The sequence below is a fragment of the Ammospiza nelsoni genome, chromosome Z (assembly GCF_027579445.1).
Source record: "Ammospiza nelsoni isolate bAmmNel1 chromosome Z, bAmmNel1.pri, whole genome shotgun sequence".
NCBI lineage: Eukaryota > Metazoa > Chordata > Aves > Passeriformes > Passerellidae > Ammospiza > Ammospiza nelsoni.
This window is the reverse complement of record NC_080669.1, coordinates 383,889-505,356: the sequence shown is the minus strand read 5'-3', so window position 1 is coordinate 505,356 and position 121,468 is coordinate 383,889. Positions and strand designations below refer to the sequence as shown.

The following is a 121,468-nucleotide window of genomic DNA, read 5'->3' as shown; positions in this document are numbered from 1 at the left end:
CTCTGCTGGGCCGGGTTCCCGGGGTGCTGCCGGGGCTGCAGCCGGCCCTGCAGCTCTGCCAGGGCAGGGCTGGCTGCAGCGGGCCGTGTCCCTGTTCCTGCCCAGTCCCGCTCGCCACGCTGGCCGAGGAGTCCGACTTCGTGGTGGTCACCTGTGCGCTGACCCCGGCCACCCAGGGCATGTGCAACAAGGACTTCTTCGGCAGGATGAAGAAGACTTCTGTGTTTGTCAACACCAGCAGGTACTGCCAGCCCTGAGCCGAGCCTGGGGAAGGCTGACCTGGCCCTTGCACAGGTCTGAGAGTGTGGGGGATCTGCTGAGCTCTGAGTGCAGGCAGCAACGCAGCTGCACCTTCGTGGCTGCAGCTGTGGGGAGCCTTTGCCAAGGCCCCTTGGGAGTGAGCCAAATACAAGATAAATAGTCCAGGAGCACCCGGCTCTCCCGCCAGTGTGGGCAGCTGGAGCAGGGCAGCTTGGCACTGCTGGGATGCTCAGGCACACAGAGAGGGTCAGAGCTCTGCTCAGGCACTCCTGGCACCCCTGTCCCTGTGCCCTGAGCAGTGACCAAGCTGTCCCTGGGGCGTGGGCTGTGGCACATGGGTGGGCCGGGAGGATCTGTACAAGGCACTGCTGGGGCACTGAGGCAACAGAGAGGGTCAGAGCTCTGTGCCCCCGTGCCCCGAGCCGTGACCAGGCTGTCCCTGCCCGCGCAGGGGGGCTGTGGTGAACCAGGAGGATCTGTACGAGGCGCTGGCCCAGGGGCAGATTGCGGCCGCGGGGCTGGACGTGACCACGCCGGAGCCGCTGCCCACTGACCACCCGCTGCTGTCCCTGCACAACTGCGGTGAGCGTGCCGGGGCTGGCAGCCCCTCCGCAGGGACACGCGTGACAGGGACCCCTGGGCACCAGCAGTGCTGGCACAGGGTGCCGGGGCACAGCACGGGCACAGGGTGTGTTCAGGAGGGTTACAGTGCGACGCAGGGAGCTGCTGTGGGCTAAAACCCATCAACGCGGTGCCAAACAAGTGTGGGAGCTGCTTTAATTTTCCAGAAAGGCATTGAGATAACCCTTGTGGTGGCCCTTCATTCGGTGTGTGAAACTCATGCAGGATCTGGCATCAGCAGGGCATGGAAGAGAAGCCAGCTCCCAGCTCAGCCCTGCCCAGCTCGGGTGTTCTGTGGGCTCCGGGGCACAAACTGGGGTGGAAAATTCCCCTCTGGCAGAAAGTGGGTTTGCCTGGGGGAGTCCTGGTGCTGGGAGTGCTGCTGGGCTGCGTGGGCAGCCTGGTACCTGGGTGCTTGAGGCACGGGGAGGGTGGGACAGGGCCCATGGGACAGGGGGCATGGGATATAGGACATGGGATCTGGGACATGGGGTATGGGATATGGGGCATGGGGCAGGTGCAGGCAAGGAGTGAGACCTGTCCTCTCTGGAGGAGGATGATGCAGCTGAGGAAGGATGGTAGGAAGGAGCTTGCTTGGCCACTGTGTCACAGGCTGTCCTCCCTCTGTGGGGAGAGGGTTTCTGGGGTAGGAAAAGTACGTTCCAAAAAAAACCCCATAGGGACATCCATGAAAATTTGGAGCCGCTCATGACTGTCTCTTTCTGAAGTACAAACTTATAGCTGCTGTTTTATTTTGTGCTAAAACTCATTTTTTATTAGTTTGCATTATTTCTCAAAGTAAACAGTGTGAGGAGTGGTAAGAGCTGAGACTTTCTGGAAATATTTGCAGGACTTGGAGGCTTGAGAGCTCTGAAACAAGAGCAGGCAGGGCACGATTCCTACACGTGTATTTATGGAGTACATTATTTTAGCAGTGCTGTTACACATGCTGTGCCTGTGGGAGCCCTGGCAGGGCTGCTGGGGCCGGGGTGGGCGGTGAGGGGTGAGAGGCGCTGTCTGAGCCGTGTCCCTGCCGCGTGTCCCGCAGTGATCCTGCCGCACATCGGCAGTGCCACCTACGCCACGCGCGGCACCATGGCCGTGCTGGCAGCCAGGAACCTGCTGGCCGGGCTGCGCGGGGAGCCCATGCCCAGCGAGCTGACCTTCTGATGGGCAGAGCCCGGGGACGGAGCGCGATGGACGGAGCCCGATGGACAGAGCCTGCTCCAGCCTGTGCCCCCTGCCCGCGCTGCCAGGAGCCCTTAAAGAGCCCTTAAAGAGCCATTAAAGAGCAGCAGCCAAGCCAGAGTGGCGGTGGTGTTATTTGAGCCGTGGGGAGGGCTGGCCCTGCGTGGGGAGCGCTTGCTGTGCTGGGGCGTGGGGCGTGGGGAGCGTTTGCCATGCTGGAGGTGCCACATGGAACGCTTGCCGTGCTGGAGGGCTGGCCCTGCGTGGGAGCGTTTGCCATGCTGGAGGTGCCACATGGAATGTTTGCCATGCTGGAGGTGCCACGTGGAACGCTTGCCGTGCTGCTGGCCATGCTGGAGGGCTGGCCCTGCGTGGGGAGCGTTTGCCATGCTGGAGGTGCCACATGGAACGCTTGCCGTGCTGGAGGTGCCACGTGGAACGCTTGCCATGCTGGAGGTGCCACATGGAACGCTTGCCGTGCTGCTGGCCATGCTGGAGGGCTGGCCCTGCGTGGGGAGCGTTTGCCATGCTGGAGGTGCCACATGGAACGCTTGCCGTGCTGGAGGGCTGGCCCTGCGTGGGGAGCGTTTGCCATGCTGGGGGTGCCACATGGAATGTTTGCCATGCTGGAGGTGCCACGTGGAACGCTTGCCATGCTGGAGGTGCCACATGGAACGCTTGCCGTGCTGCTGGCCATGCTGGAGGGCTGGCCCTGCGTGGGGAGCGCTTGCCGTGCTGGGACGTGGGGCATGGGGAGCGCTTGCCGTGCAGCGCTGCCGTGCTGGAGGTGCCACGGGAGCTGCTGCTCTGGGCACGGTGAGAGGCCAGGAGTGCCTGCCCTGGGCTCGTGGCCAGCAGGGCAGGAGAGGGAACAGCTCGGTCTGTGCGTCTGCTGCGCCACGGGAGCTGCTGCTGCCAGCCCGCACATCCAGTGGTCCTGGGGAATCGGTGGCACTGCATAATCCTCCGCTTGAGGGTTTCTTTTTTCTAAAGAAAAGCACAGCCCGGGCTCGTGCAGCTCCCCAGGAGCCTCCAGCTCTGGCTTGGTGTCCATAACCAGTGCCAGGCCCAGCTCCAGAGTGGGTGGCAGGCTGGGATTCACTGGGAGGTTCCGGCACCCATTGTGGGCGCTGGCTGCAGCTGCCCTGGCGGTTCTCAGATGTGCAGTGACGATTTTTGGAGCAGAGGAGAGCCTGAGCAGGGTCTGAGGCACCGTCTGCCAGGAGAGCCTGATGGGCACATCTCGAGGGCTGTGGGGATCCCTGTGCCCTGCAGCCACTGTCCCACTCCCATAACTGGGGCTGGAACCTGAGCCCACCTCTCTGTGCCACTGCTCACAGAATCGGGGAATGACTTGGGCTGGCCTGGGTTGGGTTGGGCTGGGCTGGAAGGTCTCAGGTTTTGGTTGATAATGTGCAGGATGTCTCTGTTTCAGCCTGCACGTTTGAAGAACGAGTCTGGACTCTTCGCTTTTCAGTCTTAAGGTTGTTTATTAATTCTTATCTGCAAAATTTTCTCTCTGCCCAGCTGAGATCTGCTCAGCAGGGCAGCCACAGGCACTCTGACCGTCCCTGAGGTGGTGTTGTCCTTTTATACTAAAAACTACATATAACATATTTACACTTAATTCCCAATACCCATCACCTACGTTAGACAGTGCCCTTCTACTCTAAACCAATCCCTAAGTGCCAACATCACAGCAGAAAATGGAGAACAAGAAGAAGAAGAAGAAAGGCTGGACACGCCCAAGTTCCTCCATCTTGTCCCCACAGCCCGGTCACAGCCCTGTCACAGCCGTGTCACAGCCCTGTCATAGCCCGGTCACAGCCGTGTCACAGCCCATGTCACAGCTCAGTCACAGCTGGGTCACAGCTCGGTCACAGCCCTGTCACATCCGTGTCACAGCCCAGTCACAGCCCGGTCACAGCCCTGTCACAGCTCAGTCACAGCCGTGTCACAGCCGTGTCACAGCCCTGTCATAGCCCGGTCACAGCCGTGTCACAGCCATGTCACAGCCCGGTCACAGCCCGGTCACAGCCGTGTCACAGCCGTGTCACAGCTGTGTCACAGGCCGGTCGCAGCCCTGTCACAGCGCTGTCACAGCCGTGTCATGGCCCGGTCACAGCCGTGTCACAGCTGTGTCACAGCCCGGTCACAGCCTGGTCACACCGCAGTCACAGCCCTGTCACAGCCCTGTCACAGCCCTGTCACAGCTGTGTCACAGGCCGGTCACAGCCCTGTCACAGCTGTGTCACAGCCCTGTCACAGCCCTGTCACAGCTGTGTCACAGCCCGGTCACAGCCTGGTCACACCGCAGTCACAGCCCGGTCACAGCCCTGTCACAGCCCTGTCACAGCTGTGTCACAGGCCGGTCACAGCCCTGTCACAGCCGTGTCACAGCGCTGTCACAGCCGTGTCATGGCCCGGTCACAGCCGTGTCACAGCTGTGTCACAGCCCGGTCACAGCCTGGTCATAGCTGTGTCACAGCCCTGTCACAGCCCTGTCACAGCCGTGTCACAGCCCTGTCACAGCCCTGTCACAGCCGTGTCACACCGCAGTCACAGCTGTGCCACAGCCCTGTCACAGCCGTGTCACAGCCCTGTCACAACCACGCAGTGTTCCCCCCCCCAGCCACCCCTCAGGTGTCCGCAGTGTCGCCTCTGGTCACTGTCACCTGTCCCTGACCAGCTCCGAGTGCTCCCAGCCCCGTGCCTGGCACCGTGCTGCGGGGCACACGTGCGCTTGTTCTCCATCCTCCTCCTCCTCCGTCCTCTTCCTCCTCCATCCTCCTCCTCCTCCTTCTCCATCCTCCTCCTCCTCGGCCATTGCCATGTGTTTGTACATGTTTTCCCAGAGCTTTTTGGGGCCAGCAGCAGCACAGGGGAGGGAGCGAGGGGCGAGCCGAGGGCACAGGCAGGGAGCAGCCCTGGCGTGGGCAGGGCAGAGCCAGCACACGGCCTGCAGCCACAGCTCCGGCCCAGCCCGCACACCCCCGGTGCCCACTGCCCCAAATCCCTGCGGGGCCCTCCTGCAGGCTCAGGTGCGGGAACCACAGAGTCAGAGCGTGTGGGAAAGCTGCAGAACTGTGATGGGAGCCAAGCAGCAGCCATGAGATTGGGCAGCAGAAAAATTATTTAAACTGTAGAAAAGCAAGGACAAATAGAGCAATGGTCTGTGCATTAATGCTTGCCCAGAATAACTCCCTAAGCTGCAGAAAAGTTTATCTAGCAAGATATTAGGAAGGTTGAAGCTTAATAATGGAGCTGTGTGCGTTGTGTTTGAAGGCTCACAAGCAGGTATTGCATTTGAAATAAGCCAGCATTGTTTAACCAAAGGTACCTGTGCTCAAAGTGGTTGGACAGAACTACTGTCAATATAGAATATACACTGTACAGATATAAATACTGTCAGTGTGCTTTTGCTTTGTGTGATTGGTCACAAAACTCATAAAGTGAGTTGTGACATTGAGTTCTGTGTCTGCTGCCTGGGATGTGAGCTGCTGGCACCTTCCATTGCCGTAGCCATGGGCTGAGAGTGATGCTGGAAAATCAAACAGCTCAAGGCAGTTCCCAACAGCCCTGTCCTGTTTGTGGTTTGTGCAGAGACCCTGGCTGGTGATACCAACCTGTGAGAGCCTGAATGAGAGATGCAGGAGTGCAGGGGCTCTCCAGAATGCAGTTTATTGTATCCAAGGTGTCACAGCAGCCAGGGCTGTGGGTGACAGAGCTGTGCCCACAGCTGTCAGCTCCAGCTGCAGGCAGGCCTGGAGACCCTTAGTTTTGGTTACATTGCATTATGGACTTTTCTTTCTGAGCATCTTCATACAGCAGAACCAATCTATACCTTAACTCTTAGCTATAGCCCATCATAACTACTGTAATTACCATATTCATGTTACTGTTCTCCAATCACTCAAAGTCAGTACATTACAGTTTAAGCTAGAGGTTGTTTTTCAGTTTTCTTGCAGAGGAAAATTCTGAGACCTTCTTTCTGCTTTCAACCTGGCTGACTTGTTTGCCTGTGCTCTCTTTCTGCTTAGTAAAAACATCTTCTTGTTTGGGTGGGTTTATCCTTTGCTCTAAGCCATAAAACCCCTTCTAACTAACACACCCTTTGCCTCCTTGGTCATCCGGTGAGACTGGCTCAGCAATTCTTTTCCTCTGTATTAAAACTTGCTTCCCTCTCCATTGCTTCTTCCTTTGACAGCCCAAATGCAGGTGTCTGTGTCCCTGCTGCCCACCTGCTCCAGGTGGGGCTCCTGTGCTGTGGGAGGCCTGGCAGGGGCAGGGGGGTCACCCTGGGGCTGTTCCTGACACACCTGGCCACGGGCAGGGCTGTGGGAGCGCTGCCACCCCACCACACACCACAGGCTGTGTGGGGCTTGCAGGGTCCCCAGACAAAGGGAGGCTGTGAGGAATCTGACTCCGTGCTCTCAGAAGGGTTATATTGATGTGATATATGATGTGATATATGATATGATATGATATGATATGATATATGATGCTATAGTAAAACTACACTAAAAATAGAGAGAGGATGCCTACCGAAGGTTTAACAAGATAATAATGAAAACTCATTACTCCTCCCAGAGTCCTGACGCAGCCTGAGCGTGATTGGTCATGAAGTGTCCCTGCTGTCCCCATGTCCCCACTGTCCCTGCTGTCCCTGTGGTGTCCCCACTGTGCTCAGTGTGCCCAGCCAGGTGACACCTGGGGCCAGGAGGGAGCTCGGGCTGCCAGGCTGCTGCTCCCAGAATTACTGATTAAAATTTAAACACGTAAACAGGTTCTCCTGCAGGCAGGAGGAGCACGCTGCTCCTCTGGGATTGCACCTCTAGAGAACCCTGTAAATGGGAATAAACCCACAGCCTGTCCAGGGCCTCTGGAGAACCCTGCAAATAAATAAATAAATAAATAAATAAATAAATAAATAATGAAAAATATATCTATAAAGAAATAAACCCACAGCCTGTCCAGGCCCTCTGGAGAACCCTATAAACAAACAAACAAACAAACAAACAAACAAACAAACAAACAAACAAATATTATTATTAACTATATATAAATGAATAAACCCACAGCCTGTTCAGGGCCTCTGGAGAACCCTACAAACAAACAAACAAACAAACAAACAGACAAATAAATAAAATTACATAAATAAATAAAAATATGAAAAAATATGTCTATAAAGAAATAAACCCACAGCCTGTCCAGGACCCCTGGTGAACCCTATAAATGGGACTAAACCCACAGCCTGTCCAGGGCCTCTGGAGAACCCTACAAATAAATAAATAAATAAATAAATAAATAAATAAATAAATAAATTACATAAATAAATAAAAATATGAAAAAAAAAAATAATCCCACAGCCTGTCCAGGACCCCTGGTGAACCCTACAAATAAATAAATAAATAAATAAATAAATAAATAAATAAATAAATAAAATTACATACATAAATAAAAATATGAAAAAAAAAATAATCCCACAGCCTTTCCAGGACCCCTGGTGAACCCTGTAAATGGGAATAAACCCACAGCCTGTCCAGGGCCTCTGGAGAACCCAATAAATAAATAAATAAATAAATAAATAAATAAATAAGAATAAATAGATATGAATAAATAAACCCACAGCCTGTGCCTACAGGTGACGACTTTCCATAGCTGCCAAAACACAATTCCCCCTTGGGATGCTGTCGGGGAAGCTCAGGGGCAGGGGCAGAGGGGCAGGCACAGCCATGGAAAGCAGGACAGGGATAACCCTGACTATTTAGGGAAAATGCAGGAGAAAGGCAGGCAGATGGCATGAATATTAGTGCATGGAAATGACGGGCACTCTGAGAATTTCCCAGAGTACTTCCGACTGGTTTAGGCTTGCTTTTATAATTAATTTATGGAAAGCGCTTAAATTGGGAATAAACACAATCTCACAAATCCCTGCTAATCTCTGCCTGTATTTTTGAAATGATACCCTGGAGGTATAGTTCCTCACAATGATTAAACTGCTTTTCTTTTAAGAATTAAAAGGAATTTTTGCACATGCAGTGTGCTCTGGGTGCTCTGGGTGCTGCAGGTGCCCGGGCAGGGCATTTCCCCTCTGCATGCATGCCAAACCTGACCACATTTCCATTTTGGACTGGTGAAAAATGCCAATCACTTGTTTTTAAAATTTTAAAAGTTTAATAGTAATAAAATGGTTATAAATATAGTAATACAATTACAGTAATAATAATTTGGACAATTTGAATTAGGACAATATGAGACAATAGAAACAAAGAGTTATGGACAATCCGGGTACCTCTTTCTGGGCAAAATAAGCCTGAAAAAGAACCTCGTTACCAGAGGATTAACCCTTAAAAGCAACAGCCTGTTGCATATTCATACACCTCATCCACAATGCATAAATTCCATTCAAACACAGGATTCTGTCTGGGCACTGTCAGCTGCTTCCTCTGAATCCTGACAGTGCCCTCGATGCGGGAAAAAGTTCATTTCTCCTGATAATGGAGCAATAAATTTTCTTTCTCTGAAAGATTGAGGTGTCCTGTGGCTGCTATCTCGCTGCCAGTCCTTTCTTTAAAAAAGTATCCTACATAGCATAGTTTCCATTTTAACATTTTGTTATAACGTAAAACTATATTTAACACACTACTTAAGAGAATTAATACAGCATTACTTTCTAACACAACACATATAATATTCATTGTAATATTTGCGAAAAACCAACCATAAAATACACGCATTTTTCACAGGATTCATGTATTTTAATGCAAAATACAACCCGGTGTGTTCTCAGCCTACGACTCTGAAGCACTCAGCTATTAGCATAAGTGTAGAAAGCTCCTCAAAAATGGAAATAAATGTATTTAATTAAGCATCTGCTTTTCCCTGCAGGTGGGAGCCAGGCTCCCTGCGTGGCTGGGGCGTGGGGAGGGTGCTTGGGGCGGGCAGCTCGGGGCATTGGGGGCTCTGGGGGTCCCGGCCTTGGGGCAGCCCTCACAGCTGGGGCTCTGGGGGTCCCGGCCTTGGGGCAGCACGGGGCATTGGGGGCTCTGGGGGTCCCGGCCTTGGGGCAGCACGGGGCATTGGGGGCTCTGGGGGTCCCGGCCTTGGGGCAGCACGGGGCATTGGGGGCTCTGGGGGTCCAGGCCTTGGGACAGCACGGGGCATTGGGGGCTCTGGGGGTCCAGGCCTTGGGGCAGCACGGGGCACTGGGGGCTCTGGGGGTCCCGGCCTTGGGGCAGCCCTCACAGCTGGGGCTCTGGGGGTCCCGGCCTTGGGGCAGCCCTCACAGCTGGGGCTCTGGGGGTCCCGGCCTTGGGGCAGCACGGGGCACTGGGGGCTCTGGGGGTCCAGGCCTTGGGGCAGCACGATGGATTTGGGGCTCTGGGGGTCCAGGCCTTGGGGCAGCATGGGGCATTGGGGGCTCTGGGGGTCCAGGCCTTGGGGCAGCTCTCACAGCCGGGGCTCTGGGGGTCCCGGCCTTGGGGCAGCACGGGTCACTGGGGGCTCTGGGGGTCCCGGCCTTGGGGCAGCTCTCACAGCCGGGGCTCTGGGGGTCCAGGCCTTGGGGCAGCACGGGTCACTGGGGGCTCTGGGGGTCCCGGCCTTGGGGCAGCACGGGGCATTGGGGGCTCTGGGGGTCCCGGCCTTGGGGCAGCCCTCACAGCTGGGGCTCTGGGGGTCCCGGCCTTGGGGCAGCACGGGGCATTGGGGGCTCTGGGGGTCCAGGCCTTGGGGCAGCACGGGGCACTGGGGGCTCTGGGGGTCCCGGCCTTGGGGCAGCACGGGTCACTGGGGGCTCTGGGGGTCCAGGCCTTGGGGCAGCACGGGTCACTGGGGGCTCTGGGGGTCCCGGCCTTGGGGCAGCCCTCACAGCTGGGGCTCTGGGGGTCCCGGCCTTGGGGCAGCACGGGTCACTGGGGGCTCTGGGGGTCCAGGCCTTGGGGCAGCCCTCACAGCTGGGGCTCTGGGGGTCCAGGCCCCCCTCCCGGCCCACTGCTGCCCTGGCTGGGCCGGTGTCCCTGGCAGGAGGGCAGCGATGAGCACGCAGCCCGGTGACGGCGCGCACAGGGGCGCCAGGTGAGGGGAGAGGCCAGATCTGACTCCGTGTCACACAAGGCTGAGTTAGCATTTCATGGTAGATATTACATTAAAACCATACCAAAGGAATAGAAGAAAAGGTTTCATCAGAAGGCTGGCTAAGAATAGAATAGCAAAGAAAGAATGATAACAAAGGTTTGTGTCTCAGAAAGAGAGTCCGAGCCAGCTGACTGTGATTGGCCATTAATTAGAAACAACCACATGAGCCCAATCACAGATGCACCTGTTGCATTCCACAGCAGCAGATAACCATTGTTTACATTTTGTTACTGAGGCCTCTCAGCTTCTCAGGAGGCAAAATCCCAAGGAAAAGATTTTTCAGAAAATATCAAGGCTACAGAGCAGCACGGCAGGGCAAGCTCCCCACAGTGAGCACTGGAACATGCAGGGTGCCGTAGGGTTGGTCTGGGAAGTGACAGCATCAAGCTGTGGGCAGCAAACAAAGATTTTGTTACACACTAAACAGAGATTTCATTATTATTTATTATATAATTTATTATATTCTTGTGCTTCAGCATGGAAACCCAGGTAGGAGCCACTGCTCCTGTGGCACTGCTGCCCTGGCACTGCTCTCTGATTGCTGCTCTGCACTGCAATCCCTGCACATCCCTCAGGGCACAGCTCCAGCTCTTCAGACAGGGCATGGAACCTGGGGTTAGCTTTTGCTAATATAATATAATATAATATAATATAATATAATATAATATAATATAATATAATATAATATAATATAATATAATATAATATAATATAATATAATATAATATAATATAATATAATATAATATAATATAATATAACATAACATAACATAACATAACATAACATAACATAACATAACATAACATAACATAACATAACATATCATAATACTATCATATCATACGTTATAATACAATACAAGATCATATAATACCATATATATTACATAGGTAAGGTCTATTCTGTGGAGTTATTTATTGCTCTCCTGCTGCACTAATTTGTTCCATCACAACCTTCCCAGGGCTCTCCACGCTTTTTCTTTTTTGCTTAATATTTCCCTCCCACACACGGGAGTGATAGGTTCCAACACAGTTTTTCTGTCCTTCAGGGAAAAAGGGAGAGAGTGAGAAAGACTGAATGCTATCTTTGTTTTCAAAATAATGCTGCACTAATTAAAATGCTTGGAAAGTAGTTCTGTTCCCAGAAGAAATAAACAGTTTTGGCTGTTTTGCCCCATTAGTCGCACATTACTCAGATACGTGTATTTTATAACATGCGTACTCACTCACCTGCTTGCTCTGAAAGTCAAATGCGTGTTTGAATACGCACGCAGCCCGTTAATGCACGGCGATTTTTGGGTGCATCACCACGGGCGGCTCCTGAGCCCCTTGCTGGAGAGCAGTGGCTGTGGTGGCCGCAGGGTGCTCGGGGACTGCTGGAATGTTGGGGGACACAGCACAGATCAGGGACTCTGCACCTGGCTGCCACAAGAGATTTGGTAACAGGATGCCTTGGCAAAAGCCAAAGGACTTTGAAAATTAGACCTGGATTGCAAGGAGATTCAATCAGGCAGGTTTACTGGAAAAAGAAAATCCCATCAAACTCTGCAAGGAAGAGATGTCGTTATATGTATAAATTTGTGTATGTGATTTTAACCTAATCATTGTAGTACACGTTACTAGTCTCCCTAAAATAGAATTTAAGTGTTTGTACCCCATAATAAAATGGGATTCTGATCACCGAGTCAGTCTCCCTGCCACCCATCTCCATCTCTCTCTCTCTTTGGGTCCGTTTGGTTTTAATGGAGTGACACACGGTGCCAGCTCTGGGCCATGGCACCAGCCCTGCCCTGCTCCAGGGACCTCGTGCCCTGGGGTGGCTGCCAGGAATGGCCAGGGCAGCTCCTGCAGCTCCAGTGCCCGCAGAGCCCAGCTCCAGTGCCCTGGCAGATCCCTGTGCCCGCAGTGCCCAGCTCCAGTGCCCAGGCAGCTCCAGCCCAGCTCCAGTGCCCAGGCAGCTCCAGCAGCTCCTGTGCCCGCAGTGCCCAGCTCCAGTGCCCTGGCAGATCCCTGTGCCCGCAGTGCCCAGCTCCAGTGCCCAGGCAGCTCCAGCCCAGCTCCAGTGCCCAGGCAGCTCCAGCCCAGCTCCAGTGCCCACAGAGCCCAGCTCCAGTGCCCTGGCAGATCCCTGTGCCCGCAGTGCCCAGCTCCAGTGCCCAGGCAGCTCCAGCAGCTCCAGTGCCCAGGCAGCTCCAGCCCAGCTCCAGTGCCCGCAGAGCCCAGCTCCAGTGCCCAGGCAGCTCCAGCAGCTCCAGTGCCCAGGCAGCTCCAGCCCAGCTCCAGTGCCCGCAGAGCCCAGCTCCAGTGCCCTGGCAGCTCCAGCAGCTCCTGTGCCCAGGCAGCTCCAGCAGCTCCTGTGCCCGCAGAGCCCAGCTCCAGTGCCCAGACAGCTCCAGCCCAGCTCCAGTGCCCAGGCAGCTCCAGCAGCTCCAGTGCCCTGGCAGCTCCAGCCCAGCTCCAGTGCCCGCAGAGCCCAGCTCCAGTGCCCTGGCAGATCCCTGTGCCCGCAGTGCCCAGCTCCAGTGCCCAGGCAGCTCCAGCAGCTCCAGTGCCCAGGCAGCTCCAGCAGCTCCTGTGCCCGCAGAGCCCAGCTCCAGTGCCCAGACAGCTCCAGCCCAGCTCCAGTGCCCAGGCAGCTCCTGCAGCTCCTGTGCCCTGGCAGCTCCAGCCCAGCTCCAGTGCCCGCAGAGCCCAGCTCCAGTGCCCTGGCAGATCCCTGTGCCCGCAGTGCCCAGCTCCAGTGCCCTGGCAGCTCCAGCAGCTCCTGTGCCCGCAGAGCCCAGCTCCAGTGCCCTGGCAGCTCCAGCCCAGCTCCAGTGCCCGCAGAGCCCAGCTCCAGTGCCCTGGCAGCTCCTGCAGCTCCTGTGCCCGCAGTGCCCAGCTACAGTGCCCAGGCAGCTCCAGCAGCCCGCAGTGCCCAGCTCCAGTGCCCTGGCAGCTCCTGCAGCTCCTGTGCCCGCAGAGCCCAGCTCCAGTGCCCTGGCAGCTCCAGCCCAGCTCCAGTGCCCGCAGAGCCCAGCTCCAGTGCCCTGGCAGATCCCTGTGCCCGCAGTGCCCAGCTCCAGTACCCTGGCAGCTCCAGCAGCTCCTGTGCCCGCAGAGCCCAGCTCCAGTGCCCAGGCAGCTCCTGCAGCTCCTGTGCCCGCAGTGCCCAGCTCTAGTGCCTTGGCAGATCCCTGTGCCCGCAGAGCCCAGCTCCAGTGCCCAGGCAGCTCCAGCAGCCCGCAGTGCCCAGCTCCAGTGCCCTGGCAGCTCCTGCAGCTCCTGTGCCCGCAGAGCCCAGCTCCAGTGCCCTGGCAGCTCCTGCAGCTCCTGTGCCCAGGGTCAGGGCAGGCTCCAGGCTCTGCACCAAAGGCTCAGCTCTGCCCCCTCCACCAGGCTCTGCGTTCTCAGGGATTTTAGGAAACAATCAGGAATAATCATTGTCTCACCTCTAAGGGCTGAAGCCTGCCCTGCTGAGGGGAGCCGGCCCGCAGAGTTTGGGGAAGGATGGGCCAGGCCATTGCTCTGGTGGCTGTCACCTCCCTGGGTCACCTGGTGCTGCCTTTGGGAGACTCTGAGGGAGCCACAGGAAGAGACAGAACCGACTTTGCCAGGTCTCCTGGTGCCTGAGGGACATCCAGAGTGTCTGAGAGCTCACCAGCCGTGGCCAGCACACCCAGATTCCCTCATCTCCCTCTGCTGCCAGGTGGAAAACAGCCCACAGCTCCCACCAGCCGAACTGGGGCTGGGTTAGAAATGGAATAACGACCAGGTACGGGGCTGGTGTTCTCCTGCTGCTTGCCTTCCTCCGGCTGCTGCTCCCAGCTGCTCCTGGAGCCTCGCCTGAGCCGAGAGCACGCACCTGGCACGGGCAGGGCAGCGCCCACGGCTGCAGGTGGGAGCTGCTCCCATGTGCCCGCGCCTGCGAGGCTGGAGCAGCCCCAGGACGGTGCCCATGGGCTGCCCTGCCCTTGGAGCAGCGCTGAGCTCCCGCGGAGCGGCTCACAGCGCTCAGCCCTGGGCCGGCAGAGCTGGCAAAGGGGACGGGGAGCCACACGCTCTGCCTGGCCCCAAAGCAGAGGAGCCCCAGCCCCACGCGTTCCCAGCAGAGCCACATCTCTGCAGCCGCCGCTCTCAGGGGCTCTGAGGGTGCCAGGGAGGGACAGGGGGCTGTGCCCAGCCTGCTGTCCCTCGGCAGGGCCAGCTGTGCCCTGTCCCCGGAGCCAGAGCTGTGCCTTGTCCCCATTCAGTGCCAGAGCTGTGCCCTGTCCCCTGAGCTGTCCCAGAGCTGTGCCCTGTCCCCAATAGCCACGGCTGTGCCCTGTCCCCAGGTGCCACACCTGGTGGCCATGCTGCCAGCCACGGGTCCGGCTGAGCTTCTGAGGAACAATGTGCTCCTACTGTATGCTACCAGATTGTACATCAAAACTATTATTTCCAACATCTCTGGCTTAATTGTAAAACTATAATACAAATTGCATTGGGGGTTTGCTGGAGTTAAATTTTAATAGCAAGCCAGCGCCCTTTTAATGACATTTTATACATTTAAATTGGGCATGATCCCTTTGGGAACAGTAATTTTATTCATGGAGATTATGTCTAATTTGAATATAAAAACACCACTAAAAAGATATTGGATTTGCTATTTTTCACTTGCAGCAGCTCCGGAGCCCAATCTTCCCGACTGGCCGGATGGGAAGCTGCAGGAAGGCCAGGACGGGATCCGTGCGAGCCCCGCTGCCCCCGGGCACCATCCCGGGGGCTCCGAGGGCGGCGCCGGCTCCCCGGGCACGGCTGCGGGCGAGGGCAGCGCCGGATGGAGCCCAGGGCTCTGCTGCGGCCCCGGATGGAGCCCAGGGCTCTGCTGCGGCCCTGCACAGCTCCTGCTGCGGCCCTGCACGGCTCCTGCTGCAGCTGCGGCCCTGCACGGCTCCTGCTGCGGCCCTGCACGGCTCCTGCTGCAGCTGCGGCCCTGCACGGCTCCTGCTGCAGCTGCGGCTCCTGCACGGCTCCTGCTGCAGCTGCGGCTCCTGCACGGCTCCTGCTGCGGCCCTGCACGGCTCCTGCTGCGGCCCTGCACGGCTCCTGCTGCAGCTGCGGCCCTGCACGGCTCCTGCTGCAGCTGCGGCCCTGCATGGCTCCTGCTGCAGCTGCGGCCCTGCACGGCTCCTGCTGCAGCTGCGGCTCCTGCACGGCTCCTGCTGCAGCTGCGGCTCCTGCACGGCTCCTGCTGCAGCTGCGGCCCTGCACGGCTCCTGCTGTGGCTCCTGCATGGCTCCTGCTGCAGCTGCGGCTCCTGCACGGCTCCTGCTGCGGCTGCGGCCCCGCACAGCTCCTGCTGCAGCTGCGGCCCTGCATGGCTCCTGCTGTGGTGCCTGCACAGTTCCTGCTGCGGCTGCGGCCCCGCACAGCTCCTGCTGCAGCTGCCTCCCGCGCTGCCTGTCTCTCTTGCGCTGGAGCTGGGCAGAGCACCCCAATTCCAGCGCCACAGCACCGCGGCTCCCGACACACCGGCAGGGGTGTCCCGGGCCCCTCGGGGCTCAGCAGGGTCCGGCTGCCCGGGCTGTGCCCAGCAGAGTCACGGGTTGCCGGCACAGCTCTGCAGGGCTGTCCCCAGCCCGCGCTCTCCCTGCCCGGGCACGGGGACCCTCCGGGGCTGGCGGCGCTTTGGGGAGCGAGGAACGGCGGCACGGCCCAGCCGGGCACGGCACGGAGAGGCACGGAGAGGCCGGGCCCGGGGCACCGGGGGCTCCTGCAGCGGCCGGGGGATGCCCGGGGGCACCGGCACTGGGAGGGACTGCGGGGCACCGGCACCGGGCGGGCTGAGCCCCCGCTCACCGGAGCGGCTCCTTCCCCCGGCAGCGCCCCCCGGCTCCCCGGGCCGAGCCCCGGCGGAGAGCGGGAGCCCCGGAGGAGGGCAGGAGCCCCGGCGGAGGGCAGGAGCCCCGGAGCACTGCGGGAGCCCCGGAGGAGGGCAGGAGCCCCGGAGAACTGCAGGAGCCCCGGAGCACTGCGGGAGCCCCGGAGCACTGCAGGAGCCCCGGAGCACTGCAGGAGCCCCGGAGCACTGCAGGAGCCCCGGAGCACTGCAGGAGCCCCGGCGGAGGGCAGGAGCCCCGGAGAACTGCAGGAGCCCCGGAGCACTGCGGGAGCCCCGGAGAACTGCAGGAGCCCCGGAGCACTGCGGGAGCCCCGGAGCACTGCGGGAGCCCCGGAGCACTGCGGGAGCCCCGGAGCACTGCGGGAGCCCCGGAGCACTGCGGGAGCCCCGGAGGAGGGCAGGAGCCCCGGAGCACTGCAGGAGCCCCGGAGCACTGCGGGAGCCCCGGAGGAGGGCAGGGTGCAGCCGCGTCCGGCGGCGCCGCCCGGGCCGAGCCCCCGCACCCGCGGCGATAACGGCGCTGCCGGGCCCCGCACGGAGCCGCAGCCTCATCTCCGAGAGCGGATAAACTGTTTGGCCTTTGGACAAGATTATTTCCGTTCAGAACACGATTGTTATCACTTAATTGAAAATAATTATCCAATGCAAATTGGGTTCAAGTTGGCAGCTGAACTGAGGAGACGGCGCATTTCCAGCAGTCCTGGGCAGGGCCGAGGGCGGCGGGAGGGCGAGGCTGGGGCTGGAGCGGGAGACGCTGCGGGGCAATGTCCCCTCTGCAACGCCCGCACCCTCCGGGAGAGCGGCGGGGCCGAAATGCCCCGGGGCGTCACGAACCGGGGCGCTCCGGTTGGCCCGGCCGGGGCAGGGGCAGGGGCAGGGCGGGCTCTGGGCTGCCCGGTGCCCTCGCTCAGGGCTGACAGTGCCAGCCCGTGCCCGCCGGGTCTGTCTGAGCCCCGACTGGCGCACACGGGGGATGCGGGGCTGCGGCAGGCTGGGAGAGCTGCAGCGCGTCCCGCAGAGGGCCATGGTGGGGCCGGGATGGGGAGAGCTCTGCAGAAAGCAGCAGGAGCAGCCCCTGGGGCTCTGACCCAGCCAGGCGCTGGAACCGCGGCTGGGCGGCTCCTCTTGTGCTGGCCAGGGGCAATCGGCCCGTGCCTCCAAGGGTCACCTGTGTCCGTGTGCTCTTGCCAGTGCAGAGAGGAGAACGCGCGTCCCTGAAACTGCCCCGCGCCAAGCGCTGGTCCTGCTGAGCCCTCCTGTCCTGCCCCGGCTGGCGGCAGCCCGAGCTCCTCCTGCCCGGCCCTGCCTCTGCTCCCTCTTCCCTGTTTCCCGTCTGGATGGATGTGGACCTTCCCAAATGCACACGATGCCCCTGCCAGTGCACAAATACACTACAGAACGCCGCCTTTCCACAACGGTATTCCTGTCCTTTGACCAGACTGGCACAAGGTTAATTAAAAAAAAACCATAAAAACCCCCAAAAACCAATGTTTAAATGCCGTTTCATCAGGAGAAGTGCAAAATGCCTCTGCAAGAATTTCTGCCAGGACTTTTCAAACCTTGCAAAGCACAATTAGACACAGTCAAATATTGTCCTGGTTAAAGACTATTAGTTTTCCTTACATTTGTCATGAATTAATTTTTTCCGGCTGTATCAACAGTGTTTCCTTTATAAATACAACGGGCTCCTTTACATTGAAAAATTAAATTTGCTCTGATAATGAACTGAGGCGCTAATAATCATTTTGCAATGCAAAAAAAGTGCAATTACTGGCTGCTGTGCCCTGCGGTGCCTGGTGGGCTGTCACTGACCCGCTGTGCCCTTGTCACCCCTGTGCCACGTACGAGGAGCAGGATGGCAGTGCCACCCTTGCTGGCACCCCCAGGGCTGGGGATGAGCCCAGGTGTGCTCAGTGTCCCCAAGGAGCTGCCCAGAGACACGTGGGGTGCAACAAGGTCTGCAGAGGGACTGAGGCTGCAGGAGAGCACAGTGTGGGTAAATGAGGGTAATGTAGAGTGTGATCCGATCCCCCGAGGAGCTGCAGCTGGAGCCTATTACTATTGGAATAAGAATCCCAATATTACCAGGTAGATTGTGCCTGGGCCAGTCTGACCCTCGCTGCTGGGCCAAAGGCGGCAGCTGTGGTGTTTCACCCCAGAGACACCTTTGGCTGGCTGCATGCTGCAGCTGGGCACTGAACAAGTCCAGGCTTGGTAGGAACTCCGTTTACCTCAGGAGAGAAGGCTTCAGGTGATGGTGAGGAGGAAAAGGAGACGGATTCTGCTGGAGGGTTATAGCCAGAGCTTTATTGCATGGTTACAGAGGACTGAATGTAGGCAACAGCTCCAACAGAATCCTGAGCACATGCCTTGATTCACCTTTTAAGCTCCCGGGGGAGGGGGCGGGAAGGGGAGGCAACAGGTGAGCCACCAACCAGGTGAGAGGGGCAGGGTCTCAGGGGAAGATGACACCCAGACAGGCCAATGACCCCTGGGCCTGGGGGGCATCCTTTGAACTTGACCAACCACACGAGGACCTTCCTGGAATGTTAAGCCTGATGGACAGGACTCACTCAGCATGGGGGCGAGGGGGAAGGGAGAGAGGTACAGGCACACCTGGGAAGGGACCCAGAAGTTTAAAACAGGCTATTACAACACACCGCAACATATTACTAAAGATTAGGAGCAGGTAACAGGCAACACCTGTCACCAATAAGAGCTAGTGGCATAAAAGAGTGGATTGGTGGGAACTGGAGTCAGAGGGCAGCTGCAAGGACCAGGAACAGCCAGTGCCCAGAGGAGCTGCCTACAGAACACATCGAGGAGGTACAAAGCTCTGGTAATATGGAATCCTTGCGATATAATGGTAATAGAACTGTTGTAGTATATAAGACAACATCCATGTGCTTTCCACTTAGGTGAAGTTTTGGTCGTGTGCTGCGTCTGGCAGGGATACAGTTAATTTTTTTTTCCATTGGCTAGTAAGACAACAAATGAACTGCTGTGATATCTAAGGCAGCACGGGGCCAGCCTGGCACTGTGGGCTGCTGGTGCTGGCTGCAGCCTGGCCCTGGACGTGTGTGGGTGGTTAATGATGGTCCCCGCAGGCTGAACAGCAGCTGGACAGACAGACTGATGTTTTGAGATGGACTTTGGGGAAAGGAGCACTTCAAGGAAGAGCCAGGCCTGTGCTATGTCACAAAGACACGTTCTGCTCCCCCCACAGGTGTGCCATGGACATAGACACCTCAAATCAGAGCTCTCCTTCTCTCCTCAACCTCTCTGTGCAACAAATGATGGACCCAACACTCCCTTCTCCCCTCTTCACTCCTGGGACAGCTGCCCCCATTACCCAACAAGGCTCTGACGATGGTCCCCCCATCGTGTCTGCTCTGCAGCGCTGGCTCTGAGCTGCAGCCTTCATTTATTCACGCCGTGTAGGTTTCCTCAGGCTGCCTCACCAGTGCACATCAGCTGCGACCTCCAGACACCGTCCTCTCCTGGGATGAGCATGTTTTCCTGCCCCGGGCATCTCTGGAGTAAGGACTGACACTTCTCTGAAGGAGGGGGGAGCAGTGACAGGCTGAGGAGCACTCTGCTTTAATGGGATGGAGCAGAGCTCCGTGCAAGCAGCTCAGGCTGCCAGGCCTGGCAGTGTGGGATTCCAGCACAGCACTGCCCTCCCACAGCACCTGACGTGCTGCTGTTGATGGTGCTGGGAAATCCAGCCCTTTTTCCATTTTCCTTGTCCTCTCCTCCTCACTGAACGTAACCAATCTCCTGCTGCTTTGTTCTGGTGCTGAACTCCCTGAGCTCCATCAGCTGCCCACGGAGCCTTGAGGGTGTGCTGGTGGCCCTGGTGACAGCTGGAGCTGGACACAACCTGCTTTGCTCCAAGTGGTGCCAGCCAGAGCTGCAGGCACCGGTTTATGTCACTCCTGACTCACCCAGGTGCTTTCCAGCACCAAGCCAGCCCTGTCCCTGTCTCCTCTCTGGTGGCACTATCCTGAGCTGCCAGCTCTGCCCTGAGTGCCCTCTGGGTACAGATTTCTGCACAGCCTGGCACTGGTCAGTCCTGGAGCTGATGTGCTCCCTGCCAGGACCCAAGCTCACCCCAGGCTGGATGTGCCCCTGCAGGACCTTGTTGCTTTTCCCACAGTGCTGCTCCCTGCCAGCTGGGCCCTGGAGGATGCTCCCTCACCCAGATCCCATCTGCTTCCAGGGTGCTGCTTCCCTTTTTTCCCTTCCCATGCCCTGAAAATCATGCTTCCCCCATCTTTTACTCCCTGTCCTGTAATCAGAAGCAGCAGGCATCTCCCAGAGCACAGCTCTGTAGGGCTGGCTGCCTGCAGGACACCCAGAGTGAGACAGAGCACAAACTCTCCAGAGGAGAAACCCATTCTGATTTAGGGGAAATGTACATCTTTGGGTCTGTGGCTGGAAAACACAGCTATGTAGCCTGACTGCAAAGGCCTAGGCTCAGGGAAACTGCTTCAGTGAAGGACAGAGAGAAGGGGGGAGACAGAGGGTGACAGAGAGAGACAGAGACTGCTGTGAGAGCAGGCCAGCCTGACCTAGGAATTCTTCCTGATAAAGAAGAACTAGCAGCGAATGTCACTGAAATTTGTAAAATGAGTATGCATTAACCTATTGTGAAACTGCACGCAGATGTATTTGAGAGGAGGATAAAAAGGGACCTGGAGTTCCCAGAGGTATGCGTGTCTTTTAAGGAGAGCAATCTCCACATGCATCCAGTGCTGCAATAATAAGCACACCAGCTTTACAACTTTCACAAAGTTGTGGAGTTTTTGGCTCTCTCTGCAGAACAGGAGGCAACTCCCCACAGGGCCATGCAGGAGCTGACAGGTGTGCTGGCAGGCAGGTACCACAGGAGCTGCAGCCAGGCTGGGTCTCTCTGAGCTCTGTGTGAGCCTCTGTGCCTCAGCTGCTGCCAAGGCAGGCAGGCTCTGCCCAGCTGTGCCCGGCAGCCTTTGAACAGCCCACAGCAGTGCCCAAGGGTCCATGCTCCTGCCCGAGCCCTCCGGGCAGCAGAGAAAGGCCAGGGCTCCCCTGGGCTGGTACCGCCACGCTGGCAGGGACCTGGGGCTCGGGGGAGTCAGGATCAACTCCCACCTGAGCTCTGCTGCACCTCTGCACTGCACAGGTACTGGAAAAATACCAATATAGCTGGGTGGGACGTGCCTTGGCTTGTCTGGCCCTTGCTGCTGAACCAAACAGCGGCAGCTGTGGTGTTTCACCCCACAGACACCTTTGGCTGGTGGGTGTGAGGTGTTTCACCCCACAGACACCTTTGGCTGGCTGAGTGTGTGGTGTTTCACCCCACAGACACCTTTGGCTGGCTGAGTGTGTGGTGTTTCACTCCACAGACACCTTTGGCTGGTGGGTGTGAGGTGTTTCACTCCACAGACACCTTTGGCTGGTGGGTGTGAGGTGTTTCACCCCACAGACACCTTTGGCTGGTGGGTGTGAGGTGTTTCACCCCACAGACACCTTTGGCTGGTGGGTGTGAGGTGTTTCACTCCACAGACACCTTTGGCTGGTGGGTGTGTGGTGTTTTAGCCCACAGACACCTTTGGCTGGTGGGTGTGAGGTGTTTCACCCCACAGACACCTTTGGCTGGCTGGCTGCTGCAGCTGAGCACGTGGAGACAAGTCCAGGCTTGAGGAGCTCAGGTTTCCCTTGGTGGAGAAGCTTCAAGGCCATGGTGAAGGAAAGGAGTCGGTTCTGATGGAGGGTTTGGATCCAGAGCTTTTGTTTGGCCCACAGGCCTCTGAATGCAGCACCAGCTCCAGCAGAACTCCCTGGGCCCGTGGTTGCTGCTCCTTTAACCCCGGGCAGAGGGGCAGGGAAGGGGCAGGGAGCCACCAAGCAGGGACAGGAGGGGACGGACAAAGGGACAAAGGACACCTGGATGGCCCAAGGTCCTCCAGGGGTGGAGGGCATCTTTGGAATTCAGCGCCCTTCTGGAATGCCAGGAGTGACAGACAGTGCTGGGAGGGGAAAGGAGAGGCTGACACACCTGGCTGGGAATCATCATGGGAGGGACCCGAGGTTCTGGGGTAAACCTGAAATGACAACCCAGCACCCAGGGATGTGCACAGGCACCGCTCTGAGTGCAGGACATGCACTCACCTCCAGAGAAGCCAGCTGGCCACAGCAACCACTGCAAACAACCCTCCTCCTGTCCGCCAGGTGTGTGCTGCTTTGGATACAGGCTCAAAGTGACTTCTGCTCAAAACACAGAATTCAAAACTGAAAAGGGGTGCACAACACAGCAACTGGGAAAAGAGCTGTTTCTATGTTATAAACAAGTCTTTTCAGGGGTGGAATTAACTTAGTATTTTTCCATAAGGCTAAAACTGATTTTCTTCTCAGTATCATCAGGAATTTTTCAATCAAGTAATAAATGAAGGTAAGCATAACTTATTTTTTGTTGCCAAGGACATGCTGAAGCAAAGCTAGACATCAGGTTTACAAATACTATGTATGTATATATCACAAATACCTCTGAAACAGGATGACATGGTCACCAGAACACCTGTGGCCCCACTGCTGAGTTTGCTAAACACAAAGCTGACAAATTTAGGGAGCTCTGTGATGGGATAACACTGCCACAATGAGAGTCCTCACATTTTTCTTGGGTGCCTTTCCAGATGCCCTTTCAGGGTATCAAGAGTCTCTAATTTAACTTGGGAGGGGAGAAGCTGCACCTCAGTGACACTGTGCTGTCACCCTCAGCTGCTCACTGGGGACAGGTACAGCACAGAGCACCTCACACAGCAGCAGGGTACAGATCATTCCCTTTTCACAACACTAGAGTATAAATGCATTACTTTTTCCTTTACTCTTGGCAGTGGTGATGCAGGAAAGAGAACATGATGCTGTTTTCAATTATGTTTGGAATGCAAGGAAATGAGGAACAAACCCATTCTCTTCATATTTCTCATGTAAAGTTTTATTTGCGTTAGTCCTTTGATAAAGCATTTTACTCTTACAAACCTTAAAACGACATGCTGAATTCCAGTGTACAAAAATAACTGTCTTTAAAAAAAAATTAATTTTAGCACAGTGTGACTGGAACCAAGTATGTTCTTCACGCTCCACTCCTTTTTCCTCCAGCACATGACAAGGAACAAGGACAGACTGCGTGGGAGAAGTAAACTGTGCTCCAGGCCCAGCTGCTCACTCCTGCTCTGCCGACCAGCTGGCCAGCACAGGGTGGATCCCCAAAGCTGAGCCCGGAGGGTGCGGGCTGGACGGCACTGCTGTGGGGAGGGAGGGGGCACTGCTGCACCGCAGGGCACAGAGCGAGCCCGGGCTGTCCCTGCCGGGGAGGGAGCTGCCCAGGCCCTGCTGCTGCCTGAGGGGGTGTGCTCTGCACCCACCCTCCTGCTTTCGTGCCCAGATCTCCTGGCATTGGCCCCAGAGGCGCTGCGCTCCAACAGCACAGCCACAGCTCACTGCTGAGCGAACGAACCCTGCCAAGCCCAGCGTGCCCCCACAGCCCCAGGCAAGGAAAACGAATGTACAGCACGTTGTAGAAGCCCTGGCAGGAGCTCTGGGTGCTGCTGCCAGGGGTGCCCCACAGAGATGGAGAGGTGCCCGTGGCTGTGGAGACGGACAGCGAGGGTGGTGGTGCCCAGCAGGCCGGGACAGGGACAGACTCCAGTTCATGTGCTAGCAGAGGGACAGGAGTAAAGAGAAGGCAGAGCCAGAGCAGGGAATGCCAGTGCTACCTGCCATCACCAGGATTTCTGCTTGGACTTCTTCTTCCTCTGTTTTATAAGGAACAGATTGTCCCTGCTGTCAGGACTGGCAATTTTCTGCTTTTTCCAATTCTTCTTCCTTTTGGCACCTTCTGGGGGCTGGTGCACGCTGAGAGCCTTGCAGCCTGGGGGTGCCTGGGGCAGGGCCCTGCGTTGGGCCCTGCTGCCCTTGCAGCCCTGCTGCTTGTGCCCCCGAGGGAAATCCTCAGGGTCTCCATGGATCCCAGCAGCCCTCCTCTGCCTCTCCTCCTGGGCCTTCTTCACCCGCTTCACCTTCATCTTCTTGTGCTGCTTGCTGCTCCTGCGGGGCTGGCCCTGCTGCTCTTTCCAGAGTTTGCTCTTTTTCTTGTGGCTGGGCACCTCGAGCAGCTCCTCCTGCAGGGGTGTTTCGGGCTGCTCCGGCAGGAGGCCAGCTTCCTGCAGGTCTGCAAAGCAGAGGGGATTACTGGATTATTTCAGTACCTAACAACCCTACAGCTGGGCACCTGAGCCATCACACCTCTCCTCTGTATGAAGTTAAACAACAATTTATCTCTGGCAGATTTCTTCACCGTGGGTTTTTTCTGTCATCAGGCTAGAATCTTAGCAAATCGTGATTTAATCCCCTTCTTCCTATTTCATGGCACTTTTAATGTCAGCAGATTTTTCAGAATTAAAACATCTGACAATGCTCTCTGAGTGACTTTGACACAGTCAATTTCCATGATAGACATAGATGAGTAAAGTCACAAATCTTTTACTACCAACAGGCTACCTGTTCAAATCCACACAGCTTTTCCCAACACATGGAAGTAATCCCACAATGCTTCCAAAAAGCACAAACACAGGCTGGAAGGTGGGAGAGATGTCCCAAACCACACTGTACCTGCCACCTTTCTTTTCAACCTGTTGGCTCTCCTCCTGATGTCGCACTCATCATCGTAGTAGTAGACGAAGGGAGAAGTGGGGAACATGTTCCCCTGCATCCTCTTCTCTGAGCACTCCTGCAAAACACATTCAGGTCACTAGAGCTGCCTGAGGTGGGATTTCCTGGAGTGAAATGGGCCAGGCCTGCAGGTTCTGCTCTGTCCTTGTGACATTCTCGTGACCAGCTCGTGATTCTCCTGCACACACTGGTGCTGTCTGAGCACACAGAAGGAATTTCCTGCCGTTCCCTCACACCTGTACTACGCACAGGACGGGCCGTGATGGCCAGGTGCAGACAGGCGCACACCAGGTGAGCTGCTGGCAGAGCTATTGGGCACAGGGACAGGGCAGTCCTGCTGCCAGGCAGGACCCAGCACTGCTGTGTGCACACACCTGGCCCCTCAGAGGCACACACAGGGCCCTGGCAGGGCAGCCTGGCACCTGGGATCCTTGGCACGAGGCTCCTGCAGCCCAGAGGGGACAGGGGAGCAGCCAGAGCCCGCTCACAGCCAGGGTGGGTGTCACTGTGTCACTGTGTGCCACCCCCTCACAGGGACAAACCACAGGCAAAGCCTGCTGCAGGCTGCTGTCAACACATCACAGTGCAGGGGTAGGGTTAGGGTTTTCTGTTTCTAACGAAAGGGGAGAAAGAAGAGCAGGGTGTCAGAACTCAGTACATCCCTCAGGGTGTCCAGAGTTGCCAGGACCCTGCCAGGGGGCTCAGAGACCCTGGCACACAGCCCAGAACACCTGTGGGTTTGATTACAACCCATGGAGCAAATTACCAGCTTTATGTGAAGACCTGAAAGCCACAGAAGTTTAAGTAGTGTAATAATAAAATTATCACAAGGTGAAAAAGTAGATTTTAAGGTTTTTAGAACAGGGGTTTTAAGGACAAGATGGAGGGAATTGGGCGTGTCCAGCCTTTCTTCTTCTTCTTCTCTACCTCCATCTTCTGCTGTGATGTTGGCACTTTGGGATTGGTTTAGAGTAGAAGCTCCCTGTCTAACACAGGTGATGGGTATTGGAAAGTAACTGTAAACATGTTATGCGTAGTTTGTGGTATAAAGAGATAACACCACCTCAGGGGCAGGCAGAGTGCCTGGAATTGTCCTGCTGGATGGACCTGGGCAGGCCAGGAGAAAAATTTTTATAGATAAGAAACAATAAACAACTCTGAGACTGAGAACTGAAGAGCTCTGACTCCTTCTTCAAACGTGGGGCCCGAAACAGAGACTGTTGACACGTGTCAGGGCTGCAGCAACCTGCGACCTCCCGAGAGCAGGAGAGCCCTGAACAGAGAGCTGGGGCCAGGCTGACTCTGGCATCATGTGCATGCCAGCCTATTCCCCAACACCTGCAACAGGAATGTAAGTTTTTCACTGCTGTGCACGCAGTTTGATCCACGTCTTGAGAGCCAGGCTAACAGGAACATTTCCTATGATTCTGCCTTTTATCTGGGTACCATGATATTGACAGGTGCTTCATTCTCCTTTATCCTCCTTGTAAATTGTCTGTTACCTGCTGTGCTTTGCTTCACCATTTTTCTCTTCTTAGATACTGCCGAGATCATAGAAACACAGAATCGCACAACGGCTTGGCTTGGTAGGGACTTTAAAGATCATCCCATCCCATCCCAGCCCATCTGTGGGCAAGAACACCTTCCTGCCACTGCCCCAGGTGCTCCAAGCCCTGTCCAGCCTGGCCTTGGGCACTGCCAGGGCCTGCCCTGTGCCAGGGCCTGCCCACCCTGCCAGGGAACGATTCCTTCCTGACAGCTGCTCTAACTCCACTGTCTGTCACTGTGAAACCATTCTAGCAGCACCTGGGCCTCTCCCATCTGCAGGAGCTGTCAGGAGCTCTCACTCACCTGATGCCTGCACCACGGCACCAGCAGCTTTCCTGCGTGTGCTGCTGCTGCCCCTCAGTGCCACCCTGGCAGCCCCTGGCCCTGCCTGCTCCTCTGTCCCTCCAGAGGCACAGCACATCACAGATGCAGTTTTGATGTGTTTTGCATTTCTCAGCTTCTTTTTGGTATTTGCTTGCCTGAAATTTAGTGAAGAACCAGTTTTCCTGCATGTGTTTTGCCTGTTTTTGGGAATGGTTGTGCACATGGGAAGATCTCGTATCTCTGTCCCCCTGTGTTGCTGTTGGCCTATCCCCTTTCACTCAGCCCTTGCTCAGGCTGTTTCTGCAACTTGTACACTACTACAAATATTTATTATCTTCCTGAACTTTGAGAGACATAAAATGTCCACAAGTTGCTTTCCTCCCTTTCTGATTTTGTACAGTTCCTACCAGTTCCAATCTAAGTATTTACTATCAGCTCCTCATACATAATTTCTAATTATTTTTACATCAGCCTTAATAATGACTTAAATAATCGATTTACAGCAACCCTAATAATTACTCATTACTCTTACAACAGCCTTGTATCTATGTGTGTCTGTCTTCCTCCAGTGCCATTTTTTGGACAGTTTAATAAAAGTGAACCAAACTAAAGGCCCAAACTTTTAACAAAATGCACTGGATAGTTGAATGGGCTGACACACAAGAGCAGGCAGAAGGGAAGAGAGGAATTTGCTGGCAATTTGCTGTTTCTAAGCCACAGGAAAAAATAAGCTTAACCCATCCAATGCATGATTAACATTCCTTTTCTAGAATATTTGTGGCTTGGCTCCTGCACTTATTCCATAAAAGAACAAACCCTATTATTGGCTCTGTATTGGTAAGTGCAGGTACTGAAGCCACTTAAGGCTCATGATGTCTCCTTTACCAGGCTGCACCTTACAGAAGGACAATGCTTAAATTAGGTCAGATGTTGACCTAAACCAGGAAACTACAAGTAAGGATCATCACAAGGCAGGCAGGAATTGAAGATTCCCAAAACAGCACTCAAATAGTTGAGCTGAGTGTGGTGAAAAACCTGACACAATGTTGAATGTGGGGAAAAAAAGAAAGGGGGAAGAAAAGCTGTATCCAGCAACTGTTTCCAATGAATATTCTTTCTCCCAGGCAGTCTCAAATCAATGAACCTCCCTAGGAGAGATAGCAGCTGTTACCTGCCTCTCTTTCTCTAAATTAGGTGGGTGGGATCCCTTTACGCACTGGCCTCCCCCGAGGCTGGTCACACTCCTCTTGTGTCACACACACCAGTGTGGCTCTTGCAGCTCTTCCCTCCAGCCCCACACAGACAGCGTGTGCTACAGAGGGATAATGAGATGAGTGACTCTCACAATTAAAAGATAACTATCGTGTGAATATTAAGAGAAGCTTTAGTGATGTACAGTTATGTACAGTTACGTTATTGCAGTTTAGATGTCCTCTGTTCTCCCCATAGTTCCCTTTCCCCCCTGTACTGTTGCCATCACATAGCCAAGGCTGTCTAGGACAGGTACAAAGAAGCTGCACAGGTGTCCCTTGCATGGGGCAGGGGGGAATGGCAAAGCTTGGGGGTGCTTAGGGCGTGCAGATGGCAACACCTGACCTGCAATCCAGTGACAAGAAAGCAGTTTCCACTGATAAATGGCAAAGAAGAGCGAACTGACAGAATTTGGGAGGGGCCAGGGCTGCCTGATGGAACCCCAGGGGTATAAAAGACTGAGCACCCATCTTGCAGATGAACCCGCCACGCGGAGTGCACGAGGGGCAGTTCCCAGCACTGCAGCTTTTTCCTGATGCAGCCCTGTGCTGTGTTTTTGCCCAGGTTCGGTAGGCCCGTGCCAGTCTCCGCGGGGAGCAGCTGTCTGTCCCGCCCGGGGATGGTCTGCCCCGGTGTGCCCAGACTCACGTATCCCAGGTGTCCCTGGCGGGAGCAGTTGTAGCAGTAGACGGAGACCGCGCGCTCCGAGGGCGAGGGCGAGGGCGAGGGCGAGCCGGCCGCCTGGATGGGTCCTGGCTTGGTCTGCAGGGGGAAACGGGCAACAGTTAGCTCTGGCAGTACTCTGAGCGCTGAATTAAAAATAAATTACAATTACATAAATACTATTTTATTAAGCCTAGATCAGTACATTCCTGCTTGCCGTTGGAATACTGAGTTTGAAAAAGCAGCAGCAGCTTGGCGCTACTGTAATTCTGTAGAGCGAGGTTCAGGCTGAGCATCACAAATGAGTTGGGAAGGGGCATCACTGGCATCTTGTCCACCAGGCCGTGTTATTTCAGCTCTGAATGCAAACTGCTCATTTACCTGTCCCCTCCTCCTTGTGTGCCAGCCCCTCTCCTCTCACAGGGGCTGTCAGACACGCCTGGGGAGGCACAATGCCATGGCCACAGAGGGAATAGGACACCAGTCCCATATTCCACAGCACAGACATGTAGAGTTAGGCATTCCTGTAGTTAAATTTTGTAACAATGGTTTTTCAGGCCGTAGATCTCAGAGAGAGGCCGAGTAGGAATCTATGATAGAATTTGTTTTATTTTTAGGGCTGTGTTTTGTTTTAGGGGGGTGTTTGCTGGCACAGGCAGGCACCAGGACTGGCAAGGGATGCAGGAATCCTGCCCAAAAGCTGTGGGGCTTAGGAGCCACCTTACTGAACTCTGCGTGTTTCCTTCTCTCTGGGGCTAAAGAGGCATGGAAAAGTGGCCTTGATTTCACAGAAAATTGTAGCATTTGGCAAAGCTCGTTGCAGGAATGGCTTTTTTCTTTAAACGTGTGTTGCCATGCTCTTCTGCTGTGGGAGCCACTGGGCTCTCAGTCGGAGCCTCCAAAAGAATGACAGCAATGTTTGTAAAATAGGCAGGAACAAGAGGAACCTTCCAGTGTTGCTCTTTGTGAATCTGATCACACTTGCAGTGTCACCTTACTGTGAACTCCCCAGCCCTGGGTTTAAATGTGTGTTTCAGTCATGTTCCTTAGCTCACATGGTAGGGACCTGAGGGAAGACTAAGAAGACTGACACATCCAACAGTGATTTGTGACAAAAGGTGGGGAAACAAGGAAAGGGAAAAAGGACCACCTATAAAACAATCCGTGTATTTCCCATCCATGTCTCACAGTAAGAGGTCTCCAGCTAACAGCAGCGTGTAGCTGGCTCAGTTTTTCAGGTATTCCTTTACCATAAGTATGTAGAAGAGACAAGGAAATAAAAAACAACAAACTGAAATGCAAGCCCTTGCATAGTCCCTCTGGGGAAAAATCTGTCTGGTTTGTTTAGTGGATCAGTCACCATTATTGTGGGTAGATTTCAGCATGAGGAGTGTCCCCAGAAATCCCCTCTGCCTTGCACAGGGCTCCTGAAGAGCAGCAATGACCCTGTGAACGACACCTTCCTTTGCCCTCCCAGTGTGCAGAGCCTTGCCTGCATTAAATTTGTTTTCAAGGGGGATGCCCCTGGAGAGCACACCATGGGCACCCTGCTGGAGAGCTCTGCAAGGAACCTGCTGAGAACCAGCCATCACACTGCTCGGGTGTGAGAGCACACATTGGCACCCTGCTGGAGAGCTCTGCAAGGAACCTGCTGAGAACCAACCATCACACTGCTCGGGCGTTGCCAAGTGCAGCGTGGTGGCAGCATGTAGGCACAAACCCCAGGAATTATTTCAAACACACCATCCTTCACATTCCAAGATGTCCTGTGCTGAAATCGAAGAGCCTGACACCTTCACCTACAGAATGATATCCTCCAATGAAAAGAATTATGGCTTTGGTCATCATTATTGTTCTAAAGCTGAAAATTTTGCATTTCTGGCTGTAAAATCTGCACCCAGTTCTCAGCACTTTTTACAGGAAAGACAAGCTCCTTGAGGAGCAGCTCTGCAGGGACCTTGTGTGGGCCCCTACACCAGAACCTGGCCATGAGCAGATGTGGGGGGTTCCCCCAGTGTGGAGGCCTTTGGGCTGACACACATCCTACCCCATCCTCCCCTCCCAGGGCAGCTCCCCTGCCCTTCTTGCTTTTATTTAGTTAACGCAAAAGGTCACATTTAAGGAAAAAAATTAAACTGAACACTTGCAGGTCAGATTACAACTCTACATAACTTTACTCTTCTCCCAAGCCAACCAAAAAAGGAAACCTGCATGTTATAAACCCTCTGTTTTCTTATTATTTAAGACTTAAAAAAGCACCTAAGGATTCAGCCATATGGGTACAAAATAAACTATTCATCAACACAGCTTCTTTATGTTATAGGGGTTTTTTTTTGTTAAAAACATTTAAATAATCTATATTTGTAGGGTGATATCTTGGAGATTACTTCACTATCAATATATAGAAGTAATAACCTGGTAGATAGCATTACCTATGAAAGGTCCATCCCATCTGCTATTCTTGCTGAAAGCTTTTCATGCACCAGTAAACTCAGTAAATATCAGAAGATAAAGCATAAGCCTACCACGCCATGGATTTACTTCTAATGTCTCCTCAAAGTGCAGCCTGATGCAACGATTACAAATGATTTTTCTTCTAATGTCATTTTACATAACCCTTTTTTCTGCATGAGTAGTTAGTGCAGAATGAATGAATGAATGCCATTAAAACAGTTAATCATTATCTGGGACACTGGCCTTCCTCCCTTCTGAACCAGGAATCTCCATGACAAAGGCCAAGAGATCAAAATGCCAGGGCTGCCTCTCTGGCCTATTTCTGACAGTAATTTTTTATGCAAATGGCCCTGCTGGGCAGCTCCCTCGGTGACCTTGAGCTCCCCTTATCTGCACTGACTTTGATCCGACCAGGGCTCCCTTTTACAAAGCTCACTGCTACTTAGGGTCTGCAATCTGGCTAAATCTCACTAATTAAGGAAAATCATCTGACCTCTATTTTGCGTGTTTCCCTGCTCTCCCTGTTTTGTGCTGCAGGGGCATTGCTGCTGGGGGGGAGGAGAGGCCAGACCCCTTTGTGCAGCCCCAATGCCCCCGTTGGGCCAAGGCACCTCTGCAGGCTGTGCCAGAGCCAGTGCGGGACAGTGTGACGTGTGGTGTGTCATGGGCTGTGCCATGGGCTGTAACATGCAGCATGTGCAGAGTGTGATGCGTGGTGTGACATGGGCTGTGACAGGTGGTGTGGCATGTGCTGTGACGTGTGCTGTGACACGCAGCAGGTGCAGAGTGTGACGTGCGCTGTGTCCAGGCTGTCCCACGTGCTGTGACACGCACGTGCAGTGCGATGTGTGGTGTGACATGTGCAGTGTGACATGTGCAGGCTGTGTCCAGGCTGTCCCACGTGCTGTGACACGCACGCGCAGTGCGATGTGCGACGGCGGCCGGGCCCCAGCTGCGCAGGGAGAGCTCCTGCACACACACTGGACCCAAAGCCTGGCACGAGGAAAGCCTTCCAGCCTGCTCCTGCACCCGCGGAGCCCACCCTGACACATGAACCAAACGCAGATGAGAGAGTTCCCAGGGCCAAGGAGACAGCTGGATGGAACCAAGCCATTGCCCATGAACCCACCAGCTGCCCCCTGCTTGATGAAGCCTTGCTCTGAGGTGCTCTTGGCTGGTCACATCCAACATCAGTTTCGACACCTCTGAGATTGGCAGGGAATAATTTTACTCTTTCTACCACTTTGCGCACCACGGTGAAGCGCAAGCGTTGCAAACCACCAAAGGTTGTGTTTGCAACTCAACAAGACCAACGTGGCCTGGCTCTGGGAGCAAAACCCATTCTTAACAACATTTCACAACTCCCTAGAGCCACTGCAAGGCGATCACTGAGTGAATCATCACGCGCTGTGACTGCAGGCTGGAGCTGGGCACAGAAAAGGTCACAGCAGCTCCATCACGGAAAAATATACATTTACTTTCCCCTACAAATTATCATAATCTACTGGCATGCCAGCAGAAACAATGGCACGTTAGCATCATTCCCTTATATTCCAAATTGCCAATATAAGGTATCATGTAATATTGTAATTATACCCAGGGTTTTTGTTGTTGTTATTTTCTTTAACTGTGTCATGCACCCAGTAGACTTGCATTCCATTGGGTAATTCCTTAATTAGGCAGATTTTTGAAACAAGTATTATGTACACAACAGACCGGAACGTCTCCTTTGGAGTCTTCCCAGTCTATCAGGTGATTGCATCATTAAGCCACACATGCTACGTAGTAAAAATCCTTATGAAAATTCATGAAAGAAACACACTGAGCTTGGTGCATGCTAATAAACAAGAAACATACAAATTTAGTATTTTAACTTTTAATCCCCCTAAACTCCAAACAATTACAAATGAAATAATTTCTTCACTGAATTTTATTTCTTTTTTTCAGCTATCTAATAAAACCTTTCTCTTCCCACAGGAGTTGTGGAGGTCCAACCTGAGCATCTTCCCACAAATTACGCTTTACTAAATGTGCTCCTGACATCTGGACATCACCAAAACACAGTGAAATAAATAAGAAAAAAGAAAAAGTGATCTCACTTATCTTTTAGGGCTTTTTTTCTTTTCTTTTCTTTTCTTCCTTTTTTTTATTTTATTTTTTTATTTTTAAGCCATGATACACATTAAATTACCAGTTAATTAATCGAATTTTAATTTTTGATTGTACAGTCTGGGAAACCAAAACCTTTCCCAGAGGAAGAAATTTAGCTTGCCCGGTCCACAGTACGAGCACTGTGAAGTGATCTCTTTCTACAGAAATAAGACATTTCTACAATGCATTTTAAAGAGATGCAAATAGCATCTACAATTGACTGTGTGAAGACGCTAAAGGAAGAGACAAAACGTACAGTATTATGTATTTAAAATAAATGAATGCAATCTTTTAATACTCTCACAAGCAGAAGAGAAAACCCTAAAATATTAATACAAAAAGTCTTCTCTAAGAAACGGACAAAAACCCCTCAAGTTCACAGAGAAAATGAATGTATGCAAGATAGTGAGGATAACAACAATACAATCCCTGAATGCCTCAAAATCTTCATGGTTTAAAAGGCATCCCAATTTTCTCCAAAGGTGGTGGCATCTCTCTAGCTGTCCATGGCTAATTTTACAGGGAATGCAAAATGTTATTTAAAAACGATGGCGCATTAAACTCTAACTGTTCCTGATGTGGCTCTCAAACTACAAACCTATCTCCCCTTCTATTTTAATTTTAAAGTAAGTTAGCGAACACTTCGTTCCTAATCCCTGGGGACTATCTGTATGGTGACACAAACGCGCAAATTTATGACAGTAACATAAATGCTCCTCCGAAGTAATGTGCAACATTAAGTGAAATCGTTTCCTGGAAAGATATTATAGGTATCTATATTTTATTTGCCATCTTAAACATATCTGGGTCTTTATGACCTTATTTTTAAAATGTATTTCCTTTTTACATTTCCTGGTGCAAATGGACTGCATAAATAAGCAATGTGCTATGAGGCTTCAGACTAGCCGATAAACCCTTTCAATTTTCATGCCAGCTTCTTCTTTTGTAATTCAAATCTGGCTGAAAACTGGCAGCTCTGAAAACTGAAACAAGCACTGCCACAAATACCTTGTAATGCTATCGACCTTGTCTGCCCATGCAGTGAGAAAGGGGGATGCATATGTGTCTGCAGTCATCCAGATAACACAACTCATTTTTTTGGGGGGATAACAGAAGCTGGACCCGAACCGCGCACCCAAAGCAGTCATTACCAGGCAGGCTGGAGAATAAGTCTCTTCAAAATACACAGCGCATTTAAAAACCATATACAGGGCTCAGCCACTGCTTTCATTACCAATTTTAATTTAGCTCCTTCAGTTTGCTAGCCAGATAAACTCTTTAGTGCTGTTTTTTAATCTATTTGCCACATTTTATGTTTAAGATTATAGTAATATGGGACAGGAGAAGGAATCACTTTTGGAGGAAATAAAGAAATAGATCCGCTTATCGGCGCCCATCAGAAAGTTCATTAATCAGCCGGGCTTTGTGCCCCCTAAATTGAAAGGTTAAATAATCCTCTCAGGAATATTTCTCGGCACCGCCGCCAATTGTCCGGAGAGAAGCTGCCATTCACCGTGCTCCAGATCGGTGACAGGGTATTTTACCACCGTTTGGGCCCCAAACAATGACGGACAAATGGCCTGGCTCACAAAGAAACCTTTTAGTACACGGATGGAGAAAGGACCACAAGCTTTGAAGTGGGGTGGGGGAGGTGGGGAGAGCCTATGCGGAGAGGGAGGAGGAGGAGAGGAGAAGCAAAAGGAGGTGCAGGAGGAAGAGGAGGAGAAGGAGGAGGAGGAGACTCATGCACTGGGACATGTATATTTTATTTGAGTGTTTGTTAGGGGATTGCCCAAATGTTTATGTACATTGCTATATATCTATATATCTGCCGGGGCACGGCACCGGCTGCCCCCACGCTAAGCATATGCATAGTTACACATACATTTATACATTAATCTAAAAACAAACATTTGCAAAGCCTGTAAAATCAGAAGATGAACAGAACTGAAGCACAGTTATATTTATTAGCTAATACACGGGGGAGCCTGACAAACCTGAAGGTTTTAATTTTTACTGTCATTCTGGATGAGTTACAGCTTCCTTTCTCTCCCTTTAATCTTTATGTCATCTACTGATGGTCTCTCACCACTGCACGCAAAAGGATGAAGTACCGTGTCTGAATAAGTTTCTTAGGGGAGAACTCCTAATAGGTATTCCTTGATAAATAGACTCTTAATTTTTTTTTTTTTTTTTTTTTTTGGAAGTGGCTTCTAATCACAGCTAAAATGAAAGTAAACATGGGAAAAACTTTCAGTTCTGCTGAGGAATATGAGATGCCAAGTGAGCAGTCATCAGTTTACTAGAAGTGAGTTTTGGGGTACATTTTAAATAGATAATAATTGAACCTTTTCCCTTTAAACTCCCCAGCAGCTGGACTTCAGCATGCAGCATCCTTCACTAATGACAATTTCACAGAAGCACTTTCCTTACATTACCAACATGCCAACTGCACGTGGTAATGTTTATCCATTTTCTCATAATTTTTTCATGTGCTGTCCATTAAAGAGCATCATATTTATTCAGGAATAGCAGTTATTTGCACTTAGATTCATGACGAGTGACATTCATCCCAAATATGCCCTTGTGGAAATGTGTGACAGCTTGTATACAACCACTGACAAACAAAAGCTTCTCCATCGCCTTTTTGCACACCAATTTTTTAAAAATTGTTTTCAATTCCATGCAGTTTTTACTTTAATGGGACTTGGGACTTCCTGAATAGTATACAACTTCTAAAAATGGATCAGACCATATCAGATTTCTGCACTCTTACACCATGTAAATATGCTGTTGACCCAAACAGTTTCCTCCAGACCAACTTTTGATTATCTCAGTGCTATCATTTTTCCTCTCCTTCCTTTCTTCCTGAGGCTACCATCAAGAAATCAGAATGAATTTAACCAGCTCTCATCTGGCATCCAAACAGACAGAAACTGGGTATCTCATTCAAGTAATTTTAAAGGAAGAGATTTTTCAGGGTTATTGCACGGAAACCCTCCAGTGTCTGTACTCCCACACAGGTGCTCATCACTCCATTTTTTAAGTGCCAGAAGAAGTTATAAAAATTCATTAGAAACAGAAATAACAGCATAGTCAAGAAACAACACAAAAATAATTTCTATTGGCTACAAGGTGAGCAGAGACTACAGGTGGAAAACCTGCAAGTTTGAGGGGAGCCAAAAAGAAAAAAAGGAAAAGACAAGCCACTTTTGGAGCCAGGTGTTAGAAGAACTGAACGTGGCAGTGAGTGTCCTTCCCTCGTGAGTCGCTCAGCTGCTCTGGTGTAAAAACAAGGCTCTCCCTCACCAGCTGCCCAGTGTCGACGGAAGGAGACCCAGACATCGGTTTGATCATCACAGGCCCAATTTTATTGATTAGTACGGCGGGTTAAATACAGTTAATAATGAGCTTCATACATATTGCAAAAGTTGAGCTCAGGATTGGTTAGTTACATATCAGCACCTACGCCTACTTCTGCATTCCTATGGTTCTACTTTTGATACTTTGCACATATTCTCAGGATGTATTCAGGAATAATCTCTACTCCCTCTCCTCATGTTGCAGCAAGGTCACTGCTGACCTTTCCTTTTAGCTTGCTGACTGCTGGCTTTTCTCCTTCAGCTTAACCAGCAGCATTATTTCAGCGTGGCCTTTCTCAGCTAACCAATTATTAATAATACTCTCCACAGCCCAGCCCACAGCGGGCAGCACTGCCACCCCTGCACTGTGCAGACAGCCAGGCGCAGGGAAAGGGCCCTGTCAGCCACACACACACTCGAGTGCCCGTTTCTCCACGGGGGCTGTAGCCCATTGCTCGCACGGCTCTTGGGGTATGTTCATCGAACGGCAATGTAACCCAAATTCAGCATTAAAAAATGAGCCAACACCAAAGGCCCAGCCTCACTCCCCTGCAGCCCAAAATTCTGTGGGAAGCCTCCCTCTGTGGCCCCGGGTGGGTGGCACAGCGTGTGTGCACACACAGCGCAGCTCACACGCGCTTGTGAGGCTGCTCTGCCAGCACCTGCTCGTGGCTCCGTGCTCCTCACCACTCTGTGCGGGCCCTGCCTCCTTTAATTCCCTTTATACTGGGTTCTTCAAGACTTGAAATCAAAATCAGGATAATTCTGTCACGGGGATAGAAACTTTTCTATGCACATGACAGGACCTAACAAGATGTATTAATATCATTGACATGATAGACCCTCTTGGAATTAAATCAGTGAATATTTTTAGGGAACCCTAATCCGTAGATTATTAACATGATCGAGCATAACTTGAGGAAGTTACTGTCTTACCAGCAAGAGCTCCGGGCTGCTGTGACACACGAATCACCAGCAAGATGAACCACGCAGTGCAAGCAGATTTACTGACTTTTTATACTTTTTCCACTTTGCAATACAAAAACGCACAAAAATCCATTTTATGGCATTTATGCGTATTATGTACAACTGTGGATTTTTTCACATATTAAAATGTCTGTTAAATTTGCAGACGAGATTTTTGGCTTCCTACAGAATTTTGACACTGGTTCAAAGGTCTAACAAAACTTTAAAAAGACACCTTATTATCAAGTTTGGAGAAATTTTCAGGATGTAGGAGCTTTAATATGAACATTCATGATAGCATTGACAGCAGAAAGAGGGCATAGAATTTTTTTTCTCAAATATTTTTAAAACGCATTGGAAACCTCATTTTAGCTTGAAAATTCTATTATTTAGATGGTTAATGCTTTGAAATCATGATAATATCGTAAATGCTTGCATAAGTTCAGCTTTTCAAATGAAAGAAAAGAGAGGTGAAATTTTTAAACTGAATTTGTAAGCATTTAAGAAAAAAATAATCTTAATCCTTTCCCTTAAGAGAACTGCAGTTGAGCATACGAAGGGGAAATATTTCAGCAGCAAACCTTCCCTGATTATTCTCTTTGATTAATTACCCACTCACCCAACAGCTTTGGTGCATCACAAAAATAACCCAAACCTCTCTGGTTTTGGGTGTGCAGGGCTGGAGGGACACATGCCACCAAATGTCGTGGACTGCACAAAGAACGTCCGAGGCACACGGGAGTGAGCTAACCAGAGATTTGAAACAGTAAAATACATTCATTTCCATCCTCTGCTCTCCTCCACTTCCCTTTCACAGTGAAATTGGCTGCTTTTGCAGCAAACAGGGCCCTTGACACCACCTCAACACTGAAGCGGAGCCGGGGCTCTCTGAGCGGTGCCGCTCTCCAAGGCAAGCACCACAGCAATGCCAATTCTGGAACCCCAAAATCACAGAAATGGTCAGCCAGCCCAGCTCTCCATTCCACTCTCTCCCCATTTCCACACTGCTTCCAGAAATATACAGAAATACAATTTTCGGTCAAAATGTAATCTCTCTTTAACCCTCAATTTTAAAGCACCTTTTATTTTGTTTTCTGGGGAGCAGGTGCAGAAGAGCAGGAGACAGATAAAAGTCAGAGAAGCAGGACACTTCCTACCATGGTTACTACACGATGAAGGTGAGTGGCAGGTGGTACCCATGCTGCTGGAAGGTTCTGCATCCCACCCAAAATGTCCTTGCAGAAAATTTATACAAGGGTACTAACACTACTTCTTTTCCCCATCATAATCTAAATACACCTTTCAAATAAAAATTGGGAAAGAACTTTTAGCTAGCATTTGTACTGAAAAGCTATAGAATATGCTTTGAATTCATAAACCTAATAGTTATTTCAGGACTTGAAACTGTCTTTGTTTTCTGAAAAAAAAAAAAAAGCTATCAGACAGAATATCTTTTGTGAAATATGATTGCTGTACAATATATTTGGGGTTTAGGTTTCTGATAACCTCAAAAAAATCTGAAACTTGAAAGAGAGTGGGAACACAGCAAATTACAATTAGCAGGAGAAAATAAGCTGTAAAATTGGTTTGCCCACACACCAAGCTCCTCTGACCTGCTGGCTCTCTCCAGGAGAGCAGTGCAGGGCTGACAGCATGTCAGCAGCACCCCAGACACTCAAAACCTCTTGCAAGATGGGTCAGGTTTGGACAAGAGAGACTTTAAAACACAGAGAGTTTAAAACCAAAATATCTGCCTGTTGCTGGCCAAGGTCTGCCCAGCTCCTCCTCTGGCTATCAGGGCAAGCAGCCTCTCAAAGGGCAGGAAACCTTCATGAACCCAAGCACCTCCCAAGCAGGTATGTGGACACCCACCATCATGCTCCAGGTGCTTCTGTGCCCTGAAACCCTCAAGAGTCAGAGTCATTTTTACCTTAAATCCACAACGCCGCGAATTTTGAGCTGCCTTCCCTGTAAAATATCCTGCTGAATGGATACTGAAGCAATGGCATGAGGGCCCACTCTGAGATTCCAAAATATGAAAAATACATTGCCTATTTCACAAACAGACCTTTTTTCTGGGTGTTTTTTTTTTTTTTTTTTTTCCCTAGAGTTGCTAGAAATAGCCATGACACACCTGGAGAGAAACTGGCCAGATGCTGAAGCATTCCAGAGAAGCGCTGACCCCATGGCCTGAGGCTTTGTGTCATGGCCAGTGGAGCCAGCCCTGCGGCCATGTCACAGCCACAGCTGCATGGAAAACAGGCATTAACCTCCTCCCCAAAATGCTTCTAAAGCCATCCCTTCCCTCACTGTTCAACACCTAAAAAAATTTCTGGAAACCAAATATCCTGTCTCTCTCTCTCTCTCGCTTAAATATTTTTTGCCAGGGTTGTGTTATTTTTTATTTTTCCTTTCTGGAAGTCACAGCATAACAGAGAAATTGACTTCCAGGGATATGGCTTACATTTTCACTTCAGAAAAAAAGTAGTAGGCCACGAGGAATTTTAATCATGCACACAAAGAAACCTGAGCGCAACATTTAAACACAAAAGACGAATGTCCCTTCATGTCCTTCATACACGGGGCCAAATCAACCAGTTCCTGGTTCACCTTCCTTTATGTAAGTGGATTAAAAGTAAGATTAAAAAACTGACAAAAAGTGTGTTAAATGGTAGCTTCTGCTAATTAAAAATTCTGATGGTTCTAAAGCACTGTTGGTGGCCATCTTGCTCGGTGAGATTTCAAGAAGAAGAGGCCGGTGAAGGCAGGGCACAGGGGATGGAGCCAGCGTGGCTGGCTGGAGCGGCACCAGGGCACGAAGGGGCTTTTAAAAATGAGACATCCCTACAGAAAGAAAACACTCCGTCCCAGTGAGATTTATGTTTTAACACGCATATCAACGGCGAGAAACACCTTAGGAAAATAAAAAACTTGCTCTGCTCATTTTAGGGACAGAATTTCTTTACTCGGTTGTTATTTACTGAAGAAGACTCTAACACTTGCACAGTTCACTCCTGTTTGACTGAGGTGTCCTCATCCTGGTGCTGGACCGAACTGGCCACATCCCCTCCTGCATGGTACAAACCACTCTGACAATAAGATGTGGCGAGATTGGAGCCGGCCCGTTTCCATCTGACAAAACACGAAACACACTGAGCACCGTGCCCATGGCCGGCTGCCCCACCGGCGCTGCCATCCACACTCTGGGCCTTCACGGCACAAGTGCACCTCACACCCAGGGCAAAACACGGTCTCTAGGCACTGAAGAGAAATAAATTTCCTCTTTTTCTCCAGTGGTGTCATCTGCTGGATGGGTGCTACCACTAGCAGCAGCTTCAGCAGGCCGCTCAGGCCACAGAGGCCGCGCAGGCCGTGGGACGGGGCTGAGGCCGCAGCCGCTGGTCAGCCCAGGCCGCTGGTCAGCCCAGGCCACAGCTGCTGGTCAGCGCGGGCAGCCCGGCCCTCGGTGCCCCCCGGATGGCCAGCACAGAGCCCCAGGCTGCCCACAGCAGCAGCAGCAGCAGCAGAGGGGACAAGGGGGGCCCACTGAGGACAGCAGCAGCCATAGGCCGCACCACCGCAAGGTGCACGGGCAGCATGTCAAACTTGAGGGGAAATACTGTATTTTTTAAAGAATACACTACAAAACTGAAACAAACAGAAGACAATCATTGGGTGCCCTCTCACAAGTTTTTCCATCGATATTTTAGTGTGATTTAGGGTTTGTCTTTTTTGTTTTTTAGAGGGCTATAACCTGGCCTCCACTTAAAATGCATAATAAATATCACTACATTTATAGCTCAAATCTGAAGTGACAGGAGAAAGGGAATGAGAAAGAGGCCAGTGCTCTGAGGGTGAAATAACACTGCAGTGTGCACCCCTGTACCTGTAGGGTGCAGAGGGGACGATGTGACAGCATGTCTTGAGGAACATGGGCCGTGCTTCTTGGGATTTGTGGAGCACCTGGCATTTAGGAAGTCACAGTTTTAAGCAAAGCTTCCTCAAAACCCAGAACAAAGAGCTCAATAAGGCTTCCAAATGCCTTGTGCCCAAAAAAAATCACATGTATCATCACTGACACTCCAGCAAGCTATGGTCAAAACTGTTTTTCCTGACTCTGTCAAAGAAGTCTTTGTCCTGTTATTTGATTGACAATAACCCCTTTGATAAGCCTTAGTGGGTATGAACCAATTCACAAAATACACGAATAAAACTTGAAATGTATTTTGACAAATATAATTGCCCTTCTCTGATACAGGAGAAATACGGAGTGTAGTTGTGATGAAAATGATCTGTAAAAGTTTTAAATCACCGTCTTAAAGAGATTATTAAATAGTATTTTAAACCGCAGTGGGAGTTGGATTTTTCTGCTGACTTTGATTGGCTTTTTTTTTCATAATAATTTTAGCTAAAAGAGTTGAAAGAGTAAGTTCAAAGAAAGTACTTTCAGCCACTTATAAAGCTCTGATTATCACACAGCCCTTAGATTTAAGCTTCACTGCATGCCTTATGATAATCTTTTTTTCCATCAGAACGCAAATTAAAATATTCAATTTACAATCCTTTTTGCCAGTTCTTCATAAGATTCCTTGTGCTGGCAGTCTTTTTTGGCTGGAATAAGATGTTTCTGCCCATACAACAAATTATTTGCAATGTGCTCAAATTTGTCACCATGGCCAACGTCAACAAACCCCAGCACCATGCCCAAGCGCAGAGAGGGTTTGTTATTGAGTCATTGTTTGAGCGGCCCAGCCGCCATGCAGGGGCTCCGAGGAGTCAATAGATGGCAGTCCATCTCCTAGGAAAGTGACCCAAAATGAATGAAATAACCAACAGCCTCATGAAGGACTGATGGGGAAGGCCGGGTGGTTCCTCACCAGCGTTCACAGAAATTAACCAAGAACACTTTACAGGAGGCAAAACACTCAGACAAACTCTGTGACAGCCCTCTGCGAACGGTGCCCAAATCTGGTGTATTATCACCAAACCGAACGCCCCAGCTCCTCTGCACGTACGTGGACCTGCACATGTGGGATGCTCGCCATCAAGTTACCAAAACCAGTTTAACTCCAGTGCTTGTGCCCCTGGCTGAAGGGCAGGAAAAGCTCTCCTGTGGCCCCCAACAGCTGGGCAGCCTCTGTGGGCCATGACAGCATCAACACCACTTTTCTGTTAAACCTGTGGTATTTTTCCTAATGCTGCTCCCCTCTTTGTACCAAAATATGTAATTTTCCTACAACAGGAAAATTGTATGATAATTTCTATGGTGAAATACTACAGTGCTGATATGAGAGTAAAAAAACTTAGCTTTTTGTTACAATCCTACAGCTATATATATATCGAATATATTTAAACATAATATATAATTCTAGTTCTAATTTAGAAGTTTTGTCTCTTGACAGAACATTATTTACTTCTGCTCTGCTTCAGGCGCAAAAGAGAAAATTTAAAGGGAATAATAAAGCATAAATTGTAAATAATTCAGATAATGCAGATTTTTTTCATTTACTTGTTGCAAATATCAGCCATGTCTTTTACCATACAAATTTTTAAATTCCAGGCTTATCCAACTGCCAATGTAACTTTGAGCCAAAGGTACTCTTCCCATGCAAGAAATGAAGGGGTGCAAAGCATTTCCCACATGCCAGAAATGTGTATTATTTGCAGATAAACTGCAATTCACTGCAAAGTAAAAATCTTATTGGAAGTAAAAATTTATTGGAAGGTAGGGCCTGATGCAATACCAAGTAATCTGTGAGTATGCCTATTTGACCACATTTCAAAATGTCCCTAAAATGCACCATAAATTTCCAAAGGGGTATTTTTAATAATATGCCCATATTTGTAACCACTACATTTTCTAACAAGAACTTGTTTTGACACCTTCTCTTAGTTTTACTTTACATTAACTGTAAAGCTTGAATGCTTTCTAAAAAATCCACAGAAATAATTTCCTATCTCAAGACATCTCAAATTTTGTCCTGGCACAGTGCTTGGTCAAGTTTAAGCTGCCCCCTGCTTTTTTTTTTACAGACAAAAATATTTTATAAGTGTTGATGGCAATGCACTTTTTGAGGAATTTTCTATTCAGGCAGGTAGGATTAAAATTAAATTATATCTTTTATCTCAGTAAAAACCAGAACCCAGGATGTTGCTGCACCAAATATTTCTATTTGATTATTAAGTTCCAAGTGTTATAAACATTTCAGAAATTGTTTTTACATGCACCCTTAGGGATTATAATGAAAGACAGCATTTACCTTTTTCCTTCATCCATTTTAAAACCAAACCAAACCAAGACAAACAAAAATACTCAGTGAATGCACCTTTTTTTGTCTTACAATGTTTAAAAAAAAAAAAAAAACCAAAACAAAACCAACCAAACCAACAAAAAGTCTTTACCAAATCTGTTTAAAAGTAAATTCTCAGGAAGGGTGGAGGATTTCCAGGGCAGATCTTTGTGTTAGAATCATTATGCACAAAACACAAATGAGAGGTTTAAAGTGCAGATTTCTTCTATTCATTGAATTTTGAAGAAAAAAACAGAAAAAAGAGCATTCCACTGCCATGAAGAGGTGGAGGCACAAATTATAAAGCACATCCCATCTACTGTTTCAGAGAAAAAAAAACAAAGATCCAAAAAGAAAAGTAGTGAAGAAACTTTTCTACTTTGTTGAGAGCAGAGAACAGGGGTTAATTATCTGTAACAGCGAAATTCATGTGAGGCCGATCTGGGGAGCAATGAAAAGTTCACAGGAACAACAAACCCCTGATTTTTTTAAAGGTGTTTTTTGTCTCTCAGTTTTAGAAATTAATATATTTAAGAACTGTGACACCAATGCAAGAATTTGTTTTTACTGATTAAATACTGTCGGAGGTTTCAATATTAAGCAAATTTGTATGCATTTTGTTGTATTTTTATATCTATTTTACATACGAGGAAAAATCCTAAGTAATAAACTGGTACAGTTTCACAAAGTTTTATTTTCTTGTTTCAGGGATTAACGATCAACTAAGGCAGGCCAAACAAGCAGTCACAGCTAAATCCTGACTAATTATAAATTATCTGCAAAAGTTTAAGAGGTGTTTTTCCTTAAATTCACATCTCCACTCTAACTGAGATTTATTTCACTCATCTAAGAAGAAAGCTTTGTCACACAGAGTGACAAATTACCAGCATCTGGGATATCTGAGATGGGATTACAGCTTCTGCTGTGCACCCCAACTTAAAATTTAACGCTCTTTCCATGTGTAAATGTGGTCACTGAGAGAAGAGAGGCAAAGCACTAATTTAATTATTACAGTATTAAAATGAAAACAGAAGTTTTAAAGATGCTTAAAAAATAGTGACAGTGTTTCATCGCCTTCTTCAGTTCAAAAACTCTTGAGATGTTTATTATCTTCTCAGAGAAGATGCTTATCTATATTTTATGGTCAGCAGTTCACAGAGGAGTAAATAGGTTGGGTGTAGAAGAAAATAAAAAAGGTGTTTCTACTTACTGTTAGGTGATACTGCCTCCATATTTCTGGGCAAGCCTGGAAAATAAAAATATTGATCAGCTAGGAGCATGAAACAAGGTGCTTTACAGCCTGTTGGTTTTGGCATAACACAGTATCCACTGGTGTCGGTCACAGGAAAATAAGAAGCTTAACTGAAAGGGTCTGCATTTCAGCTTCAAAAACCCGGCTAGACAGTTTAATTGAATTTTACACTGGTTTAACACACTCCCTGCCATTGTCAGAAAGCCAGTAACAGTTTTCTCTCTGCCCTTTTTCTCCGAGGGGCAGAAGTTTGGGAGAGCAGTGTGTTCGTGACTGTAGGAAGCATTAATGCTGCAAAACAAACAGGGGCGGATTTAAATTCTACATTTTCTGACATTTTGAATTTACATAACGCTCTAGAAATTAAAGCACAAGGTGCCTTCCTTTCATGTACGAACAGAAATTTTATCTTTTTTGTACGTATCTCTTTCCTAATCAAAATATAATTGTTACATGTAATAATCCTCAGCAGCCTCATGTCAGATGAGTTGTAAACAAGAACCATAACAGATTGCTTTAATGTTGCTATTTTTACAATGACTTGCTAGCTTTTTTTTTCACTTTTAATTTTTTTAAATCGCCAGACTTTCATAAAAGTCCTAAGTGCAGCCCTTGGAAAAAAAAAAATCCAAGGAGGTTTTTGAGTCACAGAAGTGACACAATTGACCTGAGGGACACATGAGAGATGGTAAAGAGGAAAACGTGGATCTTTAAAACAAAATCAGAACATGCTGGTGGTCACTAAAGCTCAGACCACTCTCTCAGAGGTTCTTAATGCTTTTACAAAATGTACGATACTTCTCACGGCCCCTGAGGCAAAGACAGACACGGAAATTGTGTCACTTTTTGTCATTTTGGTACACAGCTACTGCAGCGGAGGGCTTTCACTTCTCTTTAGAAATTTACCTTCTTATAAGAACAGCACCGTACTCATTTGAACAATTAGCAACTTGGTTTGCAAACCTTCATTTTAAGAAAAGAAAAATAAATGTAGTATTCCACGGCTTCTCCATAATATGCTGCAGCTGCAATTTTGAACACTGAAGCCTCATGACTACTTGCAAATGAGTACTATTAACACTTCTTTAGATTTTGAATAAATTTATCACTTGTGCCCAAATTCTTGCCTTCTTTTATTTTGATGGAGCGTGCTAATTAAAGAAAAAAAAACACCCCACAACCAGTATCTCTCAAAATAAAATCCAAGTTTTTGCCAGTCACCCTGTGGCACATACATTTCCCAGATGTGATGGAAATGATATTATTTATTATTCATTCCACCAGTAACATAATTGTCTGCAGAAAAATCTACAATCTGTTCTGTGTAATGGTTCAGCATTTCTCCTCTTACTCAAATGCTGTGTGTAAATATTTGAGTTTTATATTAATATTTCTATAAAGAAAATGTGTGAAGGACATCACATTCCTCACCGAGGATCTGACAGTTTGAACACACTCAAGCTGTCTTTGAGCACAAACAAAAGGATTTTCCTCCTTCCCTAACTTAGCCAGAGAGCAACATATAAACACTCTGTAGCCTGTAAAAATATTGTACCAGAGCTCTTAGGGTCTCCCTGAGAGCTGAGGAGGTTTCAGCTGCACAGGGCAGCTGCGCTGGTCCAGCTCAGGGGTAGCAGGCAGTTATTTATACATTAGTTCTGGATACTTTTCGATTACCACAGTGTGCCCGGGCTAATATGGTTGAACAATTGCAATCAGTGAGTTGCGCTATCCTGGCAAAATGCCACTCTGTGCTATGACCTTTACTCACACGACTGCTATTTAATAATCGTCATCCTCATCATCATCAAAATTACTTATTTTTGAATAACTGTTTGGTTGGGCATTTTTTCTGCTCTGGACACAAAGACGTCACTTTGAGCAAAAATCTGTAGCTGTGAGTGAGAACCACAGCTGGCAGAGCTCTTGTCAAAACCCTGGGAGAGGCACAGCCCCAGCCCTGCGTGGTGCTGTCCAGAGGTGGGTTTTATCCTCAGGGACCTTCTAAGGCTTAGGGAAAACCAGCAGAAGGAGAGGATGGAGCTGGTGAGGGAAGGCTAAGTATATTCCTTCATTCAGGTGGTGCCTGGGGGAAATACTGCTCAAGAGGGGTACAACAGCTGAGGAGGGGTCACTGTGAAACAACAGCTCTTTAGAGATGATGCTTTTAACCAGGAACCTCGTTACTTTGCATTAGCTCAGGGCTGTTGTCTGCATCTTATACCATGGAATGACAAATAGTATGATTAACAATTACTACCAAATACTGTCTCCTCAAATGAGGCAGGGAGGTTTGCTATGGTAGACAGCGTAGCCAGGCAGAACTGCTGCCAAACCCACCATTTTCCTTATTTATTTAAAATAACTTAACCATGAATGGCCCTCCTTTAGAGAAAAGCCCCTGTGGTACCCAGCTACGATGGCAGCGTGATGAACTACATTAAAATAAAATTGCATTTATTTCCTGCCCCAGTGGTCTGACTGTACTCGCATTTAGATGTACCAGCACAAAAGGTGCCCACTCCAGAGGGCAGAGCCACTGCCACGGCGTGCGGCGAGGGCAGCGGGCCCGCACATGCCACCACCTCGGGCCACTGCTGTCCTTAAGCCAGCGCTGTCTCCAGAGCCGTGCCACATCTGTCCCCAAAGCCACCGATGTCCCCAGACGCACTGCTGTCCCTAGAGGCACGCCTGTGCTGTTCCCAAAGCCAGCTGTCCGCAGCGCCACTGCTGTCCCCATAGCTATTTCTGTCCCCCGAGCCGTGCCACTGCTGCCACGGCCCCGTGCAAGGGCGGCCACTCGTGCCTGAGGCTGACCCTCTGCACGGCGCCATAATGGGAGAATCGAGACTGGGTGCTGCACGTTTTGACCCATATTGAATTTTATCAGGTGCTAATTATTGTTTTACCAGAACAACGGCTTAATGCATCTGTTGTTTAATTCCCACTTCCCTATTCTCCAATGTGAACATCAAAGAAAATAAAACACTCAATCTCAAACAGCCCCTGACAGCAGACCGGGACTCGAGAGCTCAATAGACGAGGCCCTTGCCACCAGTTCTCATATTTCCACAACAATGAGCAAACACAAAACCGGCACTAAGCGGCCTTTGCTGCTTTCCGCTCCCCTCGGCCGGGCGTCTGCCTCGCGCCGAGGGCCCTCGACGGCGGCGCGGCGGGGCGCGGGCGCGGGCCGAGGATTAGCCCCGCTAACATGCGAGCGCCGGCCAAAGGCGAGCCGAGCCCGCTACTGTATTTGGCGTATGAATAACCAAAATGCACGCGCTGACAGGAGACCGGGACGGGCCCGCGGCTCCCCGGGAGAAAATGTAGCTGTGATGAGTGACAGGGCTTTCAGGAAATATGTTCACAATCACAGACAGTGAAGGCCATGACCTAGATCGTTTAAGAGCTTGTCTTGTCAAATTATCAAAAGCTTCTTCGTCTCTGAATAAAGAGTGACATAAGTGAGTGTCAGAAAGCTGCAGGCTGACAAGCCAAGCATACAATAACAGCATGCACGTCACATACTTGCCGAACACCGCCACGGCTAGCGGCAAATCTTAATGAGAGCGCGGCTGGCCCAGGAGACTTGGGTCCCTGCTGGCATAGCTACTCATCTCGCAAAAATCCTTCAGCTCCGAGTCAGTTATGGTCTGACACGACGACTACAATTACTAAACACAACTTTTTAACAGAATCCTCTGGTGCTTTGTCAAAGAGGCAGCGGCTGCTTGGAGCTGCCCCGCCGCAAGCCACCACAATAAAACAAAAGATTTGCCAAAACACACACTTTTCATCACCTCCGCATGGGAACTGCCGCGGAAAACACACAATGCTTCCCTTCAAAGGCGCTCCTGTGCAAGCAGATGTCGAGACCTCTCCCCACGCTGGCGGTGCAGACAGCCGCCGGTGCCGGGCGGGCAGGGCCGGGGGACCACGGTGTCGCCGTGCCTTTGGTGCCTCGGCCGTGTGCTCACCCTCGGGTGCACGGGCAGGACGCTGGCAACTCAGGAGACACAGCAAACACGGTGCTCTCTGCCCAGGGAAAACGGGCCCATGGATGCCAGCTGCCCCCGTGCAGTGAGCCCAGCAGCTCCAGCTCCAGCCCAGCCCAGCGCAGTGTGCCACAAACAACAAAGGCTGAAGGAACCTGCCCGCAGAGAAGAGGCCAGTGGCACCTTGCACAATCAGAACGTTCTCAGAATATGCCAAGAAGATGCCAGTCGAAGCAACCAGCTGGTTCATGGGAAGGAGTGCTGACAACAGTGGTATTTGGGCATTTGGATGGGGCCATCAGACACAGCGTGGCTACAGGGCACCAAGCACCTGGGCACTGCTGTCTGCCCGCTCCTGGAGAGGCATCCAGCTCACCAAGCACCTGCATGCTGGTTTCCCGGGTATACATGGAGACATTGCCCCTCTGCCTGCTTCCTGCAGATTCATGGAGCCCGTCTCCAGCCCTGCTGCTGGCAGGTGAGGCTGCACACCAACCACAAGGCTCATGACATCCACTGAACTGCCACTGAATCAGTCAAAAGCAGCTCCTCTATGACCCTCCCAAGGAAACCACGCGAGGCCGGGCTGCTTCCAGAACACCTCCAGCTAAGAGGACTCTGCATGCTCTCAGCACCGTTTCAGGAGCAGAGACTGATCTAGCAGGTCATAAATGTATGACCTTAAAATGGTTTAAGTAACTGTGCATGTTTCCTAGGCAAACAAGGTGAAGCACCTTGAGCTGCCTTGCATTCACTTCTGGACCAAAGTGGAAAGTCAGTTTGACAGACTGTGCACAAAGGCCTGTTCTGCACCCTCTGTGTTACAGCAAAGGGGAGTAAACTTGCTGAGAAGGACAAATTACAATTTCCTTTGAGCATTCAAAGCATTCATAACATGTTTGATAACAAGGAGATTTCCCTTTTTTACAAGGAGTCACGTGGAAAAGACAAGGGGCAATAGCTCCAAGTTACTCCTGGGGAGATTTCAGGCGGACACAGGAGAAAATTCTGTGACGATCACAACAATCGTCTCTTGAGGGAAGTGATGGATTCCACAAAACTGGACACTCTTAGGATTTGGCTGGACTGTCTTGTGTAGACCATGCTTTTGCCCAGAAATGTTGGCAGTGATGATCATATGATCCATGAAGTCCCTTTCAACCTGGTGTTGTAGAATTCTGTGATTTCTCTTCCAAGAATTGCTCCTATTTCCTCTGGAGGCAGGGCAGAGCTGCATCCCTCAGAAAGGAGGCTCCAAGTCTGCTGCTGACCACACAGAGTCACCCTGGACTGTCTCTTCTCAACCTGGCTTCTATTGCCAGGTGTACTGGAAGAAATTATGACCCCTGACCACTGTCTCCCATGAGAGATGATTCTGAAGCTCTCTACAGACCATTCCCTCTGTCACCTCCCTTGCAGGCTGAGGAGCTGTGGCCATGCTGAGGGATACAGAAGGCAGGGAGGGACCAAAGCTTTGCCCAGGTGCTCCTGCTTTCCTGATGATTCCTAATGTTTCAGCAGTTTGGTTTTCTTTTTTACAGCTTGTGAAGACTAAACTGTTTTTTTGTAGAATCATATCTCATAACTAGGATTGGAGTGCTGAATGGTAATATGCAGAACCTGTTATTCCATATGCCAAGATGGGATTGTTTTACTTTACATTTATTGCCACTCAATGTCAATTGCCATTTTATAGTGCTCTCCCTCTGACTCTTACAGTTCTCGGGCAGCTCTGCACAGCTGGCTCACACCACTGACTCTGTAAGCAATTCAGTCTTCTCAGCCACTCTTGTTGCCCCACTGTTGACCCTTTTCCATGTCACACTAACATATCCCACCTTTATCCTCTTACTCCATGCCCGTTTAGTTTGCTTGAAAGCTTTTGTAAAACGCCTTTTGGAATTTGCAGACTATGTCACCTGGATCATGTTTACACACATGCTTGTCAACCTGTGCCTTTGAAGAACTCCAGAGATCCACAAGAAGTGGGATTTCCTTTACAAAACAGCCTTGAATCACCCCACGTATATGATGTTTATGCACCCATGCCAACACGCCAACACCACGGTTCTTGCCCCTGGCTTGGTGCACATGTGCAGCTGGCAGTCTGGGACCCCCAGCTCTCCCTGGGACATCCCTACCCGCTGTTCTTGCATTAAAAACTCAGTTACAGTCATGCACCAAGCACGAGGTGCCTGCTGCCGTGGCTGGGCCGTTTCACCCTCATGCTCCCCTGCAGCTTTTGGGCACATACCCAGACACTGGCTGTTACCCCGTTTTGGTAACAGCCTAGCGCTCACAGATTCGTAGGAACACTCACATTCTCTTCCATTTGACAGCCTCTCCGGTGCTCCCCTCCACTAAATAAGGTTTCAGTATGGGAACACCCCTGGTTTTCTTCACTATGAACATCCCAGATGCAAAAAACACCTTGAGGCCATGAGCAGCAACCTTGTCCTGTCCAAGTGTGCCTTTTATGTCTCGACCACTTGTTGGTTTCACAGGCTTTCTGCTCTGGTCTCAGGAAAGATTTACTGTTGGTTTTGATTACTCTGCCTCTGCTATGCCATACCATCTCTCTCACCTGCCTGAGGACTGGGCTCCTGCTCCCCAGTATTCACCCAGGTGAATGACACAGGCAGCTTCACACCTCCCATGCACCACACAAGAACTGCCTGAAGTTTTAAAGAACAACTTTTCTGATTAAAGGTGGACCCAAATGAGCAGAAAAAATACATGCTGTGAGGTTCCTGATAACCTGCATGGCTCAGGTAGGATTTCAATGCTTGTATGATACAGCCCTCATGGCTCTTTAAAGAAAAGGACACCAGTTTATGAAACTGGTGTCATAAAATGTGGAAAAGAGAAAAGATGGCAAAGATGCTTCATTACAGTTTGCAATTTTGTCTCACTGCCTATCAGAATGTCGGTGCAGAAATGTACAATTCATATTCTTTAAAAGTATTGCGGGCACATTAGCTATAAGCAAAAGTACATCTGGCAGACATTCAAATATCATAAGAAATAGCAACTCCCAAATACACTGGCTGACCTTTGCACATCTCATGTACCACTGTGACATGCTCTTTGACCAAACAGAAAAAATAAAGCCAGGAAGGAGACATTTAGAAAGAGATTCAAATATTTCTGAGTTTCAAAAAAATCCAGTGTTTATGGAATCTCACAGGTGTATTTGAAAACCAAACATATAGGCCATATCTACAGTTAGAAACTGAAGTGTGAATGTATGCCAAAATTATCACAATTTGCCTTTAATTCTTATTTCTGTTTAATTCAAGAGAAAAAAATATCATGAAAGCTTGACTGCTACATGTAGGACTGAATTTTGGGGACATATAAGACCATGATAATGTAATACAAGATAAAAGACAGAGACAACTATGTTTGTTCTTCCTTTCATTTTCTTCTATGTCTTATTTGAGTAGATCTTGTCAAACCCAAAGCCTTCAAACTACATCTCTCTAATAGTATTTTCACTGATTAATATCTGATCACAGTGAAAGAACCACAGATCTGGTGCATCCTGATGCATCAGAGTTACTCTTCAGTCCTTCCCGGTATGCTTGCAGCACTGCATCTCCTCATTTCAACTTCCCTACCCCATTCCTTCGCCAGAAAAAAGGACCTTTGCGTCCACTGCTGCTGAACTGAACCAAACTAAAGACCAGTTTGGTTTGGTGTTGACAAGGCTTTGGTTTGTGCTCTTTGAACCATTCTCCATGAAAACGCTGACAGTGTAAAGCAGTGACTAAACACAACACTTCCATATGCTTTCACAAATAGGCACTATGTAAAATCAAAGCATCATGAAGAGACTGTAGCCATTGTAAATTCAGTTTTTGACAGACACAGAGCAAACCAGGGCTGGTTTCTGTGCCAAGGGCCATACTCACATCAGCATAGTGGCCCTTCATGTCGCAGCGGTTGCAGTGCTTGTTCCAGTAGGCTCTCTCCAGGCATTCCCTGAAATAGTGCCCGGGCAAGCAGCAGTTGAGGCAGAAACGTGCCGGGCAGCTGTGCTGCAGATGGTCTCTTCCTGCACACAGACAGCACGGGGGAACTTTCTGTGGAGAAACAGAAGTAGAGCCATGTAAAGTGACAGTGTTCCAGTAGATCCTTCCAGCCCTGTGGACCCCGCAGGGGCTGTGTCGGGGAGCTGGAGGGGCACTCGCTGCCATCCAGACTCTGCAGTACAGCCTCACAAATTCAGCACGTGGAGGGACAAATGTGACACACAGCCAGCTATTCTGAGGCCAAGCCTGTACCTCTGTCAAGCCAGTTTTCCAGTGAGTGAGGGTGTTTGCCTCGAGGGTCGTGTGGGATGTGCTCATTCTTAGTGTCCTCGTGGGTAACAGCCCCAAGGACCAAGGGTTTCACAGATTCTGGTGTGGGGGTTGCTAAATCCAGGCTGTCGTGCAATGGCTCCCACTTCTTTACAATTTACTGACTGACTTTTAAACCCCTAACCACAGGACAAACTTTTGGAATATGTGGCATCCATCTCAGCTCTAAGTTAGCTCCAGTTTCGTCTTGTCCACGGTTTTTAACACTGTTCTTATCATGGCTCATTATACTTTCTGCTTTCACTTATTTACTAATGGTGTAATTCTGATTCAATAGATTCTCCTTGTTGAAAGTTGAAAAATATTTTTGAAAATTGAAAAATATTTTACACTTGCTGACTGTTTTACCATATGAAAAAAAAAAAGATGTTTCTGTATGGCATTTGTTTTTTTTTTTCCTCAGTTTACAGCCACATGGTTTAGTGGAAGTTGTTCCTGCCCATGGCAGGGGGTGGAACGAGTTAATCTTTAAAGTCCCTTCCAACACAAACCATTCAATATGATTCCATATGATATAATTCTGCACGTTTTTCTTTCATAAAAACAATCAAAGCAATGTCAGCACCAAACAGAGTGATACTTTCACACAGTAAACTGACTTTGTGCAAGCTACCCTGCAACTCAGTGCACTGCTTCAAAGAAAGGATAAACCACTGAAACAACTTTTCTAACAGCAAGCACAAAGGTATATTAGGAACAGCTGAATGTTCAAGTGATTTAAGCATTGCATTTACCTTTGGAGTGGGACAGTTCTTGGACAAATGTCCTGGTCTGTGGCAGTTCCTACAAGTGACGTTTTTGTCCGCTCTGTAGTACCGCATGCTGCTGTGCCTCACGCCCGCGTAGTTGGAGATCTGTGCCTGGTGAAACACAGAGAGAAATGCACTTACCACTTGAGATTCTGTGCTTTGGGAACTGGGAATTAGAAAGGTCACTGCTGGCAGTGATCCAGCAGAAATCTAATGTTTCCCATGTACAATTTACACATCCAGGTTTGAAATGGGTAATTCTGCTACAGAGAAACCTGCATTGTCTGGAAGGAAAGTTCTCATTTGAACTTCTGCTTCAGGACATTCTTTTTTGCTATTTAAAACTGCAGTTGTGAAGCTTTCCCTCAATTAGCCAAGATTTACTCACTGTGCTATGTCACAACAAACTGGAATTTTCTCCAGAACACAAATAAAATGAAGATCAATTGCAAATGCAATTACATATTCCCTTGCACACATTAAAGCAAACTGCTTGGACAAGGTACAATGCTATACAAGTCTGGATGAAATCTGCAATTTGCAATTGTAAAGAAAGACTTTAAAAGGGAAAAAAAAAAAAAAAAAAAAGAAGCTGGAAACAACTGTCTCTCTCCCAGTGACCTCACACATACTTTCTGTGTAGGCAGCCAGAATTTCAAATCCTATCTACAACTGTCATTGCCTAGTAAACATCACAGGTTTAAAAAAATATACATGAAATTTTGGATGAGTGAACAGGAGAGGTATAAAAATACCATTCTCCTCAGGGAAAGAATTTGTGAATGTCACTGGATTGTATCAGCTGTACTGGACGCCGTAAGGAAGAAGGGAGGGAGCAGGAGGGAGCAGCTGAAGCTCACTCCTGCTGGGTGCTGCAGCAGGTCGGCTGGGATCTCGGGGCTGCAGAGGCCCCGCGCTGCCCCTGACGAGCCCAGGCAGGCTCCACACTCTGCTGGCTCCCAGGCTGCCCTCAAAGAGCTCTGGGGCTCCAGAGACACCAGGAAGGGAGAGCTGATGTCCCCTTTGCACGGCCTGTGCAATCACTCCAGCTCTTGGCAGCCCTGTCTCTTCCTGCCTTTGCCAGCCCCAACGCAAGAACTCCTTTCTCCTGTGAGAGGACACTGCTAATCCTCCCATAAAAACACCACAGAGGGGCTTTTCAATCCCATTTACTTTATTCTGCTTGTTAATAAGCAACAAAATAAAGAATTATAGGAAAATTTGGTTGCATTTACCTCTAAGTCTTTATGAGAGATAGACCAGTTCACATCAATTTCTCCTGAAAAACAAAATTAAAATTAATTATATTTATTTTATATTAATATTTTTCTATAATATATTAAACATGATGATTACTGCAGGTTATTGACCTTGCTACCAGGTTTTAATGTACTAAAGCAGAGAAATTGTTTCCATCTTTGGTAAAGGAAAGATGCTGACCCACTGGGCACCAAATTTGCCTCACTTGAGCATCAGCACAGGTGCAGCTATTGGGAGAAGTTTTTCTGACACCACCCTCTTGTCCTCATGCCTGGGGTTTAAATTCAGGTGGGGATTTAATTCTGCCAGAGGCGTGAGCTCCCAAGATCCTGACTGCAGCCCTTGGAGCTGCCCCTGCCTGCGCTCCAGCCCCAGCCCCGAGGCTGCAAGAGTGGGAGCACACGGAACAAGAAGTTTCTGCAGAGCCCACACCTTCCCTCCGTGCCAATTCACCAGCCCTGCATCCTGAGTGCTGCACGCCAACACGGCTGAGCACAACCTCAGACACCCAGACTGTAAGCTGAGCAAATCTATTTCCAAACAGCGTTGGTAATGTGTAATAAATCAGGAGGACACACTGAATTATCGACTGTCACGCCATCACCTTCTCACTTGCAGCCTTTGGGCTGGCAGGAGGGAAAAGAAACAAACCAGGAAGGAAGTGGAAGGGCAGCAAGCTACAGGAGCAGGGGTGCAGCCAGAGCTGCAGGAATGCTGCACGTGCATGCGGCTCAGCGCTCGGGCTGCACACACAGAGCTGTGCTCCCACAGCAGCTCCTCGCCGCTGCAGGAGGATCCACCCCAGCACAGGGCTCCGGCCTTCGCAGCCAGCACTGCAACCTGTGCGCACGGTAATCCTGCATGTCTGCACACCTTTAAACGCAAGGTGCCCCATCCCGATCCTGCAGCTCAATCTGAGGCATCCGCGTTACTAACAAAAATCACATCATCATCACGATTTACAGACGGCAAAAATGTCTCCAGTTTTGGTTGCACTATTCATTTCCATTAGAAGGTGGATGACTACAAATTAAAACTGTACCATCTATAATTTTCTTTCTTCCTCTTCATTTCCTGAAGAAGTCAGTAATTTTGGTTGAGGCATGTGATGTAGTGTCGGGACACAAGGTGTGTCACTCAGGCTACTGCTGCTCTTCATCCAACAGCGCATGTTCCCACCTGAGCAATGCCTTAGGTATTTCTGTTTTCAACACTTGCTCCTGCTGCCACGGAGACATTGCTGCTGCACAAAGAGGGCAGTTAATAAAGTGCTGTGAATGAGGAGTGACCCTGAGTGGTGGCACACACAGCGAGTGCCATGCCAGCACTGCAGCAGCGCCGCTGCATCGCACCTGGGACAGGGACACGTCCTGCCCCAGGCAGCAGCGAGCGTGGGCACGCTCCAGGGAAAACCAAACCCTCCCAGGCTGATCAGCAAAAGCAAAGAAACGCTGTCATATTTGAGTGCATTATTTATGGCTTAAATGCCTGTTAAGGAAATTAATTAATAAAGAAAAAAGGTATTTGTAATTCAAAGCTCTGACTTGGCAGTCGGCACCGCAAGTGCCGTGTTGCACAGAAATGCACACGCAGAATGGTCACAGATCAAAATTACCAGCGAATTAACTCCTGTTAATCGCTAGGCATGTCCTTCCTGAGGGCAAACCAACCAAGTTTCTCTTCTTCACTGTCAAAATCCCCAGCTTCACAGGGGAAAACCATGATACAATGATTCAAATACTCCTAATACAAGAAGCTAAAACTGCTCCACTCAGAAAATAAATATAAGAGCTTTAATGCTGAATGAAATATTACAACAAAATCTCCCTTTACTAAATCTGTTTGGTGATATAAAAGTTAATTCTAATTCACAATAGATTGCAAAAGGCTTTGTTTTCACACACAATAAGTTCTTCAGACTGAAACACCTAGGGAGAGTTTTGCTTCTGCAACCAAGTAGAAATCCCGCTGTAGAGACACATAGAAAAATCTGCAATATTTCTCGCTGACCACAGTGTTTTGTCTGGCTCTAGATCACGAAATAAATCACAAAAGTCTTCTCAAATTGACAGATCCTTCCCTGCCTTCTGGTTTTGTTTGCTTATTAGGGTGAATTAACGTGTCCTGCAGGCAATGCCAGCGCCCCATGGGTGGTTCCTGGCCAGCCCTGCACTGTCCTGGCTGCTCCCTCGGCTCGCCCAGCAGCAGCACCTTGGGGTGCTGGGGTCCCCTGGTGCCACCTGTGTGCAGCCTGCAGCCCTCGTCCCCTCTGTGGTCCCCCAGGCAGGAGCAGCCTCCCGGCGGCAGCTGGCACCCCAACTGCGCCCCGAACGGCCCGGGGAGCACGGCTGGCTCAGCGCGCCCTTGGGCTGCCCGAGCATGGCCATCGCCGCCCCACGGCCCGGCCTGGGCACAGCGGGCAGCGCTGGGCACGCACACGCTGTTTGCTGCAGCTCCGTCCCTCGCCGAGCCTGGCACGGCACCTGCGCCTCCAAGGCCACGGCCAGCACCCTGCAGGGCACTTGGTGCTTTGCTAAGGTGGGCATGCTCACAGAAGGTGCACCTCTGCCTGCAGGAAGGGCTGTGATTGCTTTGTTTCTGCATTTGCTTTGGTTTTATTTTTACTCTTCAGAATACAGCAGTTCAAACTCTTATTCAGACAATCTCTGTCAGGATTTCCCCCTTTTTCTGTGGAGAAGTTGCACATATGAAACTTATTTAAAGCTTTCTGTGAGTTAAATAAAACCAAGAACATCTGTGATATATTTGTGCTTTTAATCTTCCTTATCTTCATTTGTTAAATGCTATCTCTTTTATAAAATTATATTAATTTCTACACTAAGTTTAATATTAAGACAAATTCCTCTATTATGATTATATACATTTCTATACTAAAAAATTACAACAGACTTTCCTGTACAAACTTATTGCATTTATACTTTGAGAAAATGGTGTTGTCAAACTGCAGATCAGGGAGGACGAGGATGTAAAATACACACCATTTATATGAAAATGGAAGCCCTGCACAAGGTTCTCCCTTTATCAAGTACCACATTTTGGCTGTCCTCTGCCCCCGCACAATGGGATGAATGGCGAGCAACAGCTTTGCTTTTATTTAAAGAAAAATTTTGAAAGATCATTGAGATTCACATGTATCCTTCCACCAGCATGAAAATGTAAATTTCTGAGCAGCGCTCGGGGTGAAGCCAGATTTAGGACCACTGTTCAATGCGCATTCAAACCTCCCCTCTTTCATCCCAGACAGGGAGAGGAGGGGAGGAGGGAGAAGGAGGACCAGCAGTCAAAACCTGAAATTGCCCGGGGGAACAATCTGCTTCCGCGGAACAAAACCCTGACTCAGAAGAAACAATGAAGGGTTCACAAAATTTCCTTATCTGCGGCGCTGCTCCAGCAGGGACCCGGCAGCTGATGGGGCTGCCCCGGCCGGGCGGGGCCGGCGCTGCGGGCACGGCCCCAGAATCGCCCTCCTGCTCCCGCCGCGGGGCCGGGACGGAGCCTCACCGCAGCTCTGCCCGGGCTGGTGCCATCGCCCTCCTCAGCAACGCAGGGGCCGCAGACATGGGCATCCCGCCCTGAAAATAAACCACCTCATCTCCCAAAAGAAGGACGCAAGTGCTCATGGCCCCCCTTCCTTCTCATTGCAAAATGCACGACGAGATGTATTTTATTTGTTGTGTGTTATGATCAGCCCCGTAACACAGGACACTTCAAGCTGTGGCACAATGATACATGGGCCTGAAGGGCAAATACATTTCCAAGCTGGGCTTTAAAAATTGGATTTTGACTGCTAATTAATGTAGGATATTACAGAATACAGAACTCTAATTATATTCCACTAAGATCTCCGTGGCAAGGACTGTTTCAGAATATCTCTGAACAATATTTACCATACCAGGACACAGCTTCTGCTGCTAGTGGAAGAGCATTTTAAAATTATAAGCCTTAAACCCCCTAAAAATATCTAGATCTGTAAGAATTTCACAATGTGACATATTACATACATCTGAAAATTCCCGATCATGTGTGACCCAAGGTGATTCAAGTCTTGGGGTAAGGGAGCTTGCTATAATGAGTTTCACATTTTCTGTGCCCAAGCCGCCGTGCTCCCCAAAGGGAAAGGAAGGACAGGGTGCCAGGGCTCAGCCAGGCACTGTCCTGGAGCAGACCCTGGCATGGCCCTGTCACCCTGGGTCCTGCACAGCACGGGAAGGGGCAGTGCGTGGGCAGGGCACTGTCCGTGTGTCCGTGTGTCTGTCTGTCTGTGTGTGGGCAGGGCACTCCTGCACCTGGCACAGGGGCTGCAGGGGATAAACGCGTCTGTGTGCTGTCCGTGTGTCCGTGTGTCTGTCTGTCTGTCTGTGGGCAGGGCACTGCTGCACCTGGCACAGGGGCTGCAGGCACGGATAAACGCGTCTGTGTGTCTGTCCGTCTGTCCGTGTGTCTGTCTGTCTGTCTGTGTGTGTGTGGGCAGGGCACTCCTGCACCTGGCACAGGGGCTGCAGGGGATAAACGCGTCTGTGTGCTGTCCGTGTGTCCGTGTGTCTGTCTGTCTGTCTGTGGGCAGGGCACTCCTGCACCTGGCACAGGGGCTGCAGGCACGGATAAACGCGTCTGTGTGTCTGTCCGTCTGTCCGTGTGTCTGTCTGTCTGTCTGTGGGCAGGGCACTCCTGCACCTGGGCACAGGGGCTGCAGGCACGGATAAACGCGTCTGTGTGCTGTCCGTGTGTCCGTGTGTCTGTCTGTGTGTGTGTGGGCAGGGCACTCCTGCACCTGGCACAGGGGCTGCAGGCACGGATAAACGCGTCTGTGTGTCTGTCCGTGTGTCTGTCTGTCTGTCTGTGGGCAGGGTACTCCTGCACCTGGGTACAGGGGCTGCAGGCACGGATAAACGCGTCTGTGTGTCTGTCCGTGTGTCTGTGTGTCTGTCCGTGTGTCTGTCTGTGCGTGTGTGCGCAGGCAGGGTACTCCTGCACCTGGGTACAGGGGCTGCAGGCACGGATAAACGTGTCTGTCTGTGCGTCTGTCCGTGTGTCTGTCTGTGCGTGTTGGTGTCTGTGCGTGTGTGGGCAGGGCAGTCTGTGTGTCTGTCTGTGTGTCTGTGCGTGTTGGTGTCTGTGTCTGTCTCTGTCTGTGGGCGTGTGCAGGGCGCTGTCCGTGCGTCTCTGTGTGTGTGTGTGTGTGTGTGTGTGCATATGCAGGGCGCTGTCCGTGTGTCCGGCCATGTCTGTGTTTCTGTCTCTGTCTGTGTGCGTGTGCAGGGCGCTGTCCGTGCGTCTGTGTGTGTGTGTGTGTGTGTGTGTGTGTGTGTGCATATGCAGGGCGCTGTCCGTGTGTCCGGCCATGTCCGTGTGTCTGTGTCTGTCTCTGTCTCTGTGTGCCCACAGGGCGCTGTCTGTGCGTCCGGCCAGGTCCGTGTGTCTGTGTGTCTCTGTCTGTGTGTGTGCAGGGTGCTGTCCGTGTGTCTGTCTGTGTGTCTGTCTGTCTGTGTGTGTTCAGGGCGCTGTCCGTGCATCCGGCCGTGTCCGTGTGTCTGTGTGTCTGTCTGTGTGCCCACAGGGCGCTGTCCGTGCGTCCAGCCGTGTCCGTGTGTCTGTCTGTCTGTGTGCATGCAGGGCGCTGTCTGTGTGTCTGTCTGTGTGCATGCAGGGCGCTGTCAGTGCGTCCGGCCGTGTCCGTGTGTCTCTGTGTGTGTGTCTGTGTGCCCACAGGGCGCTGTCTGTGTGTCTGTCTGTGTGCATGCAGGGTGCTGTCCGTGCGTCCGGCCGTGTCCGTGTGTCTCTGTGTGTGTGTCTGTGTGCATGCAGGGCGCTGTCCGTGCGTCCGGCCGTGTCCGTGTGTCTCAGAGGTGTGCAGCACGCCCCCAGCCCAGCTCCCTGCACACCTGCCCGCTGCACACCTGCCCCAGGGACAGGTGAGGTTGCTGCCCAGGGCAGCAGCTCCGGGCCCATCCCAGCAGGGCCCCCTCCCCTGGGCTGGCCAGGGGGCTGCAGCCCCCCCTGCACGCCCCAGCCCTGGGCAGGGGAACAGCACCAACCCTGGCGTGCTTTTTGCAGACGCTTCTCAGGATTTCTCAACTTTTCCTCGATAACAAAGAGATGATTTACTTAAAAACAAAACACCTGCTGCTTAATGGAATACCTGTCAATATCTCTTTAAGACAGCATTAAAAGGGATCCATATCTCCCTCAGGGAAATCAATCGATGGAATTGTTGACAGAAGTTCAATTTGAGACATTTTCTCCTGGCAAAAAGAGGCTCTCTCTCCTCTCCCCTTCATACCTGAAGTTATGTGTGTGCCAGTAATGTGCAGATGTTTTGGCAGTAGGGAAATCCCTGCAATGCTTTATTTTTAGCAACCTCTCTCTGCCATTTCTGAAAAGCATCACAAAATCCAACTAACAATACTCAACCCATTTTGAAATTAATTAAAATATAAGCAGTTGACTGCAGCAAAGGCAGAGTTGGCCGAAAGCAAACCGGAGCTCAAACAGGAAAAGAGACACACACTTCTGAGCAGCCCTGCAAAAGTGGGAAACCCCCCCAGGAGCTGTAAAAGTGACTTCAGACAAACTTGAGCAGCCCAAGGGGGAAGCGTTAGCCATCCCTGCCGGAGAGGAAAGGCCTGGCAGCTGGGCAGGGCTGGGGCTGCCTCCCCCAGCACCGTGTCTGCTGATGCTGGGCTGGGGCGGCCGTGGCAGGGACACGCAGAGCACAGCACAGATGGGGTCACGGCACTGAGCAGGCAGGGAAGTCCCCCTGTGCTCAAGCACACAGTAATAAATACAGAAATCACTGCAGTGCTGGTGCAGAGTCAGGTCCTGTCACCACACTTTGTCCCTGTTCCCCGTTTCTGTGCCAAACAGCCTCTCCACGTCCCCTCCTGCACCCCTCCACACCTGTGCCCTTCTGGGGCTCCCTCACATCCATTTATTCAGCAGCTCTGTGTGGGTAAAGGCCCCACGTACCAAGCGGGAATAAAAATGCGCAGTGAACAAAGCAAAAGACAATCCTGTAAATGGTATTTTGGTGGAATATTTGTACCACCAAACTGCTGAAATGCAGGGACACATGCTAAACATGAACATGTAGGGTGCCCTTTCCATTATGTAAGTGTGCATAATTTCCTGTCTGTTTTCTGTCTGTGCTGTAACACTGCTTCCTTCAGCGCTGGCCACTGCTGGCCATGTTAATTCACAAAACTCAGCGGCTCATGATTTTCAAAGCTTAGCGCAACATTTGCAGAACAAAGTAGGTTTTTCTCTCTTTTTGGTGGGTACAAGTATGGGGACCACAGGAACAGTTAAATTCATGGCATGGTTGGTCTACCACACAGTCGGGGGAATTCTTTAAATAGAGCCTGTCACTCTCTTTGCCCATCAATGGGATTTCCTTCTCAAACTGCTGATTCGTTCAGGTACACAACAGAGGAAATTTCAGTTAACCTTTGTTTCACCCCGGGGAAAAATCTGTCTGAAAAGTATAAAGTGAATAGATTAAAAAAAAAAAAAAAAAAGAAAAAAAGAAAGAAAAGCTGCAGGGTTATTCTTCCTAGTGTTCACAGCAGTCAAAGTTAAACAGAGAAAAGGAGGCAAACATGAACATTTTATTCCCACCAGAGAATAAGGTATAATATATGATTTAGAAATCCCATTGTCTATACTGTGATTTCTAATTTAGAGAAGGAAAGGCTGAACACAAATCTATTGTTCTCATTGGGTGCATCCAGATTTCACTTTCTGACTATTTTCTATATGACTGAAAAGTGAATAATACTTTAGTTTGAAGAGAAACCCTTTTTAGCTATTTGATTGAGTTGTCTGAAATACCTTTTAGATTTCAGCAATCCTTGGTGAAGAAAAAAATAATAAATACTAACTCAGAATTACCAGTGAGAAAACGAAAACAGGGAAAAAACTGAAAGTACAGTAATAAAAAAAAGGAAATTTCAGAGTATGTTAGTGCCAAAAAAGGTCTTAGCCTGGTCTAAGTTACCGCAGTCCCATACGAGTAGAATAATGAATACCATATGCTCACATATATATTTCCTAAACTATCCTAAATTCCCTATTAACCCTTAAATCCCCCATTTCACCATTTGGAGATGCAATTATATATTCCAAACAGGATTAATGATTTTTGTTTCCTAGTGTCTGACAAGGCGCCTGCAGCATTTGCTGTGCTCACAGCCCGAGTTGCTGCAGGCTCTGCAGGACGGACGGACGGACGGACGGACGGACGGACAGGGAGCGGTGGGGCGGTGGGGCTGGGCTGCAGTGTCACAGGCATTCCGTGTCTCAGCAGCACGGGCTCCCCACAGCCTCCCATCCTCCTCGGGCTGCCGGGAGCCCGCTCGGTGCCGGCGCTGCTCCTGCGCTCGGGGCACCTGGCCCTCATCCCCGACCCTGGCACTCTGCTGGGCCCTCCCTGGGGCTCCCCTGCCCAGGGAGCCCCTCCTGCACTGGCTCTGTGTCAGGAAAGAGACACACTGGATTCTTTTGGTCTTTAGGTTCTTGTTTGTCGTTCTCTTTTCTAGAGTTTTGCACGCTGTCCACGCCAGGCTCAGTGCGCTGGGAAAGCACCACAAAATGGCCAACAATCTCTTGGTACAAGGTCTTTTAAGACTAAACCATTCAATTAAGAACTGACACATAGATTCTTTTCCCTTTTAACCCAATAACTGATCCCGCAGAGCTGCAATGGTGACTTTTCTGCCCAATTACAAAATGCCACCCAAACCCATGGAGAAGGAGGAAGAAGAAGCATGAAGAAGAAACCCAGGACAACACCTTGTGCCCTTGATCTTGCTTCCATCCACAACACACTAAAAATCCCAAAACCTCAATTTCTCACCCAGTGACACACCTACACTGCTCTCCATAATCTATTTCCCACTTTTGTGGGTTCCAGTCTGTCTTGAAGTCTGGGAAACTTTCTCCATGGATGGGGGTCAGAGCCAGCGCTGCCCCGGGAGAGGCAGACAGGGAAATATTCCCCGTGGTGCCCTGGGTTTCCACACTGCTGTGCTCAGCGGTGGCTCTGCCAGGGTGCACGGCCTCCTCGGGGCCAGGCTGGGGCCAGGGGAGCCCCCAGCCCCAAACCAGCCGCTGGGCAGGGCTGTGTGTGCCGTGCCTGCTGCTGCAGCCCCCAGCCCAGTGCTGCTGCATGTTGTGCAGTCTGCAGTGCATGCACGGTTGCCTGCTGAGCTGTGGGGACACCAGCCTGGGGAACACCCTGAGCATGAGGGGCACCCTCGCTGCACTCCCACCCTGTACAGAGGAACAACAGTTGCGGTGGCTTGGCCAGCATATCGCACCTTTTATCACAAATACAAAATGTATGAAATATAAATGTAAATAAAAAAGAGACAACAAAGTCCCCAGAACCTTGCTCTTGTGGGTGTCTGATGTGCCAAAGGCCCCGTGGCGAAAAGAAGCCGTGTAAGGTATGTGCCAACAATGTGACACGTCTCCCTGCAATGAAATCCAGATTTAAAGCTTCTTGGAAATTAATTGCTTCTTGGAAATTCAATGCTTCAGTTGAATCACAAACCTAAAACCATTCACCAGTAGCTGCATCCTGGAGAAACAGCACGGCTCTCCTGATGCTGCCATAAACAATAAAATATGGAAATAATCCCTGAGTTGGAATAATATTGATGTAGATGAATATCTGAAATTTGTCAAGCTTAATTGGGGATCTTAACTTTTTCTCTGAAATTCCCAAAATCTTTAACCCAGGAAGAAATAAATCACATTTCCATGCAGGCTGAGTGCCAGTCTTTGGGTATGGGCCAGGATTTTGGTTCAACTTTCTTTCGTGCTGATAAATGGCCCGTTGGGCAAAGGCAAACTAAATCATCCCAGCTCTGGTGACTCCTTCCTATGCTCAGGCTCAGACCAGGCTCCCAAAGCAGCTCTTGGAGCATGAGGAGGAGACTGACCCCAAACACTCCTGAAGGTGACAGGTCTCAGCACTCTCATCTTTCCCTGGGAGCTCCGGAATGAGCCCCAGACAGAAGGACTCCCAAAGAGCCTGGTCAGAGTCAGGGTGTGGGAAACTGCATTACTCTGAGAGCAGAAATGCAGTTTGGAGACAGTGGGTGAAATTCCTGGTTTCCATTTTGATCCTCCTGATGATGATAGCAATAGGAATCATAAGCAGGAGGTTCCTCAAAAATATTCCTACTGAACAGAATACTTCTCCAATTTGGGTAACAGAAATTAACACCTCCTCACAGGTTTGCTGTCAATCTGTTTGAGGAAATCTCCCCATTCTCAGGCACCTGGGTGCCCCCACACATTAGGGCTTCCTCAAGCTGGATTTTTCCAAGGAAAGAGAGGAGTGATGCAGTGGCACAGCTCTCCTGGCAGGGACTGGAAACAAGGCCCTGATGCATCTGAGGATGTGCAGCAGCACAGCTGCTCTGGGAGGAGCAAGCTCCAGGGTAAGCACTCTGCTCTGCTCGGCCTTCCTGGGCTCCCACGGCCTCACCACCACAGGCACATCGTTCACGCCATCCTGGACACTTCTACAGCAGGAAGAGCTTGAAAGATCCTCTCAACACCTTGGCCATGGCTTGTACAGCATGCACCAAGAGGCTGCAGCTGCTGCTCTGGGAGTCACTGCCACTGCTGGGTCCCAGCACCGACGGTGCTCTGCTCTCAAAGGACTGCGGAGATTTGGAACAAAAAAGCACCAAACAGCACCAGCATCTGTGCCTGACAGTCACATGTCTTGAGACTGGTCTTACTCTGGGCTCTGTGGTGTTGGGAAGGATGAAAGTTTGACAAGAAAGTCTCACAGATGTGTGTGCTTGGCAGAAAGATTTTTAAATGTAGAGTCTGAAGAAGGAATAGAGATGGAAGCCAGTTTTGATATAGAAGAATTGCTGAGCCAGTCTCACCGGATGACCAAGGAGGCAAAGGGTGTGTTAGTTAGAAGGAGTTTTATGGCTTAGAGCAAAGGATAAACCCACCCAAACAAGAAGATGTTTTTACTAAGCAGAAGGAGAGCACAGGCAAACAAGTCAGCCAATGTGGCAAGTGGAAAAAAGGTCTCAGAATTTTCCACTGCAAGAAAACTGAAAAACAACTTCTAGCTTAAACTGTAATGTACTGACTTTGAGTGATTGGAGAACAGTAACATGAATATGGTAATTACAGTAGTTATGATGGGCTATAGATAAGAGTTAAGGTATAGATTGGTTCTGCTGTATGAAGATGCTCAGCAAAGAAAAGTCTATAATGCATTGTAACCAAAAGAAAAGTCCATAATGCAATGTAACCAAAACTAAGGGTCTCCAGGCCTGCCTGCAGCTGGAGCTGACAGCTGTGGGCACAGCTCTGTCACCCACAGCCCTGGGCTGCTGTGACACCTTGGATACAATAAACTGCATTCTGGAGAGCCCCTGCACTCCTGCATCTCTCATTCAGGCTCTTACACTGTGGGGTGGAGACTGTAACGCTGCAAAGATTGATGAAGAACACAGCCTCCTTTCCCACGGCAGTGACAATTTTTTGGTGTTACCTTGTTTCACATGACAAAGACATCCTTTTCTTGGGAACAGAAAAGAAAATTCTGCTCACAACAGAAAACAGCTTTGCAGAAACATGTCATTCTGTACTTAAGAGGTACAATTTTGGGGTGATGAGAAATGAAGTGGCCTTGCCAAAGAACTGCTAAATCTCACTGGCTACAACAGTTCTGTCCTTGCAGCAAGGAAAAGATGTCACCCTGTTTCCTTCTTTGTCTTTCCAAAGAAAAGCGAGGAAAAGGAAATGTTCTCTGTACAATCAGCAAATAACATTTCTCAGTGAGAGAATTCAGGTTTTGCTTGTTTAAGAATTTCTCAATGCTGCAAGGAGATGAAATGAATCTGAGACCCTGATTTAATCTCTGTGTCCCATGTACACTGGCACAGCCATCTCAGCAGACACCCCAGGAGCAGGGAGGGCATTCCACTGCAGCATGGGGGGAAAATGCTCTTTCTACCTTCAATAAATAAAACAAAACAGTTCTTGCAAATAGTGTATCCTTGATTTTTCTCTCATTATTTTCTACTTTCTATTTTGTGCGTGCCATATAACCGCAATCGACACTTCAGTGGTGGGGTCAAAAGCACCTCCTACAATGCTAAAGACATACTTATTTATAATTTGATCATTTGTCTCTGTGGTTTTGGTTTATTTTTCTATTTATTTATATTTATTTTGTTAGGCATTTTTTGCTTTTTTTTAACACGCTTTTTTCTTTCCTTACTCTGATACCACAGCAATAGGAAAATCCTTCTCACTGCTACCGAAAAGCAACTCATATTTTAGGTATGCTGTTGTAATCAACAAAACTTCCTCCCTTATCTAGTAAATGTAGGTTCTGTAAGAATAGGAGCTGTTCACACACCTGAGGAGCTTGGTCTCTGCACCTCTTGCCCAGGTGCTGCCAGGAGGGGTGACCAGCACCCCGTCAGTCCCAGCGGGGGCTGCCCAAATTTCCATTTTTCCACGTTTTCCATTTTTTCACAGCCCAAGACACAGAACAGAACTCAGGGACCAGGAGAGCTCGTAAGCCTATACTTGATTTTAAGCATTTGAATTTTGAGAATTTAACAAGCCTTTATTGATAGTGAATCAGACACCAGCAGTACTGAATGGGTAACCTGCTTATAATCAGTTTTAAAACAGGACTTATGACATTTAATATCACTTCTTCCTGAAATCAGTATAAATGGAAGGCATATTATATGCTAGCTCTTCCTACCAAAGTTCAACTGCTGCAAGCCTCAAATTTTTGCTGTTCTAATAGGAAAACATTACGCACTTAATATTTATATTTTTTTCATTTACTTTATAATATATTGCTTGATTAAAGTTTCTTCTTTTTTGTTTCAATGCTGATTTTTAAACAGCAGTATTCTTTAAAATATGCAGTTATCTAATTCAGGTGAATTACTTCATGTGGCTGAGCTGAAGTGAATGTGAAATGTTTGTATTAGTCCAAGGGAGCTGATGCACATCAGAAGTTGTGATTTAAGTCACTCCTTTCTGACAAAGACTCGATCATCTCAACAGTTTTGCCTGCGTACCTCAGGTGGCAGTCCCGTGTGCTGCAGCAGAATCATGGTTCTACTGTGCAACTGACTGAATATAGCTTCTATATCACAGACCTGGGCAACAACTCCTGAGATCTTTGATTCGGGAGATATTTCCCCCTTTGATTCAGGAGTTATTTACCCCTTTTTCTGGACAAGAGGAAGGGATGTCTGAACCCATGACTGAGGGCTGGTTGCAACGCAGATCCTGCTTCTACCTAGCAACACTGGGAAAAAAACAACCAGTCCTATCACTGAAAAAAATCACCAAGGCCTCATTTAAAATGTGCAATCAACCAAATTTCCTGAGCAGGGTGGCAGCTTGTCTCGGGGCTCTGAACAAACACTGCAGACACTCTCTGCAGCTCGCACCATCTTTGGCCGGGTGGTGGCAGGGAGAGGGAGACAAGAGGAGCCCTGGAGCACAGGATCCACGCTCCAGCCTGCAGCCAGGGCTCACACCTGTCCTGCTCCCACATCTGCCTGTGCCCTGGGCGAGCTGGCAAGGGGAACACACGGCCCATGTCAGGAGAGACAGCCCTGGAGAGCTGGCACCATCTCACAGACAGCAGGACACACAGCACAACAGACTGGCCAGGGGGAGCCGGGGCTGGGGACACCCCACGGCCACCCCACTAATGAGAGCCCCTGGGCAAGAGGGGCCAGGGTGCCACCGTGGTGCCAAGGCTGTCCAAAGACATGTCCTGAACTGCTCGGCAGTCTCTGTCAAAGCAGGACTGTCGCTATAGGACACCAAATAACACGATGCGCACACGCCGCTGTTCTCAAGGCAAAACGGGCAAGTTTATTTTCTGACTCCAACATTTATAGATTTCCAAAAGTGGCAGTGGATTGGAGGGTGACAGTGCCACCTCTCCAATGACACTGGACAAACCAACAGTGCATCAGCTCTCTCCTCCTCCATAAAGGAATGCAAAACAATGAGTTTTTTACAGAAACTGTGTGAGAAAGTTCACTACAAGAATGGAAACATCAGAAGGCTTAGAAAATCTTAAAAAACCAGGGGCACACAGCACAACCCTCATGGCAGAGAGAAATCATGGGGAGGACTCCATCTTATCAGAAGGCCCATTAATTAGTTTATTACACTATATTATTCTATACTATATTACACCATGTTACATTGCATCTAAACTGAATCTGCCAAGCACTCAGCTGCATTGCCCAGGATCTAATGACTGTCAGTGACAGCCCTGACACACACACCTGGCCCTGACAGGCCAAGGAACAAAACACCATCACTGTGGGTGAACAATCTCCACATTGCATTCTGCTGTGGCACAAGCACAGGCACAGCAAATGAGATAATAACAAATATAATAATAATATTATAATAAATAAATAAAATTATCATTTTCTCTGAGGTTCAGAGGATGTGAAGCCCAGAAATATTCTTGGGAAGGATTGTGCCTTGCTTTTCTCTGTGAGGAGAAATGTGACCACAAGTGTCCCCAGTGGGGTGACCCCAAACAGGGACGATGCCACAGCTGTGGGCTCACCCAACACTGCTACCAGAGGCTGCAGCAGTGGCACATCCAGCCCAGGATCACTGCACCTGAGCCTGCAGGAAGCCACACCTGTGTCAGAGCTCAGTGCATGCCTCAGTGCATCCAGAGCTGCCAGGACCCCGCCAGGGGGCTCAGAGACCCTGGCACACAGCACCTGGGCGTTTGATTGTGACCCCTGGAGCAAGTTACCAGCTTTGTACGAGGACCGGAAAGCCACAGAGGTTTGAATGGTATAATAATAAAATTATCACAGGATGAAAATGTAGATTTTAGGATTTTTGGTATAGGGGTTGTGGGGACAAGATGGAGGAACTTGGGCATGTCCAGCCTTTCTTCTTCTTCTTCTTGTTCTCCATTTTCTGCTGTGATGTTGGCACTTAGGGATTGGTTTAGAGTAGAAGGGCACTGTCTAACGTAGGTGATGGGTATTGGGAATTAAGTGTAAATATGTTATATGTAGTTTTTAGTATAAAAGGACAACACCACCTCAGGGGCGGTCAGAGTGCCTGTGGCTGCCCTGCTGAGCAGATCTCAGCTGGGCAGAGAGAAAATTTTGCAGATAAGAATTAATAAACAACCTTAAGACTGAAAAGCGAAGAGTCCAGACTCGTTCTTCAAACGTGCAGACTGAAACAGAGACATCCTGCACATCTCGGGGCAGCAATTACCAACCAAAACCTGAGACACCTGCTGGAAGCCCTGCCAGCACTGGCCATCCTGGCAGGAACAGCATGCCTGCCTGTGGCTCCCAGCCAGCACCGAGATGGGCACACACCAAACCCACCACACACCCGGTCCTGTCAGCCCTGAGCTGCCACGAGGGCTGCCCTGATGACAAGAGCATGTGGCTTAGGAAAAACAATCCAAATCTGGAAACCAGAGGAACAGACTTCTTCCCAGACACTCACCTCCTTAACTCAGGGCAAGACCAGAGGCAGGAAACTCCCAAAATGTTATGAATTCTGGGCGGCAGTAAGGACCTCTGCTGAGTACAACCTCCAACAATTTCATTTCAAGTGCTTGATGTATGAGCAATAAAGAAATGCTGGGGAGCTCCAGTTTGCATCTCCTTTTGCCATTAGTTAGTGATTTAGATGATTTGGGTATGACTGAAATCAAACATGTATTTTGCACTTACTACACAAGTCTGAAAATCAGATATTAATTTTAAAGAAATTGTGAATAAAGTACATTTGAGATGCCTCATTTCTACACTTGCTTTCATTTACATCTGTGTTTGTATAAGATCAACAAACTTGATGATGCACTAGGAAAGATGTGATTACTTTTTTTTTTTTTTTTAACAGAGTTGCAGAGGGAAGTATAAGGGAAAGGTAGTCTGCATTTTGTTACCCAGCAGATCTCCAAATGGATTTAAAAAATGAAAATGAGGTATAAACATAAAAAGCCACCTACTTAATGTAAACGCAGGCAAGTAAACACATTATTTAAAGCAAACAGATCACATCACTCACTAGCAACATTCAAAATCTGGAAAACAAGTGGGCCAGCTATATAATCTGAGAAAGGAATACACAGTTAGCCTCCCACTTTTGGAAATATAAAGAATGATAAATTCGCTGGTTGCCTGAAAAGAACATATCTCAGGAGCTGTAGAAACACTGATTTGGTTTTTGCCATTGTCTCTGACAACACGCTCTCTGAATTACACACCTGCCTCCAGCCTTCATTATTTCTGTTTCATTATAATGAAGATTATACTTTTGACTTCCAAGGCTGCTTGCATTGACAAAGGCCTTTTCCTCTGCAATCTGACAGAGCCATAACAAACCTACGAACAGGGTGTTTTACCCATAGCTCCCTACCCTGCCACCACTCAAAAAGGGAGTGCTGTGGAGGAGCCAGGTGTCGTCCCTGCAGGCGCCACCTGTGTCACTGATACCAACAGGAGTGCTCAGACTGGAACACCTCAGTGACCTGAGCAGGGAGCAAACAAGTGGAGAATGGAAGCTGCTTAATGGTAGACAATATCTAACCTGCTAAAAATGTCCAGAAGTGCTGAAATGTCCAAAACAACCACTTCTGAATTCAAATATCCAATTTTGGAATGAAATTGGAGTCAGCTGGTGGCCTGTGTGGGGACTCCCTGCGTGGCTGACATCACAAAAATGGCAGTGCTGTGACACTTCCACTGTGGCAGGCGGTGCTCTTGTGGTGACTGATGGGGACAGAGGGCCAAGGACATGGCCAGGGCTGGGCTGGGATCCCCGTGCGAGATCCCTGGGCTGTGATCTCCATGGCTGGGATCCCTGTGCGAGATCCCTGGGTTCTGATCCCTGGCTGTGATCCCTGTGCGAGATCCCTGGGCTGTGATCCCTGTGTGAGATCCCTGGGCTGTGATCCCTGGCTGTGATCCCTGGCTGTGATCCCTGGCTGTGATCCCTGGGCTGTGATCCCTGTGGGTGATCCCTGGCTGTGATCCCTGGCTGTGATCCCTGTGGGTGATCCCTGGCTGTGATCCCTGGCTGTGATCCCTGTGGGTGATCCCTGTGCGAGATCCCTGGGCTGTGATCCCTGTGGGTGATCCCTGGCTGTGATCCCTGGCTGTGATCCCTGGGCTGTGATCCCTGTGGGTGATCCCTGGCTGTGATCCCTGGCTGTGATCCCTGGGCTGTGATCCCTGTGTGAGATCCCTGGGCTGTGATCCCTGGGCTGTGATCCCTGTGGGTGATCCCTGGCTGTGATCCCTGGCTGTGCCCATCACCCCCTGTCCCACAGCCAGCCCTGGCTGGCACCCACAGTCCGGGCAGGTGCTCTGGGGGTGCAGATCCTGGCAGCTGGCACAGCTGGACATGGGCTGGGTGCCGAGCAGCTGGATCTGGGCTGGGCAGCACAGCTGGATCTGCAACAGACACCAGGGGCCACAGCTGGTTCTGCACTGGACGCTGGGCAGCACAGCTGGTTCTACAAGGGACGCTGGGCAGCACAGCTGGTTCTGCACTGGACGCTGGGCAGCACAGCTGGTTCTGCAAGGGACACTGGGCAGCACAGCTGGTTCTGCCCTGGTCACTGGGCAGCACAGCTGGTTCTGCACTGGACGCTGGGCAGCACAGCTGGTTCTGCCCTGGTCACTGGGCAGCACAGCTGGTTCTGCAAGGGACGCTGAGCAGCACAGCTGGTTCTACAAGGGACACTGGGCAGCACAGCTGGTTCTACAAGGGACGCTGGGCAGCACAGCTGGCTGTGCATCTGCCCCGTCCAGACCCATCCCAAGGTGCCCAGGACTGCACCCAGGGCTGCTCTCTGTGGCCACGGTGGTGCTGGCACCTGCTGAAGGATGGCTGCTGGGCACCAGTGAACTTTCAGTGCTCACCTCGTGCTCTTACTCAAGGTTTCTGCTGGTATTTGCTCTTTCAAACAGCATTTCACCTGAGTCACCAGGTGAAATGTTACCATAATCACCCGCACCTATAGTTACAACAAAAAATCAGCAGGGCTGCTGCTGTTCAAAAAGAAAAGCAGCATTCAACTATTTTGTCAGGAACATGTTTTACCTGCTGTGATGTGCCACTTGGTGAGACCAAAGGAGGTACTGTGGCAAACTCCTGGGGTTCTTCTGGGCACAGTTTCCAAAGCTTTTGCACATGCCTGCAGTCTATTCATGCTGAATTACATAAGCTCCCTTTTTTTCCTTCTTCCTCTATTCATGCACTCAGAAGAATGTTAAAAAATTAAGTTTCTGTAAACACAGTGTTATCTTAATAAGTTCAAATATTATTAGACTGTTCCCTGGGGGAAGAAAAGCAATATGTTCCAAAGCAAGTGGCTGTATATTTTGCAGAAGGTGGCTACTCTGAAATTAAGAAATGCAAATGACTCTGCAGTTTATACGCCTCAAAGTAAAAGTAGTGATATTAAATTTTAAGAAGGTAGCATGAGCCATTGGTGCTTATGCCCGAGCACCTGGAGGATGCCAAGGGACCCAGAACGATCCCGGGTCTGGGGTTTTCAATGGCACAGACTAGTGATCACAGGATGCTGGTGATACTCTCCAGTTACCCCTGGCAACCCTTCTCAACTGTAACGATGCTGCCCCACAATAGCTTTCACTGGGCAGCTTTCTCTTCACTTAGCTGAATGCTCTGGGACCATCTGTGTCGGAAAGCATAAAAGGCCAGCCTGCCTGTGGGCCCGTCACTCTGAACACCACCTCTCTGACCCCGATTAAATACAACTTTCAATCCCTTTTGTCCTCCCTGTTGACTTCTCCTATTAAGGGAGCCCTTTGACAAAGAAAGCGGAAGAGCGGACTAAGTGCCCCCAAGAAAGGTGATGTCTGATACTGCTCAACACAAGGATTAGCAAGCCAATACATAACAAAAGCAAGTTTGGGGGAGGGGTAAAGAGGAAAAGAAAAAAATGGTTTTATACAGGTCTTTGACTAATTCAGTAGGTACACAGTTCAACAAATAGCTATACAAGAGGCCTGCTCCCAAAGAAACAACTACCAGGGAACAATAAATGGAGGAGATACCTTTCAGCATGGCGACGCGAGGCCGTGACATTGACAGGAGCACTGGGTCTGTCATTTGCTACCTATGGCTCATGGGGAGAGGCGCCAGGAACACTCCAGGAGCTGCTTTGGGACAGACCTTCTCCAACAGAAGGGTCTTGTAAAATATCCTAACCTGGGTCACTTGAGGTAACTCTAACGGGAGCGGGCGACACAAACACCAGCAGCAAGAACAGTGCCTGCAGAAAACCTAAATACTTGCGCACCAGAGCTGACTGCTCCCAAAGGCATGCACTGAAACCCATCTGCTTTCTGGAACACACAACATTTCTTTCTCCAAAAGAACACATGAAACTTTGCCATGCAGGTCTGCAGCAGCCATGGGGTATGCTGGTGCAGCACAGCCTCCTAATGCACCCTGAAACCAACAGTGGGGACAGGGGCAGGGAAAACCAACACTGAGCACTGGGGACACAAGCAGGGAGGAGGACAGGGTGCCCAGTGCAGCCCCCATGCTTGCCTGAGCTCTGCAGAGGGGAGCAGCCTCTGGCACAGCCACCAGGATGGGAGGGACACAGAGCACAGCACATCTGCTGGGCACATCTGGGCACAGCACATCTGCCCAGGGTGGGGGGCAGCGGCACTGCTGTGACCATCACAGAGGAAAGTCAGGAAGCACCTGGGTGCACAAGATATCTGCACTGAAAAACCTGAGCCAGACAGAAGGGACTCCCTCAGAGCAAAGCAGCAGCAGGGGGGATTGGGGATTTTATTTCCATGGAGAAAGAAAAATGGAATAGTACAAGTGATCAGAAGAAACAATAAACGGAGATGCATATGAAAAGAAAACCTTAATGGAACCCTAATGAGTCTGGGGTGTTTCTAATGCCAGCAGCAATCAGGCCAGGGATGCAAGCAGATCAGGTTGTCCTCATGTCAAAAAAAAGGGCTAATCTAGCCAGGCTTCTTGTTTAGGATATGCTCACTGTACCTCATAAAACGCAAGGGCACTTTTAAACAAAGGTTAAAATTGTGGTTGTGTGAGGGCAGAGCTGTGTGAGACCCAAGGGATGACCAGGAGTGCTGACCATGACCCAGCAGGCAGGGCCTGCAGCTCCAGAGATGGTTCTGGACCCCTCCAGGACCGGCTCTGCGATCCTCCTCAGCCACCAGGCTTTTACTGACAGCTTTATTACCATCAACCATCTGCCTTTTACACGTCCTTTTGAAATTTAATGTTTTATTTGGCACAGTCAATTTAGACTACAGATGCATCTCCTTCTTCCGCTTTCTTTTTTTTTTTGAAAGGGGGGCAAAAGACATCCGTAAAGTTCCCAAATGGGTGCCACTGAAAATTAGTATTTCTCTATGGACTCCGGAAAGTAATAGATGGGAACCTGTCTCTAATAGTTTTACTTTCTGTGTTATCTGGAGAAAAACAGATTCATACATACAAAGTGGACTGTTTCAGAAGATAGTGCTGTGAAAAATGAAAGGCTGTTCCAAAGTAAAAAGTGATTATTTCAGAAGAAATGAGAAGCTCCAATGTCAACCCTACTGCCTGAATCAGCAAAAAATCAAAGCTTTGCATAGAATAGGAAATTGGAGATTTTCCCTAAATTTACATTTCTTTCTGCTGAGCACATTTTTGCTTCAACATGAAAGAACTTCTTAGAGACACTCCTAGTTTCAGACATTGCTTTTTTGCTATGGTGTTGTAAAATGCTGCTGCCTGGGACTGGAATTCCATTAGTACAATTGGAAGAATTTATGTATGAATGCTAGATATGAGCCACAACAGCCATGGATAACATCATGTAAATGAAAATTTTATTTTTTTAAATGACATCTCCTCAGTCATATTGACAACTGTCCAACGGAAAACCCAAAGCCATATAAACTAAAAAATAAAAATTGCAGTTTTTCCTGGCAGAATCCATCAGAAATATTGGCAAAATATTCCCATATCTAACTGTGATATTCTATGCACTCCTACAATAAATCAGGAAAAACTGACTCCACAAATATTATCCTAAAGCACAGTACTGTTATTAAACCCCAAGTGACACATGCCATTTGAATTCTATATATGTATTATTACAATTCCACAAGCAAAACCCATAGTTTTGATATCACAACGTACCTAAAAGAGGCTTTTCCTCAAGACTATCCTTACAATCTTAAGTCTTCAAAAACCTAAATTGCAAAAAGTAAAACTGACACACAATTTTCAAAAACAAAGTTCAAGAACCGAGGCAACCTCAGCTGGCCTTACGAACCCAACCTTGTGAAAATAAACCTTTTTCTTACAGAAAGGGATTTTGCTGATAAGCTTTCCTGAATGACCTGCTGGTCTTCTGGAAGACACAGCAGGTGACATGGGACATTGCCAGGGGGGTTGGCTGGCTCCTGACCCACTGGGACTGCCCTGGTTGGGAGCCCCTGCAGGAGCTGACCCAGCAGTGCTTCACATTATGCTCACATCACACTTCCACAAATGGAAAAACAGAAAATGCTGTTGTATGAACTGCCGATTCATCCACACCAAATACCCACAGTGGCAATCTTAAACTACAGGGGTGAGACCTCCTAGGTTTGCCAAGACCTTGTAAACACCCAATGCATAACCAACCATTTTTCAGCTCCATCAAAATTAATCTGCTCTCTATTTCCCTCTTTACTTTGGCACCATGTAAATTAATTGTGTATGATGAACTCAAGATCATGCATTTTTACCAGAGCACAGGTCACCAATACCTGCAAAGCAGATGCACAACCCAAAAGGAAAGTCCCAGGCAAAGAGAAAAGATGTTACTGCAAGAGATGAGAGGAAGGAACATGCACAAAATATGTGCATGCACAAAAATGTGAAAAATTAAAAAATACAATACACCAAAAATACAGTAGCACCAGAGGTGCTGAGAGTGTTGTTCCTGCCTGGTGCCATCAGAATGTTGCATTTTGTCAATGAGTGACCAGGCTGGGGTTTTAACTCTAATTTAACCTTGCTTTAACCCGGCACACTGCGACAATGTATTCCATCATGCCTAATAGATACCATGAAATTCAACAGACATATACAAAATTGCCAGCAACACATTTCTTCAGGACTACATATCCATCCTTTTGGGCACAGTTTGTACCCAAAGAAGATGAACTCAAGCAGTATAAAACGCTGCCTTTAGAGCACTCTTTCTCGAGTAGCACAGGGGGTTCCCAGAGCCCCCTCAGGAAGGTTTGGGCGAGCAGGAGGGGAAGGGGCAGTGGCACGGGAGGGCAGGGATGTCACCAGCCCTGTGGTGGCTGCGTGGCCATGGCGGAGCACGCTGCGGCTGTGAGGGGCACACAGAGGAGACGGGACACTGCTGGCCTTGCAGCCTCCCCAGCCGTGACACTGCAGTGTGACACTGGGCCAGGAGCAGGGAGGGGCTGGGAATGCTGGGACTGCTGCACAGGATGGGAGGGCACCGAAGCACAGGCTGTACTTAAATATTGAACTCGGTATTTAACTCAGTATTAATGCTAACAAAGGCAGAGGAGGATGAGCAGCAGGAAGAGGTATCAGCAGTGACCATGAGTCCCCTTGCTGCAGGTGACACAGGGGACACGGCCATCCCTAGGGCCTCCTGCAGCCCCAGTGGCACGAGCAGATCCCAGCTCCTCTGTGGACAGAGCCACAGCACGCAGCTGAGCTTGGCCACACTGCCTCATGAACAGACAAGACAGAAAACAAAAACCAGCCCTAAAACCCAGCTGTGCCTTCAGCCTACAATATCTGAATGTAGCTGGTGGGATTTTCCTCCACCTTCCTGTGTTCCAGCCTTGGCAAGGCCAAGAACTCCTTGCCAAGCTGCTCAGCTGAGCTCACCTGCCAGCTCGTGCTCCAGAGTGAAGGCAGGCAGGGCCAAGGCACAGAGCATGTCCCACAGAGTGGCCATGGTGCTTGGCAAGCTGAGGAGAGCCAGGACAGAGGAGGCTCCTCACACACAGCACAGCCCAGCCGCTCGACTGACAGCGCACCAGGGCCCAGAGTCCCAGCATTGGGCAACAACAGACACAAAAGGTATTTTCATGGATGAAAATTTCTTTTTCAACTGAATTTTCACACAGTTGAGTATCGGACAGGAATTTGCTTCCACGACACACGGGTCATGTCAGGAGGCAGAGGGACAGAATGTTCCTGTGATCTGGCTGGGGACAGTGATGGACGAGCAGGACACCCTGAGCAACACCTGCAGAGCTCACACTCGCTTATAAAATGAATCTGAAATCACAACTTAATAGGTTAATAAAATTATTTGAGTGCGGGCTGCTCTGGTTCAGCCCTTCCATAAATTTAAATTGGAGCTCTGCTGTATTACTGGATGTTCTTCCATCCCTCTCTTTTAAAGGTGAGTCTGCAGAGCCCAGGAGTGCAGCAAGAGCCAGGGGTGCCACCTGTGCCACCTGTGCCACCTGTGCCAGCAGCCACACCACCTCTGGAGCTGGAGCCTCACTGCTCTCTGTGGCTGTGTCCCCACTGCAGATCCATCTCCGTGCCCTTTATTGCCACTCACTCTTATCATGACACACGCTGGAAAGAAAAGACACCGGTGTAACACAATTCAGACATTTCAAACTTTTCTCTCAGCTGTTCCTGACACATATCAGTTCCATTCAGGCTTAGAAAAGGAGCTTCAGCACGGGGTGAGGCGTGTCTTTTGTCAGCACCCCGTCTGCTCCCTGTGGCCTCGTAAACAAGCTGCTTCCTTTAGAAATACAGCAGACCTCCAATTTAAATTTATGGAAAGGCTGAACCAGAGGAGCCCACACTCAAATAATTTTAATAACCTATTAAGTTGCGACTTCAGATTCATTTTATAACTGTGTTCCTCAGGGAACTGCACTATCAGGATAAAGATAGAGTTTTTTTCTTTTAAAGATAAATAGCATCATTAATCTGCAACATTTCTTTTCTATTATCTTTCAAAATGAGGAGTTATTTTGTTCTGATCTTGAGGTAATTAGCCTTCATTCACTAGCCAGAAAATGTCTGTGTTCTGAAAATTAAAAATGTGTCATTAAGTGGAATTTACCATAATGTCATTTATCTTTATATAGTTCATCAGTGACAGCAATGGGCCTGGGAATCCATCAGCTTTTACCGAGGAAGCATTAAAACAAATTGAAAAACAGAATAATCCCAGGCACTCTTTAACACAGTCAAAGCCATTTGGGTAATTAAATAGTGGTATTTAAAGTTTTAATTTAGATTTTCCCCTCTGTTCATCAGCAGTCAAATGAGATGTTCATATTCATAACTGTTTGTAATAAAGGGTTTCATAAAGCAAACAGAATATCAATGCTGTTAAAATTAGAGAGAATACAGAGGAACCTTTCAAGTACAAACAGGGAAGTTCATTCCTGCAGCACCTCATTTTCCGTGGGTGACATTGTGCACAAATGTCTGTACCTGGCCTGCTGCTCACACCAGCAATGCCCAAAATTTGGATGTCTGTGCTCCGGGGGTCACAGCCGCCTTCTCCCACCGCTTTGTCTCTGGCTGTTCTGTTACTCAGGAAAGCCAACTTCCATTCCCATTGTTTTCCAAATGTTTGCATATTAATCTCAAACATCTTTTATCTTGTATATTCAGCTCTGGAGAGTGGATTGTTCTGTTGTGTTCCTGGAGCTGCTGCAATGAGACGGCGCGTGCCCGAGAAACCTACACGCGGTATAAATAATGCTAAAAATAATTATTTAGGGACACAAACTGAATGTATAAAAGCTTTCAAGCACCGTTCTTGCTAGGAAATATTAGGCCCTCCACCAGCTTTTGCCAAAATTAAACTAGAGAGAAAAAATTGAGTAGTTCTTTATGAAACAGTTTCAACTGAAAGAAGCCTGAATAATGACACCTTCAGCACATGTACATCCTCACCAAAGCACTACTGGCTGGGATGCAGTTATTTAAAATAGGGAAAAACATTTATCTGTGCTCTCTTCTGAGTGCAGCTGGACCTACATTAGACTAAAACTGTCAATAATTTACTGTGTGACTTTTGTTCTCTGGTTTAATGCGGCAAAAAATGCCACAGGACTTAAAAGTCTTTGCAAATGAAAAGTCAAATAATTTTTGTTTGCTTTCTTTTAAGCAAAGCATAACCCCCCCAAATTACGACTCCAGCTGCAAGGTTACAGAGATGTAGACAGACATTTTCCACAGAACTACCTGAGATACTTTTTTTGATCCCAGAGCAGGAGGCTATACATTAGACAATAAAAGAAGTTTTTATATAGCACCAGAAAGAGTCACCAGGAACCTGAGTGCCTTTGTAGTTTTTCAGGTATGGGGTGGAACAACTCAGCATAGTATAAATCAGGTACAACGTGAAATCAGCACAGGCTTTACAGCTCAGTAAAAAACAAGATGCTGATGATAAACTGACAATAATCTGTCATTATGAACATGATTCCATCAATGTTTAAGTCTGGTTTTTTTCAAATATATTTTTATTTTATTTTATTTTCAAATTTAACCAGATGCTTTTGAGCCAGTGCTACACCTTGGCCTCCACTGAAGCAGGTTCATAACTGCTGTGGAGATCAAAATGAACCCTAGAGGTGACAAAAATCAAGATACACATGAACACAACCTGCACTATTTGCCAGGATTAACTGATTCAGACTGCTTTTTAAAATTGAAATCGGGTTATCAAAAGGCTAACACGGACAATTTTTAAAGGTACACGTGGAAGGAAATAGACAAGAGGGTGCAAACTTGCCTGCTCTGTAGCACCAAAATAATTCAAAAAAGGAGTGGCTGGAGATATTCCCTCTGAGTGCCAGGGCACAGGAAAGGAGCAGAGCCTGTCTGTGCTACCCCTGCCAGGACACACCTGCACCGGAAATCTGAGGAACCTGAGCATTTCCACAGCTCCAGCAAGGCAGCGTCACGCAGGTGAGCCAACGGCAACTGGCAGCACCGACAAAACAAATGCAAAAATGTTCTTCAAAACGGTTTTACACCGCAATTCTCAGCGGCACAACACCGCTGGCAGGCTCAAGTGTGCCCCTTGCCCCCCAAACCACCAGCACCTTATTGGGCAGCAAAAATAGCTCGGCTTTCGGTAATGTGAGCGCTGTTCTTGTAATGTTTAACTTCACTTCCTGTGTCTTTGTGCTGCTCGAGGAAGTGAAACTCACGCACGGCATGTTTGTATTATTCCCGCGGTGGCAGCCTCGCAGACAATGTCTGCAGTGGTCTGGAGCGATAAGAGCTGCCTCCAGGACACGGATTCTCCTGGGGATTAGGCAGCACCATCTGGGGCCTGGGCTGATCTGCAGCAGCTGCAGCCCAAACCCGGGCAGGGTAGCAATGGGTGCTGCTCCTGCAGGCTTCAGCCAGGTGCTGCACCTCCCTCCCAATTACAGTGGGCTGCCTTTTGAGAAAAACGGGGACAATAAACAACAGCGTCTCCCCTTCCCGTGAGAGAGGTGCCCTGGCTGCCCCACGGAGAAACCCGCACCGTGGGGCACAGGCGGGCCGCAGCGCCCGGGACAGCGGGGCACGGCCCGCAGAGCCGCTGCCCGCGGCGCTCCCAGCTCCGGCCGTTCTCCGGCAGGAAACCGCCCGGCCTCTGGAACGGCGGCAGCAGCCCTTCTGAGCGGCTGCAAGCTTGCCTGCCCCAAAGGCAGCGCTCCCCTGCGGGTAAGGAGCCAAGGCGAGCTGCCAAAGGCACCCAACCCAAAGCGCATCTCAGCCCTGCAAGGATTTCTTCCTCGGCTCCAAGAGGGAAGGAGGGAGCTGCCAAATAATGAGATGTAGGTTAGCTGCTGTCTTGGCCAAGAGAGCCCTTGCCTAGAGATTTTTGGCATTTTTCCTTTACCCACTCTTTTCTTCCCTCACTGATACTCTGCTGCAGCTGCACCTTGCTTTGTAATTATATGAAGCAAACCACAGGGCACCGCCTAAAAACAATAAATCTCATTAAAACAATTAAATTGATTTTTTTACAGACGTATATCTGATGAAAAATCCATTTAAAAAACAAACAACAGAACAAAACAGCGAGCAGAAAAAAGAAAAAATTTTGGTGTGATCTCCAGGCATGCCTTTTGAAGCTGATACTTCAGCAATGCTAAGACAGCTTTGAATTTGGGTCAAAAGTATCCATTACTGATGTCTTCCTGAACTCAGCTGCAAATCTTCACCGTGTCCTGTACTGAGGACCAAGAGATGGGATGGCAAAGCTGCCAAGATAAACTGGACAAAGCCAGGAAACACCCAATCGCCAGAAGATAACTAAATACCCATCCTGCTACCAAAACCAAGCACGAAACCACCCACAAATGTCCTATGCAGAAGCCAGACATTTTAGGGGTGGCCCTGAACATCCAAGCAATGCTGAGGAGATTATTTCAGACTTTTTTTTTTATTCTCTTTTTTAATTTAAAACAAACAATGGATTTTTGACAGTACAGCTGCTGAGGGGACCATCCCATCTACTGTTTTCCTACCCAAAGCATAGGTACCAGGTGTTGTCCAGGAAATCTGAATGAAGGAAATCTGAATGAAGGAAATCTGACTGAAGGAAAACTGAATGAAGGCTACCACAAAGTGTCACATCCTCTCTGAATACATTTCCTATGTGCAGTTCTGTGTAATGACAGCATTTAACATCATAAATACAGACACAATTTTAAGTGCCAGAAAATCAGGTTCCCAATCCAAGAAATACTGATGTGCACAATATCCTTTGTTTCGCTGATGGCAAAACAAAAATAATTTCATTTCTGCAACCAATAACCCATATGTCTTAACTTTTTACCTACTCTATTCTTGCCAGATAATCTACCAACATTCCAAGTTAAACACACTTCTGATTACAAGTATAGCTCAAAAAGATCTGCTACTTCAGCACTACTACAATGAAGATATTATATTTGACAGGTATAAAGTAACAACTGAGTGGAAATTCTCTTGTGCCCGGGATACACAAGGTTTGGGAGAATAAGAACCAGCCATCCAGTGGCAGCTCCCAGTCCATATGCTGCTCTGCTCTGGCCCAAACAGACTCATTTTAAAAGCATTTTTACTTTTTTTCCTGATGGACTACAATTTTTCAGGCAAACAGCTGACTGTGTCACCCTTATGCTACTGGCAAACACTTTTGTTTGGTTCATTTTCAACAATTTCCTCCCTACCGTTTCACAGGAACAGAAGGAAAAGAGGTAGAGCTGAAGAGCTGGCCGTTGGGTTCCAGCACCCAACACATGCTGATGTGTGATCACAGAATCCCAGAATATTTCAAGCTGGAGGATGGCGTCCAGCTCCTTGCCCTGCACAGGACAGCCCAGGAGCCCCACCCCGTGCCTGAGAGCGCTGTCCAAATTCTCCTTGAGCTCTGCTTTTGCATTGTATGCGACTTTAAACGTTTTTCCAAGCCTTGAGACACGAGGCAGGAGGCCCCTGAGGCTGTCACTGTGCAGACACCCCTGGGGACACGGCAGCCCCACGGGCAGCAGGGCTTTGTCCTTCGTCCCCAGGGGTGTCCCCTGCTCCTGTGGCCTGTGCCACAGCCACGCAGGGGATGCACCCTGGCCGTGCTGGAGTGGCCCTGGATGCTCCTGGCCGATGGAGACACGCTGGAATCCTGCTGGCAAGGCTCTGAGCAGCCAGGAAACAAACGGTGCCCCGCTGCGCTCCTGAGAGAGACAGCAGCAGTACAGTGAGAGCAAGAATATGCTTGGGGAGGCTAGAAAAACCAAAGCAACAAAAAAACCCCCAAGCATGACAGCTTTACCGGGACTGAAAGGCAACACGCAGGAGGTACAGGAAGCTTTGGACATTATTTTACCAGTCTAGGGCTCTAAGCAGACAATTATATGCTTAAATGTTAAGATTCCCTAAGCTGGCTTAGCAGTCCCCATAAAATAGTTAGAAGGACTTGTTTTACAAGAACATTGTCCATTTGGAAATTGAAGAATAAAGGCAACAGAGGCACAAAAATAGAGTTCTACAGAAAGCAACGACTCTTCTTAAAGTAAGAAAATACAAGGAATTCGCTTTTTCCCAGGTGAAAACAAGTTTATAAAAATTATTATTAAAATAAAATTTCTAAATAAAGTTGTAATGCCTTAAAATTGCCTGTTATGCTAAAAAGAAAAAAAAAGAAAAAGAGAAAAAAAGGCTAAGTAGGGCTTCCCATGACTAAATGGATTAATTCTTTAGTACCACACAATTACTGCTCTCTACACAGTTTCAGTGAACGTCTAAATAAACACCCAAAGCTTATTTCACACAAAGAAAAGATCCGTTCTAAGGAATAACCCAAACGCTAAAAAGTTGACATTTTGTATAAAAAAATAAAAAAAAGCTGTACAGGAAGGCGGCAGAAAGAAAAGGACATTTTGGGTAGGTTTGTGGGGTGACAGTCACTTTGTTGGACGCCAGCTGTGCGTGGATGTCTCTGTCCCAGGGAGGTTTCCTGAGCAGGGCTCAGCCCCTGGGAGCCAGCAGCGCCACAGCTGGGGCAGGGCAGCAGCACAGGGGTACAGTGCCCACGCCGTGCCTGACCGTGTTCACAGGGGTGCCAGGACGAGGGAAGAGACGAGGATCTGACTCCATGTTTCACAAGGCTGATTTAGTATTTTATGGTATATATCACAGTAAAACTATACTAAAAGAATAGAAGAAAAGATCTGATCAGAAGGCTGGCTAAGAATAGAATAGGAAAGAAAGGAATGATAACCAAAGTTTGTGGCTCGGCTCTCTGTCTGAGCCAGCTGACTGTGATTGGCCATTAATTAGAAACAACCACATGAGACCAATCACAGATGCACCTGTTGCATTCCACAGCAGCAGATAACCATTGTTTACATTTTGTTCCTGAGGCCTCTCAGCTTCTCAGGGGGAAAAATCCTAAGGAAAGGATTTGTCATAAAAGATGTCTGTGACAGCCGTGGGTGCACGGAGCCAGCCAGAGCAAGGTGCCTGCAGAGGGGTGACACCACAGCCCTGCTCCTGCACCACACACACCAGCGCCCTGCATCGCCCTTGGGCGCACAAATGGCCCTGCTTTGGCTCTCAGCGAGGCAGGCATATGACACCTGGTGCTTTTCACAAATATATTACACAGTGGTTTTTTTTAACAAAGGAGCTATAAACCATACTGGTTATAAGTTATGCCCAGCTTCTGAATGTCTCTAATTTCTTCTGCTTCGCACAAAGGCCTGGTTCTGCTTCTTTTCTCTGTTTCAAGGGCAGCAACCAGCTCCTGGTGCAGGCCAAGCCCAGGGGTGTCGCCCCATTTTTTTAAGATTTTCTAAGCCTTCTGATGTTTACATTCTTGTAACGAAATTTCTCACACATTTTATGTAAATCACTTATTGTTTTGCATTCTTTTATGGAGGAGGAGAAATTTGATGGACTTGGTTTGTCCCGTGTCATTGCAGAGGTGGCACTGTCACCCTCCAATCCACTGCCACTTTTGGAAACCTATAAATGCTGGAGTCGGAAATTAAACTCTCTCTTTTTCTACCTTGGAGAGTTGCGTGTCCATGTCATTTTATTTCGTCTTCTATAACAACACAGGGGATCACTACTTCCTGGCTCATCATAACTTACACTGCATTAATGTTGAAACTCTTGTTTTCTCTTTAACAAGACACAGCTTGTCATCAACACAGAAATTCTAATCTCTCATCCCTCCTTCTAAAATATTCTGTACCTCAGAAGACCAGCAGCTCTTTCATGATTGCTCAGTGTAGACTTAAACAGGGGAAAATCAGCCCTATCTCCCAAAATTGGTGTAAAATTACAGCTTTTGAGGGTGTAATGCCTGATCAATTTAAGTGAAAATAGTCTGAGGACAGAATGTGGACACAAGTCACATTTCTCCTGTTACCAAGAAATTTTTAATTTAATTTAAATTAGCAACCAGGTTCAGTCCAGCACACAGGTGTTACCAGGTAAAGGTGTGTCACTACAATCTCTGCCCTATGCTGAAATCAAGAGAGCAGAGCCACCAGGAGGGTGGAATTTCCCTCTCTGTTACCCAACACACCAGTGACAGATGAAGCATCATCTCCTCCTCCTCCCCTGCTGCCAGTGGCTACAGCTCCTCACAAAGTGAATGGCCTCAGGATTCTGTGAGGGACAAGAAACGCCTGGCTGGAGCGCCTGGTGCTGGACATCCCTGACCAGGCACAGGAAAGAGGGGCACAGCCTCCTGCATCCAGCCACAAATACGGGAGACCAAGTTAGATCTACTGGAAAGTGCCTTTTTTGGGTGGTGAATGTCACCTGACATTGTGAATCCCAGGTAAAATTAGGTTATGCGGAAGCGTACCTTTGTGTGATATTTTAGGGTTAAACAGCAAAGTAGAAGGATGTATTTTAGAAAGCACAGGATGATAAAGGGATGCCTAGAAGCATTTTGCACTGAGGAAGGATGCAAAGTCCAAGTCCACTTGACTGGGACTAAGGTTTTAACACCCATTAAAAGCACTGCAGTGTCTGTCACAGCACCCTCTGCTTCCAGTGGTTATTCTGACATTTCTGGGCATTTGCTTTTCTTCTACCTCCAGACCGTAAAGGAGAAATCACCTATTCCCAAACCATTTAGCTTAGAGCTTTGTATACCACAAGATGGTTGCAGAATTTTAACTCCTCAGGTTCAAGAAAATTACCATCTTTTCTCTGGCTAAAGTGGCACTTTCTAGGTCGCTTTTCAAAACGCATCCTCAAGCACAGCAGTTTCTGACATGGAAATAGAAACACCCTGCACATCCAACAGAAATTTTCCTCAAACCAGCACCACCCTATCCTCCAAAGTAAGATGGTGAGTCCACTGGATTCGTGTTGTGCTGTGCTTACAGCTCTTTATTACCATTAATGCTGATAAAAGAAACAAAAGTCCTGCAGATCAGCACGTGTTGCTTGTTGTTGTATGTTGAAGGCAAGCACTGGATCCTGCTAGCTGTGCTTAACATGTGTGCAGCACCATAAAGATTAAACAGCATAATGTTATAAATCCTATTACACTATATAATCTCTAAATTACATGCAAGTGGATAAAAAATACACAGCTTGCTAATGAACTTTACATTTTCATAACACCATTTATGCTGCGCAGAAGAATTGCACCAGTTTGGATAGGAAGTTGATGACAATCCTGTTCCTGTAGCTATTACACACTTCATATGCTGTTTGTGCTGGGAATCCATTCCCTGGGAATGCTGGTCTCAGATAAGGTGAGTTCTCCTCACCTCCTTTTCAGTGTCTCGGGCTCTCACACGTGTCAGGACCCAGCACCAACCTCTGGCTGTCCAGGATGGCCATGACCCCTGCCAGGGGGCTCAGGGACCCTGGCACAGAGCCCAAAATGCCCCTGTGGGTTTCATTATGACCCATGGAGCAAGTTACCAACCTTATATGAAGACCAGCAAGCCACAACAGTTTAGGCTGAATATTAGTGAAGTTATCACGGGGTGGAAAAGTAGATTTTAGAGTTTCTGGTATGGGGGTTCGGGAGGCAAGATGGAGGGATCTGGGCATGTCCAGCCTTTCTCCTTCTTCTTCTTGGCCTCCATCTTCTGGGTGATGTTGGCACTTTGGGATTGGTTTAGAGTAGCAGCTCCCTGTCTAACGCAGGTGATGGGTATTGGGCAGTAACTGTAAATATTGCACATGTGGTTTTTAGTATAAAAAGGTAACACTGCCCTGGGGCAGGCAGAGTGCCTCTGACTGTCCTGCTGGAGGGACCTGGGCAGGGCAGGAGAAAGAATTTTACAGATAAGGAACAACAAACAACCTTGAGACCGAGAAATGAAGAGCTCTGACTGCTTCTTTGAGCACCGGGCTGGGAACAGAGACTCTCAAGCTTTTCTAGGGATCACTCTGACAAGCTAATGATCCTGACACACACACACCTGGCACAGCAGCAAGGAGTGCAGGGGGGCTGGCTGCTCTGATGGGCACGAAGCCCGGGGCTGCTCCTGTGCTCCTTCCCCACTCCTTTGAGGGGGCTCTGGTCACAGCAGGCACCCCGAGGGTGCCCGGGGCAGCCACGTGCCCACCGTGACTGGGACTGCCTGCCTGGCCCCATCCTGGCTGGCTGGGCCTGCCCAAGGGACCCTGGAGCATCACTGTGCACCAGACAATGTGGGGCTGAGCACAGCACTAATGTGTGAAACAGGAAAAAAAAACACAAGCTGGGAAACTGGAGTTTCAGGAATATCCTTTTTTGCCATGGATGAGTGAGTTTTCCCGACATCCCATAAATAACAAGGAAACTGTTGAAAATCTGTGGACCCACAAAGCCCCACTGTGTCTCCTGGGCAGGTTTTTAGGGTAGCAGGTTGTAATGCTCTAGGTTTATGACCAACAGCAGAAAAAGTGTAATTTTGTCTGAAGAACCATGTTTACTAAACCCCATCAATTTTTTGGAGTAATTTCACCCTAACTGCGCAAACAAACCATAAGCGCTAAAAATCAGGAACTCTGAATATAGCATATCTGTAGGGAATCTTATGCTGCTTCATGAGCAAGGGATTTTAAAATCCTAGTAAAATTACTTTTACAAGTAAAATTGTTTAAAAAAGTAAATAAACGTGCTTTCAAAAAGAGGGTAAGACTGCAATCGCTTTTCTAGTTGCCAACACACACTGGTATTGGTAAAACCAGGAGCATATAATGCAAACTGCAAGAGGAAAACATCCCATTGCCAGATCCAAACTGCAACACAACACAAGGGTATACACAGCAATCTACAGCTACCTGTTATTGCAGTCCATCCCTTCTTACATTGGATATTCAGGTAAGCATGCTCAGATAAAAAAAATTTAAACTACATAAACATTTACTGTAACACTGCTGGTGTGGATTACAAAAATGGCACCACAAAAACAAATCAGTGGAAAAGCACTTTCTAAAGGACATTTTAACAAGGCCTATCATAACTGAGTTATGCAGCCATGAATTGTGCTCCCCTTGCCCTCTACACTATAATTCAGGGTATAAAATCAGTGTATAAATTCCTATCATCAAGGCTTTGAAGGGTTTGAACAACCTGGCATCATTGTGTCTGCAAGGAGATGACTGGATTATGAGAATTAACAAGTTCATCTCAAAGCCCGTAACTGCACAGGTCTGAGATTTTTATTTTTCTTCTGCAGGCCAAGGAACTCAGAGTTTCTCCACAGAGTGCAATTTTGCCCCAAGGGCTTTGCCAGGGGAGGAGGATTGTGACTGCAGGGGACATGCTGCTGAGCAAGGGTGCACACTCCAGCTCCTGTGCCCTCCCTCAGCACGCCCTGCACAACTCCCCACCAGCACGACAGGGTTTGTACTCACGGGATTTGGGTTGGAGCTGTTTCTTTTTACCTGCCAATGTTGAGCAGTGGCACGGTTTCCCACAGGCTGCAGGGCAGGGGACAGGCCCAGTGCCACACAGGCTGCACGGCAGGGGACAGGCCCAGTGCCACACAAGCTCCAGGGCAGGTGACAGGCCCAGTGCCACACAGGCTGCAGGGCAGGGGACAGGCCCAGTGCCACACAGGCTGCAGGGCAGGTCACAGGCCCAGTGCCACACAAGCTCCAGGGCAGGTCACAGGCCCAGTGCCACACAGGCTGCAGGGCAGGGGACAGGCCCAGTGCCACCCAGGCTGCAGGGCAGGGGACAGGCCCAGTGCCACCCAGGCTGCAGGGCAGGGGACAGGCCCAGTGCCACCCAGGCTGCACAGCAGGGGACAGGCCCAGTGCCACACAGGCTGCACGGCAGGGGACAGGCCCAGTGCCACACAGGCTGCAGGGCAGGGGACAGGCCCAGTGCCACACAGGCTGCAGGGCAGGTCACAGGCCCAGTGCCACACAAGCTCCAGGGCAGGTCACAGGCCCAGTGCCACACAGGCTGCAGGGCAGGGGACAGGCCCAGTGCCACACAGGCTGCAGGGCAGGGGACAGGCCCAGTGCCACACAGGCTGCAGGGCAGGGGACAGGCCCAGTGCCACACAGGCTCCAGGGCAGGGGACAGGCCCAGTGCCACACAGGCTCCAGGGCAGGGGACAGGCCCAGTGCCACCCAGGCTGCAGGGCAGGGGACAGGCCCAGTGCCACCCAGGCTGCACAGCAGGGGACAGGCCCAGTGCCACACAGGCTGCAGGGCAGGGGACAGGCCCAGTGCCACACAGGCTGCACGGCAGGGGACAGGCCCAGTGCCACACAGGCTGCACGGCAGGGGACAGGCCCAGTGCCACACAGGCTGCAGGACACTGTCTGCACCCCCTCACCTGAGGATGGGCTCTGTGCAACATGGCCACACCACTGTCTGACGGGCACTTGGATCTGATCCTTGGCTGGAGGGGGACAAGAAGGGCATGAAGAAGGTGAGGGAAGGGCACAGGGATGGGGAAGGGGGTGCAGTAGCAAAGCAAAGCAAGTGTGGGATTTCCCGAGAGGCAGGGGACGGAGCCAAAGCAGGCACGAGGCACAGCCACAGGGAGACCTCCAGCAGAATGAAAACGCTGATAGGTCATGGTCCAACTGCCAGTGCAATGGCTGCAGACCTTGGTGGTATGACTCAGAGATTGTAGGATCAGCTCTGACTCTAAATGTTTATATGGGGAACTTCAGCTTCTTAACCTCCAAGTCCTACTTTTTGGTTCTATGACTGGCCAAATAACTGCACCCCACACATCTCTTGCCTACCAGCTACCCTAACAATAATTGGAGGTAGGACCATGAAAATACTTGCGCAGGTCTGCTTTGCCTTTTTTCTCTTTCACAGTTAACTCTTATTGGCAGCTTTATATACATAACTAGATAACTATATACATAACTAGAACATAACTAGATTCCAGCTCCTTGAAAAAATTAAAAGCAAGGACATCTGCAGAGCATTTCTTCTTTGTGGCACAAAGAGGCTGAGGCTTCCAATTACAAGGGGTGGTAAAATTGTACTTTCCAATTATCCTTAGAGAGAGATGGCATTTCTCAGCACCACAGACAACTTCAGCTGCTGGGTGCAGCTGCAATGACAGAGTCCACACCTGAAGAACAACCTGGTCATGCCCAGTCACAGCTGTGACACGGGTCTGCAGGGCTCTGACATGAGTGGCACATTCAGGGACCACAGAAACATCAAATAATGCAATGGATTGGGTTGGGAGGGACCTTGAAGTCCCTGTCACAGGCATGATCAGACTGCTCCATGCCCCATCTAACCCAGCCCTGAACACTTCCAGGGCTGGGGCAGAGGCGTGAGCACACAGGGAAGGAGATCCCACTCAAAGTTCCTGTTTTCCTAGCATTGACTCAAAGTACCTGCATTTCAAAGCCTGACAAGTGACCCACAGATACGGAACAGAAACGCTGGTTATAGACTGCATGAGGCTGCTTTATGTTTTAATGTCACCCTGTAAAATTAAAGCATTATTATAAAAATCTAGTCCAATGGCAAATTTTGAAGTTTTTTCCTTCAGTGTTCAGTACACAATGTACAACACAGATGTACTTGTTTAACTTTGACTTTATGACTTATGCAAAGCGTCAGCTATTATTCCACGGCAAGTCTCCTTAAATAAACTTTTCTGAGACATGGTGAAAATGGAGGTGGTGGATTAGCAGGCAGCAAAAGATGAGGTCATCTAGGCCCATTGAGGCTGTGTTTTGAGACCAACAATAGCCCAACTCCAGCAAATCCTCTGAAGTACACCCCCTTGTTTTCCACGCAGCCTGGATTAGTCTTGAGCTTCTAGATCTGAAAATACAATAACCCTTTCACTCATATATAATAAAGAGAAATAGACTATACTAAACACCCCCAAACCTAACAGGTTTATTTACATGCCCAGCACACAGAACCCCTCTGTATTTACTATACAGAGGGCAAAACAATACAAAACAAATGGCAATTCAAAGAGAAAGGGTTTTTCTCCAAAGTGGACGTGATTTGCTATGTTCACAGAGGTGCCCGGTAAAAGACATTCATGTCTTGAGCTGACAAAAGCAGAAGCCTCTGGTGGTATCAAGGCTGTATGTATGTTAACAAATCTACATATTTAGGGGAATTATATGAATCACATGTGTGATAATATACACCAAAAATTCCTGAAAACATGCCAAAGGAAAAGCTGAACACAAAGGGTTCCTCTCATAATTTAGGACTGTATTTGTCTGAAAGTGAGGTGTGTTTGAGGGAGATGCCACAGCTGGGAAGGGAGAATTGGTTTTGGTGCCAACTTCAGAGACAGGAGGATCAATCTGGTAATAGACTGATTTTTATATGTGCATTTGACAATTTAAAAACCACCAGAAAAGAAATGAACTTTTGATGTGAATTTTCCAAAATGCTACAGCAGCAGGAAAAAAACAAACAACTCTACAGGTAACCTGTGTACCACATCTGGTTTGTGAGGAAGGGAGGCTCCCCTTGACACAGAGAATTATGTGGGGAGGGCATTGCCAGCCACACACAGACATTGACAGCAGAGTTTTAGTTCCCTTGCCGAGCTGTTGTCACTTTATGCTGTGGGAACAATGTAATGGGCTCCTGAAAGGCTGGGAATACCCAGGCTCAGGAAGAATAAATGGGGAAAAAAAGCATTGTTGCTTAGCCTGGGACAAAAACCAGCTGTGGACATGAGGAGAGCGTGGATCACCACTGCATTTGCTTTCTTCAGCAGCAGCCTTAGCTGTAAGCTGCACAGCAAACCCACCATGGGCTGGAATCAAGCCCCAACAAAAGGGCAGAGAAGTGGGAGCTGCAGGCCCTGTCCCTCGATGCTGTGTCACTGCCACCCAGGTGTGCACAGTTAGCTTTCGCTCAAAGACAAGACTTTCACAGCATTTTCCTCAGTTGCCTTAAAATGAATTGAATTGAAACACACCTTGATCTCTCACAGAAATAATTATTTTTTCATAGCTTTAGGAGATGAGCGAGATGAAGAGGCTGTAGATCTTTCTGTAACATCTAATTTCTGGATTAAAACCCCCAAACATGGAGAAAGCAGTAGGAGTAGAGGGGCACAGCCCCGTGCAGGGTGGGCAGAGCTCTGCAGAGCAGCTCCCCAGCTGCTCTGCTCTGCTCTCCCCTGCTCACCCCCACCTCTGCAGGGACAGCAACTCCTACAGTATTCCAGCCTTTATAACAGTAAAATATGTAAATAGTAAAGTACTAACAGTAAATAGTGCTCCTCTGGCATGTTCATAATAAACATCAAAAACAGAGGCCTTTTCTTAACAAAGAAAATCTTTGACAACTTTTCACCAGATTATATTAACGTCTATTTTCTAGGTTTGCTACTAAGCCCACATCCATTTCATTTTACAACTCCATTATTGTAAATAGCTGTATTAATTTCACCTGCCTACTTCAGATCAGAGGATAAAAGCCTTCTATTTGGGTAAATATGCAATTATTTGCAGGTTTTCTAAGCTTTTAAGGAATGTGAAAGAAAGAAAGTCTGGTGGACACACTTTTCACGTAAGCCAAAACAGACAGAATGTGATAACATGACTTTGTCAAGGGAAGATAAATACACTGAAATTTCTCCCTAGCTCTTAAAATGGGACTTTTGAAAATTTTTCAGCTTCCTTACCCATAACAGAAACAAATCTGTCCTTACCCATAATTGGAACAAATTGCCTAAATAAACTTTTTGTATTTATTATATTATAACTTTTTGTATTTATTATTATTACTCCTAGGAATACAAGGATTTTCTTTTAATGCAAACGAGGATGAGCAGGACCCTCAGATGGAGCAGCTGGGAGAAGCCCTGGGAACACAAATACACTGAAATTTCTTCCTAGCTCTTAAAACTGGACTTTTAACAATTTTTCAACTTCCTTACCCATAACAGAAACAAATCCGTTGTTAATATTATATGTTATATGTTATATGTTATATATGTTATATGTTATATGTTATATGTTATATGTTATATGTTATATGTTATATGTTATATTATATTTATATATATTATATAATGTATAATATATTATATATCATATATTCTATTATATACTATTATATATTATATATTATACAATATAAAACACATAATATATAATATATAAGATATTAGATTATAGATGATATATTATGTTATGTTATGTTATGTTATGTTATGTTATGTTATGTTATATTATATTATATTATATTATATTATATTATATTATATTATATTATATCTTTTTGTATTTATTATTAGGCTTACTCCTAGGAAAATAAGGATTTTCTTTCCATGCAAGCGAGGAAGAGCAGGACCCTCAGCTGAGCAGCTGGGAGCAGCGCTGGGAAGCAGGCGCGCCAGGCCGCGGTGGGCTGCAGGGCAGTGGCACCACGGAGCAGGGGCGCAGGGCAGGGCTGGGCGTGCTGGGGACGGCCAGCACTGGCCGGTGGCCGGTGGCCGGTGGCACCGCGTGCCCTGGCTGGCGCTGGCGGGGACAGCAGCGATGCCCCAGGGATCCCCCGGGCACGGCTCACCCCAGCCCGAGAGCCCCGCGCTGCCCGGCACGCTGCTGCCCGGGGATGCCCTGCGGCCTGCAGCAGCGCCCAGCGCCCGTCGGACAGCCAGCACGGCCACGGCCTGCCCTCAGCGCCCCGGAACAAACGGCGGCACCCCGAACCTGGGCACCCGCGCTCCCCGGCACGGCACCTATCGCTCAGCGCCGCATCCCGCCGGGGCGCGCCAGGGAGGAAAGCCTTCTCCTCTGCTGCTGGCAGAACTGTCAATCATCTTGATGAGCAGCAAATAAATGAATGCCCAATGATGGGATTCTATATTATCCTTAAAAAAGAAATCCATCAAATAAACATCAACAGGTAAATGTTTATACCCGACAGCCATCAATTTCAGCTATCCATGCAAAGAGACAGGTGAGCTGGACTGGTAAACCTCGAAATTAGAGAGGTATTAATCATCTGCTCCCAGCCAATATAAACAGATGTTATTTTTAAACAGGCAAAATCATCTTTTCCTCTGAAATTTATTTGCGACAGATAATGTTCTGTTACATTTTTAATCGAGCAGATGAAGTTACATTTAAATTGAAAATCTGCTGCACTCAACTAATCAGGCAAGTAAAATTCTGAGATGATTGAACAGCAGCACAGAGCACACCATTACAGCAGGTAAATTGTGAAATTTACCTGTCACACCACACGGCTCATTGTTCTGCCATTGCACCTGCAAGTCAGGAGCACAGAAATAAGACAAAAAAAGGAAAGACATGTTCAACATATTCATAAATCCATCATATTTAAGGAACACACCACTAACAGTGAGAGGGGAAAAAAAAAAAAAAAATAAGCTCCACCTCTTTCCTACAAAGATGCCAGTACAGATTTACACAGGTTACTCCTCTCTGCTTCATGCTCATCTCAGTTGCGTGTCCAGATACGCTGAGATCCAGGCACAGCATGGAACCCTCTTGTATTTCTCCCACAATAAAATAAAAGGCAAGACCACAAAAAAATCTGAAATATATTAGGGACTAAACAGTGTGATTTTTCAGCCGGACCATTTTCCAGCTCTCACAGACATGCTGGGCCCCACCACCCAACTCCTCCACACCTTGGCTCAGCACTAAAGCAGTGGTACCTGATGACTAGACTCAGGGCTCCACTGAAAATAAATTTATTTGTGCAAACACTGCCGTAGTAAAAGCAGCACTTGTCTAAATAGATGAAATACAGATTTCAGCTCCTACCCTTGACAGGGACACCCTAAAATATTTTTTTTTACATAGAAGTGTCAGAAACAAGAATCTTTCATCTTAATTTTAAAATGAGATCCATATAGTCTTGTGCATGCCATTGATAAATTATGCATATGTGCATTTTTTCTTTACGTCACGACGAACACAAACTGACAGCAGACATCTGGAGGACTGTCAATTATTAGAGCTCTAAGCTCCCATGCCTTTTTGAACCCTTGTGCTGTCCTCTTCACCCAAACCCCATATGCTACATATTAAGATTATTAAGATTAATTTCTCCTTTATTAATTTGTCCTTTTTTTCCCCGTCTAGGAATGCAACAAATATATTTTCATATATTATTGTATTTGATAAACAATTATTCCTATAAGAACAACAAGTTTAATGGTTACTTTAGCACGGTGTATCTGGGCTGACAGTTAAGGAAAGCCAGTGCTGGTTTCAGAAAATGCAGTCATTTTACATCACTATGTTTTAAACACAAAAGTTTAGAGACTGCCACAGCTTTTAACAACCCAAAGCTCTCAAAGCGCTGTGGTTCACACCTGGTCCACTGTGCCCTGGTGAGAATGGGGTCACTGGTGCACTGACCCACAGCCCTGCCCAGAGGCTGTGCCATGAGCCCCAGGCACAGTGACCCCAGAACCACACAGGGACCCTCGATCTGACCCAGTGCCACCCCAGCCCTGGCAGGGACACCTCCCCCTGCCCCGGGTGCTGCCAGCCCCAGTGTCCAGCCTGGCCTGGGGCACTGCCAGGGATGCAGGGGCAGCCCCAGCTGTGCCAGGGCCTGCCCGCCCTGCCAGGGAGCAGATCCTCATTCCCTACATCCCCCCCATCCCTGCCCTCTGGCAGCTGAAGCCATTTCAGCTTGCTCTGCCACTCCAGGTGCTCATACAAGGTACCTCTCCAGCTCTTATGGAGCCTCTTTACATACCAATACAGTCAAAGGAGCACAGTATTTACATATCTTTCAACTGATGCCGAAAAGATGGTAAAAATATTATTTTTCTTAAATGAGGAAAGTAGCTCTTCACTGGCCAGGTGAAAGGATTCTGCCCAAATTTTGAAAAGAACTCTGCTTATGTATCTTAAGGAGTTAAAGCAGTATTTGTCCACCTGTTATACAAATTATTTGAAAATAAGAAACACGTTACAATAAGGATCCTGATTTCACTAATATCACTCTGTATTAAGTATAACAAGCAGGCAGAAGAAAACAAACATTACTTGTAGCATACCACATTGTGGGCTTTATTCACAATTCAGCACATGTGGAAAAGGCAGCACAGTGGCCCAGGCTGCAGCGCTGCCTGGTGTGGAACACTGTGGACAGCCACACTGCCAGCGTGCCTCGCTGGCACCGGGGTGGGAAGGGATCTTTGGAGGTGTTTGAGTATTTCACTGCACCCCTCTCACAAAGCTTTAAACAAACAAGAGGTTACCATTCAGGACATCAAAAACAGCCTCACACTGATAGAAGGCTAGGCTGGATGGGATGTAGGGAATGAGGAACTGCTCCCTGGCAGGGTGGGCAGGCCCTGGCACAGCTGTGGCTGCCGCTGCATCCCTGGCAGTGCCCAAGGCCAGGCTGGGCACTGGGGCTGGGAGCACCTGGGGCAGGGGGAGGTGTCCCTGCCGTGGCAGGGAGAGGAGCAGGGGGGGCTTTAAGATCCCTTCTGATCCAAAGCAGTCTGTGATTCTGTGATCCTATGAAAAATAAAACTCCCCCAGGTGTGTGCCAGCTGATGTGGCCATCCCAGGTCATCCTGCAGAACACCTGGAGGTGCCATTTCCCAGGGTTTGGCAGTACCAAGGCTCTGGCAGGGCTATGGGGTTGCAGGAGGGTGAAACATAGAGCAAATATTCCCATTTTTTAACAGTGCCCCCTGGCCACGCTGCTCTTCCAGTGAGTGCTGACACTCCCAGAGTGAACTGAAGTGCTGCTGCTGCAGTGACACGCCCAGCCTCACCTGCAGGCAGGTGCAGCCAGGTGAGCACAGCCCTGGCTCTGGAGGACACAGCTCAGCAACTGAGGCCAAGCACGTGTGAGTGTTCTGCTGAGCAAAAACCTCCTTGCTGCTCAAATTATTAATGAAATGCCTGGGCAATTTGAACATTGGGTTTTATTGTTCTAAGTACTTTTTTCTTTCTTTAGCGCTAGGTGTCCGTGTGGGTTTTGTTTGTTCATCTGTTTTTTTTCCCCTCAGGGTTTGAAAAACATTAACCTACCAACATTATCACAGGTCTCAACCACGCGAGATGCATCAATCTCCATCCCACCCGGGCAGCTTTGAGAACCGAGTCCTGAAAAATATCTCAGTTTGGGACAAGATATACTGTGTAGTAACATTTATTTTAAAATTCTTTAGTGGTAACTTCCACTGATATATTGTAATATACTGTTTCAAACTAATGTAACATTATTAGAGATAAGTATTACTATAAAAATGCCCTGCTTAACGTCCAAATTCTTGATTCTTCACCTTAGTAACTATACTAAATGTTATTCTTGCACATATTTCTCATTTAAATGAAACAGAAGTTAGCCAGAATTATTGCAAAAGCATTGAAATGCTATCAGCTTCAAAATTCAGATGATGAAAGGTCACATATTCAAGAAAACTAAAAATTCCCTTTACAAGATAAGCAATTATTTCCCAGTCTTCAATACATTTGCAAGCATCAAAAAACTGCACAAATTAAAATCTGTATCTCCCCTAATTTCCTTGGCATTTAATGTGTCTTAAAATTTCTCCCCAAACTCAGGATATTAACTGAAAACAACAGCGCAGAGCTCAGTTAACGACGGAACAGAACAGAACTTTGAGTAACCTCAAACTGAAGCAACCGATAGCAAAATTTTCGAGCTAGTTAAGAAAAGAACTCTTTTTTCTTCCTTTGTGGTTTTTCAAATTAAAGGAAATCTGCCATAGTGAGGACAGGAAACTAATCATAAATAGGACTTTTAGCTAGAATCTGTGCTCAATTATAATAATACACCAGAAAATATTTTTCTAGGATTTTGGAGAACAGTTTTGTACTGTGTCTGCTTTGACCTAACAGTTATGCCAGGGCTAAAAAAACATCACTTTAGCACTATTGTTTCTTTCTGTAAAGAGCAGCACTGTACTTTTACCGCTCAAAGCCCATGAATTTATTTGGTTTAAGGGGATCTCGGCAATATAGAAAGAAATAGGAAGAACTTCACTCAACTCACTAATTTAATAGTCTGAGCTATCATTGTACCCAAAAGAAACTGTTGTGTTTTGTAATTATACATATGTTTATTACTTGTACTGACCCACCTCAAGCAGGGCAGCCAGGATTACAGAAATAACAGCCAAAATGAAAGAAAATGGACACGCACTAAAGTCTCCTTTGCGCACTGTGTTTTCCTCTGGCAGCAGTAGCAGAAGCCAAGAGGTGGCTTCAAACCCACGGGGCCATGAACACGTGAGGATGACTGCTCCTCAGGTGAGGAGCACCAAGCACACCACGAGCAGACCTGTGCCAGCACACGCCTGGCGGGAGCACGGCACCACGCCGGGGCACAGAGCAGGTGAGACAGCCAGGAGCACACCCGACTGCGTGGGCCTCATCAGAACCCACCTCAAAGGAGGAAATAAGGTTCAGCCTTTGTCATTTCTGTCACTAAAGTGAGTTTCTCACACCAACTTTACGTGAAAACATACTTGCTATTAAAAGCTTTTCAAAGTTTTACTCTTGTTTTCCTGATTAAAAAAATAACAGAACCCGGTATTTAGCAGTGTGTGTTAGGGATCTTGGCTAGAATTAAGGAATCCTTGTCATTAAATAAGCAAATTTCCCTCTCCTATCCATCGGAGGAGCCGCCACAGTTTCCGTGGGGCGAGCTGAGCGCCAGGGGCCGCACACGGCCGGGAGCGGCGCAACTCTGTCGTCCCCGGAGCGGCTCTGCTGACCCTGGAGCGGCTCTGGGGTCCCGGAGCGGCTCTGGGGTCCAGGAGGGGCTCTGCCGTCCCAGGAAGGGCTCTGCCATCCCCGGAGCGGCTCTGCCATCCCCGGAGCGGCTCTGGGGTCCCGGAGCGGCTCTGGGGTCCCGGAGCGGCTCTGCCGTCCCCGGAGCGGCTCTGCTGAGCCCGGAGCGGCTCTGGGGTCCCGGAGTGGCTCTGGGGTCCCGGAACGGCTCTGCTGACCCTGGAACGGCTCTGGGGTCCCGGAGCGGCTCTGGGGTCTCGGAGCGGCTCTGCTGTCCCTGGAGCGGCTCTGCTGAGCCCGGAGCGGCTCTGGGGTCCAGGAGCGGCTCTGGGGTCCCGGAGTGGCTCTGCCATTCCCGGAGTGGCTCTGGGATCCTCGGAGCCGCTCTGCTGACCCCGGACCGGGTCTGGGATCCTCGGAGCGGCTCTGGGGTCCCCGAAGCGGCTCTGCTGACCTGGGATCGGCTCTGCCGTCCCCGGAGCGGCTCTGGGGTCCAGGAGCGGCTCTGCTGAGCCCGGACCGGGTCTGGGATCCTCGGAGCGGCTCTGGGGTCCAGGAGCGGCTCTGCTGAGCCCGGAGCGGCTCTGGGGTCCCCGGAGCCGCTCTGCTGACCCTGCCGCCCCTCCTGCCCGCCGCCCGCACCGCTCCCGGCCGGAGCAGAGCCTCCGCAGCCGGCAGGGTCGGGCAGGAGCCCGCTGAGCTCCGGCTCCAGGCTGTGCCTGCTCTCTGTGCTCCGCAGCCCCGTGCAGCATCCCTGCCTCCCTGCCTGCCTCCACACACACAGACACAGACACGGGCAATCCTTCCGCGTCCCCCTCGCTCACACACACACAAATGCACCGAGTGCATCTAGGTTAAAAATGTGAGCAAAAATAACACACTTCGGCCAGAGTTTCCTGCCTCGTGGCAGCGCATTTCCTCTTTGCAAAGGCTGGAGTGCCCCGCAGCCTCGGCAGGAGTCTCGGCTGCGCTGGGGATGCCCTGTGCTCTGGGATGGTAATTCTCGAGGTGATGCCATCCTCTGGGTTACCTGCACGCGAGCTGTCAGTGCCACCTGCCCTGGTGACAGGGACTCTGTACACTGCAGGGTCATCTCTGGTTAGGAACTAGAGGTGCCAGCCAAACACCCTGCCCTCCCAAGACTGAGCTGCATTTCTGCTTTTCCATACGTGTACGAATGTGAGATCCTTGCCATGTCCCAGACCTCTTGTGTTCAAAACCTGAGGCTGAACTGGAATGGCTTTCGTCAGGAAACTCACCAGTTTAGCTTCACAAAGGTGTAAAATTTAGATGTCTTCATATTTACACACTTTTGTCCTTAGGCATGACACTTCAGCAACCCACATATGCAATAAGCCCTAAACATCACAGACCCTCAAATTTGCTGACACTGAACATCCTTGAGCAACAACACGATTCAGGAGATGCTCTTTAATCAGCCATGGAAAATAACTCATGCCTGCAAAATGGCATTTAATAGCTGTTTTCTTTCTTCTGCCTTCTTTGGTGTGTTTCTCAGGTTTTTTGTTTTGGTTTTTACTTTTTTCTTTTTTTTTTTTTTTTTTTTTTTTTTAATTGTGATAACTAATGTACATTTTAAGGCTACTACACAGCTGGCTGCTTTCTAGTCTTCGCCATAGTTTTCAAAAAGCATGAATAATTTAAAAATATGACATTGCCAGTATTCCAATCAAATAACCTGACAGTATCTTTCAAACTATCACATGTGCCACCAAAGGTATTACCTGCATAATTCCAAAGATGAGCTCCCCATTATTTGAAACTATGTCAGGGGATTACTTTGGGGACAGAGCAAAAAGGCCAAGGAGCGTAATTTGAACTCTCAAAGGCAGAATTACAGACCTTTCGGCAAGGTGGGGAGAGGGCATTTAATGCACTTTGGGCGATACTGAAACTCACTGGTAGAATTTGAGAGAGGTGAATAAATTTTTAATCAGAAAAAGCAGAGAGAAAAAGAAGAGCACACCAGAGAAACCCCAGCAACGTTTGTGCTCCCTCAGGGCCCGCAGTCAGCAGTGGGACGGGGCAGCAGGAGTGACTGTCTCTGGACACACGCGGAGCCCCAGCACAGCCCCGGCCACTCCTTTCCTGTCCAGGCTGAGGATTCCTGCTCCTGCTCCTGCTCCAGCCCAAGGGTGGCACGGGGCAGCACCAAAGGGAAGAGAGCACTCATCCCGAGGCCACACTGCAGCAATGAAACACATTTCCTAGCACAGATCCTGTGACTGCACTGAAAACACTGAAAAGTTTAACATCTCCTACACAGAGCAGATGCGTGACACACCAATAATTTTTCAGTTTCCAAAGCAACTTGTGCCGAAGTCTATGTGAATTATTACCATTATTACTTGTTGCCAAAACTCCCAAACAAAAGGAAAGTGAGACCTTCCTATTAAGGAAAAAAAGCCATAATTACTGTGCTTTTCCCAACTTGCAGTGAAACAAGGATTTTTCCTGCTTTTCTGTTTCCTTCCAAATTATTTAGCATTTTTAAAGTAATCATCATGTATTTTAAGGAATCTCTCTCCAAAAAAACCACCAAAACCTAAACCAAAACCAAAGAAAAAACCCCAAAACCAAACCAAACAAAAAAAATCAAAATACGAAACAAACCAAACAGGAGTCGGAGAGTCAAACCAAAGAGGAAGCAACAAATGCAATTTTAAACATTTAGCATTTGCACAATTAGAGGATACTACATGCATAAGAGCAAAGATTTTGCTGTAAATAAATATACAAGGATTAATTTTGTTAAATAAAATTGGAGTGTACAGAGATCAAAGGCCCACAGGCAGCGTAATTGTTTCTGGAAAGATACAATGAAGTATTATTTTGAAGATCTATGTCAACACTATGATTTGTGTAAATATTAAAGCTGCTCTATTAATTAGGTATTAACTATTGACATTGGTCAATAATTAGAACTTACAATTTTTAGTGTGAGGCTGGGTGAAAACACCCTGATACTGAACCCTTGATGTAATTTTGATTTTCTTACTTTTTGTTTTTTCTTTTCCTGGATAAGAATTATCTGATGACTCCAATTTTTCATTTATTTTGTACAGAATTGTGCCTCGTGTAGCATTTTCTTTTGTTAATAAATTTTGAAATTACAAGAACAAAGCTAAATGTTAGGAAACAAACTGAAAAGAACTCGCTGGCTGTGTAAATCCTCCACTCAGGCTGGAAGAGCATTTTTTAATGCTTTTCTGTGTCCTTGAATGAACTGACATTTAACAGTAGTTTTCACGTTTTCCTTGTGGATGGTAAGTATAACATTAAAAAATAAAATGACCAGCTGGATATATTAAACCTCACCTGCCTGTCCCACCTGCCCAGTTGTTCTCTTTGCAGGCTTATATTCTCAGAGCAGCTACAGGAGAGAAGAGCAACACCTGAATGAACTGTTCTTGAATCTAAACACTTTCTGAAGCACTGACCAGGACTTTGGGACATGTATTCCATTTATATCTATTTTTTGAGTGAGTCTCTTCCCTATAGATAAAACCTGGAGTGGCAATGGAAGAACGTTGACTGAGAAATGGTTTCAGTCTCACTGATGGAAAAGAGATCAGGTATTTGCCAAACTAAAAAGAAATAAAGTCTCAGTGAAGGTACCCCTTATGAATTTTCAGCCTTTCCTACAACACTAAAATAAAGTAGGACCAGAAAAATTTTCTTTTGTGAAGAATTCAGCTCCTAAAGAGCCTGCTTTCTCCTTCAAATTCCTGCAGATTTCAAGCTTCACAAAGCCACTCAGGATTAGTCAAGCTTTCAAATTTAAAATTCCATGTGCTCCTTGTAATTATTTAAGTTCACTGGGAAATTATTTTTGAATGTGCATTTCCATAAAAGGGAAAAGTGGTTTCCAGCTTTTGTCCTTTGGAGATTGCACGTGTGTGCCACAAAAAAAAAAAAAAAAAAAAAAAAAAAAAAAAAAAAAAAAAAAAAATTACATCACTGACATACGTCACAAACATGTCATTAGTGTTAAAAACATAAAATCACATCACTGACACCGCAAAAACACGCCATTCGCACTTTCAAGGGTATTTTGGCGGCTGTACTGCACAGTAGGAGTTTTCCCCAGAGCAGCCGGGCTGGGTTAGGGGAGCAGCGCGGCGTGGGGACGCTGCACGCGGGGATTTGGGGGATTTGGGGGATTTGGGGGATTTGGGGCAGGGCGGGCTGGGGGTCCCTGCTGAGCCCAGCACTGGCCACGGCTCCTGCTGCTGCTGGCCCTGGAGCAGCAGCCCTTGGGGCCCTCTCACCGCAGCCTGAGAGACAAACCACAGCCCAGCACAAAGGACCGTGACCTCCAGCCACCACTAAGTCACTCCAGTTTTAGGGAAATGACAAGAACGGCCCTGTTTCACCTGCACTAGGCTGCTCCTCAAAACAAAAAAAGCCTATTACAAAAATCACAAGTGAGCAACCAAAGCTCAGCTTCTAGGCTTCATTTTTAACAAAAGAGTGTGTTTCAAACACTTGGGCTTGCTCTCTGAAAACCTCAGTCGCACAAACATCCCAATGTGAGACACACAGACACACACAGCACCAACGCCCCCTGAATTGTCCCTCTCCTCCAACTGCTGACACTGATTTCTTAGAGGGATCTCTTCTCTGCTCTTTTTACTCCAAAAAAAGCTATAATAATTAAAACCCCGGTGAGGGCATCCCCTCAGCACACAGCCACTCAGCCTGAAGCACAAAGGCTGCCAGCTTTGCCCGTGTCCTGGAGCTCTGTGCTGGGCTGTCACTGGCTGAGGGCTCTGACACAGCCCCGGGGCTGGGCACGCTGCTGCCCCGCTCGCGGCAGGACACAGGACACCGGTGACACTGCTCCAGGCTGGCCACTGTCCCCTCAGGCTGCTGTGCCAGACACGCCATGCCAGCACAGGGCAGGGCAATGCCCAGCACACCCACACCCCCAGCGCCGGTGCTCACGCAGCGAGCGCATCCCACGCCCCCGGGAGCCAGCCCCACGGCCCTGGCCCGGCAGGTGAGGCTCCACGGGCACGGGCCCCGTTGCAGGGGGGTCTTACCTTGGGAAGGGCAGTGCAGCAGGAGGCAGGGCCGCTGTGCTGCCCCTGCTCCGGCAGGGTACGGCCAGCTCTGCTGCTCCACCGTGCACAGAGAGTTTCAAAAAGAGACCGAAAAGAGCATCTGGCAGCTTCCCCCATGCTCCCCCCTCACGGCCTGGCTGCTGAGGCTTTAAAGGAGTTGATGGAGGAAGATTTGTCCTGAGGATGCCTGGCTGTTCCTGGTGCCTCGGGGGCTCGGAGCAAGGACAGGCACCCACAACCACCCATGCAGCACAACGCAGGACAGCAAAATGCATTGAAATCTGCCCACTTAGGGCAAAGAGGTGCTTTTGTGACTGTCACTGGAACCTGCTGTCTGCAATGGGCCTGCTCAGGCTCTCTGAGGGCATTCTCCTCATCCCCACTCCAAAAGTGTGAACAAAGGAACACCAATCGCCACACACACCTGAGGCTGTGTCAAGGTAGCAAAGGAACACGCAGAACTCACAGCACACTGAGGGCAGAGTGCACCAAACCAGTGCCAAACCACACCAGACTGGTGACAGAAACACCTCTGCAGCTGGCTCTGCGCATGGAGCTCTCAGCAGTGCATGGGAGACATGCTACCCTTGGTGACCCACATCCACCAACAAAAGTCCAGGACTGGACAGAGAGCTTCAATTTTCTTCTTTCTCACTGCTAATGTCATTGTCTGACAGGACATACTCTGGGAATGCCCCACATAATGTGAAATCAGAGACATCAGCAAAAGCTTTAGAGGAAAAGCAGTCAAACACCCCCACCAGGGAGCGGAGTGGCTGAGCCTGGCAGGTGGGAAACCGTGCCACTGCTCAACATTGGCAGGTAAAAAGAAACAGCTCCAACCCAAATCCCGTGAGTACAAACCCTGTCGTGCTGGTGGGGAGTTGTGCAGGGCGTGCTGAGGGAGGGCACAGGAGCTGGAGTGTGCACCCTTGCTCAGCAGCATGTCCCCTGCAGTCACAATCCTCCTCCCCTGGCAAAGCCCTTGGAGCGGGGCTGCTCCGTGTGGGACACAGTCACAGCACACTGCACTCACCAGCATGAGCTCTGCAAACACCAGCCATACACATTAACACAACAGAAAGACCACCACTGCCATCACCCTAGGCTTGCCAGCCTGCGCCACAGCAATGTGTGCACCTGACCACGCACGGAGTGCTGCAGCAGCCTGAGGAGCCACTCTGCATTTCCTGCAGATTCAGAGTGAAAGGAGTGACCACACAGCCCTGCTTCATGGTCAGCACCACTGCAGAGGTGCTGCAGGGTGCAGGGTCAGATCTCTGTGCCCCTACACCTGCCTGCTCACCCCAAACTTTACTTCTTCCCCATGTCCCCGTATCCAATATAGTCTCTACTGCACTTTTTTTGTTTAAACACCTAGAGCTTCTCCTTCCAAAGCATTAAATCAGTTTCCCATCAGCATTCAAAAATTCAGTTGCAGTGTGACAGTTTGTTATCACCTGTAAGAAACCCAAAGAAATAGGGACGGGGAAGAAAAATCAAACTGACAAAAAAAGGGTGGGAAATCCCCTTATAACTATCACCAAAACAGAGGGAAAAAAAGGTGGGAAAAGCGAAAAAAAGTCACACAGAATATATGACCATGTAAGCATGGGCACTCTTGCAGAAAACCTAGTCAGCAATCCCAAGCCAGAGGAAATGTAAATGAGAGCCAGGTCCACAGCAGTGACGGAGTCTGAACAGATACAAGGGGCCGCTCAGGTTGCAGGATGTGCTTAGCCTCGATCTCTTTGGATTTGCAAAGGAACTTTATTAGTTTTATTAATTTTTTTTCTTAAATAATCAAGAGATTCGAGTGTATCCACATAACGCGGCGAAGAAGATTAAGATTTTTTCTTTAATCAAAACATCCATATGCATGCGTTGTATCTTCGGAGGGGTAGGTGGATTCCCACTGCTGCCTCCCTCCCGCTCCGGGCGCGTTCTGCTGCAGGAACTCATGCACGAACCACTCCCACCGCATTTCCATGCCAGCAGGGCTGCAGCAGGCACAAGCGAGAAGAAAAGCCCCCGAAGCACAGGAGAACCCCCAGATCGCGGGGCTCAGCAGGGACAAGCGGCCACAGAGGGGCCCAGCAGCGCGTGGCAAGGGGCTGTGCTGCCCAGCAGCGCTGTGACCCGGCTGTGCCCCAGCCCTGGCTGCCTCTGTGGAGCTCCGTGCTGGCCTGGGACAGCGTGGCCCTGCCCTCCCCTGTGTCCCTTTGGTGGCAGTGCCCATGCACACAGCCACACCAATACAGCCCGCTGCTAAACACACGGACTGCAGAGCCGCACACCTGTGCTGTGAGCCCTGCACCAGCCGGCCCTGCCCTCCCCTGTGTCCCTTTGGTGGCAGTGCCCATGCACACAGCCACACCAATACAGCCCGCTGCTAAACACACAGATTGCAGAGCCGCACACCTGTGCTGTGAGCCCTGCACCAGCCGGCCCTGCCCTCCCCTGTGTCCCTACGCGGACTGCAGGGCCGCACACCTGTGCTGTGAGCCCTGCACCAGCCGGCCCGAGAGGCTGCTGCAGCCCAGCTGCTCCAGGCAGGGACAGGGCGCTGGGGCCACCCCTGCAGCGGGGACACGGGCACAGCCAGGGGAGCAGCCTGCCGCAGCCCAGAGCCAGCACAGAGCCACGGGGCACAAACCCCTGCTCGGGGCTCTGGTCACGCTGCAGCTGGCACGGACACCGCACCACAGAGCCCTGCCGCCCTTAGCAAACGCAGCACGCACCTCTACGGATCAATGGTACCCCATCTAGAAATTAACAACAAAAGCATTTTGATTGTGGAAGACATTTCCACCTGGAAATCTTTTCACTTCTGAAAGCAACTTTGTTTGAGATTGAACCCAGTGATTCCACAATAAGCAAAGGGAAGTGTGACTCTATACAGAGCACTTATCTGGCCTAGAAAAATGAAAAATTTATGGTAGTCATTTTTGGTAGTCATACCAAAAAAAAAAAAAGCAGGTAGGAAAAAAATATGGTAAGAAAAAAAAAAAAAAGTTGTTGCTACAAATCACAAAACTCCAGAACAAAAACATACTGTAGGATGCAAAGGTCACATTCAAAAGCAGCTGTCAAGGAAAAGAAGCAAAGCACAACTCATTGTATTTTGTTGTAAGCTTACACCTTTTCACCATTTAGAAACAAACTGAGGGATCTGAATAACAGAACACAGAGAAAAGAAATACAGATGTGGTCAGATTTTTTCTGCAGTGCCCCACAGTTAAGATAAATTTAGGGTCAATGTCAAGAGAAAGCCATTTCAAACACTGATAGTTCACAAAGGGCATTTTCTTTCTGATAGGGATAAAAATTAAGTCAAATTTATTGGAGACTGCTATTTCCATTCTGACTCCATAAGCTGCAGTTACTGCCACCAAACAGAAGACTCCTTCCTGTATTATTTCCTAGGGAAGAGGCAAAAACTAAATGCTTTCAAATTAATTTTCTTTTCCGTTTTAGGCATATTGTTATGTTTTCATTCACTACATGTTCAAACACGCTTCTTTTTTTCTCCCTTCCATTTTACAAGTGCTCTTTGGAGTCAGAAGCAGCCACACAGCACAAACTTGCCAAGCCCAGAGTGCAATCATACTCACACCCAGCCTCTGAGAAAGGGGCCAGGCGAGCAAAGGACATAACAGAGAGAAGATAAATTGCTTTTTGTACCCCTTAGTGGCCGGACATCAATGCTGCAGCTCTGAAAGCTGTCTTTCCCAAAAAAAAAAAAAAAAAAAAAAAAGAGAGAGAGAGAGAGAGAGATTAGGATTGCAGCCATTCATGGAAGAAGAAATATGTTAAAAGGAAGGTTTTAATGAAGAAATGGATGAAAGACTTCCAACTACAGGAGATTAACGTTCTTATCATATAAACTCTTACTGCAAAGCACAGAGAGGGGTGGGAGGGGAGAACACTCCTCTAAAGACATGGAAACTCTGACACTGTAAATGAATTCTCTGCAATAGTGCACGGCGCAGTTTGCAATGGTTCATTTTGCACCTTTATTAGGGACTCCTAGACTTTAAATTAAAAAAAAAAAAGAGTGCAAATTATACCACAGACCTAGATTTGCTGGTTTAGCCATTTTTGAAACACCCTGGAAGAAGGCAGGACCCTGTAAGCACAGCAGCCAGCAGCATCATCAGGCAGTTTTCTGACAGTCATACCAGGAAACCCACCCCTGACAGGTGGGGACACACAGGTACCTGGTCCTGCCTTTTGGCATTTTACAGAAATGCAGGCAAAAATACGCTGTGGCTTAGTGGGGTATTAGACAAGCAAAACCAAACCCGAGAGGCACCTGAAACCATGGGGAAGGAAGCAGGGCAGAGGGGAGGGAAGCCTCCCATCCGCGCAGGGAACACTCGCGGGCCAGCCACAAACCCCAAGGATGACAGGTGAGGACCAGCAGGTAACTCTGACCTGCCACCAGCACCCAGGGCTCATGCCCCCCAGCCAAACAACACCTCTGTCCTTCCCACTGATGCTGGAACCGGAGCTGCAGAGGGGAAAGGCTCTCTGAGCTCTAGAGGCACAGGACAGCGGCGTTTGCTCAAAGGGAATATTACAGTAAGAAGGCTGTTAGACACGAGCAGGCTGGGCGGGTGAGGCGTAGGGGAGTGAGCAGAACAAGGAGACGTGCTCCATTCCTTCCCTCAGGACTGCTCTGACGCAGGGGAAGCTCAGCAGCTCTGCTCAGGGACTCAGATGTGAGGACAGACTCACCCAGTGGGCGACACAACTGGCTGCTCTCACTGCCACAGGAGGCTCACGCTGCAGCTCCCTTTTCCACGGAAGCAAACGGGGCCCTGAACACCACAGCACTGTCACGGGAGGCCGGTCCAGCGTGCACTCACACGCAGCTCCAGGGCAGAAGGCAAAGGCAAGGCCTCCTGAGCTCTTGCAAACTAGGACCATCCCTACGGATACCACGGGCCCTGAAGCTGTAATTTATATACACTGCTGTCACCAAAACACCTCTCTCATTCCCCAGAAACCCTGAAAACAGAACTGTGCGTGTCCCAAAATATTTCAAAATAATGAGCAGAGAATATCTCTGAGAGGGTAATTTGCCAATACACATATTTTTAAAATACATTTCTTTAAACCAAAAATTTTTATATTCATGTTTCAGCAGAGTCATTTATAGAATCACAAAATCCCAGAATGGTTTTGGTTCCAAGAGGCCTTAAAGATCACCTTGTTCCAAACCCCTGCCATGTTAGACAAGTTACATATTATTGTCCATAGGATGAGAGACACAAGCTCAGTAAACAAATCACAGTTATTGTACATTAGGAACATTTATGGCTTCTCTTCCCTACAACTACTTTGATGCTGTTTTGGTTTTTCATTGCACACACATACCTACAACACAATTTATCCTAAGCCTATGTCCTTGCATGGGGATCACAGTGCGTGATAGAAAAGGAGCAGCTAAACCAAACTTTTGTGCACCAGAGCCACTTGAATTCCATCCACCAGAATCTGGAGGAGTTTGGAAAAGGTTCTGGCCCACTGTTGAGAACAGAACCAGAGCAGGAGAAGAGCAGGTGTACTTATGACCTCATATCACTGCCTCTGACTGCACACTAAAACTGTTCATATTCTCTACACTCTACAAAACAATTGTAGTTCTGACCAGTGTGATCCATTCACACAGTGCAGGGAAATTCTAGCCCTGCTATCTGCTCTGTATGTGGCTTGCTTATTGCCAACATTCACTATGAACCAGAAACATTACACTGTTTGTCACAAAAATGCGGTATAACTTAGCAAAAACTGCCCCCTGGTACCAAACATCCATTTGATTTTTAACAGCCCCCTCAGCCAGCACTGGCACACCTGAAAGGCAATTCTTAGAAACTTTAAAAATATTTGTAAGGAGGAAAAAACAACATGAATGCCAAACATGGTGTGCTTATTAGGGCCTCTGATGCAGTGACAGAGTGCTTTACATAGAAGTCTGCGCAGCCACAAACTGTGCTAAGCTATGCAAAAGCACACACAACTCCAGCAGAAGGTTATCAAACATTTATAGCCCTGAAATACGTGCTTCATCAAAGAAGGCAAAGCCCATTCCTCACCTCTTTACTCCCAAACAGTGCAGCAGCAGAACAGCAGCACTGTTTACAGACACTCCGACAAAAATCCCCACTGAAGTCAGCCTGCAGATCAGGGTCACAGAATGCTCCATGCCATGCAAAACCTCACTCACATGCGCACCAAATAAAGTCTGGCACACATAGTTTTTTAACTTCTTTCAGAGTACGGTCTATTTCACTTATTTCACTTCATTTATAAAATTCCCTTCTTTATTTCTTTCTGCAGCCTTTGTCTGGGTGATGGCTTCCCTCAGCCTGGCAGGGGGATGCTGTTCCCAGCAATGGCCTTTGTGCCCAGCAAGAGGAAATCGTGGCTGACCATCCAGCAGAGGCTGCAGCTGCTGGTGACACAGGGCATGCTACACACCATGGTCATTACAGACACCTGCTCAAACTCTGTGGCACTGACCACCACCTTCATGGCCTTCTTTGCTGTAATGGGGAGGAACGTTTATCAAAACAACACAATGTCCGACTCCAGTAGCTGGGGAGAAACCTCCCTGGGTTCAGGGCAGAATCCACATAAGAAGAGTCAGACAGCTTCAGATGAACAGCCCAAACTGTGAAGAGTGCTGAGGGGGCAGTCACCTGCTGAATTCAGGCAGGGGAAATGCTCAGGTCTCCCCTCTGCCCCTTGCCTCCTTCCTGTTACGGCTCATCCCTGTCCTGAGCTGAAAGGCCTCTGGTCTGGCACACAGCAACTTCTTATACACTCTCAGAAACACAAAATACATGGCAAGGTTGAAAAGCTCACAGTATAAACCACTCTGATATTACTTCTAAATTTCTACCAGGAAAAATGCTGTTTTTCCTTCTGCATGCCATGCTGCTGAATTAAAGGTATTGAAATGGAACAAATGACGACCATTTCATTTACCACAGCTTTGCCTTCTGTTCATCTTTCAATACTGGCATCAGTGTCACTGCAGACAAACTGCTGTCCCCACACAAGAACCAACAAGCCAATGAAAAGCACTGACCTTTCCTGGCAGGCGTGGCACAGCCCTCGAGGTTCAGCATGATGTCTCCATCCGTGTCATCGGCACCGGCTCCCAGCAGCATCCAGCTCTCGATGTCCTCGCCGCCAGAGATCAGGCTCTCCTCCTCCTCCGAGCTGTTGTCTATCACCAGCACGTCCTGGGGGCCTTCTGGTCCGGCAGGAAGGACTGGGGCAGGCCTCCCACTAGGGCTGCTCGTCTTCCTTGGTGTGCCCACACCAGGCTCAGGGGGCCACCGGGCACTGCCTCCAGCAGCTTTGGCGTGATTTGGCGTGGAGGATGCCGGGCGGGTGTGTGCTTTACCTGGAGCTGAAGAGGAGCACCTTGACCTCTTTGCCTTGCTTTTGTAGATGCTGTCTTCCTCTGGGGTGTCAGACAGGACAATGACCTCGGGCTCATCTGAAAGCCGAGTGCCACCATCAGTGAGCTCAGTAAGATTCTCATCTTCATCCTGTTTCCCAGCTAGCCCGGAACTTTGACCCACGACTTCTCCAGCGTCAGCTTCTTCATCCATTTCCAGTGTTCTGACTTCTCCCAGATCCTGGGAATAGTGGATCTGGCTATAGAGATGAAACTCCACCTCACTATCAACACTCTGCTCACTGGATGACTCCTCGAGATAAAGTTCATCTTCATACACTTCAGTATTCTCAGGATCATCATATCCAGTAAATATTCTGGAAAGTGAAGAGTCTAAGTCTACAAAAAATCAAATGGTTATATCAGAATGGTCATGTGTTCAAAATAAACCTTCAAGTGATACTTTTGGTCTTCTTGAAATTGCTCAGGTGAGTTGTGGAGCTCTGCACACAGACCATCAAACTGAGCAGATTTAACAGCCACCTGTGCTCCAACGCAGAACAGTAAACACTAATTAAGGATGCATTTGCATTAACCATAACTATTACTTCAGCCCAACTGCTTTGGCCTCTAAAGGGGCAATTACCGAGTTCTCTGCCACACCAGGGAGGTCATCAGGCCACACACACACACACACACTTTGCTGAGAACTCCTCGGGCTCTCCAGACTGGAGCGAGCGCAACAAGGAGCCACTAAAACCATTAAGGGATTGGAACATGTGTCCTAGAAGGTCAAGCTGGGAATGCTACTGCTCAGGGAGGGGCAGCTCAGAAGGATTTATTCACACTCACAAACACCTGGGGTACGGGGAATAAACAAGACAGAACCACCACAGACCTGCCCAGCAAGAACTTGACAGAGAATGACCACAAAATAACAAAATACAGGGATTTCCACTTAAACGTAACTCTGTTGCCCAGAAAGGCTCTGGAGCCTCCATTCTTGAGGACCTCAGCTAGGCACAGTCCTGAGCAAGCAGCCCCAGGTCTCTCTGCTTTAAATCAGGGCTGAAACTGCCAGAGGCTCCTTCGCAGCCCAGCTGTCCTGTGATGCCAGCCCGAGGGCGAGTGTGCTCACAGCTCACAGCCCGCTCCCTTGCAAGCCTGGTAGTACAGGGGTGTGGTAAAGTCACCCTGCCTCCCTGAGACTGCCTCACTCTGAGTTCATGACCACACCAAACACGGGGTACAGCACATGGGACACTGCCTCTGAAAGCCTGTCAGTATTTCTGCATTCGTTACTCCCATGGAATTCATATAGCTTCTTCTAGACATGAAAACTGCTGGATGAAGTTCAGCTTCTTGGCTGGTGAAGAAGAGTTGCATGGCACTGTTTAAATCCACTTAGTTGCACACACATACAAAAACTCAGATTTGTGAGCTTTGCACAGATGTAACTTGTGTGATGATGGTATTTAAAGAACCTAAAGGTTCCCATTAAGAAGGCTCTCTGCTCTTACCCAGGTTCCTAAGTAAACACAACACCTAATATGCTAAATATACGAAAGAACAAGGTGGTAAGTAGAGACAACAAACCTACTTTACACCACTACCTAGCTTTAGAAGCTGTAGAAAGGAACAAAAAGTACAGTAGCTCCTGAAAGGCTGTAGTCAGAAAAATATTTAACAGACCAAATGGAGGCTCCAAACTTTAGCATTTTTGTCAGCTTCACAAGGGGCCCCTGTTTCAAACAGGCTGGAGCACACAGGTTGGAACTCCTACCCACACAGCCAGAGCAGAGCTCCAATCAAGCACATTCCCAATATTCACATGTGCTTATGAGGTGTGAGAAGAGGCCTTCAGCAATGTAGCACAGTAACAAATCCTCCTGAAGGGGCTGTGGTTTCAGTGAGCTCCAAAACAGAACCCAAGTACTCCTTCCTCCCCTGCTGTCCCCAGTGGATAAAGTGACACGCAGTGAGCAGTGACCACTGCTAAAAACTTGCAGCTGAACAGCCCTGGTGTCTCCCAGGCATCCAGGAGCTGACTCATGGGCACGTTGCAGCACAAACAGGCAGCCAGCACTGCACTCACTCTGATCCATCCGGCTCAGCAGGTCAAAGCACAGCTCCTCCTGCTCTCAGCTCCACACGTGACGGCAGTGATGAAGGGCTCTTCCTCTTGCTCAGCACGTACACCTGGGAAACAAGCAACACCCAACATCAGCACCACCACGCAACCCTGAGCTGCCCACCATCCTCATGCTCAGGCCGCAGCCGTGCCCTTCCTCTTCAGGAAAGACAAACAGCCACGCCAGGCATCCCACAGCAAAGCAGACACACACAGCTTAAAGGACAGGGAAGAGGAGCTCAACAAAGTCCTGCTGTTTTCCAGACTGGCAAGCTGAAGCAGTCTCTCACTGAGTTCATACAGGAAACTCAGCGAAGGACCTGACTGCAACTTCACATTTCCTTTTGCCAGTGAAAAGTTTAGACTACGGGCAAATGTTCCTTTCCACAGAACCATAGCAGGGTTTTGGCTGGAAGGGACCCCCAGGGTCCCTGTTCTCTCAGCTGTGCTCACCTCCAAGTGCCACACCTATCTTCACAGAATCACAGAATGATGAGGTTGGAAGAGATCTCTAAGATCATCCAGTCCAACCTGTGCCATAACACCTCAACCATAGCACCAAGTGCCATGTCCGGTCTTTTTTAAACACACACAGAGATGGTGATTCTACCACACACCTGGGAAGAGCATTCCAGTACTTTATTATTCTTTCAGTGAAAAATCTTTTCCTAATACCCAACCTGTACCTTCCCTGCCATAGCTTGAGACTGTGACCTCTGGTTCTGTCAGTGCTGCCAGGTGGAAGAGACCAACACCCACCCATCGACAGCCTCCCTTCAGGAAGGTGTAGAGAGCAATGAGGTCACCTCTGAGCCTCCTCTTCTCCAGGCTAAACAGCCCCAGCTCCTTCAAACACTTCTCACAGGGCTTGTGTTCCAAGCATCTTGGCTACAGCTGGACTATCATGAAGATGCTCCTCACACCTGAGTGTGCAGAACACATTAAACACATTGATCCTGCACAGACTGCCTGATTTCATAGGCTGCAGGGAGCAACAGCACACTGACACATCCTACTTTGGAACTAGATTACTTTAATTTAAAAAAAAACAACTTCAAACACCTGGCAAGAGGAGAACCCCATCCCTCTACCAAGAGGAGCTGCCCTCCTACCTGAACCCAGGGCACAACCTTCCTCAAACACACCTGATTGCCTCTCAGGCAGTAAGGACTGCCCTCAAGTTCAACTAAAGGGCTATCAATGTTAAAATTAAAAAAGTCACAGACATCTGAGCTCCTCCCAACCATTAACAAAACTGCAAATGGCTGCAGCTGGCAATGACAGGGATAATTTTCAAACACTGCTTGCCAGCATTTTCCATCTGAGCCACTAGATTCCCGACATCCCACATGTGATGCAGCAGCAGCACCAGGCAGTCAAAGGGAGGTGCCCCTGGCAACTCGAGGCAGGGAGGAAGAGCAAGGCCAACACACAAGAAATAACAAACAAGCTAATTAGAACACTCATCCAAAACCCCAAAGCGGGTTTGGGGTGCTCAGTGCTCACCCCTCTGCAGAAGGAACTCTGAAGGAAGAGGCTCAGGGCAGTCCTCCTCGTGCCATTCCTGCTCACCTGCCTCGACTCTCCCTGTCAATGCCCCCAGCACTCCTGCTGCTCCTGCTTTCCCAGCTTCCAACAGCTCCCAGAGCTCCTCGTGCCCAACTTCAAACACTGACATTTCCTAAAAACTTCTAAATGCAAGCCCAGACACAGAGATTACTCCTTCCACTGCACGTGGCTTTTCAGACAAGTGCCCTGCTCCCACCACACCCCATCAGCGAGCTCCAAACATTTCCTCATTTATCATTCCCTGCTCGAGCTCCACTGTCAAATCTAACCCTTCTTGATAACGGAGAACAAAGAAGCAAACGTGCTCTCTGCAGCCTTGGAAGGCAAAACACACCCCTGTTGTCAGGCTGTTACAGACCGCGACAACAAAATGAGAAAGAAAAAATGGGAAAGGTAAAAAAAGGATTTCCTTCCAAGGAAATCACCATGCTGCCTTATGTAAGCACAGGGTCAGACACCAGGAGAGTAGGAGCCAGCTTTAATTTACTTCCATTTGTGGTACATAGACTGCCTGATGCTTCAGACTGCTCAGACACTGCAGCGGCACACACAGTGTGAAACTGACAAGGAATTTAAACCTTCCAGAGCATGTGAATGAAACATTTCACTGCAGCTGCTGTGGCTGCTTGTGCACCCTGCATTGCCTGGATTCCATGAGCAAATCATCACCATGGAGCTCATGACTCCAATGGAAATCACACCTGGGAGGGTATGAAAATTGTCAAACCTAAATGTATTTATGAAAACCTGCCCAAAGATATATTTATTCACAGAGGCCAGTGTCAGGAGACTGTTTTCCTCCCCCTGCTCTGTGCCTGATGTGATTCTAACCTGGCTGTGCCTCACCACGTGGCGCTCAGAGTAGGTGAGAAAGGCACAGCCCTCACCTGCTGCCCAGGTGAGGCTGCAGCTGCAGAAGCCCCTGCAGAGGAACACGGAAAAGGGTCAGGAGGTGGGCTGGGCGCTGCCTCTGCCCCCATTTTCTGTGATCTAACAGAGATTTTTGGCTAAATACTGAGATGCAAACCCCATGTTTGTCCCATTTGCTGTTTGAGGAGACACAACTGCTCTGGACTTTCTTTAAATGAGGTGCAAAGAGAGAAGCAAAGCTCTGGAGAAGAAGACAGCATTTTCTAGTGTCAGCTATACCTTCAAGAGATTGCGGGAATATCTCTTCCACACCCGAACCCTGGAAAACAATAAAACATTTCACGTTCACTTCAGGCCTTTCTAAAGATTTTTTTTTTTACCCCCCAGAGGCACTTTGAGGACCACGTTTAAGAGTAACATGCTTTTCCTGGCGTTCTAGGGTTCCACGTGTCTGGTGAGAGGGAACAGATGGGGACTGGGGATCCCGGGCAAGGCGAGGAACATCCCAAGGGAAAGGGAGGAACGCTCACCCCAGCACCGGCGGCGCAGCGCGTCGGGCACAGCAGAGCCTGCTCCGGTACTCCAGGGCCGGCGGCACCGGGACACGCCGCAGCCCGAGGCTGGGCCAGGGGCACGGACACCGGGGCCGGACGCGGGATGATCCCGGCTGCGCTGCAGCCGCCACGGGCCAGGGGGAAACCGGGCCGGGGGGAAACCGGGCCGGGGGGGAAACCGGGCCGGGGGGGAAACCGGGCCGGGGGGGAAACCGGGCCGGGGGGGAAACCGGGCCGGGGGGGAAACCGGGCCGGGGGGAATGGGGCCGGGGCCCGCCGTGCAGGGAGGGGTCGTGGTCGGGCTGGGAGGTGCCGGAGCCGGGCAGGGCCGGTAATCACGGACGATACTCACTCACTGCCGATACCGGAGCCCAGTCGCTATCAGCACTCAGTAGCAGGACGGACGGACAGACTGACTGACTGACTGAATGACCGACTGCCCGAATGACCGGCTGGCCCACCCGCTCCCCCCCCCCCCCCCCCCCCCCGGAGGTGGCAGCACTCACCGCCGGCGCTCCCCGGTGCCGCAGTTCCGCGCCGGCCGCGTTGGGACGCGCCGAGCAGGAAGTGGCGGCGGCCTGGCCCCGCCGTCCGGCCACGTGCTTCCGGCCCCGCCCCGCCGGGGGCCCCGCCCCGCCCGAGGCCCCGCCCCGCGCCCCACAGCCCCGGCCCCGCCCCCAGAGGCCCGACGGGAACGCGGCTTTGGGGAGAATTTAGCGAAAATCGGGTGCGCGGGGATGGGGCTTTCCAGAGCCCCGCGCCCTGCCCGCCGGCACAGTCCTGTGAGAGGACCGCGTCTCCGTGTGCAGAGCGGACGGAGCCCGCACCGGCATCGCGGGAACCGTGACCCGAGAAGAGACGGGCTGGGAAAGGGCCTTAAAGTTCATCCAGGCCCCCGCCGTGAGGGGGGACCGGGACAGCGACAGGAACAGGGACAGCGCTGGGACAGCGACAGGGACAGGGATAGGGACAGCTGCCGCTAGAGCAGCGTGCTCCAAGCCCAGCGTCCAGCCTGGCCTCGGACATTTCCAGGGATGCAGGGGCAGCCCCAGCTGCTCTGGGCACCCTGTGCCGGGGCCTGCCCATCCTCTCAGGGAGGAATTCCTTCCCAGTGTCCCCTCTAACCCTGCCCCTGACAGTGAGAATCCCACGTGTTCTGTCCCTCCCACCCCTGTCCGAAGTCCCTGTCCGGCTCTCCTGGAGCCCCCGAGGACGTTGGAAGGGGCCCTAGAGACTCCCCAGAGCGATCTTTTCTGCAGGGGACATCCCCAGCTCGCAGTCCCTCTCCAGAGCAGAGCTGCTGCAGCCCTAAGAGCGACACAGGGCATGTGCCCGAGTGTGCAGGTACGTACACACGGCTTACACACACCCTGAATGCTGCCGTCCGTGCTGCGCCAGGCTGCCAGCCCGCCCGCTGTCCGCAGCCGTGCAGGTGCGCTGGGTGAGACACCTGGGTGCAGGCGTGCTGGTGGCGCCCAGCAGGGCCAGCCTCGCTGTCTCCGCAGGGACCTCACAGGGTCCCAGTGTCCCCACATGCCCTCGCTGGTGCTGCCCGTTTGTCAGGGAGCCTGCCTCCCTGCGGGGGCTGCCGCTGCACTCGCGCACACACGCACACACCGCACACACACACACGCATGCACACACACATGCACACACACACGCACCCCATACACAGACACACGCACACACACACACATACACACACCACACATGCACACACACACGCACCGCACACAGACACACATGCATGCACACACATACACACACACGCACGCATACACACAGACACACACACCGCACACACACATACACACACACACATACACACACACACACACACACACATACACACACCACACATGCACACACACACGCACCGCACACAGACACACATGCATGCACACACATACACACACACGCACGCATACACACAGACACACACACCGCACACACACATACGCACACACACACATACACACACCACACATGCACACACACGCACCCCGCACACAGACACACATGCATGCACACACATACACACACACATACACACACACATACACACACACGCGCACACACACAGACACACGCACTGCACACACGCACAGACACGCACACACACACACACCGCACACACATACACACGCACACACGCACACACACATACACACACCACACACGCACCGCACACACGCACACACACACGCGCACACACGCGCACACACACGCACGGATCCTCTGAGCGGGGAGCAGCTCCCTGGCAAGCTCTGGGACTGGCGCACGCAGGGCAGAGGAGCCCTCGCCCGTGTCGGCAGACATCCTGTGTACCACTGCCAAAGGGAGCCGTGCAGGGCTGTGTGTGCTGCGCGTCTGCCTCTGGGAGCACCGCAGCGGCGCTGACCTGCAGCTCGGCTCAGGCAGAGCCTCCCGGGGCAGGGCAGGCACGGGGGGTGACGGAGAAATGCAACGAGTTGGGGGAGATTCCAGCTGTGTCTGCTGCATTAGGGACAGTGCTGTGCTGTTACACAGAGCTGCCCCTCCATGCTGCCCACTGCACTGGGGCAGCAGGGCTGGCTGGCTGTCTGTCTGTGCAGACACACACGCATGCGCTGCCACATCCACTGAGCCCAGAGCTTTCATTTTCTGTCTCATTTTCTGTAGGGCTTTCAGACTTCGGGGGTTTCCTTAATGCAGTGCTAGAACTCTATTTTCAGCATTGCTGGTGTGTAATTATGGCCTGTGATTTACCTCTGTGAACACTAGCACGGACAGGTATGTGTGGGCTGCAAAACTGCCTCCTGAAAGGCACAATAATTGTTTCTCTGATCCTCCAGGCTCTAGGACTGGGAAGGAGTGAACAAATCCCACCCACAAGTAGAAAGATTTTATCTTCTGGCAGAGAGCAAGTGGAACCTGACATAGCCATAACACCTGGCACTGGCCTCAGGTACTCTGCTCTGATCTTATCGTGGCACCTTTCAAAACAAAAATGCTTTTAATGCTTCTGGATGTTATGAAACCTACTCAAATATATCAGGTAATTAATTGCTGTTAAATATACGCTGTTAAGATGATTAAAAGATGAGCTGGAACTGCAGAATGTTATGCAACTGTCAGGACCCTGAGGTTATCCCCTGGAACCTGAGCTGGGTGTGACCTGTTTCCCAAACTCCTGACCCTCACCTCTCTCTGCAGGCTGCCGTCCTGCCATGGCCCTGGTTTGTCCCCATCCCCAGGCAGGTGCCTGATGCTGAGGCTGGGACTGCCCTCTCCTGGCTGGGGGGGTGGGCTGGGCAGTGGCCAGCAGGCCCTGCCCCACCAGCCCCCGCTGCACAGCCACTGAAATGGTGTGAAGCACCTTTGGAGAAAGGTGTAATCGTGAAATGGTGTAAAACCATGAAATGGTGTGAAACACACCTTTGGAGAAAGGAATAATGGTGAAATGGTGTAAAACCATGAAATGGTGTGAAACACACCTTTGGAGAAACATACCTGCAATTCAGATATGTTTCCCCAGAGCATATTTATAGTAACTACAGGACAAAGATTAGTGCATTTGCGTTTTGCACTGACTACAGTGGTATTTTTTGCTTGCAAGGACCTATTCTTGCTGGATTTGCCCCTGAAAGGAAGTTCTTTTCAGTGG

General features: G+C 49.3%; 2 protein-coding genes across 3 annotated transcripts in view; one reads left to right on the top strand and one right to left on the bottom strand.

Annotated features, from left to right (window-relative positions):
• Positions 1-2,184, top strand: part of GRHPR (glyoxylate and hydroxypyruvate reductase) — a 5,852-nt gene extending 3,668 nt beyond the window's left edge. Inside the window, exons 7-9 of the mRNA XM_059492478.1 lie at positions 106-241; positions 713-843; positions 1,931-2,184. Coding sequence (XP_059348461.1) covers positions 106-241; positions 713-843; positions 1,931-2,052 — 389 coding nt within the window. The 3' untranslated portion in view covers positions 2,053-2,184. The remainder of the gene's footprint in view (positions 1-105; positions 242-712; positions 844-1,930) is intronic.
• Positions 2,185-23,045: 20,861 nt separating this feature from the next.
• On the bottom strand, positions 23,046-117,579 carry ZCCHC7 (zinc finger CCHC-type containing 7). 2 transcript variants are annotated; one of them, XM_059492540.1, is made up of 10 exons: positions 117,548-117,579; positions 114,794-114,897; positions 112,381-113,097; positions 55,393-55,436; positions 54,143-54,268; positions 52,959-53,129; positions 45,005-45,040; positions 28,557-28,670; positions 24,726-24,843; positions 23,046-24,285 (listed from the first exon to the last, which is right to left on the bottom strand). In XM_059492540.1, the coding sequence occupies exons 2-10, from the start codon at positions 114,801-114,803 to the stop codon at positions 23,837-23,839; spliced, it is 1,785 nt and encodes a 594-aa protein (XP_059348523.1). In that variant the 5' UTR covers positions 114,804-114,897; positions 117,548-117,579; the 3' UTR covers positions 23,046-23,836. The 2 variants fall into 2 exon arrangements, with proteins under 2 accessions (XP_059348523.1, XP_059348524.1); XM_059492541.1 differs by lacking the exon at positions 45,005-45,040.
• Between the last annotated feature and the right edge of the window lie 3,889 nt (positions 117,580-121,468).

Bases quoted from the DNA above. Each gene is read 5' to 3' on its own strand.
- ZCCHC7 (XM_059492540.1), bottom strand. The intron at 53,130-54,142 runs GTAAATGCAATG...GTTTCTCCACAG, and splicing joins AGAACTGTCCCACTCCAAAG to AAAGTTCCCCCGTGCTGTCT. The intron at 28,671-45,004 runs GTAAGTAGAAAC...TTCCCCCTGCAG, and splicing joins GGAGGCAGTATCACCTAACA to ACCAAGCCAGGACCCATCCA.